Source organism: Phaethon aethereus (genome assembly GCF_964289735.1).
Source record: "Phaethon aethereus genome assembly, chromosome: 20".
Taxonomy (NCBI): Eukaryota; Metazoa; Chordata; class Aves; order Phaethontiformes; family Phaethontidae; genus Phaethon; species Phaethon aethereus.
The window spans coordinates 10,039,619-10,178,537 of record NC_138596.1 but is presented as its reverse complement, the minus strand read 5'-3'; the positions used below and the strand labels follow the sequence as shown (position 1 = coordinate 10,178,537).

General features: G+C 53.6%; 5 protein-coding genes across 6 annotated transcripts in view; 3 read left to right on the top strand and 2 right to left on the bottom strand.

The window, feature by feature from the left end:
* Positions 1 to 5,311, top strand: part of PHF19 (PHD finger protein 19) — a gene marked incomplete at its 5' end in the record, with an annotated part of 6,709 nt that extends 1,398 nt beyond the window's left edge. The window contains 10 exon segments of the mRNA XM_082008878.1: positions 24 to 119; positions 416 to 484; positions 1,737 to 1,857; positions 2,931 to 2,987; positions 2,990 to 3,000; positions 3,103 to 3,273; positions 3,360 to 3,447; positions 3,741 to 3,826; positions 3,969 to 4,064; positions 4,409 to 5,311. Coding sequence (XP_081865004.1) covers positions 24 to 119; positions 416 to 484; positions 1,737 to 1,857; positions 2,931 to 2,987; positions 2,990 to 3,000; positions 3,103 to 3,273; positions 3,360 to 3,447; positions 3,741 to 3,826; positions 3,969 to 4,064; positions 4,409 to 4,760 — 1,147 coding nt within the window. The 3' untranslated portion in view covers positions 4,761 to 5,311.
* Positions 5,312 to 8,568: 3,257 nt separating this feature from the next.
* Positions 8,569 to 17,356, bottom strand: CUTA (cutA divalent cation tolerance homolog; the record flags this gene model as incomplete). Its single annotated transcript, XM_082008825.1, has 6 exons — positions 8,569 to 8,818; positions 9,382 to 9,431; positions 9,794 to 9,839; positions 11,121 to 11,180; positions 14,648 to 14,796; positions 17,276 to 17,356. The coding sequence occupies 6 exons, from the start codon at positions 17,354 to 17,356 to the stop codon at positions 8,716 to 8,718; spliced, it is 489 nt and encodes a 162-aa protein (XP_081864951.1). The 3' UTR covers positions 8,569 to 8,715.
* Positions 17,357 to 18,918: 1,562 nt separating this feature from the next.
* PSMD5 (proteasome 26S subunit, non-ATPase 5) lies at positions 18,919 to 26,221 on the top strand. The gene is made up of 10 exons (XM_082009068.1): positions 18,919 to 19,191; positions 19,394 to 19,538; positions 20,177 to 20,290; positions 20,730 to 20,858; positions 21,604 to 21,713; positions 22,165 to 22,307; positions 22,776 to 22,971; positions 23,793 to 23,898; positions 24,545 to 24,685; positions 25,197 to 26,221. Exons 1-10 carry the CDS (start codon positions 18,998 to 19,000, stop codon positions 25,452 to 25,454), a joined length of 1,536 nt encoding a protein of 511 aa, XP_081865194.1. The 5' UTR covers positions 18,919 to 18,997; the 3' UTR covers positions 25,455 to 26,221.
* Positions 26,222 to 28,289: 2,068 nt separating this feature from the next.
* Positions 28,290 to 30,275, bottom strand: B3GALT9 (beta-1,3-galactosyltransferase 9; the record flags this gene model as incomplete). The annotated part of the gene is made up of 2 exons (XM_082009149.1): positions 28,290 to 29,781; positions 30,270 to 30,275. 2 exons carry the CDS (start codon positions 30,273 to 30,275, stop codon positions 28,681 to 28,683), a joined length of 1,107 nt encoding a protein of 368 aa, XP_081865275.1. The 3' UTR covers positions 28,290 to 28,680.
* A 24,655-nt stretch (positions 30,276 to 54,930) lies between these two features.
* Positions 54,931 to 125,961, top strand: KCNT1 (potassium sodium-activated channel subfamily T member 1; the record flags this gene model as incomplete). Of its 2 annotated transcripts, XM_082008984.1 has the most annotated exons (31): positions 54,931 to 55,025; positions 101,040 to 101,119; positions 102,276 to 102,375; positions 103,619 to 103,675; positions 104,017 to 104,065; positions 104,626 to 104,685; positions 105,526 to 105,600; positions 105,968 to 106,051; positions 106,527 to 106,621; positions 108,377 to 108,557; positions 108,653 to 108,817; positions 109,775 to 109,911; positions 110,156 to 110,219; positions 111,021 to 111,129; positions 111,683 to 111,791; positions 112,621 to 112,770; positions 112,903 to 113,141; positions 114,719 to 114,935; positions 116,149 to 116,254; positions 116,368 to 116,547; positions 116,765 to 116,829; positions 117,125 to 117,259; positions 117,524 to 117,635; positions 118,300 to 118,401; positions 118,506 to 118,589; positions 118,986 to 119,114; positions 119,524 to 119,544; positions 120,269 to 120,572; positions 122,439 to 122,501; positions 125,228 to 125,312; positions 125,765 to 125,961. In XM_082008984.1, the coding sequence occupies 31 exons, from the start codon at positions 54,931 to 54,933 to the stop codon at positions 125,883 to 125,885; spliced, it is 3,573 nt and encodes a 1,190-aa protein (XP_081865110.1). In that variant the 3' UTR covers positions 125,886 to 125,961. The 2 variants fall into 2 exon arrangements, with proteins under 2 accessions (XP_081865110.1, XP_081865111.1); XM_082008985.1 differs by lacking the exon at positions 122,439 to 122,501.
* Between the last annotated feature and the right edge of the window lie 12,958 nt (positions 125,962 to 138,919).

Sequence of the window (138,919 nt, the reverse complement as noted above, 5' to 3'; positions counted from 1 at the left end):
ACCCACCTCCTCTCCCTGTCCAGGTGGTACCTGAAGATGCTGCAGTGCTACCGCTGCCGGCAGTGGTTCCACGAAGCCTGCACCCAGTGCCTCAGCGACCCCATGATGTTCGGAGACCGGTACGTCCCTTCCAGACTTGGCTGGGCTGGTGCTGGATGTCGGAGCTGGCTTCCTGGGGGGGCTCGTGCATGGACATGTCCCCAGTCTGTATCTCCCGACCCAGCTGTGGCACTGACGCAGATGAACCGCCCCGGGGGCAGGCGGGTGGCCCCATCCCGCAAAGCCCTGCTCCTCCCGGCCCTGCTGTCACCATCGGCACGCGGAGCACTGTCCTCACCCTGACCCGTCCCCAGGCCCTGCAGGGCTGCGGGGATGACCCCCACCCCCCAGCTCTCTGCTCCCCGTTGTTTTCCAGGTTTTATGTGTTTTTCTGCTCCGTGTGCAACCAGGGACCTGAATACATCAAGCGCCTGCCCTTGCGATGGTAAGAAACGGCCCTGGCTCCTTTGGGACCTGCTGGGGTGGCCGCGAGGTGCTGGGCTGGCCAGCGCCTGGTGCTGCTGAGCCCATGCCTTGGGGCCAGCCCCAGAGCTGGGTTTTGGCGGCGCGAGTTCGCAGAGCATCTTCCAGTCATCCCAGCGCGGGCGCGAAGCTCAGGCTGGGGAGCGGAGCCTCTGGCCGCTCACGTCTCCGTGACCCAGCTCTCCTCGAGCCCAGCCTGCCCCACCGAAGGGCTCCTTGGCCGCAGACCAGCAGCGGGGCCGGGCCCTCGCACCAGGGAGGCGGCAGGACCGGCTGAGGCAGGGGGTCTGTCCCCGGCGTGCCGCAGCCCAGCCCTGAGCTGCGGGCTTGGCGCAGCCGTGGGGCCCCGGGTGCACGGCTCCTCCTGCCCGGCCCCCCGCGGCTGTTTGCCGGGAAAGCTGTTTCTCAATGTGCCCCAAACCTACCATTTGTCCGGGAGCCAAGGTACACATTTGCCAGAAGATAACGGCAAAAAGCAATTGGGTGACAAGTCATCAAATTCTGTGATTAAATACAAGTTTGCAAGTGGTGCCTTCTAGCTTATAAATTACATTAACAGTGCCAGCAGCCCAGCTTTTCCCTGCCATTGCCCTGGTGCTCAGCCGTGTTGGATGTGTTACCAGTGCTAACGGGCTGCTGGGATGCGGCTGCCTCAAGGATGTTGCACCGTGGTGCAGCAGGCTGGAAAAAGAATAAGGGAAATCCTGCAGGATATGTTGCTTGGCTTTCCTTTTCAGAGACATGAGTGTAAAATCCCACAGGATAGATTGGGTTGTTAAAATGAACGGTGTATTTTCCCGTGGGTAAGAGCTGTCCAGCTCCCATACCTAACTGCAGCCAGAGCACATGGCTGGGGCTTTTTTAAAAGCTGGAAAACTGAGCGTTCATCCTGGGAGCAGCATGTCCTCCAGCTCCTGGGCTTGGGGGTCTCAGCATTTGGGGTTCCCCCCAGCTGCAGGCAGTGTCCCACCCCTCCCCAAAGCTCAGGGGATGCCGTCCTGGCCATGGTGGCATCCCCTGGGATGTGTGTCCGGGACAGTGTTGCTTCCCCTGTGTGGGGTGTGGGAATGGTCTGGGCTTCAGGTGAGGTTTTGGGAGGGTCATGCTGGGGGGCTGTGCTCAGGTGGTGCTGATGGAGCAGAGCATCGTGGTGGGTACCATCCTGCCGGGGAGAGGGTGGGCTGCCAACCCTCACGCTCCCTTTGCTCCCACAGGGTGGATGTCGTCCATCTCGCCCTCTACAACCTGGGCGTACAGAGCAAGAAGAAGTACTTTGACTTTGAGGAGATCTTGGCCTTCGTAAACCACCACTGGGATCCACTGCAGCTCGGGAAGGTAAAACCATGGAGCCCGGGATCGGGCTGCAGAGCAGCCACGGGCAGGGAGAAGTGCTGCCGGGGATGTAAGCCACGGATGGCTGTCCCCAAAGCCAAATCCCCAAACCGGATCCTCCTGCCCTGCGGCCGGGGCAGGCTGGCTGGCGAAGGGCGGTGATTGTGGTGAAACGGTGGGGCCGTGAGCTCTGCCCCTTGTTTGGGCTGGCTTCCCCTCTCAGCGGCCGCTGACCCCGCGGTGTGTTTGTGTGTTGCTTGTTGGAAAGGCTCGGAGCTTTGGGAAGCGCCCGCTCCCCGTGGCCCACGCTGGCTGGTCCTCAGCCAGTCCCCTGCATGGAATGAGCTTTAAAACACCTCCCCGTACCTCTGGGTGGGCAGGAGCACCCAGCTCGGGGTGTTTGCACCCACTGGGAGCACACAGCATCTCCCATGTGCTGCTCACCCACCCCGGGGTTGGTGTCAGAGCAGAGTGTTCCCATGGGCAGCGTCGGCGGTGGAGGATGCTGCTCCCTGAGCTGGGAAGCTGCCCGCGGGCACGGGTCCCGGGCAGAGCCGAGGGACCTTTCCTGGGGCTGGGGCGCAGCTGGGGCAGGCGGAGGGTGAGCGGTGGAAAGGGACATGCCCGCGTGTCGGCGGAGCCGCCGTGCCAGAGCCCTGCGCCGAGGAGCTTGGACATCTCTGCGAAACCCCTGTTCGTGCAGCGCTCGGCACAGGCGGCTCCTGCTCAAAATTAGCTTAATCGCCTTCCTCTGTGCTGGGATTTCCCTTTGGTCGGGTGTTATACCTGACAAGTTTCCCGGTCGGAGCCGGAGCTGGGCAAAGTGCGAAAGCCAAGGCGTGTTGGAAACCCGTCACCGCATCGGGACGGGTCGGTTCCCCGCGGGTGCCTCCCTCACCAGCACCAGGGGCGGCCGGTGCCAAACCCGGGCGGCTCTGGGCTTTGGCGTCCCTGGCTCCCTCTCCCTGACCTTGGGCAGGAACCGAAACCCGGAGTTTGGGTTCCCCCGTCTGTTTAGTTTTTGCATAACCGCTGCGGGCGCCGAGCCCTTCCTGACCTCTGCCATCTCCCCACAGCTGACGGGCACCCCCATCTCCGAGCGGGGCCCCCACCTCCTCAATGCACTCAACAGCTCTATAAAAGCAGGTGAGTCCCCCGCGCGGTGGGGCGAGGGACGGGACAGGACGGGATGCGGGGTGCTCCTGCGGCCCCCCGGCTAAGGGTTGTTTCCTCCCCTCTGCCGCCCAGGTTTCTGTGCGGGAAGGAAATCAAAAAGAAGAAATGCATCTTTCGCCTGCGGATCCGTGTCCCGCCAAACCCCCCCAGCAAGGTGCTGCCAGAGAAGGCCCCCGGCGTGGGAGAGAGCGGCTCCTGCGAGCTCAAGAAGAGGGGAAAAAGCAAATACGTCCATAAAGACAGGTGGGCGGCCAAGTTCACCCGGGGTCCCCCCGACTGCCACGCTCCCCCGGGGCGGCCCAGCAGCCTCACCCCGCCTTGCTTCGCAGCCTGCTGCCGCGGCAGCTCCAGCAGCAGAAGCGGCGAGCGGCGCGGCGCAAGAGGGCCAAGTTCCTGCTGGAGGACGCCATTCCCAGCGTGAGTCCTGCGCCCCCTCCTCTGTGCCACCATCCTGGGCTTCGGCAGCCAGGTGGGACCCCCCTGGCCCCATCCCTGGGGCTCCCCGCGAGGTTCCCCGGCTCCAGCGGGCAGGGAGAGCCCCCATCCCTCGCTCTGGGGTTTGCAAGCGTTCCGTGCCAAGCCTGCTGCTCGGATGCCGTGGGGCCTCGGGAGGGAGCGCGGTGGTGCCGGGGCAGAGGGTGCCGGTGCCGGGGCCGCGGGCAGCACCACCCTGCCCGGCAGTGATGAGTGCGGCTGTTTTCGTGGCGCAGAGTGACTTCACCTCCGCCTGGAGCACCAACCACCACCTGGCCAGCATCTTCGACTTCACACTGGATGAAATTCAGAGCCTGAAAAGGTCCGTGTGGCCGGGCCCGGGGGTGCGGGCAGCAAGGGGCGGTGGTTTAAACGCCGAGATGCGAAGGCAGTGCCGGGGAGGCAGGGGCCAGCCGCGGTGCCCCTTGCACCGAGCTGGGGCTGACGCTGCCTCCCGTCCCCAGTGCCAGCTCGGGACAGACCTTCCTATCGGACGTGGACTCCACGGATGCTGCCAGCACCTCGGGCTCGGCCACCACGAGCCTCTCCTACGAGTCCAGGTGAGGGCTGTGCCCCCTCGCCCCCTTCCAGAGGGGTCCCAGTGGCACGGCCAGAGGGGCCAGGGGCTGCCCCTCTCCCCCTGCAGCACCCGCATGTCCTGGCACAGGCGTGTCCTGCGTCGGGGAGCCTTTCTCTCCTCCCTGCCTCCCAAAATGGGCTGGTGGTCCCAAAGTGGTGCTTCCTCGCTGGGCATGCAGGGTCGGAGCCATCAGTCCTTGTTGGGCTCACCCGAATTCCCGGCGTGCTCCCTCCAGGCTCTCTGGGCGATGGGCACAGCCAGCACAGGGTGGGGGGGCACCTTTTGGGTGCTGCCCTCACCCCTCCTCTGTCCCCTCCCTTGCAGCCGGAGGACCGTGGGCAGCCGCAAGCGCAAGCTGGGAGCCCCAGCCTACGCCTCGGCGGGGGCAAAGAGGAGAGGTGGGGAGGCGGGCGGGCGCCCGGCCGGGGGCACCCCTGAGGGCAGCGAGGCAGCCTGCGGCCCCGACCGCCCGGACGACGGCATCGACAGCCACACCTTCGAGAGCATCAGCGAGGACGACTCCTCGCTCTCCCACCTCAAGTCCTCCATCAGCAGCTACTTCGGGGCGGCGGGCAGGCTGGTCTGCGGCGAGAAGTACCAGGTGCTGGCGCGGCGGGTGACGCTGGAGGGGAAGGTGCAGTACCTGGTGGAGTGGGAAGGCACGACCCCCTACTGAGCCCTGCCAGCCCCCAGACCTCTCCCGGAGCCAAACCAGAGGAGACTGGGGTGACGGGGCGACCCTCGCTGCGAGGCAGAGGAGGGGCGCTGGCCGGCGGGGAGGGCTGGCACCCCTCCATGCTCAGGAGTCCCGGCTGCGGCAGGCTCCCCGGGAACCGCCACGGGTGGAGGCAGCGTCACCGGCGCCGGCAGCGGTGCCGCCCAGGGGTGAAACCCGCAGCCTTGCCGCTGTATTTTTTTTTTAATTTTAACAATTGTTATTTTATTGGCCATGTATATGCAAAGAGCGCGGCCCAGCTGCGCTTTCCTGACGGAGCCTTTGGCTGAGCCTGAGGCACCGTCGCGGCGGTGGTAAGAGCAGTGAGCGGGTCTGGCCTTGCCGGAAGGGTCCCCCCGGCATGGCTGGGCACCCCCTGGGGAAGCCCCTTTGGGGGGCACCCCACAACCTGCTGGTGCAGACGGGTGTCGTGCCGGTGCCTGGCACGCCCTGCCTTATCCCCACGTCCAAGCCTTACGGGGCGGGCTCGAGGGGGTCCTGCTGCTGAAGCAAAAAGCACCTCCCAGACCCGCTTTCACAGCCCGTCCCTGCGCCCGCAGGAAACGGGCGACTCTTGCCAGAGCCGGTGCACGGGGTTTTCCTCCTCCTCATAAATCCATTCATTAAAGGAACGTGGTTTGTTTTAAATGAGGGGAAAACGTCCCGTGAACAGCCCACCTGCGGCCGGCGATTGCGGCTGCGGGGCAGACGTACGTGGTTGCTCTCGTCCCGCGACCTGGACGGCGAGTGATGATGCACCAGCTTCGTTTCCCTGTTCTGACAATCACGGTCTTGGAAGAGATCAGCCAAAAGATACGCCCTTGCCTTAAAACCATCGCGGGCATTTCACAGACTGGAGCCCGAGGCCTTTATTCCTGCAGGAATCCTCATCCTGAACGTGCCAAACAAGCCGACAAACCAAAAAGGCCAAAGAGGACAGCGGGGGCACGGGGAGGGGGTTGTCCCCGCGGCCGTCCCTGTGGCCTTGTGGCTGTGCCTCACTGGAGGGCAGCTGTGCTTTCTGTTACCGGGGTAATGCTGATGTTTGTGAGCGTGTCGGGTCGGTTTGTCTGCAGAAGAGAAGGAGCAGCCCCCTTCTTAACTAAAGCAATACTGCCGGGTGGTCCAGGAGCAAAGCAGTTGTCTTTTTAAAAAAAAAAAAAATTCTCATGTCATCAGACATCTTTGTTAGATTTTTTTTTTTTTTTCTAAGAGAGAGACATACACATATTTTTAATGTTGTCCTCCTCATCTCTCCCCCGTCACCACCGTGGCCGTCCCGCGGGGACAGAGGGTGGGCAGCGCCGGGGGGGCTGCGTGGTCCTGCTCCGTCAGCACAACCCCATCGTTCGTACGTGCGCGTGCGGGACCTGCCAACTGGAGGGTGAACTGAAAAGGTGGTTTTATTGAAAAAGCGCCTAAGAAAATGCGTTGTCGTGATTGGCGCGAGGGAGCGGGAGATGTTTGCAAACCAGAGGCCAAAGCATGGTCCTTAAAAACAAACTCCTGCTCCAGCTACTGCTGAAATAGCCTAGCGGGACACCCATGGAGCGGGGGGTTGCCAGTTGTTTTAACTCGCCGAGCGGGCACCGGGCCTTGGCGTGGCTGCGAGGTGACGGTGCCTCTCGCAGGACCGTGGTGCAGAGCAGCAGCTTCTCTGCAGCCCCGGGCTGAGCCCGCCTGGTTTGGGCCGGGCGTGGGCTGCTTCGGTGCCCGCACGCGGGGCGTGAATGTGTGGTTCCGCGGGTGAAAGCACTTTAACTCCTTTCTGACGAGTTGCCTGGTGTCACGCAGCCGGCGTTGTGCTCGGTGGAGGAGCCCTTGGCCGCTTGCGCGGCGCGAGGTCTGGGAGAGGAGGCTGTGTGCAGCGGCAGCTGCGAGGCGGTCCGGGCCGAGCGGGGCGGGCGTGCCTGGGCCAGCGTGCGTGGCACCCTCGGGGCCGGCATCGCGGCTCGTCCGGCGGGGAGCGTCTCTGCAGGGGCCCCGTCGTTCTGGGAGGTGTGCCGCCGGGCCCCCGGCCCTGGCAGGGATGGGTGCAGCTCCTGCAGCCGGCCGGGTCGCTCCCCGTCCTGCCTTGGCTTGTCACCAAAGGATTGCTTGGAGTATTTCCCTTCCACCAGTGCCTGTGAAGCCGTTGTTACTGTCCGAGTTGCTGCCCGGGGGTGGTGGGGGCTGCCAAGAGCCGAGCCAGGGCCGAGTGGGGCTATTCCCGTGGGATGGATGCACCAATGGACGTTGCACGCGCGGGAGCACCCACAACGCGTGGCCTCAGTTCCCCTCCCCTCCCCTCCCCTCTCCTCTCCTCCTCTTGCAGAGAATTGAATGTGGAGCCTTTAAAAATATTTTTGTTGCAGAGTATATTTTGCGTTAGCTGTAGTATTATAATGACTCTGTGCACCTTCTAAAGATTTATGAGTTCAGGTTGCTGCTTGTAATAACCAACTCTTGTTATACCCAAGTTGGAATTAATATGTCTGAGGTACAATTAAAATGCCTTTTTTTTTTTCTTTTTTTTTTTTATCATCACTGATTCTTTGTAGTATCAGGATTATTGAGTTTAGGCACTGGGGTCAGTGTGTGGTCCCAGGCAGGCGCCCGGTGCCCGCCGTGACGCAGCTGGTGCCGCCGGGGCGCACGCCATGGCAGGGTGAGATGTGCCCTCGCCCGGGGAGATGCTGCTGTGAAGCAGAGAGATGCAAAGGGGCGAGTGTGGGCGCAGCCCGGCGGGGCGCAGGGACAGCGCGGGACAGGGACACCCCTTGCAGTGGTGGGTTTTGTCAAGAGGGGCTGCCCTCACTCAGTCCGACTGACTGCTGAGGTCCCACGTGCCCCCCGGTACCACTCCTCCACGAGCCCGAGAGGAGCAAGTGGGAGTTCGCGGGGCATCGCTCAACATCGGGCTGGAGAGAGTCGCCGCAAACTCAGGACGGGCCCTTCCTCCTGCCCAACTCGCTGCAGAGGCTGCGCCCGCCGACCGCAACAACACGTGAGCCTGCCCAGGTAAGAAACGCTCCCATTTATTTTTTTCCCAGTCGCATAAATAACTCAATATTGTTCCGTAAGTTACGTCCCATTAAACTTAACATGAGCGTCTTTCTGCAAGGTTAAACTTGGCCTGGGTAGGAAGCCACTGTTCAGGCGTGGGTGGGGGATGCAGGGCCGTGGGTGGGCGATGCCCTGGTCCTGCTGCCCCACGGTTCCCCTGCACCGGCAGCGGATGTTGCCCAGCTCAGCCCGGCTCTCCCCGGCCGGGCAGGTCGGGCAGGGTCAGTGCGCACCGCTTACACCGTCTGCTCAAGTTTGCTGTTGCCTTGGATTTTGTAAGACTCGAACCAGCACGTTGCGTGACGGCAGGAGAGGGCGTGAGCTGGCACATCACGGGGTGCCCGGCCACATCCCGCTGCCTCCGGGCTAGGGAAGCGGGAGGCAGAGCGGGGCAGGACGCCGCAACAGCCGCTGCGTGGGAGCAGGGGGGCCAGGCAGGGTTTCAGGCACTGGCTGCAGGGACGCACGGCACTGGAGGGGCTGCCGGGGGCCGCCAGGCCATGGCTACCGGCTGGTGCTTTCTGCTGGGGGCCTGAGACAGCCCCCGAATGCTGCAGTGTCCCGACGCGAGCGTCTGTGTGTATCCTTATCTGCAATGCTGCAATGGCCCTTGGTGCACGTAGCTCTTCCCCGCCTTGGCCTCCGCCGTCTCCGGGTTGCTCGGTGCTCCCTGGAGCACAGGGTCAGCTGAGGAGGGGATGTTTGGAATGCAAACAAAATTCCCAATCCCAAGCTTCCGTTACAGCAAACCGGTGGAGATACAAGCTGCCTCCCCGCGTGTGTGTAACTGCTGCCCGCCCCAGGAGACCAGCACGGCTCAGCATGTCTCCCCCAGTCTCCCCAAAAGCGACGTGCTTTCTGCACTTCTCAGCTAGTCCCGTGGGACGCTTTCCTCTATCCATTTGAGGTAGAGAGGGTTTCCTTGGTCAATAGGCAGGCTGATGATTTCAGGAATTTCAAAGGGATGGATGGATCTAAAGTGGAAACAGGCGCAGAGGAACAGTGTGACCGACAGTCCCGCCGCAGAACAGCCCCGCTCCTGCTCGCAGGCGCAGGAAGCGAGGTCTCCGCTCCCAACCGCGTGCACCAGCCCTGCCCCACGCTCTCCACGGACTTCAAAGCACCCACATCTTCTTTCTGCCATGTGAGAATTTTGCTTTGAGTTTGGGGTTTACCGCAGCCAGCAGCCGACTGCCAGGGGCCCTGGCCCAAAGCTGGCTGTGCTCACCACTCGGTGCTTGGGAAACGCAGGAAATCCAGCCAGGGAATAACCTGTGTTAGGAGAAGGAGAATCCCTCCTTGTACCTGGTACAGAGGGGCTGGTTGAAGCCCAACAGTTGATACTCCTGCCAAGCTTTTTTTTTTTTTTTTCCTGATGCAATGTCTGGGTTTTTCTGGCTTACAAGGTACATCAGGAGCACTTAGACCCGCGCGGGGTGGGAAGTGTCCCAAGGAACCTGACTCCCAAAGCCTGAGCGGGAGATGGCAGCATACCTTGGGTAGGAAACCCAGTGCTCCTGCAGAGCCAGAGCCTCACCTGACGTAGCTGGACAATTCGCCTATTTTGGATGTCCTTGTTTTCACTAGCTGTGGAGGGTAAAAAACAAAACAAAACAAAACAAAACAAAAACCAAGGGAGAAGTAAAGGGGACGGAGGAATCCCACATGCACAGTTCCCTGCACCCATCCCGCACGGCTGGCGCCCGGCAGTGTGACAGGAGCCCCTCCTGGGCTCTGCCTCAGGGCATGTCCCCTGTGGTGGCTGGACAAGGGGCTGAGCCAGGCTGCCACCCCCAGCTGCCACTGCCCTGCCCGCAGGCAGGTGCTCGGGGTCCCTAGGTACTGTCCCAAATCTCGGTCAGGTTGGTGCCACACTCCCCAAACCACCCTGCAGCCCCTTGGGACTGTCTGGGACGAGGATTTTCATGATGTGGGGAATTGTCACTTACCAGCAGTATTTCAGTGGATTCTTCCAGTTCTCCTTTCCAGAAATACCTAGATTTAGAAGAAAAGAATCATCAGCAAATACAGCTCTGGCTGTAGCCGTGCTGATTCCCCTGGAGGGTTTAGTTTCCCTGCCTGGCGCTTTCTGCCTGTGGCCGTTCCTTTACAAAGTGGTGCTCAAGAAGCATCGCTGGCCCCAAGAATCTGCTGTGCACGTAACTGCGCAACCCGGATTTACAGACCAGAGCCTCCTTGGCTGTGCCAGCCTGGAGAGAGCTGCCCAGGGGGGACAGCAGGGCAAAGGAGCTGGGACTGGGGTGGCTGTGGGGGGCTGCGTGGTGGTGGCCCTGCTCCAAGCAGCGACCGGGGGACGGTGCCCGCAGGGACTGCGGCACAGCTGCAGCTGGGAGGCTGAGCGCGGCAGCATCACGCTTTTTTTTTTTTTCCCTCTCTTTCCCTGCAGGAGAGGAGATGTACTTCTCGTGAGTCAGATATGACCTTTCAAAACATTTATGTTGACAGAAGGCCATCGTGATTTCATCTGCGCACTGGGTTCCTGCGCGAGGAGGCATTCGGAGGTGTCGCGGTGTCTCCTGAGCGGGGCATGGAGGAGAAACCAACTGAAGCAGGCAGGGCCGCGCACGAGCAACTCTGCTCCGGCCATTGTGGCTCGTCGGGAAGAAGCATAAGGGGAAGAAGGATATTACTGGGTTTGCCCTATTTCAGCTGCCTCAGCTGGGCTATGGGAGAGCCTAGGGGGGTGCGCTGTGAGGAACCCCTCCTGTGGGGAGGCTGCGATGTTCCTTCTTCTAGCAGGGCTAGGCCAGGGTGCTGCTACGAGCAAACGGCTGTTTTGGGGCTTTGTTCTTTAACTCCTCTAACAAGTGCAATCCCTGTGCACGAATGGCTGAGGATACCTGCAGAGCACGGCTGGTCATATTTCAAGGTCAAAGATACTGTTCTTCCTTCCTGAAAGAGCTGCTTAATATCGTGAAGGCCTCTTCTGGTGCCTATCTTAGCTTCTTTTAGATCCTGTAAAACTGGCGCTATGTCCTCAGGACCATAAATCCCCTTGCTCTTTGTTAGATCTCCGTGTAGCTAAGCAACCAATAAATAAATGGTCCCCACTGGCAGTCGGAGCATCTGCACCCCTTAACAAGCTTAGTGCACTTTGCACGGGTGAGGATCATCTCCACATCTGCAACACTAAACAGACCCAGCAGCCTTCTGGAAACTGTCCCCTCTCCCCAGGGCAGCAGGGTGTCCATCTCCTCCTTTCCCCTGGGAAGCCCGGGTTTGCCTCCTCTGTGGGGAATATTCAGCCCAACTTACAAGGCCAGGCTCTTCGGCAGGATGTTCACGTTGGCCGCCAGCTTCTTATCCATGATGGCCCTGGGTGAGACAGGAGGGGGAGTTAGTGCCTGCCCCCAGCCACAGGGACATTCCCTCATGACTGCCAGCACCAGCTTTGACATTGGAGACGTGGGATTTGTGGTTAATTATTACCCTGGGAAAGCAGACGCAAAGGTGACCTCCAGCTGGAGCTGCTTCAGCTCAGGTCCTCCTGGCACGGCTCTGGGACTGTCCCCATCGTCGCCCCTGCCAAGCAGGAAGGCTGGGTGTTGCTCCTGGCTCGGAGCAGCACACGGGACCTGTCCCTCACATGGTGCAAGGGTCCTGCCCAGCGCCAGCCCTGTGCCCATCTCGCCGTGGGGATGCCAGGGCAGGGGCTAAGCCACGGGGCTGCGAGAACTGGGCCTGGGGTGGACACCAAGGGGTTTGTCTCCCAGTCCTGTATTTACGCTGTCAAACTGTGCTTCTTCCTCACATAGTGGACTAAATGTGGATCTTGTTAAATTAACAACATCAAGGTTTTTCTACCCAAAATATCCTAGAAGTCTAAAGCCCAAATAAATTCCTTCCCTCCAGCTGCCTCCTTTAGTTGTGGGCTGATTTGTTATTGCAGAGCTGCTTGGGTCTGCCAGCAGAAGTGATATTTAAGTGATTAAAGAGTACTGAAGCAATCTCAGGGTGGATTTTGAGAAGAACTAGGTCAAATGTTGTGTTTTCTGACCACAGCAATGCCTGGGCCCTTCTCACAGAGATGGCAGCCCTATCCCTCTTCCAGGTTATTAGATACAGAGCCTTCCAAGGCTCGATTCAACAACCTGCAAAAATTAACCCCTCGTGAGCTAAATCATTAAAACCATTCCAGTTAACTTCTGCTCCACTCTCCAGGATGTTTTTGGCTCAGAGCAAGTTAAAAATTTATTGTCCTTCCATCCAGGGAATGGTACAGACTGGAGGTGATTACAAAACAAATTGGCCAGCGTGCCCTGAAGATGAGCAGAAGGAGCACAAGAGGTGCCTCCACGGCAGCGACCTGAAGACACCCTGGTCAGGGTGCTAATGCCAGCTGCATCATGCATTGTAATCTGGCCTCTGACCCCTAAAGACAGTGGGGCTCCTGTTTGAGTGTGCGTAAGCTCCTTGGCACGTCTTTACTGTCTTCCTGCTTTCTCTGTAGAAGTTTATACTTGCAACTACGAGCACAAGGCAAAGGTGCCCTTGTGGGGCTGCACAGGCTCTGCTGTGGGGCAGGGAGGAAAGCAGCTCTTTCTGATGACCCTGCGACATCTTGCCACTCCAGCAGTGCACTGGAGAACCAGTGCCTGGACCCAGCTAGCTCCTGGGGTTGGGTTTAATGTTTAAGCACAGCAAGGTGATGGAGATGGACTTCTCTCTGCCGATGGCTCAGAGGAACCATGGCCTGAGAGGACAGCCATCCGGGGAGGCTCCGGCTTGTTTGCTCTCACCATATGTAGCCAGTTCGAGGCATTTAAGGCTTGTAAAGCATCTTGAGTTAATCTGTAGATCAACAAACTGCAGCAGCACAAGCGGAGATATCCCTGCTGTGTTTATCGTGTCAGACACATGGCACGAATCATTTTGTTTTTGTTGCCTGCAACATCCAAGTCACTTGAGCGCAGGAGCCTTTTGATTTGGGTGAGTACCTTCTAATTGCTTCTGCTCTGTCACAATAAACTGTGATCCCAACTGAGATCCTGAACTTTGTTCTAGCAAGCTGAGCGGAAACAAGCGGCCACCATGGGAACGGGAAACTTTATAAGCAGCTGAACGTGATCTGAGGAAAAACGTCTGCATAATACATGAAATCTTTGGGTTAGGTACTTAATGTGTGTTTCTTTGTCCCTGCCTCACAACACGATCTGAATTGAGACAGATGAAATATTAATAAGCAGAAAAGCAAAGAAAACGATATGCACAAATCTAAGGCAGAACCAGAGGCTGACAGGCTGCTCGGGTGTTAGCTAAGTTATGTGAGATTCAATGGCCACACCATCCAGCCCAAAGGGGTCACCTTCTCGGAGCAGGCACAGGGGAGGGACTAGATCTCCTGTGTGGACTCAGGGTTTCTTCTGAGGATTTTAAGTTAATAATAATCCAGATAAACTGGGTTAGAACCAATGCAATGAACAAGCCAGATGCTGAATTCTACCTGCAGCTTAATCTGCTTTCACGAACTCTGAACATCTCTTCCTTAAAACCAGCTGAAAATTTCCTTGCAGTCTGATCCATCAAAGTGAGTGCTCTGCAGAGCACCGTAAAGGAAGAACAACCATGACAGCACCAGGAAAACAGTGGGTAGAAAATAAGTGTAGAAGTCCTGTGTCATCCTCTACAACCATGGCTTATTCATCCAAATTCCGAAACAAAGACATAATTATTCCACCAGTCAAAATGCAACCAAAGTATATATATCTCAGCAATAGGGAGTGATTTATTTCCTCTCCCTTCCCTGCAAGATAAGGAAAAAGGAGTGGAAAACATTTGCAAAGCTGTTGAAATGAAGCATTTTCAGGGACTGAGGCTCTTTTCACCAGCCGTGTACAGTTACTCCTTTTTTCAGAAGACATCAAGCGGTACAGATATTATTCTGTTTGAATTTCTTAATACAGCTGGAGTATTTAAGGTGACACAAAATCCCTTTCAGTAGCCTGTCAGTTCCTGAACGACTGTTTGGGAACACTTTACAGAGGACGGGGAGAGTTTTTGGCAAGCAGCAGGGTAGCAGGGAAAACAGCACAGGAGGTGTTGCAGGGAACGTAACGGTCCATCGTAAACATTTCCCCAGTCAACACGGTTTCAGTACTTTGAACAAACCATCTATTGAGTCAGGGACTGACGGATATGTGAAAAAAACTGCATGAAAAATATCATGCAAAGTATCTCATACATTAAAACGGGGGGGGGGGGGGGGGGCGGGGAAAGAAGGCAAAGCCCTCATTCCCTGAAGTTTGTCTGGTGAGCAGAGTGCAGGCTTCCAGGTGGTACCTCACAAGTGCCTGTTCTGTGTTTGCTGTGGACCACTTTCAGTCTTTTCTTTGTTTTCACGGCAGTGTACTGTCCTTTCTCTCGCTCCATAAATGCTTCTCCTGGAATTTATCTGTGTTGTTCCAGAGAAAAAGGACTGTTGCAGATCAGGGAACAGGGGGCTGGGGCTTAATCCATCTGAGACCCCAGAGACTTAGGGCCATGTCTTAAAATGGGTCTTGAAAACGAAAGGCAGTGGAATAAATTGCGGATTGGTTTGCTATTACTGTGGCATTGACTTCAGAGGCAATTGTCAGCTTGCTTTTAGAAAGCACAGCTCTTGGTAAGTGACTATGTGATACAGAGAGAAAGGGAGAGGGTGTAAGAGAAAAGGAGCACCGTTGGGATAGAAATGCAAAGTACGGAGAAGTACGGCTCCTCTTGAGGGACAAGGAAAGGCTTCCTTCCACAAGAAGCTGCTTTCAAACAACTCAAGCAGACAAGCAGGGGTAGTGTCTCTGTACCTTGCAATATCCTTGGCAATCTGCTCGTTGAGACAGTTGATGAAGGCAATGGAGTGGGTCCCAGAGACATAGCTGCCGGTGACGGCAGAGTGCAGCTGAAGAGCGAGACTCCGCAGCACCGGGTACATCAGCAAAGACAGAGTCACCACCTAAAACATAAGAGTGATGAAGTCAGGTGACATATTGCATTGTGTAAGTTAAGCATTTACATTACCTGTGGCTCAGTGGAGGTCTCCAGCCTTCTTTCTTTCAACATTACAGTAATGCTAGCTGTAATTTGAGTGAAAACATGCCCAGAGGGAGATTCATTCCCCTCCAACGGGGCCAGTCTAGCACCGTGCCAAGTGCTCGGGGCAGGAAAGGGTCAGTTTTGAGGCTGTGTCTGCCCAGAGCTGTGCTGCGGGAGGGCACTCCCCGGACTGATGGGGGTTACAGACCCCACTGCAGGGCCTCAGCAGCCAGAACCGGCTTTCCGGAGAAGATTAAGGAGGTCAGTCAGTCACTGATTGTCTCTGGTAAAATACATTTATGTTGCAAAAAGGGGCGAGAAGGGAACCACCAGGTGTGGCTCCCACATCAAGCACATCATCTTTCCCGCAGAGGACACATCCTGCAGCCGTCCTTTGGCCGCGGGCCCAGGGTGAGGCACGTCCACCGTTCTGGGAGATGGTGGGGCCGGGACCCTCTGCCTCGCCGGGGATGTGGAAGGGAGGAGAGCAGTATGTCAGGTAGGGCTAGGGACCTGGCCACGGGAAAGAGCTTCGGGCTGGAGCCTGCCACGGGATCAGAGCCACGGGAAGCCTGGGGTAACACGGTCTGTGCCGGGACTGGGAGAGCTTCCACGCTGCTCTGCCAGCCCGGGACGATTACGCGCGCCTACTGAGAGACGTTGCGCGGCCACCGAGGCTACGGTACCGACTCGCACAGCAGGAAAGCGGGGATGAGACTTAAGTGCAGGTTTTAAGTTCATTTCATCTTAATTATCTGATACTAATAGGACAGTGAAATCGGATCCTTTCAGGCACAGAAATCCTAATGGACACAGCCCTGGTCTGTAGGGCTGTCTCTGTCCTGCCTGCCGGCAGAAAACAATAAAGCTCTCTCCGTGCCCCGGCCGTGCAGTGGTAACAAGTTGGTTTTGCTGTACATTAGATGCTTTTCCTGGCAAGCACCTTAGCTGCTCTGTACTCACACGCCATAAACACAGTCACGTAAAAATATATAATTATCTCAGCGGGGATGTTGCTGGAATAGCAAGGTTAATTTGGTGCGCTGAGTAATAGCTGAAGGACGGTGCCCGTACCCGGGGCTGCAGCGCTCGCTGTCTCCGCACAGCTGCTCTTCTTTTTGTCTTTTGTCTTGGTTCTGAAATAAACAGCATCTGGCCCTTATTCAGCTTACAGTGGTAAAAAAATGCTTCTAAGACTAAGAATATATTCCTTTTTCCCTCTTATTTCCACCCTCCTTTGTCCTCCGAAAAACCTCCCATCACAGGGCCAATGTCAGAGTTTTTTTTTAAAAAAAGATTGAATTTAAAAAATCTCTCTTGTCACCACACAGACAGGAGCTCCTTTTCGTTTGGAAAATGGATGATGTGCTATATTGGTTGTCTCCTCTTTTCCAATCCGTTTGAGGAGATATTCTTTGTTATTACAACGTTTCTCGTAATAATTTTTAGAGCTTCTTTTGTGCTCTTTTTTCCACTAAGCCATTTAACAAATATTATGCAACAAATCCCAGAAGATACTCAGATAGTTACAAGTCAAACAGAGATATGCTGGTGTATCTGTTTTTCCAGATTAGAATGTAATCATGCTCCCTGCTCAGGAAAAAAAAAAATATCTGACCTGTTCAGCATGGCAATCATTAATCGTCTTGGAGATGTATGCGCATGTGATGAGGAAATCCCCATGAACATTTGTGATTGAATATTAGTACAAAAGTGACCATTCTCTTGTTTTTTGGGGGGTTTCCCCCCTTTTTTTTCTGAAAAGAAAGGTAAAAGCCCCCTTTTTCTTTCAGAATAATTGTGTTTGCCAGGGGATGGTGCAAAAGTGAAGGAGTGAAACTTCAGGATTCCTACCTGATAAACTCAATAAACTCATGACTGCGAAAATGTTAAAATGAACAAAATTGAAAAACCTGCTGTGAGATTTTAAGTATTTCACTGAAAAGCGCTGACCAGGAAAATGATATTTGAGTTTAGAGAGACTAAGATTTCTGCAAGATTTCTTTTGGCTTTCATGAACTAAGAACAGCTTTAGGGTTTAAAATTACCATGCTAGGACTTTTTGCCTAGTTTTGATGAGATTCTGTACAAAAAAAAACCCAAACCCAAACACAACTTGTGGCAATCTTGAGCATGCTGTGAGCTTCCTCAGCACAAGTGGAAAAAAACTCCTAAGAAATTTGCTTTGCTCTCTGCAGAGACCGAGAATACATTCCTCCTGCACGATCTTTTTTGTCTTTTTTTTTTTTTTTTTGCAGAGGTTCCCTTTTAAAGGTAGAGACGGAGGCGTTTCTACGGCTGCCTGGGCTCGCACCCACAATGCTCCCCAGTGGGTCACCCGTGTCCCCCCATCCCAAGCACAGAGCCAGCCCTGGCAGGGCGGGAGGGCTCCCACTTACCAGCAGCAAGGTGCCGCGGCCCGGCCGAGGGCAGCCCTGGGCAGCGGGCAGCAGCGGGCAGCGCTGGCTCAGCCACTCCATCTCCCCGTCTGGGCGAGAGGCTGCGTCCCCTCCGTCCCTCCACCTGCTCTGCCCTGAGCTGGGAAGGCTGCCTGGGAAGGCTGCCCGCAATGAGCACTAACTCCTCCTCCTCTTCCTCCCTGGCTGCCTGCTGGCTGGTACCCGCCTGCCTGCCCCAGCGCGGGGCTGAGGCATGGGCCCGTGGACCAGCATGGCGTCCCCATGGCACTCCTGCCTCCCCACGGACCCTGCCCTGCCCTGCCCTGCCACGCCGAGCCCTGACACCCAGCCTCTCTGCCTGCCTGCAGGCAGCTCCGTGCACAGCCAGCTGCCCGGCACTCAGAGCTGGGGAGGATAGCTGCTGGGGCCCAGCACCCCCAGAAGCGGGGTCAAGGCCATAGCAGGGACAAATGTTCCCCGCAGCATCGATGCTGTTACCAAAACTGTCTGCACCCACATCTGCTGGAGAAATCTCTCCCTCCGTGTAAGCACTGGGGTCCTCCCAGAGTCGTCTCAGGTGCCCTAAGACACTTGCCAATGCCATTTGGCACTTTTGCTTTGATTTTCCCATCTATAAAATAGTTATTTTCTTAGATTTAATATTGTTGGGGCTCTGTACCCTTTGGACAGAAATGACTAGAAATCTGGTAAGTCTTGTTGTGTTGTTTGGGCCTAAAGTGCTCCTGTAAGCAATCCGGTGCAGAGGAACAGCGAGCTCTGTTCTGCCTCATGCTGTAACTTTATTATATTACTGTTGGTTCCCATAAGCCATTAGGAAAACATACTCATCGTCAGCACGTGGAGCACAGCACTTCTGGTGCAGCAGCCCAAGCCTGGGTCTAGACTAAAGCCTCTGATGGCTGAACTGTCCCGGTAGGCATCGGTGGGCAAGCGCTGGAAGAAGCAGAAGTTGTGCTGCCTGCTTGGAGAGGTGTGAAATACCCCCAGGCTCTGCAGTATGGTAACAGCCCTGTATTTGCTACACTCAGTTGTCCACGGGCTAAAAAAGGGACGTTTTCTTCTGCTGGTGTGAAGCAAACCCTGTGTTTTCTTGTGGCGCAGCCCATCGCCACCGCCATGAGCAGGGAGGAGGGGCAGCACGGGGGGTCCCGGCACTGCAGCCCCCTCCCAGCCAGCGGGACCCGCCCTGGGGTGCTGCTCTCCCACCTCAGCATCCCCAGGCTGAACGTCCCCGTCGCCATTTCACATGCGTGACACCGCTCTGCCCCTGCAGGCCCGCCGCGCGTTCGGCCCTGGAGGGGCCTGTTCTCCGGCCCCCGGGGGAGCGCCTCTGCCTGCGAGCGCTGCCCCAGCCCGCTCCGCGGGCACGCCAGGCCGGTGGCTGACTCTCCTGGCCGAGGCAGTTTTCATGCCCGCCCCCACACGAACACTGTTTCCCTCGGTTTCCCCTGAACCGGGCAGCGGCCCGCACCGGCCGCTCACCGCCCCTCAGCCGAGACCCCGCCCCTCAGCAGAGACCACGCCCCGCACCGTCCCCACCCCGCTCCAGCACCGCCTCTGTCGCGCCTGACCAATCAGACTGTGAGGAGGGCGGAGCCAAGGAGGGGCGTGGCGCAACAGCCATTTTGTTTACGGCGGTGCGGACGCGAAAGGCACCCCTGGCGACGGCGCGGCGGTTGCTAGGGGTGGTGCGCTCTCGCGATGCTGTCCGGCGGTGTCAAGATGGCGGAGGCGGTGGTGGAGCTGCTGGAGCGGGCTGCCCGGCGGGAGGTGCCGCTGGAGGAGCTGCGGGCTCTGCGGCTCGCCGTGCAGGCCGTGCCACCGGCAGCCCTCCGCCCCCGTCTCAGCGACGACCACCTGGGAGCGCTCTTCGCCCTCCTCAGCGTCAATGACCGGTGAGCAGCGGCCCGGTCTCGCGGGCCTGACCCGGCCCCGCCGCCTCCTCTCTCCCTTTTCCCCGGAGCGGGGTGGCTCCAGTTGCTACCCCGTCTCCTTCCCTGCCCCTCTTCAGGGCGGGGGCTGGCACAGCTGAGGATCTGGGAGCATCCGGCGCTGTCCTCCTCTTGAAAGGCTTGGTTTTCTTTCTGTCCTGCTCAGGGAGCAAGTGTCTGCGTGTGTTTCCATCCTGGAGAGGCTCCTGCAGGCCCTGGACCCGGTTTATGTGATCCAGAACCTCAGAGAAGAGCTTCAGAAAGGGCTTTTCCACCCCGATGACTCTGTGAAAATCCTCACCATATCTCAGGTACAGGGTTTTTCTCCAGGAGGAGGGGACAGAGCTCTGTCTTGAGGCAGACTGGGTTAGTCTTAATCTGTTACTGTTTTTCATGTCCTAATTTGTGACAAAAGTGCTACATCAAGTGTTATCTGCAGGAATTGCACTCTTAAATGGTCATATAATTTTGGATAAATATCATCCAATATGTTGGTATATAATGCTTTATGATGTGTCTGTTAAACATAATGTATAAAACTGTGTCTTGACAGAAGTAACTTGTAAATTAATCTTCTGTCACATGTTCAGGATAAAGCTTTCTAAGCCAGCACTAGCAGGAGGTGCCATAAGAATTAAGTGCAGCACCACTTTGATGTTCAGGACAGTTTGAACAATATTGTGGAAACACTGAAGAGGAATAGGCCGTAGTAACTTGACACTTGTTGCATTAATATAAAAGAACAGAATTGTGGAATAGTGTAGTTTGGAATGGAATTCTAGAGGTTTCAGGGCCATCTTGCAGCAGGATATTGTCCAACTGAGTTTTGAGTATCTCCAAAAAAGGTGATTCCATCAGTCTGGGTAGCTGTTCCAGTACTTGAATGTCCTTATGGTTGGAAAAGTTTATTTTAATGTTACTTTGTATAATTACTTAATCATGTCTTTAGGTTGGGAGGATTGTTGAAAATTCAGATGCCATTACAGAAATTCTCAACAGTCCTGAACTATTACGGCAAATAATAAATTGCATTGGTGGAGAGAAGATAGCAGTGGCTAAAGAGGTAAGCGTTGCTTTGTTTTTTTCTTTCTCCACAAACTGATGTGGACACTGCACAGAACACCTTTTCTACTGTGTCTGAGATGACAGCCTCTGTTCCTCTTTGAAAAAAGAGAGCTTATGTTGCTTCAAAGATGTTATAAGCATGTAGGTGCCTGAAGCCCAGAAATTATGTAGATGTGATAGACAATTTACCTAGAACTGTTATCTTCCAGTAGCTGTTGATGCCAAAGTGAACTCATAGGTCTGAATTTGATGCTAGAGACCTGAATCACAGATCATAGCTCTCGTCAGTGAAAAGTGAATTGCAGTTAACATTTTAGATGTATAATTTCATTTAATGTGTTAGCAAAGAACATTGAAAGCATGTCTGACCCTCTTGGATTTTCTTCTTTCTGTGGGTTTGTTTGTTTTTAATAATAAGCTCCTGTTTTTGCTTCCAGGCCATCAAATCTCTCTCAAGAATAGCACAGACACAAGATGGCTTGGAGGCTTTATTTGTGAGCAGTTTGCTCAGTGACTTGAAAAATGTCATGGCAACAAGTGATATTGTTCGATACAGAGTATATGAGGTAGGGATGCGATCAATGTTAGCATTTGAATGACATGATACTGCAGTTCTCTTGGACTGTTGTTCTGAATTACAATCTAGATTTTATGGCTTGCTTTTACATTGGTATTTGTCACTGCTTTACAAACTTTTCTTCATGTCTACATTTTGTCAAGACTAGAAAGGAGTAGGAAGAGTACAGCAGTGTTCACCTTTAAATAATGTCAAAACTTCTTTTTTTCAGTTTATGGCACAAAAGTGTGAAGTACTGTTTACATCTTTTATTTTCTAACTTGTGGTGCTTAGGATATTGGAAGGGCTACACAGAGTTCAACTAAAGATACAATCAAATATTTACCTCTCTGAAGGTAAAATAGCTGTTGTAGTCTCTTAGCTTTTGCATGTGAAGTGCTATTGAAACTTCTGGAGGCGGGAAGAGACAGAGAGACATGGCAAGTGTGTCAGTCTAGATACATATAGCAATGAAGAAATAATACAATTTAGCCATTCTAGAGCTTAATGGGGATAGCACTGATGATCCTCTGAAGAAAAGATGACTGTGAATAGAAGTCAAATGCATGTGCTGTAAACTTGGAACTCCTTATGAACTTGTTTCAGGCAAACATTTAGGTTAATCATAAAAAGTCATTGCATTCTGTATTTAATATATAGAGAGTTAGTCAGCATTATAAAACATATTTGGCCATTACTGTGAGTTGTTAAAATATTTTTATAAACCATCTTTTTTTTCCTGTACTTTTATTTAGTTAATTGTCGAAATTTCTTCGGTGTCAGCAGATTCGCTAAATTACTGTGCAAACAGTGGATTAATATCGGATTTAATTGGAGAGCTGACTGGAGATGATGTGCTGGTCAGGTACGTTGGTAGTGAGTTTGTCAATGAGATTTCCCTTGTTGTTACAACTCTTATGTTCAGTCTTAAAATAACGCTCTTAAAACATATTTGTCTGTGTTTCTTGAGAAATCGTTTTCAGGAGAACACTTGTATCTGCCTCTTCTTAAACAGCCTTGAGTGTGAAATACTGTATAATTAAATTTGAGAACCAAGATGAAGTTTCCCCAGTATGCTGTGATAATTGTAATGGTGGGCTGCAATATAAATACTTTAGAATTCCTTCCAACTATACACCTAAAGGGAGATAGCTGAGTGAGCTTGGAGGAGTATTGGACAGTTGTGGGGTAGTTTGGTTGGGGGTTTTTTTGTGTGTGTTTGTTTGGATTTTGTCTTAAGGGTACAAAACCTGTTTTTTCTTAACTTTCACAGTACTCATCTGAAATAGGCCAAAATAACTGTTTGTCTGTTACAGAGCTACATGTATAGAGATGGTGACCTCACTGGCCCATACTCCACATGGGCGTCAGTATCTTGCTCAACAAGGAATTATTGACAAAATTTCAAACATCATCGTTGGTGCAGAGTCTGATCCTTTCTCGGGCTTCTATTTACCAGGTTACATCATACATTTCTTGTTTCCAGTGTTTACTGCTTGCTTTTATTAATGAGTTAAATTGAGAGGACTATTAAGCCTCTGTTCTGAAAGCTCATGTGAATTTTTGAGTATTAGAATGTGTATGTTGGACGTGTACAAAGAATGCTGAAGGCATATTACTCATTAACAGTGGTAGTACAGGTAAGACATGGAGAGACTGTAATGTACATCTGAAGTTTGTGTTTTTGTAATCTTTTTTTATAAATTCAAGGTGGCAGCTGTTGTATCATGAATTAAGTAACTTCCAAAATACTGACTCATTCCTTAGTTCTGTCCTTATTCTCATGCCTTTCCCGAACAGTATTCAGACTTAATAACACTAGTTTAGCAGTGAAACAATGTTACGTTGATGTATGTTTAATTTTGACATTGCTAAAGTTGTTGTTCCTTCACTCTCAATGCTTTTTTTTTTGGTCTTATTCTCTCAGGATTTGTTAAATTTTTTGGAAATCTGGCTGTTGTAGACAGTCCACAGCAGATCTGTGAACGATACCCTGTCTTTATGGAAAAAGTCTTTGAAATGGCAGAAAGTCATGATCCGACCATGATTGGAGTTGCTGTGGACACACTAGGAATCCTGGGATCAAATGTGGAAGGCAAACAGGTTTTACAGAAAACTAGTTAGTATAATTTTTCTTTTCTTTAATAAAACTTTCTCAATATGTCATAATATACAAGAGTGCATTGGTTTGGTGTAATAGAGAAAGGAATTGAAAAATGTATTTATTTATCTAATCAAGGGTGTCTGAATAGCTGTACTATAGCAGATACAGCGTTTTTTAATTGTCTTGCCAGACATGGCAGAATGAAATGCCTGGCAGCCAGAATTCTGATATCACAAGCATGATTCAAATTATTCTTTTCTAGTGAGCTGCATCATATGAATCATCAGTAGTTGTGTTGTTTTAGATTTCTCTGTTTCTACTGATGTCATGGCCTCACTGGGATTGGAAAAAATATGAACTATCATGTAATAATCCCTTTGTAAAGACTGCATTGTTTTTCTTAATATAAAATTGTTCAGAGAATTCGAAGTAGGTGCTAGACTTCTTGCTGCTAGTCTGAACTTTGCTTTTTAAGTGAAAATCTGTATTAGCAGATAGCTATTGGAGCATTGTAGAATGGGATTGAAGATTTCTAATTACAGGTGTACTAAGGTACACACTTGCCAGGATAGCTGGACTATCTGTGACACAAGTTCCTTTTTGTAGTCTGGAGAATTAACAAAAAAGCTTTGGATTTGCCTGTCTTAGATACATATGAAGCAAATTGAATCTTACACTGCTTTTATTATAGTAGATGAAGACATTGCCTTTGTCAGGTTTAATGTACAACACATTTTCTACCAGTAAATGTAATATAATGTGACTGACAGGTAACTTTGTACTCCTGTAGAGGTCTATCTGAATTAATTAAAAGCACTTTGTTTTTGTCTTCAAAGGAAGTAGATTTCAAAATCTGTTAAACAGAATAGGGCACCAGGCAAAGAATGCCCCCACGGAGTTACGACTTCGATGCTTGGATGCAATTTCATCTCTTCTTTACTTGCCTGTAAGTTTGTGGTTTGGCTTGTCTTTTTTAATGACAAGAATGAAACTATTGTGCATCTGACTAATTAATTGTGTGAAGACCTTTTGCAGCATCTAGTTTAGGTAGAAGTGGTAGCTTGCTAGTATTCAGAGTCATTAACTTTACTGTTTTGAAATTCCCTGATTTATTTGTTTGCTTAAAGTTTGCGTTTCTAAGAAGGCAGGTGTTCTGAAACCTGTTTATAAAATACGAAGTCAAGACAGCACTGGCAAGGGAATGAGAGTAAACAGTTTAATATTCTTGTGCTTTAAAGGGCTAGTGGCAAACTGCTCTAATCCCTGCATATGTCCTTTAGTGATCTGGTTTTAATAGCGTAGCTCTAAATGAGCGAGTAAGCCATTTTCATTTGTCTTGCAGGACTGCACTCCAGCACAGCGCTTATCTTGTGTATCAAAATCAATTTATTTAAGTCTGTCCTCCAAGCTAAACAAAATATAGAAGGCCATTTCTTCATTCATGAAAATAAGTTGAAAATCTAAACTATTTCAGTTTAATCTGCTGGAGGTTTGTTTTAAATAACTTCCTGAACTATTGAACATGTTCTCAGAGCTTGAAACTTTCCATAATCCTAATCAAACTCTTTTATTTTTTTATACGATGCGTGTAGCCAGAGCAGCAGACAGAAGACCTTTTAAGAATGACTGAATCATGGTTCACATCCTTGTCTAGCCAGCCGTTGGAACTCTTCAGGAGCATCAGTACTCAGCCGTTCCCTGATCTCCACTGTGGGGCTTTACGGGTGTTTACAGTAAGTGCTTTTTATTTTTAAAGACCAGGTAGTGAGTTGTATTGCCATTCAATCTCAGATTACTTGGGTTTTTTTAAGTGAATGCTACAAACTTATTGTTGAAGCCCCGAAGTGGTCAGAAATAAGGCCTTTTCATTGTGCGCCACTTGGATTCACCATTTAAATAAAGCAGGAGACATGTCATGTCTGTAATGCTTATTTTCTTATAAACTGGAGAGAAAAAAAAAAAAAGGCAACAGCTATGCTCTAGGGCACTGCTTTGGTATTGGAGGCACTGCTGTGATCATTCACTTAAAACCTTAAAGATAAGCACTGAGCTGTACTTGTTTTCCTGTGTTAAACCCTGCTGCTTGCTTTTGAGTGGCGGTTGTGTGACTACTGTGTAGAATGAATATCCTATTTAATTTTTTCTGTCCCTTGGCTATTTGCATAACAGCCTATCATGTAACTGGTTTTGGGGTTTTTAAAATGAGGTGTTTCCCCCTCCTCTCTCTTTTGTCTTCATGTTTAGGCTATTGCAAATCAACCATGGGCCCAGAAGCTGATGCTTGACAGTCCAGGTTTTGTGGAGTACATTGTAGACAGATCTGTGGAGCCTGACAAAGCTTCGAAGGATGCCAAATATGAACTGGTTAAGGCCCTTGTAAACTCTAAAACAATTGCAGAAATCTTTGGAAATCAGTATTACTTGAGGCTTAGGGCTTACTTGCGTGAAGGCCCTTATTATGTTAAGGCAGTTTCTACTACAGCTGTGGAAGGAGCAGAATAATGTCATTGATATCTTGGTTCCCCTTCTTGCAAACCATGTTACTGAAATAGGTGTTAAAATGTAAGCTGTAAAGACCCTCCACACTGGAGTCTCTTCAGATTGTCTCTTTAAAGGAATGTGAAGCACTTTGACTCTATTTGAAATGAGTCATGAGAGTAAATCAAAATGTATAGGGCACAGCATATTTTCCTATAGAATGTCATGGCAGAAGTTCTCTGTGTACTGTTGTGACACAAGTAACCAAGGTAAGCACTCTACCAACTGCTGACTGTGTTCTATTTTGCAGAAATTATCAGTGTTTGGTTAAACTGTTCCTGGGTTTGGAGAGCCTGTCGTGTTTTCTCAGTATATATCACAGTTCAATTAAAACAAACAAACACCAAAACACCTTGAGGTTTGTAACCTCAGATGCTGCCATAGTTTCTCTCTCTTTTTCTTTTTTTTTTTTTTTTTTTAATTTTTTATATCTGCCGAACCTGGCACTTGCATGGAACATACTCTTTTAGCCAGTCATATTGTGTCAGAAACGCTGTTGGTAAGAATAAGCTAGTAACATCCTGCCCACATGAGGGAGTACGAATCGGATTCTCTTCTGTTTTCAACTTGCTAGATGTTAAGTCTTGCTTGAATAAATAATCCTAAATATTGTTTACATTTTATGTTGAGGATGAAAATAAGCTTTTAGCCCTTTTAAAAACATGAATGCACGCTGTAGTGTATAAAACCAAATTGGGAACTTTTGTCTCCTTTTGTTGACCGCGACTTTGTATGGCAGCTCAGTTGACTTGCTCAAAAGGAGCATGAGCTATAGCACTACAAGCCTACTTCAGAACCAAATCTTAAATTGTTTACACTATTTTTTAACAGATACATTTTTTTTTTAATTTTAAGTGTTACTTTAAAAAGATGTATGATTTTAGTTGCCTGAGTTAGAATAAAAGGAGTAAGAATATAAAACTTTTATGTTTAAGGGCGTGAACCGAATTAGGAGTATGGAAACATACACTATGAAGTTGTAATCTTCTTTTGGAGGTGGTCAGCTAGCTGTGGATGAGACACAAGCCTAGCTGGACACTCTAGTGACATGTGATGTGTCTTTGTCCGTAAACAGAGACCACAACATACTTTATACAAAAGGTTTATATTATTTTTGTTGAGGACAAGAAACAAATCTGAGGAATAGCTGGGGGGGAGCGTAATAAAACATGAAATTACTACTTTTGGGCTTATTTTAGTAGTGTGCCAAGTCAGGTATGCCTCTATGGAAAGTACTCACCTTGTGTCCCCACTCTGCCAAGTGAAGCAGGATGATCTAGTCACACAGTAACTCTTCTTGCTTGTAGGAGCTTTGAGCTGCAGCAGAGGTGATGGTACTGCCTGCCAAAAAATTGCTAGCAAGGTGTCAAAGTGGGCTCAGAGGAGCAGCGTAGTTGGGGAAGGTCCCGTAATGTTTAATGAACTGTCTGAATGCAGGTGATCTGCCTTGTTTCTTATGATCTAAGATGTACAAAAGTTGTTGTCCAACATTATACTACTGCTGACACTTTCATCCTAGATGTGCATAATAAACATCTACTAGTGGGAAATGCAGTACACAGTGTCTGATTTGTGAACAGAGAGAGCATAGAAGCGTCATGAATCCTGCATGCAGAAAAAACATGAAAGCACTAAAAAGGAAACGAAAAAGAGTATAGAAGTCCGTAGTTTGCACTTGTATTGGACAGTTCAGCTTTGTTATTTTAGGTGGCTTTGTGCACTGGTAGCACTGTGTGAGCCATATACCAAAGTCTCAGTAAAAGAAATCAATATATAAACCTTCTCTGCAATTCATGAGTCTCTTCCATGTGTGTTTTCAGCTGTTGCTTTTGAAGGCTACTCTGTGTGCTAAGTCTTTAGCATCTGCTTTACATGGTATGTTTGCCAAAGACAATATTTTCGAATACACAGAGATGCCAAACAAGGGGATTTTTTAAAATATATGCACATACGCTTTATTTTGTTGAGCTTTGAGCTCAATGCTCTGATTAATTGATCAGACACCCCTTATTATTCACATGTAGCTCCCTACCCATCCTGTATATTGCCATATGGTTTGCATGTTGCTGCTGGTGCCTCTCATATAAAATGGAAAAATTCAAGCTTGTTGTCGCTGTGTCCCCTCCACCCCCATAAAGAAACAAGTGGAGATAATTGAGGACAAAACAGAAATGGACTGATGGAGAATGAGAATTGAGGTAACATGCTAAACTTGATGAACCTGCTTAGAAAAAAACAAACCAAAAAAACAAAACTCCCAAAACCAAAGCTCATCATTAGCCCCTGGTTAATAAGCAACATAATTTGGTACTGAAGAATTGTGGATCCTTCGGAGCACACCTCTAATTCCTTCAGTCACAGCGGGAAGAGTAAATGGTGCCCTCAAAGGTACATGTGTGCTTGCCGCAGCTGTGGAACAGATCTGTCCAGCTAGTCCTGCTGCTGCTGAAAGCTGATGGGGACGGGTTAATCTGGAGAATGTAGGCATGGGTGGGGCTGTGTGCTGTGGCTGGTTCCCAGTTTGGGGAATTTTTACATTGTGAATAAGGCTGGAGTTACCAGTATGCTGGTGAATTTGTTCTGACGTCGTTGCTGACGCCGTTCTCCAGCATAACGTTACGGCATCGAGCTGCTTCTGTCAGTCTTCCTCTGATGCCATGCTTGCCAGAAATACAAGATTCTTTAACAGGTAAGTTGCATTTCTTGCCTAGAATCTTCCCCGGGCTGTCTACCTGAGCAATTCCCATGATGGTTCAACGTCTCTTCCCACTCTAAGCTGTTCTGTAGTTTCACTGGTACTGTGAAACAGGCTGCTCAGAAGTGGCTCCCTTTTGTGGATGGAAAGATTCCCCTTTGTCACAAAATATTTTGGAAGTAGGTGGAGCCTCACTATGATAAAAAACGCAAAAGGAGTTTTGGCATAAGGTAGAGGACTTAAAGTCTGGAAAACACTGGACACGGAGAAAGTTTCTTGGAATTTTTTTTTTTTACTTATGCATGCACTTGTAGGTACTTGCATAGCTAGAGTACATCCAGTTCTCTTACTGCTGTAACGCAGTATAGCATTGAGAATTCATTTGCTGTTGAAGGAAAGAGAGCTAAATTTGAGAGGATATTATTATTACTGAACATTAACAAGATAAAACAGCTTGTAAAAGAAAATTCAGACTTTCTTTGCAAAAGTTAAATCTTAATCGCCGAAATGAAGAACCTCGTATTTTATTCTGTCTAAGTTAAACTGTTTGAACTTATCAATATAGGTCAAAACCTTGCAGGACACCAGACCGTAGTAGGTTTCCAGTAATGAACAATCTTTCCCATCGCTTATTTCCTTCCAGTCCTTAAATAACTCATCCTCCTTCATGTTGGAAGAAGTGAAAATGAATTTATAGCAGCATCGATTGTAGCTGATGTGCTTTTCCCCAGAAAACCGAGAGCTGTGAATGGGAGCGATGCCAGCTTTTTTAGCACAGATGCCAACAAAGATATCGGGGGGCACTGAAACTGGCACCTCCTTGGCGGCCACGTACACCTTGCGAGCGACGTCCTGGGACATGACGAAAGCGCTCCCACCGCAGTAGTCTGGGTAAAACTCTTCTGAGTATTGAAGGATGGGAACAAAGCCAGGGCTTTCGGGGTCTCTGTCAGGCACTCCTTGATGAACGACCCTCCCAACGTAAATGTCCTCTAGCTGTGTTAAGCTAAGCAAGTATCCAGCCAGACTTGGAATACCGACAAACAGGTCGTCATCTGTTTTAAGAATATACCTTGCTTGGGGACAGAAAGTCACTGTCCACTCCACGCACATCAACATCTTCTCTGTCTGCGTCTCGGGAGAATCGATGAAACTGCCTTCGATAATGTCTCTGTGCTTTTGAGACTCTTCATTGATCTCCAGCTGGGTGGTTACTGAAGCCGGCTTTCCTAAAGCAAACAGAGTAAGGACAGCATAACCTCTGGCGTCTGTCACGTTGCCCCATGTCTGCCTGATCACGTTGCGCCTTGTCCTGTTTTCTGGGCTACTGCAGACAAGAACGAGCAAAAATACCTCTTGATCGGAGCATGTTGCTGCACTGCTGACAGCGTAAGAGAGATTGGCCTTTAGAGGATCCATATGGAGTTTCCTGGCCCTCTCCCTGATTTCAAGAGTCTTTGCGTCGGTGTAAGAAAGAGGTAGCGACCGCAGGAAATACTCCTCCAGTAAATCTGCTCCAAAAAGCAGCACGTGGAAAAGCAAGACATTAAAGAGAATGAAGCACCACTGGTGAGTCCGGAGCCTGCAGAGTGTCAGCTGGGGAAGAGAAGACGCGGACACTGAATTCTCTTGCTACTAGAACAGAAAGACTTTACTTCGTTGTACAATATATTCATGCAAAACACTCATGACTTTCAGACCATGGTCTTTGTATTATTGGTGTGAGGCTCTCTTCCTCCTAGAAACCTGAGCACTCCCCCTTCTTGTGGCACGGCGAGATCCCAAGCCGCGAAGGACGGGACTGTGCTGTAGTTTAGAAGGCTTCTTTCTGCGCATCTGTGCGTGGGAATACTGAGGAATAACTCGCTGTTAATATTTTGTGACTGTTTTTTGACCTGTTACAGGAGGCCTGAGGTGCTAATGAGGACCCGTAACGTTAATACGTGTCCTCAGAGGAGAGCCTTTGGTACTTGGCCTGACAGCCGTGTTGTTGTAATACCCCAAAGCTGGCAGGGTAAGAAGCCAAAGGGAGAGGTGTTACCTCGTGCTAGCCTCCGCGCTGAGTGACGAGCCCAAGCACTTACCTGCATGGTGGCGGGGGTTCTCCCAGCCGCAGGGTCCGTGTTAGCGGCGGAGGCAGTTCCTCCCCGGCAGAGGCTTACGGGGCAGCGTCTGTATCTGGGGCTGCAGGCTCCAGTTACTGCCCAGTACCCAGAGCCTCTGGCTTCCCCCTCACCTGCCTGCGGGGAGGAAAGATGATCCCAGGGGCTGATCGTGTTGCAGCTGCACAAAACACAAAGCAAGCAGAGCGCTAGCCTTTCCCTTTGTTCTCTTCTGGCACTTGGGCTTGGGTCTCTGAGGGAGAAAGGAGTGAAGCAACTGCTGGGGCTCACTTGGTAAAAGGGTCCTCTGACCCCCTTGTGAAGCTGCGTGGGGTCTGCCCCTTTTTTACAGCTGTGCCATTGTAGTGTTGGTTCCCCCGTCCAGGGCAGTTGACCCCAGCCCTGAGCACTCTGCACCTCCTGAGATGGAGGTTTGGTGCGAGAACTTGGGGCTTTGCCTTGTGTGGGGTCCCCCTGGACTCGGAGGACACGCTGGGGCCGGGGCACTGCTGGGCCAGGCTGGCTCTAGCATCCAGGCGGGTTTTCAGTGGCCCCTGGGAGGAAGGCACGAAGAGGGGCTGTGCAGGGTGAGCTGAGGGTGCTCAGCCCCAGGGCTTACGGCCAGGAGGCTGGGGAGGTTTTGGGATGTCGCACCCTCGAGCATCCATTACTGGAGTGGGGGTGCAAACCACAAAGAGCTGTGTCGGATGGTCCTTTGCCTTCTGTCCGCACGGCGTCGTTCCGTGGTTTTAAATGGCTGTACGGATCTGTGCTTTTGTGGCGGTGAAGAGCTGCAGTCGTCCACCCCGGACGGGCTCCTGCCTTCGGCGGTGGCCTCGGCCACGCGGGAGCCTCCTCGTGTTAAAGCTGGCGCGGCCACGGGCTGCGCTGGAGCAGACGGGGCTGGGGAGCCGCGGGGGACTGGAAGGGCTGGAGGGGGAAGCGCCACAGACGCCACAAACAGGATGAAGGTGTCAGCAGGGGTGAGAGCTGGGTTTGGCAGCAGGTCCACGAGCCACGGGGCCTGTGCAGCTCCGAGGGGGGAGAGGGGCTTGTGGGTCCCCTGGGGAGGGCAGGTGGAGGGGGGGATGGTGGCAATGACGCTGTTTGAGGGGCAAATTTTGGCGAGAGGTATCAGCCTTCATCAGCGTGGGAACTCCAGCATCCGTGTGGGAGCAGGGAGATTGTGATTATTTTTTTTTTTATTTTGAAAAGGTTTCTGGCAGGTCAGGGCGCATCTCTGTTACTGCATCCTTGGGTGAAAGGAGGATGCGGCGTTGCCGCGCTTTGCCTTAGCTTTGTGCCTTCCAAGGGCTCGGGGTGTGATGCTCTGACTGTTGCTCCCTGAAGCATCCTTAGGGGAGCCCGCACCAGCCAAATGTCCCAGGGAGAGGGGGAAGAGCTTTGATTTCTGGCTCAGAGTGACCAAGGGTTAATCCCTCGGCTCTCCCAGTGCCTGCCCCGGGGTCTGCAGCAGCTGGGGGAGATCTTTCCCACACATGTTGGGAAGTCTGCATTGCGGTTGGGAGCAGCTGGAATTACAGAAAAAACCAGAATGTGGTCACGGCTTGCAGCGCATCGTGCCCCCCCCCGAAATACAGCCCGAACGCACGCAGCGTGCAAGTTCCCCTGTGGACCTCGGCTTTAGGCTCTGCAAAAACGGGAAAAACCCCTCTCGTGGATCTCGTGTGTCAGCTGGGCTACAGCTTCCTCGGGACCAGCCTCACAATCACTGTAATCCTTGCAGAAGTTGTGCTTTGAAGCTTGGCAAGCTGTCAGCACGGGAAGTGTCACTTAAGTGTGTTCCCTGAAATAAAAAGCTAACAAGGAAATATTTTTCATGTATAATAATATAGGACTGTAGCCCCAGATACCCATTCTGGGAAAAAAATTCCTGCTTTGAAGATGCTCTGTCTCCAGCTAAACTGTTTAATAAGCAAATAAATGCTAGCATTTGAAACCCCTTCCATCAAAAATATTGGCTTTCCCAATTGTACGTTTTTAGAATAATAATAAACCCCACATGTGTACCATCCCTGCTGCAATTACGCACAGCGTGGTGCTTGCAGTACTTCTGAAGTCATTTCTGTAGCACTGCTTCGTGGTGGCGGCAGGGACTTCAAACAGCCGCCGATATCTCGGGTATGAGATCAACGCTGCCCAACCACGGCCGGGGCGCGGCAGCTCTCGGACGTGGGGATTTGTTTATCCGAAGAGGCTGGCTGAGTCCTGCGGGGAAAGCTGAGGAGGAATAGACACGAAATGACTGCTGAAGGGTAAAATAACTGATGCGGAGTGCCACAAAGCCCCTCGGCTTCGGGGAGTTTGCCTGGGGGTGATCCCTCCATCACCTTTAAAACCCAGGCTTCAGGCAAACGTAACGCGCAGCAGCTTATGTATGACCTTACCTCACTTTTCAGATGGGTCAAGTCAAACACACTGAGGGAAAACCTCACTCCCAGTGAGATCCAAGAGTTTCCAGAACAAGAGTGAATTCGGGCCCCTGGAGCGGCTGAAGTCGGGTCAGCCTGGGGAAAGGAGCGCCGTTCCTACAGCTTCATTTAAACCCTGAAAAGTCTTGTGCGTCTGAATTAGGGGAACCAGGAAAACAAGTTTTCCTGACACACAGGGCTATAATTTGTGTTATGTAAGATGTTTTCACATTTTCCTTAAATTTTACAGCCAAGCAAACCTAATTACGAGTGTGGAGATGTACTAATAACGCTGTAGGCAACTTGACCTATCATACAAACAGTGAGTGTTTAGACTGAAGGGTGTTTGGAGTTTGGGTTTGATTTTTTGGAGAGGACAGGGCCCTGCACTCCCGTGAGACCCAAAGATAAAAGCAGAGATGCCCGCAGGGCAGTGGAGATGCTGTTGAGTGGGATGAGCCCCAGGCCAGCGCTGCGGGGCGGGCAGCCCTTCCCACGGCTCCTTCAAACGTCTCGTAAAGTCTCCTGGCTTCCCTCCCAGTGCCGTGAATGTTGGGAAGCGGGGAGCAGAGCCTGGCTTGTTTCAGTTCTGCTCAACTCCGCTGCATGAAAACGCGAAGGCTTTGGATGACGCACCACGCTCAGGCGCGGGCGGCCGGGTGGGATGCATTGGGCAAAACCAATCAAAATTGTGCTTTTTCCAATCTAAATTTGCTCGAATGTTACAGCCTGGGCTCTGCCTGCCCCAGGTGCCCATGCTGCACGCCATGCACTCACCTTCCCTGCGAGGTGGACGTCCCTCTCTGTCCCCACCACTGTCCCCCTGCTCGCAGGCTCTTCCCAAAAGCTGGCTTCATTCCCACAGGCAGGCTTTCAGACCTTCCCTTGGCTGCTCCTGCTCCAGAGACGTGCCAGATCCTGTCTGTGTAAGCCTTACACGACGGCCTCCCTCCACGAGGCGTTCCCCGTGCCCCCGTGCAGCTGCTTCTCTTATTTTAAGGGTCAGAGATGGCCCGTGTCACCAGGCATCCTCCGGCAGCCCCCCCGGTCCCCAGCCGGGATGCTCCTGGGAGCACAAAACGCTTTCCCCATGTTTCGGACCCTGCCCAAAGGGTCTCTTCTATTTACAACCTGCTTTTGCAGTGTTTCACCAGCGCACGCAGACCCGATAGCGTGAGGGGCTGGGAAGGGTCTCCTCTGGTTTTTAATAACAGCATCAGTTGCAATAAATAGAGGGAGACAATTGTTTTGGTCTTAGTCACCTAATAGCAGTGTTTTTGCTTAAAGACGTGATTCAGCTCTTGCAGACAATTCTTCACCTTAAGTTCTCCATGAAGCTTGGGAGATGGTGGCAGAGAAGGCTTTGTAAGAGTTACACAGCGTGCATTTCATTTGGTTTTTAATATTTAACATCTCTTTGGGTGTCATGCATCAGTAGAAAACTCAAAACCAAACCAACAAACTGGAGTACCGGCACACTAGACAAATAGATTAGCCGCTCCAGGTACACAAATGAGGATGTCTTTTCTTCCTATTTAATGGCTCAGTTGACTAGGTTAAAAACATGTTTTTGTAGTCAAGTTCCTGGCATTCATTTTTTTCTTTGCATATATCAATCTCAGAGTTACAGAGCTCTATCTTTTTGTATGGGCATATTTGATTATTCTTGAATTTAGTGACAGCTTTGACAACTAACTACCACTATATTCCTTGATAAAGACAGCTTAAACCCTCTGTGCATTCTGTAAGTGCTGCATTCAGCCTCAGAAACACCACGCTAAATAAAAGCGGAATGGAGAGAACACGAGCTTTTGAAAAATGTTGAGTTGTGAGGCCACAGGGGTCCAGCCCTTGGGCCGAGCCGGTTCCCGAGGGGTGGTCTCCCTGCCAAGACGTCAGCTTGACAGAGAAGTTGCCTATTTTGCAGTGGACCAGAAGTTTTCCCCTCGGTGTTAATTTTCACAGCGGGCCGTGCAGGTTACTTCGCCTTGCCCTTTCATTCCCTGAAGTTAGACACGGGCTGTATTTGTGCCTGGCAAATCTAGATTTCACATACAATTCATGTGCCGCGCACAACATCCGAGGCGTCTGAGCCTTGATCCAAGCTCCACTCTGACGGTATTTGCAAGTGGGAGCAGGTCAGGCGTTGCCGTGCCCGACTCCACGGCCGCTCTGCAGCTGCAGCGGCGCGGGGCAGCAAGCTGGGGCGTTTCTTCTGGGGAGCTCCTTGCCCTGGGGTTGACGGGGGTGCTTGTGTGTGTCCGATGTACCCGAAAATACAAAGCTTGCCCAAGGTTGTGGAGGAAAACAGGAGCCGGGTGCAGGTCCTGGGGCTCGTGCAGTGACCCAGCCCATCCTCTCCGGGCCCCGCGGTGCCGGATGGCTCCAGCCGTGTGGACCTGGAGGTGCCCGGGGACGGGGAGGGGACTGCAGCCCCTGAGCCGTGGCCAAAGCTCCCACTGGCGGGGCCATCCCCCATCGCCCTCCTGGCGGGGGGTTACTGGGGAGCTCGAGCCGGACGAAGATACCCTCTGAGATGAATAGTTGTTTGGCGCTGGACTTGGGTAACGTGCCCCTCAGAAGATGACTTTCTCTCCCTCTTGCCTCTGACTCATCCCCACCGTTGCCTCCCTCTGATTTATTTATTGCTCTCGCAGACACAGAAACAGCAGAGTTGAGCCTCCGCTGCCCTGTGCCAGGCCCCCCTCGGGCAGTCGGGGCCGCGATCTGCCGAGGCCAGCCATGCCTTCCCCTGCGCTCGGCCCTTGGGGGTCGCAGACTGGGGTTGGCCTCGGCTGGGAGCCCCGCACAGGCTCCCCGCACGTGGCTCCCCGAGCCTGGCTGTGCTACGGGGAGCTCACGTGCATGCACATAGGGCACGCGGCCGTGCAAATGGCGCTCGGCATCCCTGCTGCACCCGGCGGGAGACGGCCCCGCGGGCCTCGTGCTCCGACGTGCGGAATGCCGGGACGCTGAAGGGGGTCCCCGGCAGAGCCGCGGGGCCGAGGGAGTCGAGAGGAGGAGGCGCAGTGTTGCAGTAGGTACGTGAAATCCTGATTAATTTGACTTTTTGTTCATAAGACGACTGTCGGGAAACAAGGAGTTGTAGCATCGACGGCATTTCATCGAGCGCTGCAGCTGAAGGCAGGGAGGACCAGCTCAGCCAGACCCGTGCCCCTGAGACGCCGAATGGTGCCTTTGCTGAGAGTCCTGCCCTGCCTTCCCCCTGCGGCTTTGGGAGCGCGGGGCAGCTGTGACAGCCCCGAGGCTGGTACCCGCAGCCCCCCGCAGCGTCTCTGGGGCTGAGGGGCCGAGTGCCTGCAATATATTAATGATTAAAGAGGATGTTAAATCGTGGTAGCTGGGAAAAAAAGGTCTTTATCACAACGTAGTGCTGGCTGGGACCTGAAAGGTCTAAAAGAGTTTCCAAAGAGAAGTGAATTTTACTGCTATTGATCTTGGAAGAGTAGAGGGGAAGGGCAGCATCGCGGGTCGGTGCTCAGATGAGCAGGTGGGAAGGACAGAGCGTGGAGAGAGCCCCCAAAATTACCCAAAGGCTGGAGAAAATGCCTTGGGGAGAAGGGAGAGCACTCAGTCTGCCTCGCTTTTTTGTGAAGAAAAGGAAGAGGTGTTTTTTGTTGCAATATGTTTTCAGAGGGAGAAAACGCAGGATAAAAGCAGACTCTTGATGTAGTGGGAAGAGGCGGGCCTTGCTGTGGCTGGAAACCTCGTTAGGAGCAGGGGGTGCGGCTGACTAACGAGCGAGGCAGCGTGTGGGGAAGCCACGGGAAAGAAGTACCAAGGGAGTGGTGATCTCAGCATCCACAACGCCTTCTTGGAGGCCAGATGGTCCCGGGGCTGGCCGGGGCGGGATGCCACCACCTCCGTGTGCCGGGGAAGGGACGGGAGGGTGGGATCAGCCCCTCTGGGCTCCAGCGCTGCCAGTTATCCTCTGGCAGGGAGAGGCGCTGAGGCAGGGCCAGGGAAACGGTCTTGCCCGGCACCGCTCAAGCGTGGTGCCATGAGGGCATGGAAATCCAACCCGGACCCTGGCCTGAACGTCCACCTTTCCCAAAGGCACCCAGCTCCCAAATATATCCAACCCTATGGGCTCCTACCTCGAGTTCAGGATAAAATCAAACCGCTTTGCCGAACAGCAGAGGAAGAACAAGGAAGCTCAACCCCGGGGGGCAACACTGCTTCCCCCCCAGTCGATGTCAGAGCGTAAATAAACCCCATCCCCGGTCGTTCTCTGTTTTACAATACACACTGTGCCCTGAGGTGCTTTCTGGAGTTAAGTAATAGCAGGGCAAGAAAAAAATAACCAGTGGGGAAGGAGGAAAGTGCTTTGCTTTTTATTCTGCTAAATGGGTTGTGAAGTGGTTCGTTATGGAGGATCCTCCTGTATCTGTTCAGCAAAGGCTGCAAGCCCAGCGCGGCTGTTCCGCGCCGGAGCCGGGAGCGGTCCCCAGGCAGGGGCTCTCCTTTCTCAGGTAGGATCCCACCAAGTGCCGTCACCGGGACAGCTTGTCCCTTCCAGGGGCAGCTCCACGGCCGGTCCATCGCCGGTGGCCGTGGAGGTCTGCTGGGACCCGGCCAACCTCGCCGCTCGAGCTGCAGCATTTGGATGGGGATGTTCTCTTCTTCTGGCTCTTTCTCTTTCATTTTTCATTTCTCTTTTCTCACCATCCCCACCCCCACCGTAACTGTTTTAAATAATTCCTCCTCCACGCCTGTGTTATCACCTAGCGTGTCAATACGCTGCTGTGCCACCCACCCCTCTCCTCGCAGAGCTGCACGTTAACATTTGGCACCCAATAACGTGAGGCAATTAGTGAATGAAGAATAACTTTCCTACTTAAAAACATGATGGGTCAGGAAGCATCACACGGATGGATTGCACGGGGACTATTAATTGCTCTTCTCTCAAATGACTCCTAGTGTAGGAGAGCCCATATGGAGAGAGAGGAGGAGGAAGAGATGCTGCGGGAGAAGAAAAGTCTCCGCTCCTAGCGAGACGCGTAAAGCCCAGCGCATCGGCCTGGGCTCTTTCCGCTGGAGCTGGAGGCTGCGGCGTGGCGGAGGCTGCGGCAGCGAGCGGGCAGCGTGTGCTGCTGCGTCACGCGAGGGCCGGGGCTCCCGGCAGCGGCGGCTGGGAGTGCAGGGCATGGGGGGCAGCCCGGGGCCAGGGGGGCCAGGGGCTGCCTGGAGCTGTCGGAGAGAAACCACGGCTCTGGAAGCAGCCAGCTCCTGGTGCGGATGGCATCACCCTCCCCTGGGGGCTGGTTTAAGTGGGCTTTGGCATTTTGGGTGACTGAGGTGGCAGGGGAGCATCGCACAAGGCATGGGGGCTGCCTGGCCACTGTGGTTCTGCGGGAGCGTTTCCTTTGCAATAAACGGGCCTCACTGGGGGTGTCTGCCCACCCATCACGGCGAACCCCCCAGCGCCCGTGCAACAGCGTGGTCTCTGGAAAAGGAAAAAAAAAGAAACTGAAAAGGAGAGGAGCGTGCCAGAGCGGGGGCAGAACGGCTCCCCTGGGGCTCTGCTGCCCCGCGGGCTGGACGGCCGCTCTTGCCGGGGGGCCAGCTCGTCCCCCTCCGTGGCCGTGGGCCAGCGTGGGTCGTGGGCGCGCAGCGGGAGCCTGCGGGGAGGCGGCTGTTAGCAGCGGCTCGCATCCAGCGCCCCGAGCGGGGACACAGCTTTGGGGCACTTTGGGCTTGGCCACAGCACTACGGATGGCACCTCCTGACGCCCGGCAAGTAGCACCCACGGGGAGAGAAGGCACCTTGGACTCCGTCTCGTTAACCCTTTCCCGGAGGCGGCCGGCTCGTTTCCAGGCTGCCCCTGCTGTCCCTGGGGCGGGGACGCGCCGCAGTGGGGCCGTGTTATTGCAGCCGGGCCCCCCGGGAAGATCAACGCGCCCCGGCCCGGCCGCGCAGCGCGGCGCAGGAACTCCGCAGCAGGCCGGGGCTCGGCCGGCCTGTTTGCTTTCGGCACAACCCAAGGCGCAGCAGCGGCGCTCAACACAAATATTTACACGGCTAGCAGAAAAGAAAAGAAAATAAAAAATACATAAAATAAAAAATAAAATAAATTCAATAAAATGCATAAACAATAAAATAAAATGATTTAAAAAAAAGAAAAGAGCAGGCCAAGCCCCCGGGCGCGGGCAGGGGCCGGGGGCCGAGGCGCGCTGGGCCCCCGGTGCCGGTGCCGCGCGCGCGCTGCCTGGGCCCGCGTCCCGGGCGGCGCGGGGGGCGCGGGGCGGCGGGTGCCGGCGCAGGCGGCAGGGGGCGCCGCGGTGCAGCGGCGGGGCCGGGGGCCCGTCCGGGCGGCGGCGGGAGCAGCGAGGCGGCGGCCCCCGCCCCGCGTCATGGCCTCCCTCGGCGGGCAGCGCCGCGGCGGGCAGCGGGCGCAGGCGAGCGGGGCCGCCGCGTCGCCGGGGCGCGTAGGGCAGGGACTCCCCGCCCGCCCCTCTCCCGCCCGGTGCGCCGCAACTTTCCGGCACCTGTTGCTGCCCGCGCCCCGCCGGCCGCCCCTCCCTCCCCGCGGCGGCCGCCTCGCCCCCGGTATGCGGAGCGCCCGGCCGGCCCGCGGGCTGCTGCGGCGGCGGCGGCGGCGGCGGGGCGCGCCGTGATGGGCGGCCGGGAGCGGGAGGGCTGCGGTGGCTCTGCCCGCGGCCGGCAGCCCCCGGCCGGCGCCCCCGGCAGCGTGGGGCGCCCATGCTCTGCTCCGCCTCGCCTCTCCGGGCACCCGCGCCGCTTCGCCGATGCCGTTCTCGGGCGAAGAGCGGAGCCTGCAGGGGATCTACAAGCCGGCGGGGCCGGCGGAGGGCAGGGCGGCCGGCGGGACGGCCGTCTGTACCGAGTGCTACACCAACCGCTCCTTCGTCTACGACGATGGCAGCGCCCGCAGGTACCCGCCGGCGGGGCGCGGCGCGGGGCGCGGGTCGGTCCGCGGGGGTCGGCGTTGGGGAGGGGGCTGTCTTCGGGGGCTGCCGGTGCCGTCGTCGTGGAGAGCCGCGGGGCTGGGGGACCGCGGAGCCCCCGGTGCAGAGCGAGGGGTGCCCTTTCCCTCCCCCGCCGACCGCGCCCGGGGGGGCCGCGCCGCCGCCGGGCGCCCGCGGGGGAGCCGGGCTCGGCCCGACAGGACCCTCGCCCCGCGTTCCCAGCGCCCTTCCCGTGCCCCGAGCCGGGAAGAAAGTTTCTGCGACGCCTCCAGGCCTGGCTGGGGTCCCCTGCGAACGCCCCTCTGGGCAACATCGCCTTGGGAATGGGGTAGTGAGAGGCTGCCTGGGTCCAGGGGATGCTTGGGGATCCCCGCGAGGCTCCCAGTCAGATCCTTCATGGGAGAGGGGTTGGTGCTGCCCCGCTGTCCTGCCTAGCAGGGACCGAGGCTGTGCTCCGCCGTGTGCGGGTCAGGCAGTGCTTTGGAGGAGCTGGTTCTGCTGAGCCCTGGAGCCACCCCAAAGCCAGACCACTAAAATGCACATGAGCAAAAGGGGCTCATCTCCACAGGTGCATCGCAGCCCACGCTCCAGCTTTGGGCTGTTTTTGTGCCAAAGTTCTAATGTCCAGTACGAGATGGGGGCTGCGGTGCAGGAGTGAGGAGCTGCTCAGAGGGGATCACAGGGACCCACTGTCCCTGTCGCCTTTTGCCCGGGCAGCAGCAGACGTGTCTCACACAGGGACGACTGCTGTTTGCTGGAGTAGCCCAGCTTTTCCTGGTAACTCCTTTATATTATCATTGGTCTGATGATACTTACTAGCGTGGCTCTTCTGACTGTCACACTCATCCAATGTCAGCTTATATGAGCAAATGAAGTGCATGTATCAATTAATTCTTGGCAGTTAAGGGACTTGGCTGGGTTTATGCCCTGGGCTGGTCAGCTGGGGTTTTCTATGTTGCCATCTGCTTGCTATGATTTGGGGAGGCCATCTTTTATTCCTAAAAACCTAGATGGAAGAAGAAGGAACAGTCTGTTCTGTGAACTCTTTGACTTTCAGCACATTGGTACTGACTGGGTAATTGGTAAAATCCTGGAATATTTGTTCTTGGGATTAAGTCCCTCATCCTTTTCCCCGCTGTCCTCTCTGTCAGAGGCACAATGTCTGATGCAGCCAAGGCACCACAGTGGCTCAGGAACCAGGACCGCCTAACTCCTGAGAACACCGTTCGGTTCCTTGGGCATGCCGGGGTGGCTGTGGAGCCACAGGGCCTTCACCAAACCGATTTCCTCATTTTGCAGCTGTACTTGGTGTGTTTGCAGAAATTACATCCTTGAGGAGGTTATTGAACGTGTCTGTGTTGGGGGCAGATCAGAGATCAGGCTGGAGATGGCAGCTCGCAGGGGGGTCGGACTCCAACGTTGCAGGAAAACGATGCGTTGCTCGGCTCAGAAAGCAGTTATTGCTCCTCATTACTTACACTGCCGCACTACTCAGGGTCATTTATCCCCAGCCAACGCACAACAACAAAATCCTTGTCCAGAGGTCTTCCCCTCTGTCTCTTTCAATCTGAATAGAAGAGCTTTGTTTTCTAATTATTATGATGCAGCTCAGTGTGTTTCTAACCCCCTCTGGCTCCAGAGAGGTTGAAATGCCGTTGCTTTCAGTGGCTTGTCTTGTGTGCCGCTGCGTTTGGCCCCTTTGCTGCTTTCCAGAGATACTGAACAAGCTGGTGGAGCTCTCAGGACTCAGCTGCTTTGCCCGTAGCTGCCTGTTTCCCCAGCTCCAGCTCAGAGCAGCCTGGATCTCTAATGTACTTTTCCAGTGCTGCTCGGCTGAAAAAGCAGAGAATGATTGTTTTAAACAGGCAGAAGAGAAATGTGCCGGAGCAGGCAGAGCAATAAGCACCATCTCCCCCATTAGATGATCCCAGGGGCCCACTGGCTAATCTCCTGCTTGGTTGCCTCTTCTGCAGCTTGGACTGGGGGTGCGCATCCCTTTTGGTGGATGATCATCCACATTTAACGACTTGCTGTCGCTCAGCCTCTGCCTGGTACGAGATTTTCTTCCTCACCTCCCATAGGTTTTACCTCCCATGGGTTTTACCTCTTTCAGTTGAAAGGGCCGTGAAGACAGCACCCTGCCTGTGTCTGACGGGTGCGCAGTCCCCGGGGGACACCAAGGCTCGGGAGTCCTATGCAGGCTCCTCTGCTTGTCTGCGCTCCGTGCTTCCAGGCATATACTCTTAGCTGTAGGTGTGATGGCAGACAAGCAGACCTGTCACCAGAGGTGTGTGCGAAGGATGTGAGAGCCAGAATGTATCTGAGCAGGAAAGATGTAAAACACGTCCAATGTACCTTCTGCTAAATGTTCGAGGGGACTTAAGCTGGGCCGGCCCCATTAAAATAAATGGAAGCCTCAATTATCCCCTTGCTTAGCAAATCTAGGGATGGCTTAAAAGCTGTTGAAAGGAAATTCCATCTTCTCAGTTGCCTGGGTGTGGAGGCGTGTGTGTAAATGTCTGTGTGCTTTCTCCTGGCCCTCTCTATAAGAGGACAGTGGTCCTGAAAGTCCTTTCCAGTCAGAAAGCAAGGGGTTAACTGTAAAAGCACTTGAAAGTATGTTTGGAGAGCAAATACACATTTCTGGCAAGGAGAGGGTACAAACAGCCTAAATTGTACTTTCCTACCTCGTGGGAAATCTGGGTAAATGTTTGTACAAGGAGCTGGTCTGTCATTTAGGGGAATACAGGATTTCCTCCGGCCAGCAGCTCAGCTTCCTCTGCCTTGCCCATGTAAGGGCACTCTGGGAAGAAGCAGTGATGGATGAGCGGCCATATGGAAGGGCTCATGCAAAAATATCCTGCACAAGTAAGGGGGCCTGCGGCAGAAGCGAGGATGCGCGAGAGGAGACTTGGTTTTTCCATCCGCTACCTCCCGCTACTATGGCTTGTTTAAGAAGAAAAGCTGAAAGAAGGCGGCATGTGCAGTGATACCTGGAGACGCTGTCTAGGAAGATCGCATCTTTGCGTTAGACGTACGTGGCTTTTCTCGTGTCTATTTTTAACGTCTCTTACAGGAGATCTGTCTGCCTGTTAGATTGCACCACTCTGCTTAGGTTCAGTGCTGCTGTTTATACGTGGAGTAAACAGTAGCTGTCCTGTGCCGAGCGGCACGATCTGGGTACCGTGGGTTTGGGAGCGGGATGTGGAGGGAAGGCGGGTCCCAGCTGGAGCGGCTGCTCCAGTGCAAGTGCTCGAGAAGCCGAGATTGGGGGCCGGAGAGCAGAGATGGGAGCTGTGCTATGGAGGGGTCTGTCCTCAGTCCCACCCGACTGGGCAGGCAGGGCAGATCCTACTTTCTGGCCCTGGAAATCACAGCAAGGTTTGGAGCAGTGGCAGCTCTGGTCAAAGCCTCTGTCTGAGCTGAAAGCCAGCTGTTTGCCTGCTGCCCTTGCTGAACCCAAGGTGATCGGTGGGTTCCCAGGGCTGTGTCTGTATGAGAGAGCTTGGGAATGTTGATCTGAATCCGTGAGGGATATGAATGCAAAAAACCCCAAACAACCCCAAACATTGATTAAACGGGTTTCTTGCTCAGTGTGAACACTCTCATCCCGACCCGGGCTGGGTCTCCTGTGGCTTCTTGGGCTACACTTCAGGCGTATCACATGGACTGTCTCAGTTTAGCACAAGGATGGTCCCTGCAGCTGAGAGCCTGTTGTCTCTTAAGTTTTTCATTTTCTGTAAATGAATGAGAAGATGCTTCTTTGGCAGAGCTTGCACTGAACCAGACTCTGTAGCTAATTAATAACCAGTTACTCCAGGCAAGATTCCTAGCTTAGACATTTATCAGCTTCCAAAAAGTCACCCTTGTGTATTGCAACAACTGTTGCTCTGGCTTCCCGTGGGGATCCTGGCCTCACTGTTCCAGGAGAAATTGTGATAGGGAGCCATAAAACTGCAGGGCCAAACACCCCGTGTTTTCAGAGTCTTTGTGTAGCAGAGGTAAGAAGGAATTCTACTCTTGTTTTCCTCAGCTGATTAGGAAAGGGAAGCATGCGGCTCTGGCAGGAATCTGAAATTCAGGGCTCCACAGGGCTGTCAGCAGGTCATGCTGTGACAACTGCTGCAGGAGAGCATCCGTCAGCACACCTGGGTCAGTAGGAAGGGATTTCGGGAAGCCCTTGCTATTCCGTTTAACGAAGGACCCCCGACAGGCTGAATGTCCTCCGTAGAAACTGCGTTGGGTTTTGGCACGGCTGCATGTCACCCTTCGCTGGAGAACAGCAAAGTAGGTCATTGCCTGTGCTCAAGGCTCTTTCTGCTCTGCAAAAATATTTACAGCATCTATTTGAATCCTCCCAATTCTCCATCAGCGACCTCTTCCTGACCTCCCCGCCTGGTTCCCAAGTGCTGCATGCGATTTGTTTTGGAGCCCGTTTGCATTTCTCTTGCATCCATGCCAAACCGTGCTGGGACATCTCATTCATCCTTCTTATGAATAAAACCAGGCAAAGAGCCATAGCAGGCCTGAGCACAGGTGCCTCTGGCCTGGTGTCCTTTGACAGAGGGCAGATACAGGGCATCCCTTCCCGGGGCTGTCGGACCGGGATCCTGAGGTGGAGGTTGTACCCAACGGTTGTGCTTGGAAGACCTGGACGGATGCCTCCCCTGGGATCTGCCTGGTCCCTCTTGAACCCACTGGTGCTTTCTGCCTCTGCAAGAGGATGTGAATTTTCTGATGTAGTTTCCGTGTGTGAAAACATGCTGCTTGTCCTTTGAGCCTGCTGCCCTGTGATTCCTCTGGGTTCCTACAGCTCTTGTGATGTGTTTGCTCCCTGGTCGCCTGCTCTGGTTTCACCTGCCTTTCGTCATGTCTCTTACCGGGCTACGGACTCCTCCTGATCTGTTTAGTCTCTCCTTGGACAAAATGATTTATAACCCTGTACTTACCTCCGTTGCCCGGCTCTGTGCCGTATCACCGCTGAGGAGGGGAACCAGAACTGCCTGTGGCTCCGCTGCAGTATAACAGCCTCTCCTAACATTTTTGGGTTTTGACCACTGCTGACAGTCTGCTATTGGCTTTATTGTATCATCTACAGTGATTTTGGCTCTTTTCTGAGTGCTAATTTGCAGACCTTCTAATGCCTGTGCAGGAAGGCGTTTCCCCCCCTCCCTATTTTAGATTAGTTGGCATTTATTGCTAGTTTTTTTCTGACATTTTATCACCGGGTCACTCAGTGCTGCACGATCCTCCTGCAACTCTTTACAGTCAGGTTTAGGTTTGACCGTACTGGATCATTTGCAGTCATCACCATCACTTCTGAATTCACGGAATAGCAGAGAGCCTTGTGGAACCCCACAGAAAATGTTTGCTTCACTTTGTCTCCTGTCTTCTAACCCAGGAGACATCCCTCCCTTTGTCCCATCGCATCCTGGTCTGGCAGCGGGGTTGACGAGCCTCTCGGGCTTTATTTCCACAAGTCTTTGTATCCTTGCACAGTGTAAAAAGACTCTTCCTCCTCCCACGTCTCTCTATTATTTTCTGTTTTCAATAGAAGGGAGTGTTCTGCAGGGGTCTGGAGAAACTTCTCCATGCTTCATCCCTAGCTGCTTATAGCAGTCTGGGGCTGTGCAGAAGGGAGAATTTTCCCAGCAGATCATTAGCAGGAATTAGCACTTTCCTGATATTGCAACCCACCCCCACCTTTTTTTTTTTTTTTTTTTTTGACGTGAGCCTGTAAAATGCTGGGCACTGGCAAATTTGGTAGAGGGTATAACAGCCTGGGGTGAGGGGGGAGTGAGACACTGCTGGGATCATGTGCCATGGGCTACCAGTTAATGATTCTGGAGGGTAACGAGCTCTGCCTTGAGAGCATCTCCGTGCTCATCCTGATGAGAGCTGGGAGCAGACAGCATTGTTCTGCTTGCAACCGGTCATCTAACCAAGACAAGAGTTTTGGCTGGTTCCCAAGGTGGAGTGGGTGATATTGGTCCCAGGTAAGCTCTGTGTGGGAGGGGAAACCCAGGAAAAAGTGGATTGGGCAACAGCAAGAGGCCAAAGGACTTTTAAGCCTCGCTTTAGCTAGAGGTGGGCTTTTCTGTCCCCCGGGCTGGAGGAAGGGGGGCTGCCACTGCCTGCAGGAGGGTGCACTGGCAGGAGCAAGACTGTGATGGAGCATTAGGATTTTTAGGGTCCTTGTGGGAGAATTTTAACTGGCCAAGACCTGCTTATCTTTCTGGCCTTCCTCATGATGCCAACTGCTGGAGGGGGGACCCATGGGACAGCCGAGGGGTAGGTCTGGGCGGTGAGCCTAGCCGTGCTGGGGTAAGCGATACCTAATGGTGGTGAATAAAGGAGTGGCTGAGGTACTTGCTGTAGTGTCAATAGGAATTATATTCCCCTTTTTAATAAGATAATAGTAGAGGGTTGGCTGTTGGCTCCAAGAACAGAACCGGAGGCTGTGACAGGTGAATTAATTGCTCTCTTTTTAGTTTAATAATCTGTTTAGGTTTAAGGTTTTTCGTGGTTGGTTGGCATGAATCATGAGCCTGGTGTTATCCCTGTGTGGAATAGCACCCTGGCGTTAAAGGCCAGGTGATGTCCCGGGGGAGTCTGGTGTGCGCGGCGTCCAAAATCCCCAGCGGGACTGATGGGGCCTCGCAGTGAAGCAACATTAGTGAGGGATTGTTTGGTACCTCCAGCAGCATGAGTCCTTGTTGCTTGATTTCTTGAGCCTCGGGGATGATTCTGCGTTTAAATGAACTTGAATGTGCTCCCAGGCTGCCTTGCAAACCCAACAGCGTGATAAGGAAGAAAGGGTCATGTCCTTGCTGGGGAAGGGCCGGGTACTCTGGGAAACCTGCTTCTCAGCATATAGCTCATACAAAGAATCACAGAATCATTAAGGGAAGATATGGTTTAATCTTGTAATCCATAAATAGCTCTGGAGATCGCTGGGTCAGGAATTTCCCAGTAGGGTTAGTGACTTTGGCTCAGCAGTCTGACTGTGTTTTGGATTTGCCGCTCCTTCCGAGGCTGTTCATGGCCGAGACGCTGGTAAGAGCTCTGTGGGTGCTCCTGAGCCTGTCCCAGTGGGAAGGGTTGGGCTGGCTGGGTGGCAGGACTTGGCCGGAGTGTTGTGCCCATCCTGTCCTTGGGTGCAGATCACTGGTGTGAGTGGTTTGCTTCCAGTGGGGAGCTGAATCTTCACCCCTGGAGGAAGGCGAGCGAGTGAAGTCCTGCCAGTGGTCCTGCAGCAGGAGCCCTCCCAGCTGCAGGAGAAAGACCCTTGGAGACCTCTGCCCAAGGGCGTGGGGATGGGGAGCAGAGCTGTGGCCTTAGGAAAGCCCAGGCTGGTTCCCTGCACTAGCCACTGCAAACGCTTTCTTCAGCTGCTTCTTTTGGTACTACTTAATATTGCCAAGCAAAGAAGAGGAGATAAGTGCCTTTTCCTTCCAGGAGGCTCTTTGAGAGGGGCTGGAGCCTGTTTGCTGACAGAAGTCGGGGGAGTGTTTTTTGAATTGCAGCATCTCTGCAATGGACTCTTGCTAAAGGACAGGGGTTTGGGGTTGCTGTGGGTGGCCCTTGCTGCATGCCTTCTCCTGTGCTCCTCCCCTCCCTCCCCGTCAGCCCTTCCCTGCCATCTCCAGCCTGTCCTGTGTCCCACACGGTTGCAGCTGTCTCACGAACCTCGGCAAAAGAGAAAGATGGGACGTCCAATGCCAAAAGTAAAATAGCAAGGGTTTAACTGGAAACTTGGTGCATGTATGGAAAGGGCTCCCAAGGCTGCAGGTGTCCCTTCTGTCACCTCCCCACCGTGGCACATAGCTGTGCCTCTGGCAGAGGAACGGGGAGCACGAGCGCAGGGGCCGGGTGCTCAGGAAGGCACCGTGATCGAGTCAGTGCGCTGCAGAACAAGGTGTGTGTCGAGATGAAACCTGGCCATGTGCCGCCACCGCTTCACCGGCATGGCAGCCCCAGCCCAGGCTTGAGGAGGGGGAGCCGGTCCCCTCACCTGCCAGAAGCCGTGGCAAGGGTGTGTAGGACGCGCTTCCCCTCCACCCTTTCTCCCAGTGTGGTTTAGGCTTTGCAGTCACCAGGGACATCAGCGTGACTTGTTTGCCTTCGCTTCTGTTGGAAACGCCCGCAGCACCGCCCGGGCCCTCCCTGCAGGATGCTCCTGAGGAAGGGGCTGGCTGCCGCTCGCCCCTCCCGGCGCCCTCGCCCAGGGCACCGATGGATCGCTTCACCGGCTCGCCGGCCCGCGGGGTGAGGACGCTGCTTGCCTGTGCCACTTGTGTGCTCGATGTGCTGCTGCTGGGATCAAAGAAGAGTGAAGAGACTGCTCAGCGGGGCTTCGCCTTCCCCGAGTTTCACCCTGTTGTACAAAGCATACGTGTGCATCAGGCCGGGAGGGAATGGGGAGACGTGGGGCTGAATTGCTAATACAGGGTTGTCTAATAAGAAAAATGTCTCTGGACCTGGAAGGTACAATTGCTACTTTTATCTTCTAGAAAATAGCTTTGCCAGCGGGGGGAAGGCTTGTGGATCTTTGCACTGACTCACGCTTCCTGTTCATTTTCAATGTGAAACACACTAAATGCTAATTTTTCCGTGAGGCCTGTGGTGCTAAATTGCCTCTGCAGGTTGAAGGCGAAGCGATGGATGGATTTGTCACAGGGCTCAGCAGTTCTGTGGAAGTTGTGAGTAACAGCAGCCCCTGATGTGGACAGTCCAGCTGTCCATGGAGGTGCAAATTTGGATGCAGGAGTTTAATCTGGGAGACCGAGCGCTTCATATATTGCGTGTATGTAGGTGTGTGTGTTCTGCAGATGTTGTACCCACAAAGCACGACTTGGGCCAAAGCTGCTCGCATTATTTGGAAATCAAGACTTGGATGATATTCTGAGCCTATTCACATCCCTTGGAGCTTTTCAAACTCTTTGAATCAAAAAGTATAAAATGCATGAGCATTGTACAAGTAACAAGAAGCTGATAAAACAATTAAATGAAATGGAAGGCAGTTGCTTGTGGACACAGAAGTGTTTGTGAAGTAGAGAAAATGATCTTATTAAAGGAAAGAGACTCCCCATCTTTCCCCGATTCTCCTTTTCTGTATCAAGCTCAGGGCGTTAGTGCCTGGGGCTTTAGTGCTGGTCTTTTTAGCTCTTTTTCATACATTATCAGAAAGTAACTTTCCAAGCTCATTGGTTCATCATTCCTGTCCCCTTGGTTTGGTCTGTGGGGTTGCCTGCAATAAATGCTCCTTTCGCATGGTTGTTCCATGCAGGTGTGGCAGGGGCAGGCTCTGCTCGTAGAGCTGGCAGCATTTGTGCTTCTTGTTGATTATCTTCAAGGTTGGGAGTCATTCGGACTGCAATGACTTATCACTTGGTCATGGGGCTTGTGCTTAGAAAATGGAAGAGATGTTTTTAACTTTGTGTTTCGGGGGGAAGAACCCTGCCACTTGACTTGTGCGTGTGCTTCTCCCCACCGTGGCCCCTCTCAGAAGGCCATTCAGGCAACACCTTGGTGTAGAAGGTCCTCCCATGGCTCTGGACAGGTTGTCTGGGTTCCAGGACAGCTGATCTCTATGAATGGCATCGATGAGTGACCGTTGACCTCTGGAGAGGGAGAGGGGACGGTGTGATAAGAATCTGGGCCTCTTCCTCTGCCAAGCTGAGATGTGACTGGCGGTGATGTTAGCTGGTGCTCACGGGGAGAGAAGGAACAGTGCTGCTGCTGAGGCGGTGGCAGAGGAAGCAGCTCTGGGCCTGAAACGAGTACCCCAACTCTTCCATGGCGACGTCCCTGTGAGGAAACCCTGTCTTGAAAGCTGCCGAGGTTGGTGTCTAGGGAAGGGCGATGCCGAGCTGGTGTGCGAGGCACACCTGCCGTGGGACTTAGCCTGCATGTGCGCTCGCCCACGCGCGTTAGATCTGCTGCTTTCCTCCCCTGCGTGGTCCTTGCCCTCTCCTCTGACTGAGCTGTGTTGCGCTGCCGTGCCAGCCTGCTGCCCCTCCTTGCCAGGAGAGCGGTGCCAACGCCTGTGGCAGTAGCGTGTCACCGGCGCGGGAGGGGCGTGCTGCCTTCCAGCCCTGCTCTGGAGACCGAGTGTGCGTCCCCCCACGCGCTCAGGCCTTTGGGGGACCCCACAGGGATGTCACTCAGAAGAAAAAAACAAAAAGGGGAGGGAAACAACTGTAACCTGGTAACCATAAGGGCTGTGGGAGGGGAAGCAAATAGAAGATGATTGTATATATTTTAATAAATACAGGAAAAGAAAGGGCAGAATTTCCTGTATGGCTTTATTCATCAGAGAGACTCTGAGAGCCCGGCGGTGGCTGAGCTTGCCTCCTCTGATGGGCCAGGGATGCAGGGCCAGGCGCTGCAGCCACGGCTGCCGAAACACTGGCAGGGAGGAGAGGACATGGCAGGGTCCCTGCTGCGCTGGGGCAGCCTGGCTGCAAGAGCCCTCGTGAGGAGTGTCCCGTCCCTTGAGTGCAATCCAGACACCGTTGCCCTGCAATGGGTTTAGGCCAGCAAAGAGCAGCTGGAGGCTCCTGCCCCACCTGGGCCCACTGGCCACCCAAAAGGCTGGGGCCAGCCTAGCCACGGCGACAGCCAGGCTGCCTTTGCCTCTCTCACACCAGGTTGTGCTGCAGCCCCGCATCTCTGCCAAGAGCGGTGAAGGGTCCGATCCTGCACATGACTCTTGCTCCACCACTGCTCTCAGCCCGGGGTTGTCCCTTCTGTCCCCTTGGAGGAGATAGGAGGCACAGCAGCAGCTGGCTGCGTGTCGCAGTACGTGCTGCATACCGACGCTTGAGGAAAAGTGGCTTTGCCTGGGTGGGGGATGTTGAGCTTGGGCATGAGGTACTTGCTTTGCTGGCTGCACATCCAGACTCCTGGACTAATCCTGGGGAAAGGATGGAGCCGGGACAGACAGCTGCCAGCTGCCTCTGGCTCCTTTTACAGCACGGAGCAGGGGGAGAGGTGGAATTTAGACTGTAGGTTATGCAAGAATTTGACCCAAATGTAGGTGCAGCAGTTTCTTCTGTTCGCACACCCCAGCCTCTAGCAGGAGGAGAAGAAGGGCATTCTGGGAGGGTCTTTAGTGATTTTTGGTGCCGACAGAGCAGGGGGTGTCACCGAGAGCTTTGGAGCTCCTGAGGGTGCTTGGCAGCTTTGGGCAGTTCCTTCATGCAGGTACGAGAACGTAGGACTGTGGGATCTGTGGCTGACCCTGGGTGGTTCATGGTGGGAAGCAGGAGGATGCTCAGTGGTTTCTGTGGTGTGCGGCAGGCAAGGAAGCAAAGAGGAACTTGGGTTGTGTCCTTCCTCTTCTTTGACATGTATAGTAAAAAGTAATAACAAAAATCCTAAAATACATTGCAACAAGCTCCCAGCCCGCGGTGTTTCCTCTGAGGCAAAGCTGTCTGTTGGGCACTGTGAACCTGAGCGGCCGCTGAGGAGCTCCGCAGGGCACGTGTGTCGCAGAGCCCCCGCGGCGGCTGCAACCCCGGCCGGCACAGGCAGATGCATGGACTGTCACCGGTCTTCTGCCTGCGTTTCCAGTCTCAGGGGATGGTGCTGTCAGCAGCGTAGCTTTCCTGTGTGCCCCGGGTGGAAATACAGCAAGGGAAGAACGGGATTGCAGCCAGCCCATGCATGAGAAAGCTTATTGAAGAAACCCAGGGTTGGTGCAGCTCTGAGGCTCCTGCTAGAGCGTGCTGCAAGGGGCAGCTGTGTTTGCTAAACTGGGACGGCGCTTGTGTCTAGCTGCAGTTTAACGGTGGGAGAGATCAACGGGGAGATCTGGTTTCGATCAAACTCGGCTTGATCCCAGTTCCCATGTTCCCAAGAGGCTGAGCAGTGGGGTGTCCCCCTCACGGCATGCCGATCGCTGCCGGGGAGCTGGCCAAGCTGGGGGAGAGACGGTGGCGTAGCGAGAAAGTGGAATAGTGTTGAGGTTTCCATATGCTGATTGCAGCGTGCGTTTTTAGTGGTGCATGGTTTTGGGGGAAGGAAGGAAAGGGAAGATAAAAATAAAGCTGTACTTCTGTATTTAGCTATAAACCACTTTGGGATTTTTTTTTCAGTAGTATTTGAAGACTATGCAATAAACAAGCTTGTTCATGAAATTTTTTTTTTATACCACTACTGCTTTGAAGAGGTAGCCGGGTTGCTGTGGCATTTCTATAGCTCAGAATCCCTATGTTTGGACAGGGAGGGGGGTTGCAAATTCTCTGTGCCGATGTCAGGAGATCTGTGTGCAGTGCAGGAGCACTTCTTTCTAGGACATTGATGTGCAACATGTCTTAAAGTCCCTATGTAATTGATAAATACATCTTCACCTAATAGGCAAATGCAATATTTGTCTTACTGAACCTTCATCCAGAATAAACAAATGTGCCAAACTTTTACAATTCTGAATGATTTCATATGTGACAATAAGAGAGAATATATTAAAAATGTCACTGCTACTGCAGATGGGAGAAGAAACTCAGATGCAAATACAGAAATTGTGTTTCCAGAGGTACTGATATAATTGGATTTTACTACAATTTCTTAACGCTAATAAAGGACAGGGGTAAATATTTGCTTTGTTTCATGACTCTGACACATGATCCAAGGCCACAGGAGGTGGATTAATTGGGTTTGAAAAGAATCATGTGGAGTTTAAAAAAAAAACCCTCACCCTAACCACAAGTGTCTGATGTTTGAAGAGGACGGTTGTGTATAGAGATGAGTGTCCTTAGCTTTCAGTGCGTGCAGGGTGGCAGTGGGCCTGCCTGCGGGGACCTGGGGCAGTGGGAGCCGTGGGGACTGTAAGACAGGGTGGTGGCTCTGTGTAAAGGTGCCCTTTCCACATGGCAGTCGGTGCGTCCGTGGCTGTGCAGCCGTAGCACTTGGCCTCCCCTCCGGGAAAGGAAACAACGTGCTCCTTTAAACAGGCACTTAATAATCACTGGAGATTACTGTGTGTGACAGTCTCTTTCAAATGCAATTATAAGTGCCCACATTTGGAGTTAGGCCCCTGGCTCCCCACTTTAAAGTGTGCATTATGATAAGAGAGTGGATGATTCTTAAATTTTTTTTTTTTCTCTCCCTGAAAGTCCAGTTTTAGAATGCTGTCCTGGCCTCACAGCAATAAGAAAACTCACTTGGGCTAGACCTTTGCTGGAGCTGGCCTGGTGAAAGTATGCTCTGGCATAATTTACCATAGTTAGGCACTAAAAGAAAAGACTTAATTGTGCCTTTTTGTGATTAATGTTAGATCCTCCTTTGCAATGTGATCTCGAGATGGTCAGCTAACTTCTGTGCTTATAGCAGTCGATCCAGAGGGACTCCTTGAGTTGACAGGAGTTTGGCTTGATTTCTCTTAAAGACCAGGTTTTGGATCAATGTATATCATAGAATAACCTCCCTGATGTCCAAGACCCCACACAGATGCGTTACTCAGTGCGGAGCCTTGGCTGCAGTGTGCATATGGCAGCTGAAAGGAACTGAAAAGCTCTGGGGGTATAGAATTAAGTGGCAAACAACATCAGTGAAAATCATCTGAAGTGCTGAGAGTGAGCTGCGTTATCTTCTGGGGCTGTGTTCAGCAGAAATTCCACATGCTGGTTGCTCTTCCAGAAACTCAGGAACAGCAGCTGATCAGGACTTTGGAACCTGGTCAGCTGGGAAGCTATTTACAGGGGTTTGAGTTGTTAAAGGTAGAAGTCAGTCTGGGGAGCTTCAGATCACATCTCTGCAGCCAACGGGGAAAAAACTAGATTTATGCTTATTGCCAGTTTAGTATTCAGCTGTTTGAAGCTCTTCTGCCTGTACATAGCTTATGCAGTATGCACTGCAGGCAAAGCTGCAAGAAGGTGGTAGGAGTGCGTTGGAGAGGCTTTGGGCGAGACCCTTGGAAGTACATCTGGCAGGAGTTGGAGCCTTTCACACTCCAGAATTAACATGTGAGGGGCAAAGAATCAGCTCACTGCAGAGGCACCTCGTCTCCTCTTCCAAGTTCTCCCTGTCCTTCCCACTTTCCACAAAGCAGCTATGAAATTGGAGTTACTGTCATGGCACGCATAAATTTCACTGATGAAGCTGGGACTCAGAGGATCGGGACCTGTGATCTTGCCTTGTGTGTTTGTACTCTGGCTTTACAGCATCGAATGGCTTTGTTGCCCTGTGAAGGGAAGTTTCAGCTTAACCCTGATCTGTTGTAATTAGTAGCTCTAGCTGACCTGGGGAGCAGTGTAGTACCCATGTTCTGGTTGGTAAATGTGGTTTGAAAAGGGAGAGCAAAGACAAGCCCTTAACCCTCTGAGATGTTTGAGAGCTGGTTGAGTTTCACCTCTTGTCTGTGTGGCAGGGCAGACTGCATGTAGCTGGCCCTACACAGCTGTCTTTGAGCATTCACCTTGGGTCTCTCCCAGGCATTGCGATCCCCCCACCCTTGATCGGAGACATCAGCACACCAAGGGATGGGTGATATATCCTCCCGGCCACGACACTTGGCAGCTGGACAGATGACTGACTCATCAGCGTTCGCGGTTTCTCATTTAATACTGGGACTGTTCAGATGATTTAAGTGCCGGCGGTCCAGAGAGGAGGTTGTGCTTCTGCTTCCAGCACGGTTGTGGAGCCATCGCCTTGTCTGCCTCCCATCCGTACTTTTCTTTGCGGGGGGAGGCTGGGGGTGGATCTGGGTTTGGTTGTCAGCTGTAGATCTATTTTGCGAGCGGTTTTATTTCCTCCTGGCGACTGGACTTTTCCATTGGCTCCTCTTGCTCCCTGCTGTTTGCCTGCTGAGGAGCAAATGTCCTGTGCACCGCGCAGCCCTGCGCAGCGGGCTGCGGGGCGCTCCGCAGGAGCGGGCTGCGCGCCGTGCGCGCCCCGCCGGCCCCGCGCCGCCCATGCCCCCGGGGGAAGCTCTCTGCGGGGGGGGCACGGCCGCCTGCCCCGCAATGTCATTGCAGCCGGTGGGCTGCCAGCCCCTCCCGGCGCAGGGGGCCGCGGTGCGGGGCAGCGCCGGGCGGTGCGTGCCGGGGTGCGGGTTGCGCGGGGCCGGCCCCGGAGGAGGTGCCGGGGCGGGGGCGGGCGGCGGGGGCGGGCAGGGCAAGGCAAGGCAAGGCAGGACGCCCCCCTCATTGCCGCTGCCCCCTTCTCTCCCGCAGGCTCTCATCGCCTGGCGGCTGCGGCGGCGGGGACGGCGGCGGGAGCCGCAAGAGCGGGGTCATCCTGGACATCGCCGCCCTGAAGATGACGGAGCTGGAGTCCGAGGTGCTGCCCCTGCCGCCTCGGTACCGCTTCCGCGATCTGCTGCTGGGGGACCAGTCCTTCCAGAGCGACGACAGGTTCGGGGCCGTACTGGGGGGGCAGCGGGCGGGGGGCACGGGGACACCCCCCCGGGAGCGGGGTAGGGAGGGGGACACACACCTGGGGACACACACGCCCCAGGGGTGGGGCACGTACCTGGGCTTGGGGACACAGGCTTGGGACACACGCCCTCCCCGCCGCGGGTGGGACACCCACGCACGGGGACGGGGACGGGGACGGGGGGCCCGCAGAGCTCTCCGCGGTGCTGATCGCGCGGGGCGCGGAGCTCTCCGCGGTGCTGACGGCCGGTTGCCGTCGCGGCGGCCTGCGCGGGCGGGGATGGGCACGGGGATGCGGGAGTGCGCTGGGGTGTGTTCGCAGGAGCTAGTGGTCACGCCCGGGCGAGGGGGCACTGGGATGCGTGTGGGTGTGCTGGGGGTGGCGGCCACGGGGCTGTGTGTGGGTATGCTCGGATACTAGGCACTGGGAACGAGCGGGTGTTCGGGGCTGGTGGACATACCAGAGCTGCTGGGCATTGGGAGTTGCGGGTGTACTGGGCCAGCAGACATTGAGATGTGTGGGTATGCTGGCAGCTTGCTGTGTCTGAGAGTCCCATCAGGGCTTGGCAAGGAGGAAAAGGGACCACTGTCTGGGAGATGCATGGAATACAACTGGTGAGGTGAGGGACTGGTGGAACTCCCTGTTAAGCCATACACAGAGTTTGGACTGAGTGCATCCATTTATTTGGGTGGTAAGGCTCACCCAGGCTGTTCTCAGAGACTGTCTTTGCAGCAGGGGGTGCTGATGGGAGCAGAGTAACTCTGAAGAGCTTCTGTGGAAGTGGCACAACTCTCCTTTTCTTGGGCTGTCTAGAGGAATGGCCTTTATGGGTTGAGCGCCAAGCCTGCTATTCCTGGCTGGCTGGCAGGGGTTTATTACCAGGCTGAGTGAGCTAAAGCAAAAGCAGGAATGCCATGAGTAGCAAATGAATTCCGTGAGCAGAGCACTTAAATGAAGAGGAACAAAACGAACCCTCCCTTCAACTCTGTTTGTATCATAAAAATCAAGGAACTAAGTGCTAATGGGGAGTCAGTAAGATTGTCATCTTTCCCCAGCAATTAATTGCATGATGTAAACAGAGAGAGATGTAACTCTTGTTGAAAAAAACCCTTCAATTGCTGATGAGTTAGCCTTTGGCTAGCTGCTGTGTATTTGGTACACCTGCATCAAAGCTTTTGTGCATCTCTCTTAAAAGGTAATTTAACTTTTTTACGTGTACAAGTCATGCAAAAAAGAAGTGAATTTGACTTTGAGAATGTGGGATTTACAAATGTTCTAAATAAGTGTTCCTAACTTTTATAGCTGTGTAGGAATTGATCTGTCTCGAAAATGAGTCTGTGATCCTCAGTATTTTAAAACCCAGATTTCCTTAACAGGCACTTAAACATTCATATAGTTTTATGGCATAAAGTGAGAGGTTGATAGGAAATTCCTGCTGCAGAAAATGTCTGGATTTCAGAATGGTTATGATATGGCTCATTTGGATAAGTTTGAAGTTTAGAGTTTTAATAATTTTCATATTTAAGTATTTGAATGGATCTGGAATACAGAAGATGGCAATTGCATAGTGTGTTTATTCTGTGTTTCACTAGTATACCCCTTAGCCTTCATTTTCATCTAGGTTTGAGTGTTTCTGATTCAGAATCTCTCTTTAATTTTAGTGTGGAGCTACTCTGGATTATTTTGTTAAATTCATTAGCCTTGTTTCTCAAAAGATCATTGTTTCACTGGCTTTATGTGCTGTTATCTTTAGTTGTTTGACATGCTCCTTCTTCTAGAAAATATTGAAAACTTCAAAGTGTGTTTGGGAATGCAAATCTATGAGCACATATTTGCTCTTCACATGTAGTCCTCTTGACTTCACTGGGAGTTGAGGTCAGCCACTGCAGCAGGCTTTTGGAAATGTTGCTGTTAGGCCTCAGTTTCTGTCCAAGTCGTTAATGATACTGGGACGTTACAGACGAAGTGAGCTTGCTGGAGTAATTATGACTAGTAGTCTGTTCCAAACCAACGGAATAAGGACCTGATTCAGGCTAGCAAAAGAAAAGCAGAAAGCCTTTTTGCCTTTGCCGTGCTTATAAACACTAAGCAGCTCAGACATGTGCTTTGAAGTGCTTTGTTACAGCACTGACAGGGATGTGCTGAGGAAAATTCCCCCACGTAAACAGTATGGGAACTGAATGGTAAAATAGAGCTTGTTGGACTTGCAGATGTAACACTGAAGGAAAACAGCCATAGCACAGCACTAAATATCTCATTTATTGATAAAAGCAATGCTAAAAACATTAGCATCTCAAATATCTACTTTTGAAAAACTCCCCTAGAATGATAGTGTGCTGATGAAAGTGAGGAGGTTTCTGGGGTCAGCAGAAGACTAAAAGGATGAGAGCCCGTAGGGGAATCCAGGTTTCGCTGCTTCCGGGGAATTAGAACCACTTCTGTTAGAGATGTATTAATCCATCCTCCTCACAGAGGATGCTGAGGAGACACCAACACTGGACTGAGGTAAGAGAATGAGGTAATGCTGGACCTTGAGGAGACAAGAGCTTGCTGGAACAAGTAGATAATTAGAGAGCTGTGATATAGGAGAACGAGAGAGCATGTCCACATAACCCACGGAACTTAAAGAACTGGTCAGTGAGTATGAGGTGGAATAGGTAAAATGGGCTGCTCCTAATTTACTTTTCTTTTTAGAATGTGAAAGGTGAAGACAGTCAGTCTAACTAAGTAGGGCTTACCCTTTGGGAGGTAGACTGATTGACATGAGAATTAAAATAATACTTCGAATGTTGTGTGGAGGATGGCAATAAATCAGCCAGGAAGCAAAGAGGAAAAGACCGACTAGAAGAGGAATGGGGGAGGTAAGTGGATTTGTGCAACAGCAAGAGAAAAGCCTAACGACAAGCAAACCTAGGGTTGTCAAATGGAAGTGCTCCTTCCAGCATCGTCGTCTTTGTCTTTGGAACTCACTACCACGAGGCACCTGGAGGGCTTTGGACTTACCTGTATTTAAATACCATGCTTGACATTTTTGCAGGACAGGTCTATAGGTTATAGAAACAGGATTAACTGTCATTCAGCTCTAAATTTCCAGACGATACAAACTCCTGTCTTGGGGCATAAATCTGGTTGGTAGGGACTGGGAGGTAATTTCTGCTTTGGGGAGAGAAGCTTCTCTTTGAGAACCTTGCCGTTCCCTCAGTTGTCTGGCATAAGTCCTGTCTGGTTTGGAAATTTCTTCCCCTCCTTTTGGAAGGTTCTGTCGATGTCAATAGTGGGAGAAAAAGAGATTTGTTCTGCTGTCTTATGGAAGCATTGCATTTCTTATCTCCCTGATGTTTTGTTGTCGTGAAAGTATTCAGAGCCACTGGAATATAACAGTAAAGGCAGAGTTTAAGATGTTGAGCGTGTAACAAAAAGCAGGTGAAGAACGGGGGGCATGGACACTGCTTGTGCCTGGCTGCCCTTTCACATGCTTGGCCCATGGCTCCTCCGGCCGTGGGAATCCTCTGTGCAGTGGTACCTGTGTGTGGGAGCAAGGCTAAGGGCTGCCGGCGGAAGGGAGGAGCTGAATGCAGCATCCCATCGGTGCTGCAAGTCTGGGCTCTGTAAGGGAGGCTTCTGTTCTATAGTGATACTGGTATTTGCTGATTAAAGGCAGCTGAGAAAGCATGTCTGCTGAATTGATAAATATTGTTTTATACCACAAGCTGTGGCATCCCTTTGATCTTTGCTGTCCTGACTACGGCAGTTTTTGATCTCCCACACTCTCTTTTCTTGGACAGTGCTGACAAGTGGGTTGGGGCATGTATAAAAAAAGCCCGTAAATAAAATTAAATTTTATCTCAGAGAAGTGCCATTAGGAGCTTATTTGTTGCCTAATTTAAATAGTCTGAATACTTTCCAGAAAATCGTTGTCAGAAGCCACAGTCCTATTTACAGTAGCAAGAAGTAATGATGTCACTTTGATTAAGTGCATTTTCTGAGGCTAATTATCAGCAAAGAATCATTTTGATGGGTGAGGATGTTTGGAAAAGTGGCTTGTGCAGAAAAAGTCAGCAACATCACTATAAAAATTTTAACATCTCCTGTTTCAAATCAAAGACTTTTCAGATGTTGCATAACCAAGAAGAGAGAGACTTTTGACAACTGGTGCGAATTCTTTTAAGTTTCTACTTCCAGGTTAGATAGATTTTGAAAACTTCATTGTCTGTTAACTGACATCTGGTTTTCGTGTCTTGAATTTGTCACTAAGTGGTGGCTCTAAATCATAGGTTGGATTATACTTGGCACAAGCAAACCAGAGTGCTTAAGTATCAGGCTTGTAGGATCTTATCCTTGCAGTTTTCATGCTAACATGCCCCAAATGACTTCCTCATCAAATGCATTATTACATTAATGGATCTGAGCAGTCTTGTGTCCCTCTGTCAGGTTCCTTGAATACGTCTGCAGCTGAAATCCCCACTTCATTGCCATTTGTTTTAATGGACAATTTTTCTAATTTTATTTGGAAAATGCAGATGCTAATTTGAAAATTCCAGTTTGAATCCAGAAATTAGAGACATTTATTTCTGTGATGGTGAGGTAATGGCCAATATTTTAGGCTCTGGACAGCATTGTCCGTTCAGGTGGCACCATCTGTGCTTGTGAAAATTTGTACCTGGATTTAGGAGATCCAGCTCTGATGCCTGTGTGCCACAAAATTCTTCTCATGAAGGCCCTTCATCTCCCTTGCTTGTGAAGGCAGGATAAAGGTATTTATTGTCTAATACCCATTGCCTCAATAAGAGGATTAAGACCAGTCTCCCACCAGCCTGGTGTGCACAATCTTTCAAGGAGTGACTCTGTCTCAGTTGCGATGCCTGAGCCCAGCTCCAAACCAAGTAATTAATAACACTGGTGAAATCAGTGGGATCCAAAGCAGAAACTTCGGAGTGCCTGTGTGACCACTTGAATTGAATTGCTTCTCCTCTGCTTTTGCCACCTGGCAAAGCAAAATCAAAACATTTATTAATTGGATTAGGCTGTTTTCCTGAGTCAACGCTTTGTCAGAAAGTTTCTGTCTGACAGCACACAAGCAGTGTCTGCTCCTGGACACTCAGCCAGCCTGCGGCAGTAACCCTGCTCCCGGCTGGAGCGATTGCTGCTCTGTGTGGGCTCCAGCTCCTGCGCCAGGCAGCGCAGCGAGCCGGGTGGGTGACACATACTGGTTAGCTTTTTCCAAAGCAGGTGCCCACAGTTGCCTGTGTCAGCCAAGGCTGTGGACAAGACTGAATTCAGTCCCCAGGTGCCATCTAAGCTGTTGGAGAAGCTGCGGGCCAGGAGCACCGGAGCTTACGGGGGCCAGACTGGACATGCTGCACTCCTCCAACAGGGCTTATTCCTGTGCTCTGGGTGGGCAGGGGCGTCCCAGGCCACCAGTCACCCGGCATGGCTCTTCTGAAGCACTAGACTAGGCTTCCAGGTCTAGACTAGCAGAGCTTGTAGCAGTGTAGGGAAAAAGCACCTGGGGCAGGGTGTTGGCGTACTTAAATCCGCTGCCAGTCCCATTCGCCACCTTACATGAAAGAGTAACCAAGAAGCCTGTGCTCCGCAGCCCTGGGTGGCCGCGTCTTCTTCAGCAAGGGTGGCTGCAGCAGGTCCTCTCCCTTAACAGAGGCAAAATTAACATATATTGCCACTGGATTCCTCAGCCCAGCTCCAGATGGGATACACCGGGGTGAAGAGTGTGTTGGAAGCCTGGGGCAGCTTTATAAAAAGGATTTGGGTTTTCTCGTGTCTGTAGATTTTTTCTTTTAATGATAGATAGCATTCTTAATTGTGGTTTGCTTTTTCAGTTGTTCTGAAAGGCTGCAGTGATGATTACTAATGTGGTGTCTTAATTGAAGAGCCGTTTGGAGTTTTTTAAACTCCAAAATCCAAGGATATTTCCTTGTAGCTATCAGTGTGCCTTTGAGTATTCATCTTAAGGCAGCAACACCTGGACATCAGCAGGAATATTAGGAAAGTTATGAAAGTGATAGAGTAAGAGAAGAAATGCACTTCTCTCATAATTATAGCTATTATTTTATTTAAAAAAATGTCGTTACTCTTTTCAGGGATATTGCTTTTACTGTCAGTAACGGACCCTTGCTAGTAATAAAAGTAAGTGCACGTAGCAGTCTGGTGGAACGACTGGAGGTGTCCCTGGAGTGCTGCAGTACACGCAGCTGTGCCCTGATGAAAAGGAAGAACAACATTGATTTTCAGTTATTTAGTGCAATTTAACACTATGGGCTCAAATTTCCATCTGTCCCTGGTGTATTTTTTGGGTTTATTTACTTTCACTTTGGTTTCTATGCAGTTTATTGGGAGGATGAGCTTGAAAGGGAAAACGTAGTATTTCAAGCTACCTGAGAGGACCTGTCCCAGGGAGGGGGAAAGCATGAGCATGAGTGGCAGAGGGCCACATCCCTGCTGCAAGCGGTGGGTGTAGTCCCAGCAGAGACTTACACCAATTGAGGATCTGGTTTTTTGGCTCATGTTGTGTGCAGGAGCAAAGGGGAAGGGCAGAGCCGTGGGGAGGAACGACAGCCCTCGCAGCCCAGCAGTGAGCGCTCGGTCTCCAGGCGCCCTGCGAGGTGGGCACGCCGTCAGGGGAGCGCCTGGGTGGCTGGCATTGGCCTTACTGAAGGAAAATTAAACACGTTGGCAAAATGAACATTTTTACGCCCCTTGACCAGTTGTACAGGACAGGCAGAAAGTCCTAACTGAAAAGTTTCCTGCAGTGAAACTGAAGAAACGGAGTGCAGTGTGGCATGAAAAATGTCGGAGTCTTGGGTCCTACCATGGTTGACTCGGGCAAATCTCCTTCCACATGTTCTTGGCGTGGGACTGAAGCCCGGTGGGGACATTGCCGGTTGCTCCAGCAGTGCATGGGCCTGGTGCACCTTTCTGCCTGGGGCTTCTTGGAGCTCCTGTGCTCAGATGGACAGCTGCTTAAACTTGCTGGTAAAGAGCAGAGAACAGAAATCACATGTGAGCCAGTGGAAGAAGCTTGGTTACATGTAAGATCTTGGCACAGATCTGCAAGGGACGTGGGTTCCTTTTGCACCAGGGAAGGATCATGAACGTGAGTCTGTGCCCACAGATCTGGTGAAGAAACGATGATATTTGTTATGGCAGCAAAACCCTGGGTCTGCAGGAATCAATAGGAGTGTTGCCGTTGGCTTGGGTGCGGGTGGGAGGTCAGGCTGAGACCGAAGCTGTCACCGCTGCTGTAGTGACAGTATGAGAAACAACTTGGCAGCTGTAGCTGTAACTGCAGAGGATGCATTAGATTTTTCTGCTGTATTTTCCCACTGCTTTATCTCATGGCAATTGCATCTTTGTTCCCAAAGGAAATAATTTATTGCCGTTCTGAAAGTGATGCTCATTCTTTTTCCTCTGCACAACCTGTTCGGTGACGGACTGGGTGTAGGGAGCGTCAGAGCTCAAGCATCCCCCGCTTGCTGCCTCAGGGGAGACGGGGGCTTGACTCCTGCCGCACCATCGCTGCCTTCTGCAGCCAGCCCCATCCTAATGCTGGCTCTGCTTGGGCGTGAGCTGCTCGCATAGACCCCTGTGTGGTCATGGTAAGATAGATCACAAACAGCCTAAATGAATCGGTTACTAAATCCCCCCATACATTCTCTTGTTAAGGCATAGCACCTCAGAGACTTCATTTTGTGGTAGACTATGCGGCACAGGGGTTTAGAGAGGAATAAAAGGCCTGAAATTTGAATCAGAACATCTCTGTTTCTGAGAAGTTCCACCAATAGAGAGGATTAATTCTTTATTGTCTACTATTTTCAGCTCTGCTTATGAGAGAGATGTGAACACATTGCCTGCTGAAGCCCTGCAGCTAGTGCAGATTTCCTTGCCGTGCGGCATTTGCCTCTGCTCCATTGGCACTTGCTTGGATCCGTAGCAGAGATGTAGGTATTAATTTGCAAAGAAAATACCTCATATTCCTCCTGACTGACAGCTCAGTTAATGGGTCGTACGGGCACTGTGCAAATGTCTTGCCAGCTACCTACAGAACTGCGCTGGCTGCAGTTTGCCCGCGAAGGGTTGGCAGTGCAGGCTGCTGGGCATCGGCCTCCAAGTCCCCGAATCTGGAGATTTCTTCTATTATCAATCTATTCATTTGCTGCATTGCTGCAACAAAATTAATTTTATCTTCTGTTCTTTCTTATCTTTCAGAGAGTTCAGAGTTTAGATTACATTGCTACATGACACTTGCTATAAAACGATACTGTTGAATTTCATCTGCCGTCGTGACCTTATTTCCTTTCTTTCGGGGGCATTTAGTTGCCATTATAGCAAATTCACGGCTGGCTGTTTTACTGCAAGGAGACGATCAAAGTCCAACATGCTGGAGAACCCAGGTCCCTGGGGGTGAAGGTCTGTGGGCAACAGCAGTCTCTGCTCTCCTCTCCTCTCCCAGCAACCTTATTGTGGGTGTCTCAAAATCTCCCCTGCGTAGCCAGGGGGCTGGGAGGAGGTTTCCAGGGTTGCGAGTCCCCTGGGTAGGCTTCAGCATTGCCCCTTCGATTATTCTAGACAATAAATAATTGATAATGAAGGAGTTCATGGTGATAGAGTTGGAACCCAGGGCTTAAGTCTTGGTGGGACAGGCAGGTTGTGGATGTTAGTGTGTTATTAGCAGATTAAAGGAAAAAACAAAAGGCGTGTTTTCCAAATCTCTCAAGATCAGAAAACTTGTCCCTTCAAGCAAGAAGCCTGTAGTAGGGGGTGAAGCAATGCTTTGCAACAGGTAGGTTAGCTGGCGAGCGTTTTAAAGGGTTATTTTCTGTTCTAAGCTACATCAGACTTTCGGTGCAGGGGGCAGGTGTGCTCTGCAAGGACCATCCACAGCTTTGGGCTCGCACCAGGGCCTCAAGTGCATGGTCTTACGTCTTCTTCCTAAAGAGAGACCACCTGGTTCTCTTCTGATCATCTTTCTTCAAGAGCTGGCCTGGGGCCGTGCTGTTTGCTGACAGTCAAGCAGGACGTAGAAGCAGTGTTTTATGAATGGAATCTGTAAAGCGACGCGTCAGGATCGTGCCAACTCCAAAGCAATCGCTTCATGGTCAGTTCCAGCGTGCTGGGTGCAAGCCCTCTATTCCGGGAACGAAAGTTTCTGCAGTCAGATGGTATTTGCTGCGTCCGAAGGTACCTGTACACAGGTGTGTTTTCCCCTGTGTTTTTTCTATGATTTTTTCCCCATTGAATAGTATCCCTCCTGCAACAGAGAGGGTGCATCTTGCTCACGCTCTCTCCAATCTGATGCCATCGTTGTTGTTCCCTGACTGCTTTCCTGCAGCAGTTGTGTGGGTGTGCATATACGCGTAGCACGATGTATAAGTAGCCACGGCCGCAGCCTTTGAGAGTTCAGAGCCAGCCAGGACGTGGGCGCAGCTGGAGGGAGGGAAGGAAGGAAGGAATGAGGAATTGTGCTGGAGGCTGAGGCTAACAACATACGCTGAGCGCACCCGTTAGCTGGGGTGGGTAGCTCGTGGGGTCAGCTGGGTGACGCAAAGAGTGAAACGGCGGTGAATTAAATGGGTGAAATAAGTGATTTGTTTCAAGGAGAAAGACTGAAGTGGTGAGGGGAGACATGCGCAGCGAGGTGTCACCTCGGTGAAGCCGAGAGGTTCCTTCACCTCTTCCCTTTGTAGGGTTACTGTTCTGATGTATTAAAGTCTTGCCTGACGTGAGCTAAAAAACAGCGTGAGGGTTGGTCTTGTGCCTGGACAAGCTGGTTCAGAAATAACCTGCTTTGGCTCAGTGTGCAACGGCTGCAACGTCGGGCACCAGTGAGGTGCTGGCTGCCTTGCGGTGGCGCGCTGCTGTGCCGCTGTGCGCCTGGGCGCGCTCCAGCGGGCTGGAACCAACGCTCGCCCGGGTCCCTGGCGTTGGAGCCGCTCCCCGCTGCGGTGAGGAGCAGCACTGAGCCCTCGCCCCTTCCCTGGGGCAGCAGAGCAGCCTTCCACCGCCCGGGGGGGGATTGTGTCCCCCGACGTCGGGGTGGTGGGTGGTGCGAGGAGAAGAGTGTGGGTGTTCGCTGTGGCCAATGCAAACCTCCTCCTGTTGCCTGGGGGTGTCCACCGCAGACACGAGCTGCGTTCTCACCCGCGTGGCATCGCTCCCCTGACCCGCGTGGGGCTGCCCAGCGTCTGACCCTCGCTCCGTGCCACGCTGCGGTCGGTTTACTGAGCCGGATTTCAGGTCTGCTGTTGTCAACAGTTTCTTTGTCACAGATGATTTTTGCTGCCGCTCTTTCATAATCCAGAGCCCTCTGGAGGACAGCACAAACATGACTCCTTTCCACCAGAACTCCCCAAACCCGCGACAAAATAGTGATTTCATTATTCTCTCCAGGACTCTTCGCTGTCTCCCGTCTTCTAGCTTTTGGTTGTAGCTTTGCATAAAGCTGACTGGTGAGGTGCGTTTGCATGTGAGATGCTGGACACGCTGTCTGTGGGGCGCAGGAGGGGGTATGTCTGTCTCTCCTGTCCGGGCAGCAGTGCAAGAGCAGCTCAGCCGGGGTGGGAGGCTGGGATCCTCCACTTGGCCTCATCCTGCCTGGGGACCTGTGAGGGTCCTGCGGGAGGTGCTGTCATGCCCCTGTCTGCAGGGCTGAAACTGCTGGAGTTAAATGTGGATCTGCAGGTTGTTTCTCCCCTTCCTCATGCGCTGCTTGCCCTTCTTCGCACGCTGGGTATTTCCTGCTCCTGGGTTGCAGAGGGCTGGGACAAGTTCCTCGCGCCAGGACGGAGCTCGTTGCTCTCCGGCAACGCTGGGAACAGACATGGATACTGTGTGTTTGTTGGCCTCTGCTATCTGGTACAACAGCAGGGTTTTAAGAAAAGTTTCATTTTAAGGTCGGATGAAACCCACCACATCTGCTGTGATTGATCTGTGATTGAGATCTGCCGGATTTTGTTAAGTTTGGGCGGTGATTTCTGCCACGTGCGGGGCACCCGTGCTCCCCGCTCTGCAGGCTGCGGCTCCCGCGGGGCCTCTCGCAGCCTGTTCGGGCTCTGCGCCGCTCAGACCCGTTCTCCAGCCGACGGGCCCGTGTAGCCGCCATCCGCAGGCGCTGCAGGTCGGCGCGGCAGCAGCTCTGCGGCGTCTTCGGGAAGGGACCGTGGGCGAGTGCGGCGGGGAGGCTGGGGAGCGAGTGCCGGTACTACAGCGGCTGTGTTTGGATTAGTGACTCTGCCACGCTTCCTGCAGCCCACGCAGGCTCCCGCAGGAGCAGGAGTGTTCCTCTGCAAATTTAGCAGCTACCTTTAGGCAGGGAGCAATTACTTTTTGGGCTGTGCGTAGTCATCGAGCCTTTCCGCATGTCTCTTACCCGTTCCTGGTACGCCGGTGGTGACTATTAGCCATTGCTTTGGTTGAGCTTTGCTGCAATCGGTTTCTGACTTCAGATCGATACAAGCAGATTTATTTGGGAATTGGACTTCCAAAATGCTGTGCTGCTGCTTTGGCCCGGCCAGCCCTCTGTGAGCCTTGGCCACGGGTCCGCGCCCCTGCGAACGCAGCCCCCATGGCTGGGGTGCCAAGCAGTAGTTAGAGCACGACGCGCCGTGGCTCGGGGGCAGAGCGCCTGCTGGCTCCCCCGCGGCAGGAGCTGTCAAGAAAAACGTCTCCTCTGTCCGGGAGAGAGGAGCGTTTCTGCGGAGCAGGTGGTGAAGATGTTTAGCGAATGTCAGCTTGAGCCCTTGCCATCCGGTGGGCAGCAGTGACATCGCTGAGAGACGTGTTATCCCGTCAGAAAGCGGCAAAAAATCCACCAGCTGAATGTTTACGAGCAAGGCAGGCCTTTGCCAAAAGCGGGTGTTTTTCCACCCCTGAGGCTCATGGAGCGAGAACTCCCGGGAGCAGCGGGAATCCTGCCGCGGGTTTCAGCAAGGAGCAGCCTCCGCTCGGCAGCCCCCGGCCTCGCTCTGCGGGGCGGTGGGAGGGTCTCGCCTCCTTCCCCTCTGCGCTGAGCGGGGACCAGGCAGGGGCGATGCCGGAGGAGCAGCTCTGGCGAGACGCAGACGCCTCTGTCCGACGAGCGAGCTTGGCCTCGCGACCCGCCTGACTCCGTTTTTCGCAGCGCGTGGGTAGCTGGGGCCCAGCCAGCGCCGCCGTTTATCGCGGATCCTGACGTCGTATCTCTGTTTTTCGGGGGAGATGGGGCAGCGTGTGCCCCGCTGCAGGCAGCGAGGAAGCGAACGCTCTCAGTTTAGAGATTGTCTCGGTTTTCTGCTGGTTCAGCTGAGTTGGTCTTGTAACTGTTACCGTTAGGACAGAAGCGTCTGGCCAAGCCACACTGCATTATTTCTGAATGCCTTAATCAGTCCCTTGAGCTATTTAATTTGCAAGTGGCCTTCTTGCTGCATGCAGCGTGCCATTTTGTATGTGGGCAAAAAAGCTTAAGCAGAAAGGTTTCCAGCAGACAGATGCTAAATACAGTTTTCCAAAGCTTAAACACTGTCTAAACTTTTCCTTTCAGACCAGCTATGGATGTGGTTGCATGACTGGGAGCGGGGAGAGCTGCAGAGACCGAAAGAAACTCATTTGCCCGGTGTCCATGTGTCAGTGTTGAAAGAGCATAATTACATCTGGGCTAGTAGCTCAGTAACGGGAGCATTGTTTGAAAAATTTCTCATTTGCTAAAATGGGTAGTAATTGGTTATTAGAAGAGAGCTTAATTGAAATAATTGGCATAGACACTAGTGTGCTAATTTAGTTTGGTATTTATAATGCACAGTCACACTGTTTGTTCAAGGACAGAGAAATGGGTATTAGGTGGTGCCCATATTTCTCAGCAAGAAGTTACAGCTGGTCTCTGGAAAGACATTTATTCGAGGAAGCTCTTTAGTCGCTGTTCCTGAGCTTGGATTTTGAAGATGGATTTGCTTCATTACAGTTTGATGCAAATACACCCACGCTGCTGAGAGTGAAGGCCTTCTCTGACACTTCAGGTTCCACTTTGGATGACTTGAGATGGGTCTTTCTAGTCACCTGGAGCAGCTCCACCTCTCTGGCACAGGGACATACCCTTCCTGAGGCACTCACACACACGTACACACATGAGAGCGCTCGCCCACGTGCCGGCATGCAAGCGAGAAAGGGGACGTTCATCTTCTCTATGCACCCTTTCATCCCCGCTTGTCTGAAGTTCCTCAGGACCTTTACTCATGGCGTCAGTTCCAGCTCGGTAAATCGGCCATGAGGCTTCCCCGTGTGGAGGAAGGCTTTGGAGTCTCATTCCAGAGTGGAGCTCTCTCAAGTTGCCATCTCAGAGCTGTTGTACAGGGACTGCCATGAGCTGAAGGCTCTGCCGCAGGAGGTAGTCATCTGTCAGGTCACTGAAAGTGTTGCATCGTGAAGAGATGGTGACATGAAGAGCCATTACACCTCCTCGCCCTCTTCCAGAGCTGACATTCAACAATTGTTCCTTTTCATCTTTCTCCAAAGTGCTTTTTAAGCTTAATATTGTCACTTTGTTTGAATGCTTCCCACACAGTATCTGCACTTAGAACTGCCCAGTGCTGATGGAGAGGTTTATTGCCAGCAGCTATTGTGCTAAATTTGAGAGGAAAAACAATTTCTAGTCAGCTCTTGTTATGGTCTCTAATGGGAGATATTTCTTTCTTGCTAAGAACTTGTAAATGCATTTTAATGCCGGATGCAGTGCTCTGTGGCTGAAAAATGTGCAGCCTTCCAGGGTTCATCAATACAAATATTTCTGCTTACAGACATGTGCAAAACACGTTGCACATGTACGAAGGGCGAATGCCTTCCCAACGGTGAGAGTTAAAAAACCCCCCAACCATGAAAAAGAGCAAAGCCCAGCTATCAGACCCCAAAGCCTGCTCTCCAGCGCCCAGGGACATGCCTCGTACAGCTTTGTGAAGGAGTCCCGGCCGGCAGAGCTCTGCAGCAGGTTCAAGTTAAGCCCTAAAGGTTAATTAAGTAAATCCAAAGCCATCGTTTGCATAGCAAGGCTATGCTGCTGAAGGAAGCCCTGTGCTGGCGTGTAGAGGAGGGCGAGTGCCTCCTGCTCCATCTGTGACGTGCAGGCTTTTCCAAGAGAAGCTGGTGATGTGTTTTGTCCCAGGAAGGCATCCAGCTTTGGATGTAAGGGGCAAAGTTTGTTCATCACGTAAGCGTGCTGAAGCAGGTGGCACTATGCTGGGCACGGCTTTGCCCTGCTGAATGTTGAGTATTGGTCTCTTCTCCCAACTAACTAGTGACAGGACGAGAGGAAATGGCCTCAAGTTGCGCCAGGGGAGGTTTAGATTGGATATTAGGAAAGATTTCTTCACCAAGAGGGTGGTCAAGCATTGGAACAGGCTGCCCAGGGAGGTGGTGGAGTCACCACCTCTGGAAGTGTTCAAAAAACGTGTGGATGTGGCGCTTCAGGACATGGTTTAGGGAACACGGTGGCGCTGGATTAATGGTTGGACTTGATGATCTTGAAGGTCCTTTCCAACCTTAGTGATTCTGTGATTCTGTGAACGAAGTTGGCATTCGCAGCCCCAGGGATTGTTTTGCTCTCGTCATGTGTGTTACTGAGCTCCCGAGGGTCTCCACCACTTCAGAGGCACTTCAGCATGTTAGGGGAACCAGGCTTTCAGGGCGAGGGAGAAGGCCAAGGAGGGACGTTCAGCTCTGTGGCAGGGAATTATGTAAGACTGAGATGAAATGCATGTCTGGGTGAGTCCCATGCCCTTTTCCAGCATTGTGGGTGCTTTTCCATGCCAGTGTGATGCCTCGTTCCCTTTCGCAGGAGGATGGCTCGATCAGCAGGTGCTGCTGATCAGGTGTGTATTAGTGCAGGAGAGTGCTGAGATCTGCTTTGGGGCCCGATGGCTACTTTTCTTGAGCAACTTTTGAGAGTTGGAACGATTATCACACTTTTAAAGGCCTTTTTCCCCTCTAAGCTGCCTGGTTTCCCACCACCAGATCTTAAGGAGAGAAGGGAGTACCACTGAACCTGCTGGTGCAGATCTAACACAATCATGATATCATTTAATCTTGATCCCATTAAACACCCTTAATGATCAAAGAGTTTTGCACTTGCTTTAATGGACTCTTTTCCAGATGATGAGGCTGCAAAATCAGACACTTGTTATAAATGTCTGTTTATTAAACAATCTTTCTTCCTAAAAGCTTCTGCCTGGCCAGAATGAATATAAATGGAGAGGATGGTGTTTGCAGTGCAGTATTTAAGGAAAGACAATAAAAAATTGGGGCCTATTCCTTTTTCTTTTTGTGTGTCTTTATATGAGGGATGAGAACAGGCCAAGACATTTTTTTAAAGCATGCTTTTTACTTCAAATGTATGAGGCAGTCAAGACCCGGCATCCGTGAAATAGCATCTGCTGTCAGAGCGACTCCTGGAGCAGATATTCCCTTCCCAACAGATGATTTGGTCATGGGAGTTGAAACAGCAGCTGATAAGCAGATAAGACCAATGGTGTATAATAACCTGTATAACAACTTGATAAATAATCCTTTTCTGTGGCTTTAGTTAACCTTTTGCTCTTGGTCAGGCATGCTCAGCAGAAGGCAGCGCAGCCCTTGCGCACCTACAGCAGCGCTCACCTCTGGGGAGAATTTCAGGGTTTTTTTGTGCGGAAGAGGCCCCTGGGGCCTCTCACATCAGGGACACGGTGTTTAACGCAGGCATCTGCACGTTGTACTCCTTTCTTGGAGAGTATGCAAGGTGTGTAGATACCCAACATTGTAAAAGACCGTCGCCATCATGTAACTGCTTGCGTTAAGGCTTTTAGGAACACGGCGCCCATTCGTGGTGGCGGTTCGCATGGCCTGGGCAGCACACGAGAACCCTTCCTTTCCCTTTTAACGTATTGGTTCTGAGCCCTGCTTTTGGCTGAATGTGTAAACAGAGAGACCCTGTTTGTCAGATCCCCGACGGCATCGGGGCGCAGCAGGAGCGTTGAGTTGGGCATTGCACATCACCTGGCTGGCCGGGACTCCTGGCTCACAGCGGAACTTTCGGCTACAGCACGCTATTGATCGGTAAGCAAATTTTTCGCATTGAAGTTCAAATAAGAAACGTATTTGAAGATCGATGGTCTGGTACAACCCCTTGTTCTAGTCCTTCCCACACACCACGACGAGGCTGTCACAGACTCCACGGAGTTCATGCCTCATTTCTGCAGCACATCGTGAATTTCTCTTTGTATGGACTTGCCGTTTTCTCTGTCTTACATAATGTATTACAAAATGAATGGTGACAGAAATGGGGAATGTATGGCAAGTGGTACCTAGCGTGATCCAGCGCCCCTGGGGAGGGGAGAAAATTTTATTACCGTGAAACGCAGTTGGCAGAGCTGGTGGAGAGCCACAAAGGCCAAGTTTCTCCTTTGACATGTCATCTTCTTAAAAAACAAAAAAAATCCAAGAAAAAAAGTTTTAAGAAGATTTTTAGATGCTAAATTCTCCACATTTTAAGCAGAAACTCTTAGAACCATTTAATAAGTAAACACTGCCTTGCAGTTTAACAGATAATTTCATTAGAAGTTTGATATTTTAGTAACAAAGTAGCTGCAAAAATGTCATGCAAAGAAGGTTTGGAGTCCTTCAAAACTGCAAAATAGGAATCCCTTTGGCATTTTGAAAGTCTCTGTGAAATTGCTTGCTGGCGAGCTCTGCTGGGGAGCTCAGAGACGTGTTTTGCAGCGGCGAGCGAGCTGCCTGTGCCTCCCGGCTCACTGAACGCCGGAGCGCGTCTCCATCCGGAGCGTCGCCGGCTCCTGGAGGCACTTTGCTGCTGGGCTGGGAACAGCAAGCGCCGGAAGGGCTGGCAAGAGGCTGCGTGGGGAGGCACGAGGCGCCTTTTCGGCTCTTGCTGCCTGTCGCATCCCCTGGGAGAAGCTGGGGCGAGTCCGGGCAGCAGGGTGTCCCCCAGAGCAGAGCGTTATGGGACAGCATGCCGCGGGAGCTGGGGGTGGGCGCGCTGCTGATGGCCGTCCTGCCCTTAGCCGGTGGCTGAGGATGCTCAGAGCATCCCTCTCCTTTCTCCTCTCTTGGCTCAGCCACCTGCAGAAGGAGGGCAGCGAGGGGAAGGTCCTGGCCCTGGAGGGGAGCCGCGGGGCTCCATCCCTTGGAAAGGCTGGGGGGAAGTTAGGGAACTGCCACGGTAATTAAGCTGCACAACATGGGTTTATTGCCTCCTCCTGACCGACGGCTTGGGCACGGGGACCTCTCCATCCCCGCTCCTCCTGCAGGTACCGTGAGTGGGACCCAGAGATGTTTACAAGGGGTTTTCTGATTCATGGGGGAGAAATACTGCACAAATGCTTAAAGTAATAAACATTTATAGTGCAAAGATCGTTACAGCTGGGAGGCAACAAATTGCAGCTACTGGCAGCGGAGCTAGAGGCACCCAGCCCGCTCACCCCTGGCACGCGGCTCTGCCAGCCCCGACCCTGCGCCTGGGGGAGCCCAGAACCCCCAGCTCCTCCTGGCTGGCTTTGGGTCCTGCCCTGCCACCTCCTCTGAGCGCCGCTGCCTGCCTTCCTGCTCAGCGCGTCGCTCTGCCTCCCCGCGCCGAGCCAGGGCTGACTCATGCTCTGGAAAGCGCTGCCCGTCCCTGCCGGCGCAGGCTGCCAGCTCTGCCGGGGGGACCCCAGCGCTGGTCTTATTAAATCTTGGGAAGCGGAGAGTGACCCCGTTATGTACTCACCCGGAAAAGTGACTCGGCCGCGCCTGATTACTTTGCTCTGCCTGGAGACTTTTCATGCTTCCCTCGCAGATATATATTTAGATTTTACCCGAGGGCTTTTCATTTCCTCGCTGGCTTGAGCAGCTGTGACAGGTATACAGATACCTTCCCTTTTTCCTCCGGCCATTTTAACCTGTCATCAGCTTTGTTAAGAAGTGGGAAGAGATTGCGGGTCACTGTAAAGCTTTAGGGTCTCATTGCTCTGCTTCTAAGCATGTAAAATGCACCACAGAAATAGGAAGCCCGTCGGCGCTATCGTGGCTCTGTAGGGGTATTTTTTCAGCAGCTGCTTGGGTCTGCTCTGTTTCTTCTTCTCCCTGCTAAGCAGCCCCAAGTTAACATACTGGGTTTGCAGCTTTCATGTTCATCGCTGACGAGCCACACTTAGGGAGGTAAAAATGGGTTTGCAAAGGCTGCGATGACAGTTCTGGGATTCAGCGCGCGAGGCTCTTGCGTCGCAGTTATATAATGGCTCTCTCCAACTCTCCGGGTAGTTGGGGAGTTGCTTGGCGAAGGAGACCTGCCATCCCTTCTCTGGGCTAGCCAAGAGGGGATGTCTTTGCAGATGCCTTAACACCCATCCGCGGGGGCCAGGGCGTAGCTGTGGGGGGACCGGCCGAGCCCCCCGGCAGTCAGAGCAGCGGGGTGCTGGGGCTGGCGTGGGCACTGCTCGGTGCGGCGGGCGGGAGGGAAGCCGCGGGGCACGACTGCGTGTTCCTGGGCGGTTTCTGAAGTCCTGGGTCCTCTCTTCCAAACGCTAATGTTTTGAAACTGGTAACATCTGAACAGTTAATGCAGAGAACTCAGGGAGGAGGAGAGAAATCAAAGGCTCTTCTAGTCTCAGACACACCGTCCCCGTCTGGGCTTGCAGCCTGCCTGCAAGCTCTGTAAGTATTTTCTTACTTTACATAATTTTTCCATCTCTTTTCATCAGCCCAGCTCTTCAAAGGCTTCCTTCTGTTTCCAGCTCTCTTGCTGCTGCTAAATACGCTCTCCTTCGTGCTTTCTAAAATGTTCCTTCTTCCCTGAAACTCCAATGCCCTGTTTTGTTAGAGAAGTCTCCCAAACTCTGCTGAAGAGATGCTGGGTGAGGCAGTGAGCTGCTGCCAGGTGCCATTGCCTGATTCAGCTGCCAAGACTAAATAGGGGAATAAAATGGAGCCAGTTAATTTCTGCCTGTGTCATGCAAATCTTTCAGGCGCCTTCGAGTGCCTGGTGTCTGGTGCGGCACCGGTTGGCCAAAGATTTCCGCAGCTGTGTGATGGTGTTGGTGAATGTGGGTGTTCTCCTGCTCCAGGCCCTCTCCTGTTGGGTTTCTTTGGTTTGCCTCGGTGCCAAGCACGCCCCAGAAGTGCACCGGGGGATGGAGTTGCCCCCCAAGCCCACCGTGGTGGGAGATGACCCCACAGGGAGGTGCAGCAGGGAGGTCCTCGCAGGTCACCCCCTTCCAAGGGCGGTCGTGGCTGCAGTGGGGCACTGACTGCAGAAAACGTGCTCCAGCGGCGGCTCCTGAATGGAGACAGGTCTTCAGTACGGTTGTGGCTTTGGCAGTAACCGCTCAGCCCCACTGCTGTCCCAGGCAGCCGCGGCAGTGACAGAAATCCCTCCAGTTTGTGAACTTTTCCTGAAATGCTTTTAATGACAGTTTAATAATAACACTTAGTGCTTGGTTCAGAGCTTCTCGCCCCTGGAACTGAAATGCTTTACTGAGAAGGGTAAGGATCATTATCCCCCATGTTCACAGGGGGGAAATAGCTGGATTTAATTTGTGAGAATAATTACAAGAAGTGGAATTAATCAAGTTTTTGTATGAATAGTGTTGCTTTTTAAAGACAAGCGTTGAGAAAGAGTCCTAGATACAAAGGAGAACTCACAGTGGTGTAGATCCGTCTGATGGCTTCTTGGGGAACTCGTCGGTGCCTGTGGTGCAGAGGCATTAACCCTGCCCAGGCAGCGTGCAGAGGGAACAGAAACCAGTGAAAATAAATGCAAGACAGTGTTCACTTGCAGGTGCCCTCGGTCTTGGTGAGCCGGCGCTGCAGGGAGCTGCTGTTGCCTAGTCCCAGGGTGTATTGCTCCCGCTGCTCTTTGCCCCTCCAGCCACGCCAAGCCCCACGGCTTGGGAAGACTCTCCCAGCTCCTGAACGTCCCCTCGGTCTTGGTGCACTCTGCGTAGTGCACGGAGGAGTTACACCGACATAATTGCTGTTCCCAGTTTCTTAGCTGGAGGGCTCAAAGAGGCCGTAACCTCTTACAAGCTCCTGCAAAGTCACTGAAGGTTGGGCTTTTTTTTTTTTTCCTCCTTCTCTGTCCTGCTCTACATCCCCCTCTTGCATCTTGGCCCTGTTCAGGCTGCAGGCTTGCAGAGGAGTAGGGCTGGGCTCTTGTGCCGAGCCCAGGGAAACAGAGGCTTGTTTTGACTGGGACTTCTTGGTGTGACGGTAATGCACAAGGTGAATAATAATGCCTCTGTGCACTGTCAACGCAGGTGGGAGGGTCACCGAGATGCTTGCTCGTGTTGCTGCCCTGCTGCTTACAGCCCATTTCTGGTTCTGTTTGTGGAAATGCCAAGACATGGATTCACCTCAAAGAAAACTGAAGTCCTGGGAAATCCTCCCATTATCGCTGGCAGTCTGCTGCCGAGGGCCTCTGCTCGCCCGCGCCGCGGGAGAGGGGAAGGGAGCTGTGATCTGTCCGATGCAGAGCGCTACAGGAGCTTAAATGCACAACACATTTGCAAGTACTTTGAATTGCAAAGTGCTGCTATGGACTTGCCTGGCCCTAACCTGGCGTGGAGTCTGGCCAGTCGGGCCCCCGGCTGCTCGGGGAGATCCGCGTCTCTCTTGTGGGGAGCAGCCTCTAGGAAGCCCCCGCTCACCTGGATGTGCGTCTCTGAACGGTGGGTAGGAGTCACCATCCATTCCTGGTTTTTCCCAGCCCCTTCAGGAAGGATTTGATCATCTGTGTCTCTTCAAGACGGATTTTCATTGCACGACTCATCTCCGGGGGGGGATCTGCTGGCGCTCTGCAGCTGCTGGGTGCTGAGATCCTGCTCCCATGCCGGTGGCCATGTGCCAGAGAGGACCTTCCTCTCCAGGCTAATGGAAAGAAAACAGAGGGTTTTTAAATTGGCTCTGGATCAATACAAACAGTATTTTATAAGCACTTTTGTTAATAAATACACACATCCTTGCTGTCCAGAGAGGGTTCCCAAGCATCTCTCATATATTCTAATATCTCTGCAATCTGAAGTAATCAATGTATTGATATTCTATTTTTGACTGTAAAAGGAACTGAAATTCTTTGGATTCAACCCTCCCATTAACTGCAACTCCACCTACTGATTGATAGTCAAAAACATGGGCAGGAGGACCCGTCTTGTTAGGAAAAGAGTTACTTGGGCCACTCTTGTGCATGGTTCAGGGGAGGGGGCGAGGGACTCCTGAGGGTCTCTGAGTGTGTCCGTGGGCTCCCACCACATCCCTGTGCGGAGGAGCAGTGCTGGCACCCCTCGATGATAGAAGGGCCGAGTCCTACTCAAAGAAAGAGGATGGAGCATCAATGTTATTTGTTCTTGCGTTTTTTACTTTTTGGCAAATTTGTTATTTTAATTGAAACAAATGTCAGAGGAAAAAAATCTTCTAGTGAGATCTCTGTCTTCTGTGATTTTAACTTCCTATTGGAAAAGAGAACAATTAGTAAACAGACAAAGAGATCTTTACATTTCCTCAAAAAAATGCTGACATTTTGAGCCAGCTCTGTTGGAGAAGGGTGCTTCTGCTGGTGCTTAAGCAGTGCCGCTGGCTGCAGCTCGGTGCGAGCCCGGTTGGAGTTGTTTTTGCAGGGCTGTGCGCGAGCCTTGGCAACCTCGACGCATTGGCAGCTTTTGAAAAGCTGTTTTGCAAAATGCATGGTGACAATGTAGGGCATTCCCCGGCGACGAAAGGGCAAAACCAGCGCCTGTGCTCTTCTTCAAAGACACTTCAGCAAATGGCAGGGCCGGAGGGATTTGCAACATTTGTCAAAATATTAGTAGTGCTCTGAAGTTTGCTAAGCCATTAATGTCATGCTATTGCATTTGCTGGGGTCTTGAAGTATAGGAAGAGTTTGTGGTGGTAATAAAATTGCGTGGGACCTTGCTTTTCCTTGGAGTTATTAAATAATGGGAGGTCAGGACTCTGCGGGAGCCGGTGACAGCCTGCGTGGAAAGGTGATTTCCCTACAGCAGCTCACCAGTGGGTCCACAGAACCAGGGATTTGCGAGAGAGATGATAACGAGCCTTAATGACTTTTCAGCTCAGGGTCCCTCAAAGCATTGCTGTATTTGTATGGCTGCGGCCCCTCGTGCGGAGCTGCAGCTCTGTGGTGGCTGATAACGTCTCTCATGAGATGCTGACGTGGTCGTGAGCGCAGACGTTTTCTAGCAAAACGTGCTCTCCTACACAAGTTACCTTTTGTGGTTGTTGGCAGTATCTTCACAGAGTGGATGCCTTTCAGGGTGACTTTTCAAGATTTTTAAAGGTATTAAACCGGCTAACGCTCTGGCGCTTTTGGGTTGTATCTCAACGTAAAAGACTTGCTTGCCAGAAGAATTTGAAAGAACCCAGCGCCTTCGTGTTTCATCAACTAGTTGTAGTGGGCTAGGTCATGATTTGTTAATAATAAGTTGAATAGGTGCATAAAAGGAGTTTTGGCACTTGGGACAAAGTTACAACTTGAAAGTTACCTGGATAAAAGGATAATATTTAACAATGCAGTTGCTGTGGATTCAATTAAGACTAATGAAAAATCTGCTTCTTTCTAAATCTTATTTTCAGAAATATTATTACCACTGCAACCGCTGCTCAGCAATTCCCAGCCATGTCTCCAGCCTCTGGCACAGCAGTGGTCTCTGCATAATGCAGACGCTGAAATGAGGAATCAGCACTTTGTAATGGGCTCTCAAAGTAAAATTAAACATTGATTTCCTGGCTTACAGTCAGATGGTTGGCATTCAGTTAGGTGGGCAAATATTGCTGGACCAGAGGAACTCTTACTCGGACTTCGATGTTACCGAGGTTGTGTTTTGTTGATTTTCACTCCTGGATTCCTTTGGAGAACGTGGTGTACAAACGAGGCATTTGATGTGTAGCTTACCCTCGTGTACCATGGGGGAAACACGACAGCGTGTCCCTGCAGAGCAGACTCACCACGCTGTACTTCAGGTTACGTTTACAGCCGTGGCTCTTTCTGGGAACGTGCAGTTTCTCAGCAAGAATGAGCGTTCAGGACGTACTGAGTCATGCATTTTGCCTGTTGCGCTATTCGAGGTCTGGGTAAGCATATAGCAGCCATAAATGGGCATCACCAGCACAGGGGACCTGCAATTAGTCTGAAATGTCTTTTCCTAAGTAACAGCCCTTCACGTGCTGAGTTACAGGAAAGCTGCTTTATCCATTCAGTGTGATCCTTCACCCTTTGACAGACAGCGACGTACTCCAACAACAGCCTTTTTGTTTTTCCGTGTTTCTTATCAGTGCCCTGGCTTCCTGTTTCCCAGCCGAGAGGACCAGGGCACTTTTCCTGCATCACTGGTGGCTCGGTGACCCAGACAGCTCCGGTTTGCCTTTGCTCCGAGTTCCTGCCTTACTCCTCCTCCTTCAACTGCTCTTACTAACACGACAGCACTTGGTGCCTATCTGGGAGGTGGTTTGGGAGGAGAGACGCTGTCAGGGCTCTAGGTCTTTAGGTGAAGAGCGGAACACATTGCATTGCCTGGCAGAGGAATATTTTTCTGATAGAACTACAGCAAAGGAATTGCTTCAGCAGCCCAACGCAGATCTGAGCAGTCTGAGGAACTCCGTGGGATTATCCAGCCTTGGAGAGGTTGTCCTCAGCGTCAGACGACCTCTTTTCTCCCTTGGAAGGGAAATGGCTATTCAAACCAGCAGCCCTGTTTGCAGTTTCTCATGACCCTGCATTGGATCACTCCCCTCTCTTCTGGTTTTCGTGTCTTGGTTTGTGTTTAAGTGCTTAAGAGAAAAGGCATCTTCATGTAGAGGCTCCCGCAGACAGGAACTGAGTTTCACAAGGGGTTCTTTGATGTGGTTTTTGTCAACTTCTATACAGCAAAAGTATGACAGGAGAGTTTCCATTTTCTGTTAAAATTCCCCGGGTCTTTCCCTAATACCTCTTCTGCTTGATGGCATTAGTGCTGAGATTATAATTTAAGCATAAACCACTTTTCACATTAAACCTCAATCCTGAAATTAATGCTCTTCTGGAATTAGGAATACAATACAATGCAGAATTTGCAAGTAGCTCCCTAAAAGAGAGACCTGATTGCCCCAGTCCCAGTGACTCCTGTTGTCCAGGAACACGCACCAGGCCCTGAGCTGGGCACAGTCCAATCCAGAGGGCTAACAGCAGGGGTTTATCTGGGGCTTGAGAACAACACCCTGAAGTAAACAGATACGGAGCAATAAGTTGAAGGTGAGGCTGAGACAAACCATGACGCAGAAAGCAATGACTGTTAGAAAATGAACGCACTGAGCTAATGAATCATTTTGAGGCAAAAGGAAAAATTAAATGTACGCTGAAAGATGGCACATTAGTAAATGGACTGTGGGTTTTTATCCATTTCATGTTTCAAAATGCTTAAATAAAGTATGTCTTACAGCAAAATCCCATTAAGAAATAATACTTGGTTAACAGGAAGGGGGGACTTGGTCTCTCTTCCCAGATCAGCCGGGGACTGCCTTTATGTCATGGCGTAAGTCGCCTTTAGGTACCAATCTTAGGGAGAAGAGCAGCGAGCAGAGCTCATGCCTGACAGTTCACTGATAAGAGAGGGAAAGAAAAGGATTGGCCTTTTCTTCCCAGAGTTTGGCACAGGATAGTGGTGCCGGGTGCTCCAATAGCCTCGTGAGGGTATGGAAGTGTGCAGTGTGGTTAGGGCACACAGCTGGTGCCAGAGGAAAATGTCAGCTTTTCATTCTGGAATGAAGGACTTTGGATCCCAGATTTCCCATTTCAGGGCAGCTTCTGCCCTTACCTCAAAGACAGCCCTTGCACAGCTGTTCTGTCTCAGGCTTTGGGAAGACCCTTGCAGGTGTCAATACGTCGAGTCTTTGTACGTAATGTTCATTATAAAGAAATCCTGTCAGGGAGTTTAATCATTTGCATTGGCTTTTCATGTCACAATTTATTGCTGGTGATCAGTCAGTGAATTTAGTCTTTATATTTAAAGTATGCAGTGGGGCAGCATTGGCACGCCACAGGGGCAGCACTGGTGCGCTGTTGGGTAGTGTTGCTGCGCAGTGTGGCATGCCGTAGTGTGGTGATGTCATGCCATGGGGTGGTGTTGCCATACCATGGGGTGACGTTGGCACACCGTGGGGTGACGTTGGCATACCGTGGGGTGATGTTGGCACGCCGTGGGGCCGTGCTGACGGGCAGCATTGGGGCGCTCCGTGGGGCGGTGCCGGGCCGCCGCTGTCCGTGGTGCTGAGCCCGGGCCCGGCGCGCTGCGGCTCCCTCGCCCTCTGCCTGAAGATGCTCCGTGTTGAGCACTGCCATCGAGCAGGAGCAGCTATGGATGGTGGCATCCCCAAGAAGAGGGCGGGATGCACGACCTCGCCGTTCCAGTCCCACCTGCGCACGGCAGGACTCACGGGTTTAGCTCCTTCTTGGGACTCCCCTGGCCACAGCGAATTCTGTTTCTTGAGAAATCGATGCCAAGCATGTCTAAGGAGCAGCAGCTTTTCATCTCACCTGCAGAGGGAAAGCTGGGTTGTTCTGGGACAGGTAGCGTGCACCTCTCTGGGCGCTGTTTTAGCCTGGCCAGGTGAGCAGTGTTGAGCCCCGGGGGCTGACAGCAGCTCAGAGGGAAGCAGCAGCGAGTTCCTCTCGGCTCAGTTCACAGCGGGTGCATTTAGGAGGGGACCTTGCTCTACTGCTTTGTGTCTGCAAGCCAAGCACGCTGAGTCTATTCCCTGGCATGCAGTCCACACACTGGTATTTACACAGAGGAATAAGATAAAATAGTTTCCTCCCCCTCACGTTGCTACTGAAACACAGGGATGGGGAAAAAATAATCCCTCAGCCCCTGCCCTGCTTGTGGTGATAAGAGCAATGCAATCATTTTTTTTTAAAGGAGGCAGCCAAGGCAATTACATTATTTACTAAACAAAGCCATTTCAGAGATTTCTGCATTGTGGATATTTTCTTGGTCGTTTTGCACCAAATTCGTTGCAGCAGCAAGGCCGGAGAGTTTGCCTTGATTCCCCTCACTACCAAAATAAATGTACAGGGCAGGATTGTTCCACTGAGCAGCCGTGACTGGGGAGAGAGAAGAAGGAAGGAGATGGTACGTGCCGATAGCTCTAAACTGAATGCGGTGAGGATTGCTATGTATGAGAGAGTTCAGGGGGGAAAGAGGAGGAAGTCACAGAGGCAGCCAAAGCTCGCAGGATGGCGAGAGCCAAGCTGAAGAATTCCCCTTCAGAGAGCAATTCCCATGTGAAAACTGTCCCACCAGCGACAACAGAAGATGTCCATGGGGTGAGCCCCTTGTTACCGGCTCGGAGGATGGGATCCTTGGGGAGTGATGTCGGACAAAGGTATTGCAGGACTGCAGTGATGCGTGGGGCTTTGTGGGTGGGGGAGGCAGCAGCTTTTATCTTTTAAATGAGAGGGAAAGGATTAGTGCCACCACGGGCTGGAGGGGTGGTGGATCAAATCCTTCTGACAGCAATGTTAAAGAGCCACACCAGCTCCAAAGTTGTATTATGAAATGGGTAGCTGGAGCAGAAGAAAACCAGTTCCTTTATATTTTTTATAAATGCTTCTTGTTTTTTTACATGCCAGAAGCATGTGTGAATGGCAGCCCCGAGCCTGTGGGGCTGCCACACGCTGTTAACTTGCATTGCGCCTTATCTGGGCAGTATAAGACCGAAGCTTATTTGCACTGCTAACGCCACAGTATGCACTGTACATAAGCACCATGTTTGCATGGCAGAAGAGATGCTCAATCCCCCATCTGAGGAATAATTTATTTACAACTGCAAAAAAAAAAAAAAAAAGCAAGCTACCATACATATTGCTGCAACCTCTTTCTGCAAGCACACAGCTGATGTGTACAGAACGAAATGAGCTGTTTTTCAGGATTGCACTTGAATTACAGTGTCTCAGAAGAAGCCTAGTTATGGTGAGGTTGCATATGTCAGTAATTCAGTTCTTGTTCTGTTCATTCCATTTTCTGTTTCATTTTTTTCCCCATCTATTCAGCCTTTCAGCCCATCCATGCTGTCTTCCTTCTTGGCAAAAATTGCCTCACCTGTGACTGTGCACTGTAGATCTTCTAGGATGTAATTTGGTGCTGTTTCTAGCTCCAGTTTCCAGTACAAATTAGCACTGTAGGAAAGCTTCTGCTCATGGTGATTTTTACTTGTTTGGCTTTAGATTTGAAGGAATTAACGCCGCAGCTTCAGTATCTGGGTGTATCTCACTGGTGGGCTGGGGGGAAGATGATGGCAACAAGCCAGGATTAGCAGATGTGGTCCCCACTGAGGAGGCTGAGGAGGAAAGTGTGCGTTGCAGGAGCAAGGCAGGAGCGTTGCTCCGGTCATTTGCCCGGTGCCAACCTGGGCCGGGCATGTGCCTTCGTCTCCAGGTCTGGGAAGCAGAGTCCTGGCGTACTTGCGGAACTGAGAGTGCCCGTCTCGGTCTGATGTGTAGTGTGTCAACTCTCCAGATGGCACTGATGCTGGTTCTCTGGAGAGCAGACACTTGGGTCTCGTGGGTGGGTTGCCTCCTGACTTCGTGAGGTAAGGGCTTACACGTGTGGAAAGCTGCGAATGGGCATCGCATGGGTGCATTGGAACTAAATCCCTGAAACTTGTGTGGTCTCAGAACGTTTTGACAAGCGGTCTGAGTCTGCTCCCAGTGTTGATCAGACTGCTCGTGCTCCGTTTTTGTGTCTTGCTTTCATTGCTTCAAAAAGCCATCAAAGATGGACCTGTTCTGGGGGTACCTACATATCTGACGGCACGTCCTGAGCACTGCTGTTGGCAAAGCCTTTGGAATGAACGTGCTTCTTCTCTGTGCCCTTTCAGGTACTGTTGATGTACCCCTCATAACATGCCAGTGTTCAAATCCAGATGCACTGGGGCTAGAAAAAGACTCATACGTGCAACTGGAGGACTCTTACAACTCATCCCAACCACGGCTAATCAGCTGTGATTAAACACGCAAGCGGGGCTTCTCCTCTCCTGCGCTCAGGGGCTTGGTGGGTTCCTGCCCAGGACCAGCGAGCCAAACCTCCATCCCAGGGCTGACCCTCCTTGTCTCTTGGGGGGAGCACGGCACAAAGGAGGGATGCTGCAAGACATCAGTGGATCTGGGGGGGGCAGGGGGCAACGGTTCCAAAAATCGCATAGCTACGGCATTTTAGTGGACCCTTGCCAGAAGGCCAAGTGTGCAGAGCAGACCAGGGTGCCTCAGGGCTTTATAGAAGAACCCAATTTCCCTGGGTTTCACTGGAATTTCGTGTGTTTTGAGGCAGTCTTGTTGTAAGGAACCGATGCTGCTGAGAGGTAGAGAAGTTGATGGCAACACTTTTACGCTCCCCTGGCAGTGAGCAGAGCCCCGCGAGCTGCCGCTTGCAGCGTCTGAATTCCCAGCTGCCAGGCTTTCCATCTTCTGCTTCCCAACAACTGAGTTGGCAATTAGGATTAAGATTTGTGCGCTTCTCTTTCACCGCATATGCAAGCAGCAAAGGCAGGAAGATTGCTTCGGAAATGATGAATAGCGTGTCTCCTCCAAAGCCAGATGCAAGCAGTGTTACCAAGTTAGCAGCGACAATTGTCGCTGGGAATTGGGAGTGAAATTGCCAGCTGATGGTGGAAGAAGATGCTGTGTTACACGATGTTCTCAGGGATGCAAATGAATTCTCTAGACGACTGAAGCCAGTGAAGTTTATTCTCACCTACTTTATTTACCTTGCAGCATCTCAAAGGTTTTAGGGGTTCTCAGACAGAACAGGAGGAAAGAATTTGGATTTATCTGAAGAGAAACCACTCCACAGCCATGTATTATTCCACACCTGGAGGCAAAAAGGGGGGTTCAGGGCTGGCTTCCAGGACGGGGACTTTCCTGTGGATGAAGCACTGCGGATGGGATGGGACCGGCCCAGGCTGCTCATGTGGAAGTAGCTCCTGCTGAAGATGCTTGGAGCTACTTCTGGGTGTCAGGGGCTGGTCTGAGAAGGGGATGCAACCAGGGCAGCCCCCCGGCCGCTCCCGGGAGGGCAAGCTGTGCTGCCAGACCTGCTGCCTGGGCACTGAAACTCTCCAGGCACGCAGCAATCGCACAGCTGGAGCAAGCCGTGAAAGGCTGAGTCTTTCTCCTGTGAGCTGGGCTTTTCCTGAGGCAAGTTGGTCCCATATGGCTTGTGTTGGGGAGGAATTTGAAAGAGAAAGGTGTGATAGGGAACGAAGTCGCGGAAAAGCCAAATGCTGCGCTGTGCTCTCTGTTGAGCGGCTCTGTGTTTGGGAGGAAGCTGCTGGCAGGCGTGAGGACACGTAAGTATCTGTGTGTGGATCCCATTTCATGGGCTGATGATTTCTCTGTAATACCAGGGATGGGGAGTTAAAAACACAAACAAACATTTTTACAACATATTCCTGTCCTGTTTACGCAGCTCTGCTGGAAGTATGGGAAACTCTGACCACTACCCGCCCTGGGGCACACTGATGTTTTTAAGGGGCTGCAAACATGCCCTTACGGTACCTGGTTTTGAAGCTCTGCCCTGGGAGAGCCAGAGGCCGGCGGGGCTGCGTGTTCCCTCCCTGCCCCGCGTTTCCACCCTCGCCTCTCTGAGCTGTGTTTGCTGAGCTGCCAGTAGCCAAAATCTGAACGGCTGAGGTTTGGAGAAGAAAATTAGCGTTGTGGAAGAGTTGAGATTGGAGGGGACCTCTGGAGGGCTCTGATCCAGCCCCTTCTCAAAGCTGGACTAACTTTAAGTTGGCTCAGCTGGCTCAGGACCACTGAGTTTTGAAGATCTCAGGCTGGAGATTTCTCAGCTTCTCTGGTTCAGGGCTTGATCACTCTCAGGATGAATAATTTTTCCCTTGCTGCTTCTTGTACCTCTTCCCTCTTGTCATTTTACTGCGTGCATCCGAGAGGAGGCTGACCACACCTCGCCCGTCCAGGAGCCAAGGGCAGCAGTTAGACCCTTCCCTCCCTTTCTCTCCGCTGCAGAGTCCCACCTCCCGCAGCCTCGCCTTGTCTCTTGGTTCGAGATATTTTCGGCAGGAATAAATGGGACTTTGCTTCAGCCATGTTACAGTCAACAAGGTGGCTGGAGTCTACCCAATGAGAAATAGCAGCACTCTGCTAGGGTGAGTTTAATGCAACGTTTCTTGGAGGTAAAGCACTCCGGGGGTAGAGGAAGTCACCCGAACGTGTCTGAAAATGGAATTTCTGACCAGTCGACGTTTGTTCCCCCAGGGGCAGCCAGGCGTTAACAAGCAGGTCTCGCTAAATGTATTTTCCTTGCCTGGCACTCGCACGCAAGCACACCAGCGGGAGGGTCCAGTCTGGCCATTGAAACCATTGCAACCACTCTGTCCTTGCGGCTGGGTTTCGTGGTGATGGTCTCCGTAGCAGTTGGCAGCAGCAAGTGCCTGGGTGAAACTCCCCTGCTGTCAAACCATTGCCTTGCCGTGTCGCTGAATCCCCTCCCGGGGGGTCGAGAAGTCAGCAGCTAATTTTATTTTTTTTTTAACATTTCATTAACAAAAGCCTTTTGCAACAAAGAGCTTTTGGAGATGTATCCCTGTCTTAGTGAATAGCGTGCGCTGGTTTGCCGCTTCGGCTTTCGGTGAGGTGTTTTTGTGCAGGAGAAATGCCGTGGCAGGGGCTTCCCCCGAGTGGGCTTTGCCCACCCCGCCAGCGCGCTCAGCCCAGCCTGGTTCTGCCGCTGCTCCCTTGGCTGCCCGCTGAGGGCGTGTGTCTGCGAAGCGCTGAGGCCGGGGCTGTCGGGACGGTCGGGGTACGGGAGGATTTCCACGCCTGTGCCAGACCTGGCTCCTGCGTGTCTCCTCTCTGAGCCGCGACGGTCTGTGCCGCTTCGTGACGGCGGCGCTGCCGCGTGGCCCCAGGGTGGGCAGGAGCCGGCGTCGCCGCAGGCAGGGTCCCGGCGGGAGCCTGGCGAGTCCAGAGGGTTTTTACAAAGTGCTTTGGCCTCGACCCGCTTTCCCTCTGGCTGGGCTGCGCAGCCCCTCGTGAGGACGTGATTCTGGCGGTGGGTACCTCTGCACGGAGAGCGCTGAGCCCACGTCAGGCTTCGCCGTGCCGCGCGGCTGTTTGCTGACGGGCTGCCGACGCTCCGCCATGGTTGCCCAGGCTGGAGCGTGGCATCTCGGGAGCCTTCCCCTGACAGTAACCGAACCGCCGGCCAGTCTCCGAGCTGGGGTCCAACCACCCCCCAGTCCCCGTGGGCAGGGGCCCGCTGGCATCGCCTCTCCTCGCAGCCTCGGGTGTAGTCTCCGTGGGTTGTTCTTCCAGGCACCGTCGTACGGCTCCCTGGGGGGTGGCACTGCTCGCATGCCGTTTAACCTGGGCATTTCTTTCCCGTGTCGGAGCGGGCTTTGCGGCGTGGCACGGAGTGTGTTTTCAGTGTAGGACCACTGCAAACAACGAGCAGGGTGCTCCACTGCTGAACGCCGTTACAAGGGCCACGTGTGAAGGTGCTGCTTGATCCTGAGGAACAGGAAAGGATCCCGGCTCCCGGCGGGCGGCACAGCGAGCTGACCGCTGGCATCCTTCGCACCGAACAGAGCTGTTCGTGCACGCAGCCAACGATGCCAGCCCGGGCTGCGGCGTGGGGGCTTGAGCCCGGCTGTTTCTTGTGCTCATCCCAGAGCTGCGCTGGAACGGCCCCCGAGCTCTGCTCGTCCTCCCTGTTTTGTACCCACTCCTCTGCGCGGGGACGTGACCCACATCACCGTCCCCCAGCCAGGGCTCAGCTCCGAGCTCCCTCCTGCGGGTTTCGGGTGTTTGCAGAAAGCGTTTGCACCCCCCGGGCGCGGGGCGATGCTAACGCCCGAGCTGGCAGCGCTGTGGCTAGGCGCCGGAGGGGAACAGGCTGAGGTTTGGAGCGCAGCGCGCTCCTCCCACGGCTGCTGGTGGGACGCCAGTGCCAGTGAAAAACTCGGTGCCCTATATAGGTGCTGACACACAGATGAGGCGCCTAACCTAAGGGTGCCGACACTCAAAACACGCTCTTCGGCTTTTGCTCTGTTTATTTTAGGTCCCTCATTCCCAGTCAGGTCCCACCAGGGCATGGGAATGAGCACGTTCCTCCTTCTCCTCCAGTGGAGGCTTTCCTGCTTGCGGGAGAGCGGGATGCCAGGCACGGCCGTCCCTCTGAGCGGGCACCAGCTGCCGGCGCTGCCAGCCCGGCCGTCAGGGTTGTGCGGGACTGCGACGGAGCGGGGTCTCGGACCCCGCCGCCAAGCTGCTGCGCAGTCCTTCTTCCGCAAGGCTCAGCCGCTCGGCGCGGCCGCAGGGACTCGTTGAGCTCATTAAGAAAGGCAGGGAGCAGCCTCGGCATCTGTAGGGCCTTTTTGGGCAGCCCGGTGCCCAGGCTTGGCAGTGCCCGCTCCTTTGGGAGAGCCAAACCTTTCCAGAAGGTAACTGCAGGCAGCGCCGGGAGCTGCTGGGCCTTGGGCTGGGAACGGCTCGTCGCTGCTTGTCGGGTGCCGCGTCTCCTCTGTTTCTGAACTCGACACGCTGTAGTTGCGATGTAGGTTTTGCAGAGGAACACGGAGGAAAACGGCCTCTGTGGTTAAAGACGATCCCCCTGAGGTGCCGCGCGGCGGGGAGGAGGCAGCTGCACTCTCGCTGCCGGCGTGCTGCCCGCCCGCCCGCCTGCCCGCGCGGCGCGCTTTGGTGGCGGGAGGGGTTGTTCGTGTGCCGCTTCTCCGGCGTCAGGCGGCCGTCAGCCTGTGCCTGGAGCCGTCGGCGGCTTTCCTGGTGCCCGCCAGCACAGCTTGCCGGGCTCCTCCGGACCGGGGGTGCTGGAGGCCGGGGTCAGCCCCGCTCCGTCCCGCAGCGGGGAGGTGGGCTGCCCTGCCCCGGCCCTGAGCATGCCCTCCCCTCTCACACGTGTCTGCGAGCGGGACGCATGCATCTTCCTCTCCCTTTCCCTTTCCTCTTGCTCGTTCCTTCTCCCCCTCTTTACTTTCTTTTTTCATCTCCTCCCATCTGTCCTTCTCACATCAGGCTATTTTTGGGGATGAGTTTCTCACTGTCAATATGGTAGGAACCGTGGTACATCTCATGTCTTAGAGGATGAACACCGCTTTGGGAAGCCTTTCCAAGCACTTACCTTGCGTGGTTCATCGTAAGCCCTACCTTGCCCCTGTCTTGGAGGCGTTTTGAGACCGGGGGCTAAAGGGCGCTAAAACCTGACCGCGCTCTCCTCCAGCTCTGAGGCGGAGGAAAGAGACATCAGATTTCAGTGCCCTTTAGCCCCCGGTCTCGAAACGCCTCTGAGCCTTGAAGTGGTTATTAAGCAGCCTGAAGCCGAGTGTGGTTTTGGCAGGTCATTACTTGCGTCTTTGTAATTTCCAGGGGCTTTTAGGCAAGGCAGGGTTATTTTTTTACTTCAAAGTAATAGGAACCGCAGGACCACAAGTGAATTTTTAATACCCTTCATTTACCAAAATACCTCCCAGAGAAATCGGGAGACGGCGGTGAAGGCGCGGAGCTGGCAGGGAGCAGATCTCTGTGCGAGCCCAGCTGAGCTGCCGCCGTGCTTTGCTGCTCTCTCCTCCATCTGAGCATCTTCCAGCACTTTAAACACAGGGCAAGTATTTAGCCTCAAATTGTCTGCATGAGCTAAAGGCCACCCAGGTCCTGCGGCACCCTGGCAGAGCTGGGAGGAGAGCTGGGGCTCGGGGTCGGCTGCCTCCCCCCCGCTCCAGAGTGAAGGAGACCTGGTCTGCAGCCCGAATCCGTGGGGGAACGGGGCTCGGGGGTGCTGCCCGCACCCCTGCCCAGCTCGAGGTGGGAGAGCTGCCTTTGCTGGGGTGGGCTGGAGCCGGAGCCGAGCAGGAGGATGGGGTGAAAAGGCGGCTGCTCCGCCGAGGCGCTGCTGCGCAGCGTGGGTGGGCAGGAGATTGCTCTCTCTTGTACCTAAGCAAGGTTTATTAGGGGCTTTTGTTCCAATAATCAATACGCCATTGTCTCTTCACCTTCTAATAAAGCCTTGCCATTTTGTAAGGGGCTGCAGCTTGAAATGTGACGGCAGACCTCTCTCCGCAGCCGCCAAGTTTCTTCCCCCTCTGCCCCTCTCCTTTCTCTCATCCTTCCCTGCTCAGCCCCTCTCTCCGGGAGATGCCGCGTGTGCCAGCCGGGCGCTCTGCGTCGTGGTTTAATGGTTTGCAGGACCAAGACGAGGGTCCTCGGCTTTCCCGGCCCGGGTACGGCACTTCTCTCCCGGACCCTGGACTCTGGAGGGGAGCGAAGGGCTCACCCCCTGTGTCGTAGTGATCTTCCGTGGTAGGAATGAGTTGAGGTTTATGTGCATGAGGGAGGATGATCTGGGTGAAATAAAAAGGGGAATTTAAAGTAGATTATTTAAAACACGTTAAAAGCTGGTGTAACCTTTCTGACTCAGTTAAATGGCTTCAATTCTGCATATTGTAAATCTACTCTTTCAAGTGAGACGGTGCACAGAAGGGTTGGTGCCGTTCTGCTAACCCCTTCCAGCAGTTCAGCTGGGTTAACGCTCAGATGAGCGACCCTGCGGACGAGTCCGCAAAGGCCGGGGTGGAGTTGGTGGGGAGCAGCAGCGGGTGCTTGTGCAGCCCCCCTGCTGCTGCGCGGGCAGCTCCGCTCGGGCCGGGCTTGCACTCGTAAAAAGTTCGTGGGATCTGGAAAACAACTGTTTTTCAGATGAGAATTGGAGTGCTTTTTAGTTTTCTTAAAAAATTTTCTGTATTTTCTCGGCAATTAGACTGTTTGTGAGAATTTGGGTGCCTGGTGGGAAGGAGAGGTTTCAGTGGGACATCTCAGGGTCGCTTCTTTCCCCTGTGATCGGCATAAAGCAGTTCATCCATTTGGAAGCCGAAACCACCTTTTTGTTACTGTTTTATCGCACGTGCTTTAAGCACGGCACGGAGTGGCCGAAGCCGCTGTTGGGGAGGTTTATGGTCTGTCCATCGCTTTGGAGTGTCTTTTGTTCATCGGTGCCTTTTCATGAGCGAGATGTTTATTTGCCTCGCGAGCCCGTGGCTTGCCTGTCTGGGGATGGTGTCCTGGGAATTGTACCGGCTCGTCCCAGTGCTCTGGCACCCGCGGTGACGCCGGACCTTCGGGGTCTGCAGGACCCCACCGAGCTGTGAGATTAAATGTACCATTGCTTTGCTGGTGTGTTCGTCTGCCTTGGGGAGCTGCATCTGAAATAAGCTCCTGTTCGTACAGCCTCCCCGGCTGCCAGCTGGCAGTATGTTAAGAGAAAACCAAATCATTTGCAGTTTCTTTCCCATAAACATCTCTGCAAGGCATAAAAGGCTCCGGTGCAAAACCAAACGTGAGTGGAGGGGCTTGAACAGCCCCCGCTGCTAATGTGGGATAATCCTGTTTGGCAGGAGGGAGGCTGAGCTGGCGGGGCTCCTTCCCGGGGCTGCGCTTGCCTCTGCTTTGCAGCTGGAGAACGTCTGGGTTGTTTGTCATTAATAAAGGCCGGGGCTGCTCCGCGGGACGGCGCCGCTGATAGACCCAGCGCGGGGCTTCTTATCGCGGGGACAGGCGGCACGAGGGACCCCTCGGGTGTGAACGGGCTGGCTGCTCCGTGGTGGTCACACAAGCAAGCTGAAAATTAGGAGAGCGGGGGGGAAGACGGCAGGTCAACAGCTTTCTGTTCACAGGGGGGTTATTTGTGGGCAAGGCTGGGAGGGCGGCCCCAGGGGCACCCACCCAGGCTGGGGGTCTGGGCTGCCTGCGGGAGCCCCCTCGGGCTCCTCAGAGCCCAGGAGCGGTGGCGGAGGCTCGGCAGAGCCTCGAGCTCCTCGAGCCGGCTTAGTGGAGGTGGGAGCCCCTGACTCTCCCCGCGAGAGGCCCCCCTGCCCCACGGCCCCCCGAGCAGCTCCCCGTGAGGGGCTGGTGAGCAGGGTCATCGTGCAGCCGCCTGCTCGTGGGAAGCGGGGCTGCGTGGCAGCCTCTCGGCTAGAGAGAGCAGCCCCTCAGCCCCGCGCTGGCTCCCCGGTGCCTCCCCTCACGGCCCCCAGCATCTCTCCCAAACGGAGCGTCTCTCCTGAACGGAGCATCTCCCGTGGGTCTCCTGCGTCTGACGTGGGGGGACGTTGCTGTCGGTGTCAGCGGGGCCGCTGGCCGTGGCCGGCACAGCCTGCGCTCTCTGCGGGCGTCTCAGCTCCGGGGCGAGGAGCTGCTCCCCGCAGCCTTCGCACAGATAATCAAAGAAGAGTAGCAGCGAACTAAATCATGTCGCAGAGAGGCTACTCTGTGCGCCTCGTAGCTGAGGCATGAACTAGCTTTCCTTCAGACTCGTGTTTTAATTGAAATATGAATTTATTGCTTTTATTTAGTTTGAACTATACTGGAGTGCTGTGGACTCATAAAGCACAAAGCAAAATAAGAGAAAAACCTTTACAAGCTGCAACTGCCCCGTTGCTTTGGTTATATTTCTCGACTGCCCTGACTCATGTTAAATGAGGAGAGGAAGGAGGGCACTGCTGGGTGCTGGGAGGCCGGGAAGGCTCCAGCTCAGGTGCCAGGGACCCGTGGCCATCCGTGGGGACGGATACGTCTTGAAGAGAGTGTTGTTTTTGCGAAGCGAATCTTTTTTTCTTTGCAGCTGCAATTGCTTTGTTTCATAGCACTGTGCTGCTGTCTGTCTGTCTGTCTGGGGGATGTACAGTACACAAGCTTGGTCCCTTCACCTCCCACCCGCTCTCATACATCTCTCTGTTCTTCTTTCTCCCCCTGCCATGACCCCCCATGTTACCCTCATTGTTCCTTTCAGTTCTTTTATTTTGTTTTCCCTTCTCTGGTCATCACCTGTGTCTGTAAAATCAGCTCTGTGCAGGTGTACATAAGAGAAACGCAACGCTGGGTTCCTACAAACACCCCGACCGGCATCTTTCAAAATCTAATTTCTCCACAGAAGGTGACACTGATTGGAATCCGAGCGCTGATGCAGTTTGCGAGACTCATTAAAAAAAACAACAAAAAAAGCATAAAACCTGTTTTTATCAGTGGAGCTGAGTCCTGAAAGGGGCCGTACACTGGCAAAGCCACGAGAGCATCACCGGGTCCCCAGCGTCCCCACCCTGGGACCTCGGTGGTGACGCGTCCCAGGCGTTGGCGTTCCCCGCGGCACGGCTCCGACTGCCGCGCCGGTTTCTGCCCGCCAGCTGTACCTTTCCCTCACCTCCTGTGATGCTCTTGCTCTGTAGGCCTCACGCCGAGGACTTCAGCGCGGATTCCTCCTTCTCACAGTAAGTGCACCGCGTGCGGGAGGGGGCGAGGGCTGCTGCCGCCCCCCCGGCCCCGGGGACCATCGCTCTTCCGCTGGGGAAAAGCCAGCCACGTTCTCCGGAGGGCAAAACCCCCTCGCGATTTGGGCTGTTCGTGCGGTGCGTGCGTGCGTGGTGTCTCGTGAGCCGAGCGTTTGGGGCACTACGGGCTGCCAAAAGCGATGGTCAGCCTTGGCTTTGAAGTAGTGGTAGATTATTCTGCTTTTAAGGGGGGCTGATGACACGAGGTTTGTCCTTTACTGCTCTTGGCTCCCAGGCATTGTGTACGGGCCCAGCAAACCCTTCTGAAAGAGCCGTGGTTCCCCCGCGGGGAGGGCTATCCGCACTCAGAGACAGGCAAGTTTCCTGGGAAAGAAGTGATATCCTTGGCAGCAAATTGGTGATTACCCATTAGCGATGAGCTCTATGCGCAGACTCTAATTAAACAATCCAGATTCATCAGTAGAAGCAATTACAGGAGCAGACTCATGAGTGTCAATCTCCAGTGTTGCAAAACAAATGCGCCAAACGAAACACAGCGCGTTGTTCCGTTGCTGCTTCTCTTTCTGAGTTTTGATCTTTTTAATTATTATTGTTATTTCATTAAGAGCAGGCGGCGCCGCTGCCCGGCCGCAGGCGGCGTGGAGCCAGGGCGGGCGCTGCTCCGTGCATCCGTGAGGCTGCTGAGGCCTTGGATGGGAGACGCGGCGGGAGGAGGACGCGGGGGACGAGCGTGTCCTTGCCCAGGGCCCACGGCTGGGGACACGCGTCCTCGGACAGGGCCAAGCGAGGGCCCGCTGCCCCTGCGGGGGGAGGCCCCCACGCAGCACGTCGCTGCTGGCGGGGGCTCCCCATCCTGCCTGGCTCAGCACCCTCAGCGCCCTTTGGGAGCAGGCTGCGGGCCAGGGCACGGCACGGAGCCCCTCGGGGCCGCCCTGGCTCCCCTCGGCCGCGCTCGCCCTGCGCGGCCTTCCCGCAGCGCGCGCCGTTACCCAGAGCAGCGCTGTCCCCCGGGGCCGGCCCGAGCCGGGGCTCCCAGTCTGGGGAGGCACCGGCGCAGCCCCGGGATGAAGCAGCGCGTCCCGCTTCACCCCGCAGCTGGACTCGCCTTTCTGAGAGCGCGGGGTGCTGCCGGCTCGGCGCCACGCGGCTGGCCGCGCCGCGCGTCACTGCCCCTTGCTCTTCGGTACTGAGGGCGCTCGCACGGAGAGATCTTCGGTTCCAGCCCCTGAGTCCATCCCCACTGCCTCCGGCGCTTCCTTTCGTGCCTGAAAATGAGCCCCGCAACGGTAAATATGGTTGGAGAGAGATTATAGCTGCCTTCGGGGAACGAGGAATTGATGAATTCTGGCAACATAAAACCCCCATGTTCATTGCAGTGTCCTCCCTAATGAAAAAAACAGGAAAAAGTTGTCCAGCAGCAGATTTCTTTTTCATCACTACAGATTCGTGAAGCCTTTCCTGCTGCAGCGTGTGCCCGGGCTGGCCAAGCCCCGGCTCGGCAGAGGTGTCGCGCCCTTGGCGCGGTGCCTTCTGCCCTGCCTTTGTCCTGCTGACACAGGAGCGCTCGCGCGGATGAGTTCAGGGCATGGTTCGTCTCATGGTGACAGAGGAGTGGCCGCAAGGACTGGCCTTTGAAGCCGACCTTGGTCTTGGGCAGAGTTTTTCCAAAAGTGGCTGCTTGGAGCTTGCTTTTCATCCCCAAAAAATAAAATTGCAGTGTTACTGCTGGAGCCAGCACGACATTTCCTGCATCCAGCTGTGTTTAATTTGCTGCAGAGTGGTTGACAATATCACTCCTTTTCCTTGGGCAAAAATCTCACTCCATAATAAAACAGGAGATGCTTTTTTTCGGATTTATTCTCATGGTAAATGCATGAAAACTTAAAGAAACAAGTTTTGAGCTGGTCGTGGGGCAATCTGCACCACAGCATTGTGGTTCCCAGTGCAGCGCGTCTATTGGTGTGGGACATTTTGGTAATGATCGTTTGGTGCCATGGTGCCTGCAGTGGTGCCCGCGAGAGGCTGTTGTGGGATGTGCCGAGTGCCCGGAGGCTGGCGGCCGCCAGGATCCGTGGGGATCGGCTGGGACTCTGCGGACCGAGGGGACAGTGGCTTCAGTATTGCACCTACTGAGGGGTGGGGGACAAGAGTGATTGGTAGAAAAAGGGCAGATTTCCCCTGTTTGCAATATTTGGCCTTTTGGACCGCGCAGACTCCCCGCCTGGTCTCCCGAGGGCTCTCACGTGCCTCCCAGGCGCCGAACCCTACGCTCCTGGCCCCAGCCCTTCGCCCTGAGACGGGTCTCCCCTCTCCCCTTCCCCCCGTGGGTCGGCAGCGTTGGCTGGGGGGACCTGCCCCCCAAAGGTGGGAGAGGCAAGCGTCGCCCTGGCTCCCGGCCCCTCTCTGGTCGCTTTGTGCTTCCTTGTTTAAAAACGTGCCAGAAGCGGCCGCAGCAAGAGACGTTTGGGGCTGCTGGCGAACCCCCCCGGAGAAGCGGAGGTACCCGCGGAGGGAAGCTGGTGAGCGGGCCTGCGGGAGAGCAGCCGGCGGTCCAGCCGCCTTCGGCTTGCGGCACAGCATCGGTCCCGCCCGGCTCCTGCGCAGGAGGGGCGAACCCGGCCGGTGAGGGACGCAGCGCGGCACGCTGCCCCGCGAGCACCATGGCCCGGGCCCCCGCGGGCTGCTGGCCCAGCCCGGCGCTCGCGGAAGAGGCAGGGAAACAAAACCGGGCGGCAGATCTGGCAGAGCCCCTGTTGCGTGCTGGTCCCCACACGGCTGCCCGGCGCGCGGGGGGATGCAGGGGACAGTGGGGCTGCGGTGGGAGATGTCACACACACAGAATCACACAGAATCACTAAGGTTGGAAAGGACCTTTAAGATCATCAAGTCCAACCATTAATCCAGTGCCACCATGTCCCCTAAACCATGTCCTGAAGTGCCACATCCACACGTTTTTTGAACACTTCCAGAGATGGCAACTCCACCACCTCCCTGGGCAGCCTGTTCCAATGCCCGACCACCCTCTCAGTGAAGAAATTTTTCCTAATATCCAATCTAAACCTCCCCTGGCGCAACTTGAGGCCATTTCCTCTCGTCCTATCACTAGTTACTTGGGAGAAGAGACCAACACCCTCGTCACCACAACCCCCTTTCAGGTAGTTGTAGAGAGCGATAAGGTCTCCCCTCAGCCTCCTCTTCTCCAGACTGAACAACCCCAGTTCCCTCAGCCGCTCCTCACAAGACTTGTGCTCCAGACCCCTCACCAGCTTCGTTGCCCTTCTCTGGACACGCTCCAGCACCTCAACATCCTTCTTGTAGTGAGGGGCCCAAAACTGAACAGTATTCAAGGTGCGGCCGAGCAGCCCCGTGCGGTTTCGAAGCCGTTTTCTTGCGCGCTTGCCGGCGCTGAGCCGGTGCAGCCTTGTCGAAAGCCACAGCCCCCTCCTCTGAGCAACTGTTCAATTACTGCTTGTTGAGCCTGGGGGCAGCCTGTTCCCGGCCTCTCGCTTTGGCAGGCGCCCGGCTTTTCCATACGCACGCAGCCGTACGCCTGTTCCCCCTTTCCCTCTCAAAACTGTGCGCTGGGAGCGGCTCGTCGTGCCGGCAAGCCGGGAGCTCTGGTGGGAAGGGCCGTAGCTGCCCCCGTTCCCAGCTCACGTCGGGACAGATGGAGGACGGCAAACGCATAGATCACAGAGGTGGTGTTCCGTACGCAAAGCTCACTCGGTCTCGCCCGTCCCGCTGTAGCTTCTGTACCCGAATACCCATCCCCGGTCGGCCCACCGGCGCCATTGGCACATTTCTTTAATTCCGGGCTTGGCCACAGCCACGTTCCTTACGCATTTGACCCGTGTGGTTTTGCACGGAGGACGCAGAGCTGCCCTCGGGGCTGCGCCGGAGCGGGGGCATGAGGCAGGGTCTCCCTCGAGACTGCGCTGACTTGGCAGAGGTGGGTATTGGCAGCCACCAGATTGCAGAGATTGCTGGGGTTTTGTTGTTTGGTATTTTTTCCCCCAAAAATCTCTGAAGACTCTCGTTTGCATCCCGCTACACGATGGGGGAAGTTTCTTGAGAAATTCCCTGGGATAAGAACGGCATTTCCCACGATCTGGAGTGGGGTGTGAGAGCAAGGGCTGGAGCTGTGGAGAAATGCTAGGATTTTTTTCTCGTCTTTCAAGAGCCGCATTTATTGAAGATACACTTCTCATGGCAAGAAGTCTCTATCATAAACTAGAGCAAAAGCACCCCGGGCACCTCAGTCCTCCTTTGGAAAGCAGCAGGGCGGCTTTGGGCAGCGTCCCGGCGCAGGGGTGGCAGCTCGCTCCCTTGGCTGGCCGCTGGATTTTGCAGCCGTCTCAGTTTTCAGGCCATGCCCGGCCGCTGTCACGTGCCGCGGGGACCGGAGGGGAGCTGCCCGCGCCCGACGGCCCATGTGAGTGTCCTGGGGACGCGGAGCTCGGGGGTGCCCCTCCACGCCCCGTCCCTGCCTGCGCTGCCCGTGCGGGCGCGCCCTGGCGTGGGGCTGCGCGTGGGTTGCTGGTTTTTGTGGTTTACTTGTCTTTAAGGGGAGCGTGTTTATGGCCGGCTCGCTGGGAGAGGCAGAAGTGTGGAGCCAGGGCTGTGCTCCTTGGTATCTATTTTAGTGCCGGTGAGCCGGGCTGTGCTCGTCCTGCTCTTGCATCCTGCACTTTTCCAAACAAACTATTGTGTCATTTTGGGAGCTTATCATCTTAGAACAAATTGCCTCTAATCTTAGATTAATAAAGTGCAATAAATAACCGAGCGAAGAAAATGAAACTGCGCAGGCATTATGAAGTGCATAATAACCGTAATTACACTTGAAGCAGAGGGCTTGTAGCTGAACTTGTACCGTGACGATTATCTGCGCGGCCCAGGGAGGTTCAGCCGAGGTGAGGCTGGGGGAGCGGCGTGCTGCCTGCTCCCTTCCCGCAGAGCGTGCCGCTGCCTGCGCCGCTCGGCGCTGCCAGGCTGGGCGGGAGGGATACCTGGCCGGCAGGAGGGATGGATGGCCGGCAGGAGGGATGGCCGGCCAGCAGAAGGGATGGATGGCCAGCAGGAGGGATGGCCAGCAGGAGGGAGGGATGGCCGGCAGGAGGGATGGCTGGCCGGCGGGAGGGATGGCCAGCAGGAGGGATGGATGGCCAGCAGGAGGGATGGCCGGCCGGCAGAAGGGGTGGATGGCCAGCAGGAGGGATGGATGGCCAGCAGGAGGGAGGGATGGCCGGCAGGAGGGATGGCTGGCCGGCGGGAGGGAGGGATGGCCATCGGGAGGGATGGCCGGCGGGAGGAATGCCTGGCCATGGCAGCGGGGAGGGGGTGGTTTGAACGGGTTGTCAGCGCAGGAACACGCTCTTTCTACACGCTTGTATCTCTTCATCTCTTTGCCGTGACAAACACCCTCTTTCAGCCCCAAGATCTGCCTCAGTTGTTTTCCAAGTGTTTCTTCTTCCTGCAGCCGTTATGACGGATGAATACATGAGCTACTTTGTCATAAAAAGTTAGATCTTCTCTAATCATTCAGTTCTTTTATCTGTCAGCGTTTATATTGATAGTCTCGAGGTGGGCTGCAACGCTCTAGATCAGCAAACCATCTGTCTGGCGACAGAGATTTATATTGCTGTTTGTTTCTTTGATATGGAATGTCTGGGAGAGGAATCGTGCTCCCTGAAGTCTCCTCCCCGTCGATGCACTTGATCCTCAGGGAGTCTGATGAATTGGGTGCCCAGCGCTCGCGACAGAGCTGGCGGCCGGTTCCTAGCATTTCCTGGGCGTATTTAATAAGGAGAAGGAGCAATTAGCTTCTGTGCGCAGTGTGGTGAGCAGTTGTGACAGCTGATTTATGCCCTGACACAGATAAATTATTTGCCGAGTCTGGCTTTGGAAACGATTAATTTTAAGACGTGTTAAAGCTGCGCTTACGAAGCTCTGCATTTATGGCTGCTTGCTCCTAAGGCATCATGCCGGCTGAGCCAGCGCTCGTAAATTCTCCTGCTCGCTCCCCGGCGTTCGTGCTGCCGTGCTCGCCTCGCGGTCCCTGCAGCGGGGTCTGTGTTGCCCACCCGGCTCCCCGCTCCCTTCTCACGGCTGTGAACACGCTCCGGGTTCGGCACAGACCCCCCGGCCGCCCTCCCTGCCTGCCGTGGCCGGCTGGGGATCTTTGGGGTGAGCTGTGCTCCTGGTGACGCCCCACTGCTGCCGCCTCAGGTGCGTTTGTGTGCTACCGCTTCCCTCACCTGATGCCGTGAAGCGTCCTGGCGAGGAGCGGCGCGCTCGCATCGCTGCTGATGCGTTTGCGGAGCGCTGCCAGCCGTGCCCGTGCATCCTTGCCCCGGCACTGCAACCAGCACGAATGCCAAACGTCTTAGCAGAGGTGGGTGGCTGCCCCGCCGAGGCCGTTGGTTATTGTCACCTCCTTTACGGAGCTGCTCGGCGCATGACATCCTGCCAAGGGACCCAGGCAGGGCACAGGGTCTGCAGGGGACGTGCCTGTGGGTGGGCAACGGGAGCTCAGCGGTTGCTTCCCAGTTAAGGCTCCTGATTTCTTTCCTCTCTGGCTACATTGATGGGGACAAGATGACCCCGCAGCGCGGAGCCCCTCGGCTCTGCCCGCAGCAGCTCCAGAGCCGGAGGGGCTCAGACGGGTGCGTCTCGCCCACCGCCCGGGCTGCACCCGCTCCCGGCAGTGCTGCTCCAGCGGCGTTAGGGAGATGCTGGAGGACGGGCCCTGGGCGCGCATCGGCCACCCCCGGCCTGTCACCTGGTCCCTGCCAGCTGCCGGCCCAGGCAGCTGCCGCTGGGCTCCTCCGTGTCACCCCGAGGCGGGTTAAGCCAGAGCTTACGGCAGAAGTGTGCAAGGTTTGATAGCCTGTATAAAATTTTATCCCATCTATTGTGCCTGCGGCGATCGGTTTCTCTCTGTGCATTTGCTTTTTGTACATAAAAGCCTTGTAAATTAAGAACCCGGCTTTTCAACCTGGTAAGGGAGTCCACGAGAAGCCCCAGCAGCTCTCAGGGGCGTGCCATGCTTCTTACACGCCGGGTGGTTTCCCCTCGAGGGGTCAGGCTGGCTGTGAAACGCCAGCGGGCGCCCGTGGGTACCAGCCTGCATCGGAGGACAAGGGTCTCCTGAGCAATGAGGGTCTCATAAAACCTCCTCCCAGTTTGCTGCCCCATCAGCTCGGCATTAACGCTCAGTAAATATTTGTTTACCCCTCAGAGCGAGCAGCAGCTGCTTTCCAGTAAATCACGATGCGGTGGTGGGTGCCAGGCGGCACGCTCGGCTGGAGCTGGCACCACGTGTGCACGGGGCTTGCACAGGGGAAAGAAAATGGGGTGGTAGATTTAATGGCTGTCGCTGTGAATTTGCTCGCCTTGATCTGTGCCTTAGCCTGGTAATATTCCTGATTAATGTGATCTTGATGACCTTCCTCCAAGCAGTTAAGAAACTAGCAATAATAGTAGCACTTACTTAAGAGACTTGTTGAATACAGCGAAATAGGGGAGAGGGCTAATTCCTTGCACTTAACTCCGTTATCAGCTGTAACAGCAATGAACAGACTTTGTCTGGCTCAGACTAAAGCTGAGGCATCAGGAAACAATCCCTTTTAGCCACGCGTAGCAGGCAGGCGTGTGATTTATAATCCTGCCTGGTGTCACTAAGTGAGTTTGCAAAGGGCTGCGGGAGTTCGTGAAGGAATAGCAGAGGTGGGAGGCAGATGAGCCGAGCAGGGACCAGTTTTGCCTGCACGCCCTTAATGCTTGATCCCAGACCCCGCTGACATCCGCGGTGAGGAGCCTCCAGCCTCGGTGAGGCTTTCCCCCTCCGCGCGGTCGCGGGGGCCGGCAGGAGGGCTGCGGGTGGGGCTCAGTGATGGAGACTGGAGCAGCTGAAGATGAAGAAGTGCCCATGGTGGTCACAGCGGTGGACGGGCCATTTCCAGTGTCGCCTGCGGCTCCTCCCAGCCGGTTTCTGCGGAACGCCCCGCGGGCGGCTCTGCCGCGGCGCCTTGTCCCCGTGCCACAAGTCACCAGCGGCCCCGGATGCCAAGTGACGTTCGGAGTTGGTTGGCAGCTCCTGGGTTTTTCTGCAATGGGCAAATGTGGTATCTTAGCAACAAAGGGAATTTTTTTCCTTTTCGATCTGATTTGCTTTTTAACAGCTTCGATGCTGAACGTTGCTCCTACCCGGGCGGAGCCAGGGCAGGGGTGTACTGGGGACGTCAGCCTCGCCGGCTCCCGCTCTGCAAGCCACGGGGGGTCGGAGCAGATGAAACATTGCCGGGGGGAGACGGCCCCAAGGCCACGGCTTTGCTGAGAGGCTTTGAGCATTGTAAAGCGTGCGGGAATGGAGAAGTCTGCAAGTCCGATGTCAGCTGATTGCACGTGAATGAAAGCAAAACCCTTAACCCAAAGCAGACCTGGCCCCGTGGGTCGCGTCGGGGCTGCTGTGGTAGTCGTCGATGTGCCACGTCTCGGTGCTCGCAGCTGGCGGTACCGGCGATTTGGTATGGTGGGAGCAGCTGGGAGCCCAGGGCTGAGCCGGGGGTCTGCTGTGAGCTGCTCCGGGGGGTCACCCAGCTCGGATGGGGGGACGTGGCTCCTGGGGGGCTCCGGGTCCAACCTCCCGCCCCACTGATGGGTTCCTCTGGGCGCTTTCCCCGCAGGGTGCAGGTCGAGTTCTACGTGAATGAAAACACCTTCAAGGAGCGGCTGAAGCTCTTCTTCATCAAAAACCAGCGATCGAGTGAGTGCTCCATGCGTGGAGCCCCAGTGTCTGCCGGGAGAAACCAAACCCTGCCCGAGCTCCGAGCTCAAGCCCGCGCTCCGTCCTTGCGGGACGAGAAGCCATTGCCATCTGCTGGTGGCTGTTTCCCCACGTGTCCCCAGCGCTGGCTGCCCAGCCCGGGGCTGCTGCTGCCTTTGGCCTTTCTGTTGGGTGTTGGCCAACGTGGTTTGGGGGGATGCAGTTGCATGGGGAGGAGGGGGTGCTGCCTACCACCGCTGCTCGCTGGGGACAAACACAGCATGGGAACCAGCTGGAACAAGTTGGCCAGGAGCCGGATGGGCATCGGGAGCTGCCTGGGGGGGGTCAGGGAGCTCGTGTCCCCATCACGGAGCTGGCAGTCCCCCCCATGCCCGCAGGGAGGTCAGTGGCTGTGGGGACAGCCGAGGCAGGCTGAGTTACCTGCTCCCGCTTCAGCCATCCGGATTACCTTCCACTTGACTAACGGTGCTTTTATTTTCTTTCTCTGAGACGTCATTAGCTCTCTGGAGGGAGTCTGCTCGTTAATTTATAAATTCACATTTTCTTTTTCTCCCTGCATCCTGTCATCTTGTTAAAAAGCTGGAGCGCAGCACAACAGGGTGCCCACGGGGAAGTTTTTAATGAAAATGTGATGAATTTCTCACTTGTAATTTGAGTAACAACCCAATGAACTGGCTGGGGAGGAAGAACGGATAAAGCAGCAGCTTTTGCTCACCATCCCTCCTCCTGCAAGCTGTTTGTAGCGCGGCGCGAGGCCCTGGCCCTGCCTGCCTGATGCTTGCTAATGGATGCCTGCTAATGAGGGGGATACACTCCAGCAGCTCCCTCGTTTGTCTGTCACATCAACCGGGCCCAGCAAGGACCTGACTCATCGTTATTTATTTCTGTGCTAGTCTCCCATATGCCTGACGCGCGGTAGGACGCGCAGAGCCCCAGGCAAAGCGTGAGCGACGTGTGTGTGTGCTGCCCTGGGGCTCCTGCAGCTCCCCCGGGGCTCGGGGCTCCCGCGGTGCAAGGGGCCTGCAAAGCTCGTGGGAAACTGAAGAGGCTGTGCTGTGGGGTGCCCGGGGCGCGTGGGGTGCCCGGGTGCCCGGGGCATGCTGCCTGGCCCACGCCGTGCTCCCCTCTGCTGCAGGCCTGAGGATCCGGCTCTTCAACTTCTCGCTGAAGCTGCTCACCTGCCTCCTCTACATCGTCCGCGTCCTGCTCGACAACCCGGAGGAGGGCACAGGCTGGTGAGTGCTGCTGCCGGGCTCCCCACGCCACGCTGCGCAGCGGTGAGCGCGGATGCGACGGCAGCTGCCCGTGGCGGGTGTGAAGGTGCACAATGGGCGGCTTTTCCTCGCTCCGGCTGGTGGAATTGGTAGTTTAGCGAAACTCGCTGGTCTAGTGGGCTTTGCTCCGCGCTCAAACCCCGTGGACAGGCAGGCGGGCACGGGGAAAAGGTGGTGGAAAAATTCAGGGTCACGTTCGTTTCCGAATGCCGCCTGGCTCCAACGGTCAGGGGTGCAGCGTGGCCTTCAGACACGGGCAAGAGCTCATGACTTCCGTGCGTCGCTGTGCAAGTATTTTCAGAATGCTGACACCCTTGAAGACACTTACGCTATATCCCATTTAAGCATTTGGGAAGGAAATACGTTGAGCCATTTAGATCCCCGAGGTGACAGATTATTACATACATCAGCTTTGCTCTGCATTTCAATATAAGCCTATTTTTAATACGTCCTTGCTTTGTGTAGCTCACATACAGTGTGGTGTTTTTCTTGAGACCTAGGAGAATTAGCGATTTGATTTTCTCTTTGTAAAGGCTGCAGACGGCCGAGTACATCTGCATGCTCCAGGAACGGTTTCAAACCTGTGAGAATTAAGCGTGACACAGACGCGCATCCTCGAAAGGCTTAGCAGGGCTGCGGTTCAGTTCGCTTTCCTGAGGGTGTGCGGCAAAATAAACGCTGGCTGGCGGGAAGGCACCCCCGGCAGCGAGGCAGGGGAGAGCTTGGCCCCAGCGCTGCCTGCCTGGCAGGCTGCTCGGCGCCCGGCTAGCCTTGTCCCAGAAGCCGAAGCTCGGTCGCGTTTGCTTATCATAACCCGGTAGTCCCCAGCGGCAGCCCTTTGCTCGGGCACTGCGCCCAGGGAGCCCTGTGCCCAGGGAGCCCCGTGCCCAGGGAGCCCCGTGCCCGGCGGGTGTCAGCGTCTCGCAGCATTTCTGGTACGGGCTGAAGTCCCTGGCAGGTCTTATTCTCCAGTACTAAGGCGTTCAAAACTGCCCGGGCGAGATAGACAAGCTCCTGTGGAAAGCCCCAGCTATAGGGACCGGTGTGCGTTTGGACCCACGGGAGCGTTGTCCACGGGCCTCCCCCAGCATCAGGGCAGCGCGGCGAGGGCACCCCATGAGCCCAGGGAGTCCACGCCAGCACGCCTTTTCCTTCCTCCGCCCCGCTGACTGCTTTCCCCTGCTTTATCTTTCTCTTCTCCTAGCTGGGAATGCGAAAAGCAGAATTACACGGTGTTCAACCAGTCCACGAAGATAAACTGGTGAGTTGAGAGTTGCTGCAGTGCTGGGGTCTGGCTCTGCTGGGACGCGGGGACGCGGTGGTGGACACGGCTGGTGCTGGCAGCTGCCACTTCTTGGTCACGGGGCTGCTCGAGGGACCCTCCCAGGATCAAATCAGTTGACAAGTGCCATGGCTGCACTCTTGGGAATGGCTTATCCTCGGTGCAGAGGCTGCTTGAACAAACTGTCCAGTAAGGAACACCAGTACCAGTGTCCCGCACTGGATCCTGCATCAGTGGTGGCCTCAGATTTGCATTTGGTGGGGGGGAAAGGCACTGCTAGTTAGGCGACAGTTGAGATCCGTTTTGAATTTTCTTTGCAGGTCACACATCTTCTGGGTGGATAGAAAAATGCCGCTGTGGGCTGTGCAGGTGAGTGCCCGGGCCGCGGGCATGGTCGTGCAGGAGCACAGCAGGAGCTGGGGTTTGAGCTCTGCCGCCGGCACGTCTCTGGGCATCCTCCGCCCGCGGCAGCGAGGGGCAACGGGCTCTCCTGGCTGAGCAGAAAATGAGCTGGGGCTTCCGCTGGGAGCAACAATGTGGCCCTGGGTGAAAATCCCAGGGACTGGTAGGAGAGGAAGAGCTGTAGGAAGATAAGATCATGCGGCTGGCTCAGCTCCTCCCCAGCCTGGCTGCAGCCGTGCCAGTAACGGGCTATCTTCAGGCCGGGCAGCTGCCTGGGCAGTCGCTCGCAGGAGGGTCGAGCGCCGTCGGCTTCTGCTCAGGGCTGCCGGCACGCCTGCCGCCCGCCTGCGGCGGACAGTCGCCCAGACGGGTGCAGAGAAGTCAGACGAACGGGCCGGTGCCCGCGACACCCACAGGCTCCTCGTTGCACAGGGCAGGGAGGGCTCGGCAAAGGCACTCGCAGCCCCTGGGCCACCGGGGATGCATCGAACGAGCCCTCGGCAGCCTTTGCCTCTCTGTCTCTGCAGGTCAGCATCGCTTTAATCAGCTTTCTGGAGACCATGCTGCTCATCTATCTCAGCTACAAGGTACGTGCCGCGGGGCGGGCGGTGGGCAGCGGTGCGCAGCCGGGGTCTGACCCCCGGTGTGAATTCTTTGCTCCTTTGAGCTGTCTGAAGCCTGAAGCGTCCTGAGAGGACGTTTGTCTCGGCGAGGTCTCAGCTGGCCGTGGCTGTTTTCCTTCCTCGTTCCCCCGTGGGCTGCTGGATAAGTGTTTGGCAGGGCAGAGCTGGGGGATCTCTTCTTTTTCCACCTTGCTTTCCCTGCAGCGTTGCAAAGGGTCACTGTTCTTACGGGGGTCCAGATTGAGGCGCAGTGAGTTTCCCAAGCTTGAGGACCTGGAGCTGAGCTCGGCAGCATGACCCCTGCTTGTGCCGAGGTCTGCTGCCTCCGGAGGTAGCAGGCACTGCTCCAAGCCAGACAGGGAGAGGCGCAAGCTGACTCCTTTGGACCAGAGCCCCTGAAAATGGCCGAGAAAAGTCACCTTAACAAACGGCATCTCCTCGGGGTCCCTGGGACAGTTGGCAGAACAGACTCGGACCCAGTGTCACGGCTGGCGATCTGTGTCAGTCGCTCTCGTCCTCCGTCCTTGCACGAAGCGCTGTTGTCCCCCGGCTTTGGGCAGCGGCAGCGACGGGCAGAGCGACGTCGCGGCTGCGGAAGGGACCGAGCCGTCGGGCAAGGCGTTCCTGCCTCGGGCGTGCCTGCCGCCAGCTCTGCACGTCTCCCGCAGGCAAACTGGAGCGTCTGCCGGGCTGCTCTCACGTGCTTCCCCCATCTCACCGGGTCTGTGGCAGCTGGGAGCTTTTTAATTGTCCTTTGGCAGATTTTTAGACTCATTTAACTATTATTTGTTTTTAATTCCTCAGGGGAACATCTGGGAACAGATTTTTCGCATTTCGTTCATCCTTGAGATGATCAACACGGTGCCATTTATTATCACGGTGAGTGTTTCCCAGTGACATTTTAAAGCAGCTTTAAGTCTAATAAGTACTGTTGTTTCGGCGGTGAAATAAAGAAAAATGGATGTCTGGCCAAGTAGTACTCAAAGCTGGCAGGAAGTTTTTGCTTCAATATTTTCAACTTTCAAAGTCAATAATGACTTTCTCCGGAGCGTTATCCCAAAACCATCCTCCCTTTTCAGCTGCCCCACTGCAGCCGGGGCAGCGGGGCAGCGTTCGGTGGCAGCCGCTGCAGAGGCCGGTGCTTAGTTTGGAGATGGACCTTCCCGACCGGGCTCAGATCGGCTGTTTATAGGGTTTTTTTGATAAAGAGGATGGATTTTTCCACGAGTAACTCTTCCTTTCTTAGATATTCTGGCCTCCTTTGCGGAATTTGTTCATTCCCGTGTTTCTGAACTGCTGGCTTGCCAAGTACGCCCTGGAGAACATGATTGTGAGTGACTGGACACATCCCACCCCTTTGCCCTGAGTCCTGCTGCCCTGGGGATGCCGAGAGTGGCGTGGCCGGGAGGGGGGCCCCCGCCTGCCGCCGGCTCTCGGCAGGTTTTCGGTGCGCGGTGCGTGCAGCCGTGCCGGGGTTGGTGGGAGGCGAGGAGCTGCTGGTGCCGGGCTGCGGACCTGAGCAAGAGCCCTTCGGTGTCTGAGCCGCGCTGACTCTGTTGGCTGTCCCCGGGATGTGGCATTGCAGCAGGATGAGATATTCCAGCCATTCCCACGTGCCCACTTGAGCTGCCTCTCCCGGCAGCAGAGCCCAGACCTGCTCCTGGAAATGCACATCCCTTTTCAAGGGCCAAATTCTGGCCTGTCCTCCATCTGGGGGGCATTGCTGCAGCCAGAAGACAGCAGCTTGGAGGAGTAGTTTGCCCTCGCCTCTCCGAGCTGGTAAGAGCCCTCTCCTCTCTTCCCAGAATGACCTGCACCGAGCCATACAAAGGACCCAGTCTGCGATGTTTAACCAGGTGCTCATTCTGATCTGCACCCTCCTATGTCTCGTTTTCACGGGGTAAGTGTTGCTTTTCGTCTCACTAAACCGCCTCCTTCATCCCGGGAAGCTGGCTTTGTACGTCCCAGGGAGGCTGGCGGAGCCGGGCTCTCGCAAGGCTTACAGGAGGGGGAGGTGGGGTGGGACCTTCCCAGCAGTGGTGGGATGGCACTGCCAGGACGTCATGTGGCAATTTGGGAAGCCAGAGGAGGTTCTGGCTTTAAATGGTGTCTTCTAGCCTGATTTTTCATCCTGAGAGGTTTGTGCACACTGAGGAAAAGCATAACTGTTCAGGGCTGCTGATCAGATCGAACCCCCACGTCTTTGGCATCCTCTCTTTGCTAATGGGACACGTTCCAGTTCCTCAGGCTGAGTTTCGGAATTGGGGGAGCCGTGGAGAGGCATGTGCCCCAGGTTCCCACACGTGCCATGGGCTTTGGCTCGGGCACAGCCACATCTGATGGAGCTTTGGCAGGACCCCCTGCACCGTCGGCCCCCGGCGCTGGGCTCCTCCCCGCCTTGCTTCGTTCCCCAGTGCTGGAAGATCAATTCCTACTTTCGAAACTAATTATTCTCCCTAATGATATGATTTTAACAGAAACTTTTTAGTAAGCACATGTGAGGCTGAGGGCGATGCGGACATACGAGTCTCAGAGCAGGGCTGTGAGTGCTGCAGAGCCCAGGGCAGGGACAGCAGCTTCCCGCGGGGACACGGGCTCGGACGAGCGTGACGGCTTGTTCACCAGGGTCCGTTGCACCCGCTGGCTCCGGCTGCATTCTTCCTCCCCACCAAGTTACCATGGCTGCTGAGCTCGTTTGTGTAATAGGCCACCGGGGCTCCTGCTAATTAACTGGGCCCTTGACCCCACGCATTGCCAATGACAAGGGCGTCTCTGTATAAAGGAGTCAGTTCTCATCATGGGGTTCTTAGCTTTGAATTAGGCTTCTTGAATCTTCCTCTGGCTCCCTTGGTCTGAATTTGAAGCATATAATACCATTAAGTTGCTGAACAGACAGGAAATGAAGCTTTTAGGCTCATGTGTCTTTGGCAATAAAGACGATCCTCTGATGTGAATGACTAATGCAGTTTTGGAGCTCATCAGTGCTCCTGGCCCGTGGCACCTCCTGCCCGCCGGGGCTGTGGACGTGCTTCTTGGCGGATGTGGCAGGGCTACAATTCGGGTCCAGGACGACTTAGGTGACACTTGCGTTTAGCAAGATGACTTTGAAACTGCAGGTTTGTGGAGATACGCTGCCCGCCTGTCCACGGGGAGCGGGTGGCTCTGCGGCACGGCTTTGCAAGGGCAGCGGCACAGGGCTGGGAGCGGGCGACAGGATCCTGCCTGCCGGAGCGCTTCCCCCTGTAACTGAGAGCCCTTCCCGCGGGCTGAGTCCCTCCAGAGCCTTACTGGGACAGCTGCTTGCTTCCACATGCTGGTTTTTTGCAATGCAAGGGCAGCTCCTGGGTGATGTTCAACATGCTGTCCATGGCATGGTCTTATTATGACCCATCACCTGGGACCTAGACCTGTGGTTGCTCTGGTGAGCGACCACATCGGACTAACTCCTTCACCTGTAAACACCGTTAGCTGAATCATTCCTGTTGGCGACACAAATCCACTGCTTATGCCGACAGTGTGTTACAGACAAATTTCCTTCATGGACAAGGGTGTAAGTTGCCTTCTGGGGTTCCCCGCTGACTTCAGCAGGCGCTGCGGGCACTGCCTGTCTCCCGGGCAGGCAGCACTTGCTGTGATGTGTGCTTTCTCCCTTCAGGACCTGTGGCATCCAGCATTTAGAAAGAGCAGGGGAGAAGCTCTCCCTCTTCAAGTCTTTCTATTTCTGCATCGTCACCTTTTCCACTGTGGGCTATGGAGACGTGACACCAAAGATCTGGCCTTCCCAGCTCCTCGTCGTAATAATGATTTGCGTCGCCCTGGTCGTGCTGCCGCTCCAGGTCAGACCTGCGCAGCCGCGGATGGAGAGGGGTGCAGCACCTGCACCCGGGCAGCCCTGCCGATGGGGACATCAGCTCTCTGCCTTCGTTTGCAGTTCGAGGAGCTTGTCTACCTGTGGATGGAGCGGCAGAAGTCGGGAGGCAATTACAGCCGTCACCGTGCACAGACGGAGAAACACGTCGTCCTTTGTGTCAGCTCCCTCAAGATTGATCTCCTCATGGACTTCCTCAACGAGTTTTACGCCCACCCGCGCCTGCAGGTGAGGACCAGGCGTGTTGCCGCGCTGTGCTCGGTCAACGCTTGCCCTTGCCAGGCTCGCAGCCTTGCTGGGCATGGCAGGTCGCTGCTGGTGGCGAGTGCCCTGCCCAGCTACAGCGGATGTGGCGAAGAATAAGGTAAAAACCATCCAGCCCAGGGCCAGGAAGCGCGTGCTGCACTGGCCAAGGAGAGGTGGCAAGTGGCACCCTAGGAACTTTGGCATCTCAGCGGTGGGGCTCGCTCTGCCTGATCTGCCCTGTTTTCTGGCCAGGCCTGTTAGAGCACTGTGTAAGCATATGGAGAGGGACCAGAGGGACTTTTCTAAATGTAAGGACGTCTTTGCTGAAGGAAGAATCTCAGGCAGAAACAGAACATGTAGTTGCTAAACCTCAGTGGGATTTACTCAGCTCTTACTGGAGTATCCCCACGTAGTAAGTGATCTTCTTGCAAAGGACCGCACCTTCCCTGCTCCCCAGGATGAGACCATCACGGGCGGGCTTCAGATTTGAATTGCATTCCAACATTCACATACGCTTCATTACCATCACCCAGCCTTGACTCCATACATTCAAGCTTTAAAATGCTGCTCAGTGCAGTAACTGCAAGAGGCTCCGCTTTGCTGTGGGTGAGCAGCTCTTTCCTACCTAGTTCTGTAGCCAGACGTGCCTGCATTGGCTTTATGATGCAGAGTGGGGTGGAGAAGACGCTGATGTGTTTCCCCAGACCCTTGCAGGCCCCTGGAGCAGGGGCCAGGGCTGGCAAATACCGGAAGCCCCAGAGGAGCTCTTTGCTCAGGCAGCAGAAGCCCGTGTCTCGCAGAATCACGGAAACGCAGGGGTTGGAAGGGACCTCTGAAGATCATCTGGTCCAACTCCCGCCAAGGCAGGATCACCAAGGGCCGTGGCAGGCGTGTGCGGGACTGCCAGCCTGCCAACCCACGCGAGCTTCTCTCTTCCAGGATTACTACGTGGTGATACTTTGCCCAACAGAGATGGATATCCAGGTGCGGCGGGTCCTGCAGATCCCTCTGTGGTCGCAGCGAGTGATCTACCTCCAGGGCTCTGCGCTGAAGGACCAGGACCTCATGAGAGCCAAGTGAGCAGAGGGACATGCTGCGCATCCACGGCGAGGCAGGTCCTGCCACGCCGCTGAGCTGCCCATGGGCCTCGGAGCTGCAGAGGAGGGTCCCCGGTGATGTCAGCCCAGATGCATGACGATGGGCGTCCCTGCATGCTTTCGCTGGGGTCTCGGGGGGGCTGGCGGTGCCCTGGCTGGTACAGGCAAGTGCCTGGCTTTGCTGGCCCGTGCCATTCATGGGGTCGCTGCTCTCTGTTTGCAGGATGGACAATGGCGAAGCCTGCTTCATTCTCAGCAGCCGAAACGAGGTGGACCGCACCGCGGCGGTAAGGCAGGCCTGGGGGATGGCACGGTCGGAGATTATTCATTTCTCAGCCAACAGGGACCAGGGTGATCACTGCATCTTGCTTCTGCCTGGCACAGGAGGGTGCCGCGAGGCAGCTGGGGCGAGAGCGTGGGGTTGAGTGCTGAGCTCTGTCCCCTGGGCACCCACACAGGCAGTGCACCCCACGCTCCTTTGGGAAGCTCACCCCAAAACCTCCTCGCCTAATGCAATCTTATCCCAGTGTGGGCATGGACTTTGCTGGGAAGATCTTAGTTTTGGAGCCCTGGGAGAGGGAGGAGGTGGTGGCAGTGACAGCACCTCAGGCTGCTGCCCGTGCCGTGGCGGTGACTCCCGTCTGCCCACGCTGTTCTCATCCCGCACGGCCCCGCTGGAGTGTTTCTGCAGGTGCTGACGTGCAGAGCAAGGGGTGCCACGCTCCCTCCCTGGGAGCTGCCGAGGCACTGCCTGCCCCTTCCCTCCTTTGGCACTCGGCACTCCTGCTTGTAACGAAGCTGCTGGAGGGTCCCCGTGGGCAGGGAGCGACCATGGAGAAATGCGGGGATGGCACGGGGGTGGCACGGGGACGTGCAGCAGCTTGCCGCCGGCTGAGCCCCTGCAGGCTCACCTCCCTTCTGCTGCCTCGGTTTACCGTCGGTGCTGGGTTTTGGGGAGCAGGGGAGGGCCGTTATACCCCGTTAGCAGTGGGTTTTGAGGGAGCCCTTGCTGTACATCTCCATGGTGGCCGGGTGCTTGGGGAAGGTAAGCCGTCAGACAAGTAGCTCTTGCTCTTCTCCTTGGCTAGGACCACCAGACCATCCTGAGAGCCTGGGCTGTGAAAGATTTTGCTCCAAACTGTCCTCTCTATGTTCAGATCTTGAAGCCTGAAAACAAGTTTCACGTCAAGTTTGCCGGTGAGTTGGAGGGGCTGCACGGCAGCGGGCAGCTCTGCTCGCTTCGGTGGTCTGGGCCCTCTTACCTGCCGTAGCTGATGCTTCCAGTGGTGTTTCCGTCTCGGAGGAGCCCATGACCTGGTGCTGAGACTCCTTCCAATTGCTGGAAGATATTTTAGGGCTATTAACCCCCTTATCATGATGCACACTAAAGCCTGCAGCACCGCACCTGGGGCCGGGGGAGAGCTGGCTCTGGGCTGCCCCGGGACGGGCTGCGTGCGGACATGCCAGTCCCATGCATGCCTGGGTGCGTGTCCCTGCGGGCACGGCGGCCGTGGCCTCGTTGGGGTGGTGTCCGCCTGGCCGTTTCCAGCCTGCATCCCTGTTTTCGAGTCTGCATCGATCCCATTCCTGGTGTTCCCCTGTTGATTGGCCAAATGCCCTCCCGGGACTGGCAGGAGGAGGAAGCCCCCAGCCCCCAACACCACCCCAAAATTACTGTATCCCCAGGCACCGCCAGCCAAGAAACCCAACCGCTCCCCTCCCCGCCATGACAGCCCACTCTGCCTTTCAGATCACGTTGTCTGCGAAGAGGAGTGCAAATACGCCATGCTGGCGCTGAACTGCGTCTGCCCGGCCACCTCCACCCTCATCACGCTGCTGGTGCACACCTCACGCGGCCAGTGAGTGCTGCCTGCCGCTGCCTGCCCCTGCCTGTCCCTGCCTGCCCTTGCCTCTGCTGCCCCAGCCTGCGTGCGGAGGGACGGCAGAGCTCTGGGCCCAGAGGGGGAGGGCGGGGGTCTGGGGTGGGACTGGGGGAGCACAATGGGACCTGGGACCCCCAGCCAGGTCCGGAGCAAAAGCCGATGCTGTAGGGAGAACGTACCAGTGCAGACGGGCTGGCCACCACCACCTGCCCAGAGACTGGGAAGAAAATGTCCTTATCCTGGCATGGTCCCGCGGGCGGGAAGGTTAACCACAGCCTCGGCAAAGCCCGGCCCTGCCAGCTGTTCGGCGGGTTTACACACAGCGCAGCTCCGGCAGAGCACTGGTGTGGGTCCTGCGCTCCTTGGCCCATCAGAAATGTCTGAATTTGGGGTAATGTGAAACAAAAAAAGTTATGAGACATCATTGCCAGATGACTCACCCCACGCTTGGGGCCGTTCGCCGACACGGGCTCTGAACCCTGCCTCCGCACACCCCGGGAGCCCTTGTTAAATAAAAAGGCACTTAAAATCAGGAATGAAAGCAAGCTCGTCCTCAGCCTGCAAACGCTGACAGCTCGTGGAGGCGCGTCGCTGTGATCTTGCTGCTCTTGGTCTAAACGGCAGCTTCAGCGCGTATTAGCACCCCGGCGTGCGGCTCTGCGCCGGGAGCTGGCTGGTGTGCCGGGGTCTGTGCCAGCACCAGCGTGTCCCGTCCCGGCACCGCAGGAGGTCCCGACCCGGCACCGGGGGCATCCCTCCCGGCACCGGGGGCATCCCTCCCGGCATGCTGCCGCTGTCGTTGCAGGGAGGGCCAGGAGTCCCCGGAGCAGTGGCAGCGGATGTACGGACGCTGCTCGGGCAACGAGGTCTATCACATCCGGATGGGCGACAGCAAGTTCTTCATGGAGTACGAGGGGAAGAGCTTCACCTACGCCGCTTTCCACGCACACAAAAAGTGAGGGCAGGGGGGCGACGGGCAGGGGCGGGCAGGGCCTATCTGCCAGTCTGTGTCCCTTGGGGGTCGGGACTGGAGGGTGCGCGAGGTCCTTTGTGCAGGGCGAGTGCCCCCGTCCCGCTCCCGGCGCAGGTACGGCGTCTGCCTGATCGGCATCCGGAGGGAGGAGAACAAGAGCATCCTGCTGAACCCCGGCCCGCGGCACATCATGGCAGCGTCCGACACCTGCTTCTACATCAACATCACCAAGGAGGAGAACTCCGCCTTCATCTTCAAGCAGGAGGAGAAGCAGAAGAAGAAGGGCTTTGCGGGGAGAGGCACCTACGACGGCCCGTCCCGCCTGCCTGTGCACAGCATCATCGCCAGCATGGGTGAGTCGGGGGGGCCTCGGCGGGGCCCCCCGGGAGCGAGAGCAGGAGCCTGCACACGCTGCTCCAGCTCCTTCCGCAGCCTTGGTTCTGTTTTGCTTTTTGCAAACTCCTTGCCATGCCCCCCACCTGGGTATTGCTGGGAGCCACTGAAAGGCCCGTTCCATTCCCTGTCCTCGTCGCCTCACCCATAAAATACACAAAAAACCACTCTGCTCCTTGTACCCTGGGTGCTCTCAGCAGGCTCAAATATCGTTATTAAAGCTCATGATGTCCATTATCATTAACAGTATTTGCATGAATCCCCCAAGCCCTGGCTGGAAGAATAAATGCCGTTGGCTGCATGCTAAATCACGCTTATGATTCACAACCCGATGAAAAGCATAGTTTGCTCTGCAGTGAGTGGTGCATTTTTGCAAATAAAATACACCGTGAGTCATTGCTTCCGGCTTGTATCTGGGGAAAGCGAGTTTTGGGGCTGCCTGGAGAGGCTGCGCTACACGAGCAGATTATATTTTAGGCAAATAATTTATGCATTTGTACTCATGAGCAGCAATTTGCATAGATTATCCCTCAGCAAGCCACAAAGCGCTTTTTGCTGAACAGCATTTGTCAGCGTTCTCGTTACGTGGCTCGTTCCCAGAGGGACCTTCGGCAAAGAGCAACGAGAGGGAGCGAAATGGCGCAAGTGCGCGCAGGGCAGCGGTGCCCGGCGAGCCCAGCGCCTGGGCTTTGCCTGCCGGGAAACCCCCCGCGTTCCTGACCATCTGAAAATCCCTGTGTGGCCAAGACTCCGACGAGGACCTCAGCAGGGGGTTCCGATGGGGACTTGGTGGCACTGGTCAATACTCCATAAATATGTTTGATTTTTGGAAGCTGCTGGAGGACAGGATGGGGAGGCTTCTCTTGTCCCTCTTGAAGATCTGGAGCTGGCCGGGAGGGATGCAGGAGGAGGATGAGGGCGTTGCGCTGCCTCGGGGGCTGCCTGCCTGCCTCGCCCTGGGGGCTTGAGGACCACCGGGGCAAAGGGGTGTCCACTGGGAGGGCAGCATCCCGGCGAGGGGCAGACACGGTGGCATCAGCTTGTTCCTAACCTGGCTGGTGTTTCCCAGAGCCTGCAAAGGTCTGCAGGTAGGGGTTAGGCTGGTGGGTCATGGTCTCTGAGATACATCGGGATGATAAAAACTACTGTAAAGCCAGGTTTTGCAGGTTCGGTGAGCAGGAGGTGGGCGAGGGGTTCAGCCGGCACCATGGAGGTGGCCAGAGCTGGGGGACAGTGAGGGTGACAGTCCCTGGGGCCAGCAGCCTGCACCCACCATGGGAGCAGCTGAGCTGAGCCCCCAGGGAGGTGCTCCCCACAGTGATGCCCAGGCGCGGGTCGCTGGTGGGTGCTTTGCCTGCACGCCCCGCGCCCACGAACGGTTGAGCTTCATCTGGGTTGTATTTAACAGGCACGATGCACGGCCCTGCGTGCTCCGCCTCGTCCCCGTGCAGGGCTCAAGGGCGCGACGCTTTGCCGACGCAGATCTCTTCACCTCCTTATAGCATGTTTGCTGTGCTTCCTTCCCCACCGTGTCCAGGTACAGTAGCCATGGACCTGCAAAACACGGAGTGCCGCCCCGCTAACAGCAGCAAGCTGGCGCTGCCGGCGGAGAACGGCTCGGGCAACCGCCGGCCCAGCATCGCGCCCGTCCTCGAGCTGGCCGACACCTCATCCCTGCTGCCCTGCGACCTGCTCAGCGACCAGTCGGAAGATGAGATGACGCAGTCGGACGAGGAGGGGTCGGCGGTTGTGGAGTGAGTCGCCTGCCTTCGGTCGAGCTGTCCCTCGGTTCAGAGAGACGGGGACCGTTGTGAATTTAGAGTGGATTGGATATTAGATTTAGGTTTAGATTAGGTTTAGATTGGATATTAGGAAAAATTTCTTCACTGAGAGGGTGGTCAGGCATTGGAACAGGCTGCCCAGGGAGGTGGTGGAGTTGCCATCTCTGGAAGTGTTCAAAAAACGTGTGGATGTGGCGCTTCAGGACATGGTTTAGGGGACATGGTGGCGCTGGATTAATGGTTGGACTTGATGGTCTTGAAGGTCCTTTCCAACCTTAGTGATTCTGTGATTCTGTGAATGGCGGGCGTTCAGTGGTGCCTGAGGGATGCTCAGGCTCAGCCCCTCGGCTGTTGCATGAGCGCTGCACCGTCTGTAACACGGGCAGTCACCGCTTGGCCGCACGCCTTTTGGGCGGCTTTGGAGAAGTCTCCCCTGGGTGTCAGCAAAGTTGCACCAAGGCAGACGCTGCTGGGGCTGGGCAGGGTCGTTCCGCCAGTCCTCTTGCCTCCCTTCGCTCTCTGATGTGAAGGGGATCCTGTTCCCCACTGCACATACATAAATAAAAACCACAAAATATTTACTGCAGCTTTAAAGCCGTTGGTTTATGGCAGCCGGATAAGCACTTGCTTTGCTGGTTACGTGTTTGGGTGCTGTCACAGCGATGTGGGGAGTTTACCGAGTATCTGCAAACTCTCGCCAGTTGGCTTTTAATTCATGTCCACTTCTAACTGGCTTTAAATGAAGTTTCTGCTTCTGGTTCTATTGAAAACACAAATGGTGATTTTTTTAAAAACTTTGTTCATCAAAATGGACTCTAAAAACGGACCGTGAACCTTCTTTATAAGGCTCAGCATCACCCTCCCCTCCTGGAGCTCTCTGCCCTGTCCCCCTTCAGCTGCACTCGATGGTCCTGTCTGCTGCCTTCTCTGCCCACGCTGGGAACACTGCATATTTACAATCTCATGGCTCTTTGCATAGCAAAAGAGATTCTTGAATATGTGTATTTTGTAAAATTTCCAGCTGCTGTGGAAGAGTTTTGCAAAGCATTTGCCAGTGATGTGCTTGAGCCCTGGGTCTGCTGCTCTTAAACTTTTTTCCTCAGTGTCTGAGTGTCGTATACGTGGAACATGTACGTCAAACGCTCTCCCCACGTCCTCACACTGCTGGGTTTTCTCTCGGCTGCAGGTACGTGAAAGGCTACCCTCCGAACTCTCCCTACATTGGGAGCTCCCCGACGCTGTGCCACCTTTTACCCGAGAAAGCCCCTTTCTGCTGCCTGCGGCTGGACAAGGTGCGGTGGGGCTGCAGGCAGCTGCCTGGGGGCCGCAGCCCCCCCGGGAGTGGGATGGCGGGTGGGCGGCCGAGAGCCACGCTCTGAGTCCCTGCACTGCCTTCCACGCACAGGGCTGCAAGCACAACAGCTTTGAAGATGCCAAAGCGTACGGGTTTAAGAACAAACTGATTATTGTTTCGGCGGAGACGGCTGGGAACGGACTGTATAACTTCATCGTTCCCCTTCGTGCGTACTATCGCTCCCGCAAAGAGCTGAACCCAATCGTGTTGCTGCTGGACAACAAGCAAGTAGTTTTCCGTGGATGTTTTGCATCACACCGAGCCCTCCCCTGTGTTTTCACGGGCGTCTCATCCTGTGGGGCTGGGAGCGTGGGGGAATGGCAGTGACACTGTTGGGTGCCTCAGCTGATGTTGGCCCTGGGGACTCCTGTGTGGGTTTTGTGTCTGTCTTTGCCCCGTGGATTTGCTGAACCACCTTGCTCTCTGTTGCTCTTCCTCCAGGCCCGAGCACCACTTTCTGGAAGCCATCTGTTGTTTTCCCATGGTTTACTACATGGAGGGCACGATCGACAAGTAGGTGTTTCCGTGTGTGGCTGTTGTTACGTACAGTGCTGCCTAAATGTGCTGCATTTACCCCAGCCCAGACTTTTGGGTTATCCCATGAGAAAACCCAGGGTTGGTACCGTAGAGCTGAGCCCACCCTTGACTTCTTGGGTTGTCCAACTCCCCCTGGTAGGCGGGAGCGGGTGAAAAGCTGGTGGTTGGGAGCAGCCTGGGCTTGCCGTAGCGCTGCGCGTCGCAGCGTGCTGCTTCCCTGTGTCGTTTCCCAAGGGCTGACCCTGCGCTCTTCTCTTTGGGAACTGCCCAGCCTGGACAGCTTGCTGCAGTGCGGCATCATCTATGCCGACAACCTGGTGGTCGTGGACAAGGAAAGCACGATGAGCGCCGAGGAGGACTACATGGCGGATGCAAAGACGATTGTCAATGTCCAGACCATGTTCAGGTGAGGGGTGACCGCTGCCCCGGCTCCATCACAGCCGCTTAGGTCTGCTGGAGACAAGACTGGGAAGGGCAGAGGTGGCTGGGGTGGTGGCTACGGGCAGTGGGACACATCTGCGCTTGGGCTCAGTCTAGGAAACAGCATCTAATCAGCTATTTCTGACCTCAGACAGGCACAGGATGGTTTTGGTCTTCCTCAGGCTTTAAATGCAGGGAGTGCTCTCACTTCTGCATGAGTTGCAGGACAACAGGTCTCTTTCCACTGCAGGCTCTTCCCCAGCCTCAGCATTATCACGGAGCTGACCCACCCCTCCAACATGAGGTTCATGCAGTTCAGAGCAAAGGACAGTTACTCTCTTGCTCTTTCCAAGCTAGAAAAGGTAAGAGGAAGGTCTTCCCCTGCACACGGGGCCTGGGAAGTCAGCGCTGAGAGTGACTGCATTTGAGCTCCTCAAGGTCCCGTGTTCTTCTGCACGCCGCAGCTACCATAGCTAGTGTGCACCTACCCGAGATAACCTGCAGCAAAGAAGTGAGCAGTTGGTCTCTGGACTAGCTACCTCCTTCTACATACTTAGGTATTTATCTGGTGGCTGGAGGTTGTGCTGCTTTGCCTGCTGCTGTGCTGGGCACACTGGATCTCTGAATGAGGTTTAATGCTGTGACTGCAGTAAGGGGGGCAGGGGCGTCACTGTGCTGAGACAGATTTCTGACAAGGGAGAAAATACCCCTGAACCAGACACTGGGGCGTGTGAAAGGGCCGCATCCAGCCCATGTCAAAAAAACCCAACTGTATCTCACGCATTTCCACTGAGAAGAAACCCTCTTTCACCCAGGGTAAGGATACTGCCCTGGTTCTCTCCTGGCACACCCACCAGAAATGCTGCGCTGGTGTCCTCCATTTTCACGACTCTTCTAGTTTCTGTGCAACCCGTGTGCAGGGGAGGCTGCGTAGTTTTGCTTAGCTAAATGCCTTGGAACGACCTGAACAAGCCCCTGCCAACGGTGTTTGCCTGTGGGCACTCACGTCTCCCCTTCCTCTTCCAGAAAGAGCGAGAGAACGGCTCCAACCTGGCCTTCATGTTCCGGCTGCCCTTCGCGGCCGGGAGGGTCTTCAGCATCAGCATGCTGGACACACTGCTCTACCAGGTGAGCGTCATGCACCGCTGCAGCTGCGGCTGCCCCTTTGCATCTCCTGATGAATAACTGAGCTAGCCTTTTCTCCGGCTCCCTGCCCAAATGTCTCCCCCCAGTCGTTTGTGAAGGACTACATGATCACCATCACGCGGCTGCTGCTGGGTCTCGACACCACGCCAGGCTCCGGCTACCTCTGTGCGGTAGGTGCCAAGTCCCTCTGGGTTGAAGCCATTGGGCCAAGTCGTTGTGGATCTGGTGGGATCTGTCACCCAACGCATGGGAGGGGAGGGTTCCCCTCTTCTGGGGAATGGGAGAGGAGACAACATTGGGCAGAACATGCCAGGTCGTCACTCCTCTCCATGCTGTGTGGGGAACCTCAGCACTATGAAGAACCCAAAAGCCCAAGAACTACCAAGGCCCAAAGTCCCCATTCTGAAGGCTGGGGTCGGAAATTACCCCGGTCCTTTTTGTGGAGGCCAGCTCACTTTGGGGACTGACATGCCTGAGCTGGGGGGAGGCTCAGGAGCAGCTCCGAGGTTCTCCTCAGTGGGCTCTGCACAGCGCAGGGCGGTTGATGTTTGTCCTCTGCTGCTCAGATGAAGATCACTGAAGACGACCTGTGGATCCGGACATACGGCCGCCTCTTCCAGAAGCTCTGCTCCTCTAGCGCGGAGATTCCCATCGGGATTTATAGGACGGAGTCGCACATGTTCGCAACCTCCGAGGTAGGGGCACGATGGTGGTGTGTGCCAGGAAGGTGGTCCCAGCAGAGGTGTGGTCCCAGCAGAGGTGTGGTCCCTGAGGCTGGTCGGGTCCGTGAGGCCCCTCAGACCTGGTTGCGGCAGCGGTGGGGAGGAGCGAGGGGAGGGGAAGCTCTGCCTTCGCGTCGTTAGCGGCCCCGCGTCTGCGTAACGGTGGTGGTGTCCTGGTTCCCAGCCGGGTAAGCTGGGTCGGTGTAAATGCCCATCTCTCCGGGCAGCAGCCTGGCTGCGGGCAGGCGGGGGGATTTCCTCGGCACAGCTCTGCTGTGCCGCGTGGCACCGAGTCCCTGGGGAGCAGGGGGGATGTGGCACAGCAGGGCTGCCTGCTTGCTTGGCTGACACTTCATTTTTCCTTCCTTTTCCTCCGCTGCAGCCCCACGATATCAGAGCGCAGGTGAGTGCCGCTCGCATCCAGCCGCCGGGCGCTCGGTCGGTGTCGGGCACCACCCCGGCTGTCAGCGCTGCCTCCCGGTCCCCCCGACCCAGAGGCTGACCCTTGGGCAAGCGGCCGGGCTGGCTTGCCGAGCGGGTCCTCCGGCCGCCGACAGCCGCCGTGCGCCTTGTGCCGGCCGTCACCCACGGCGCTGCCTGTCGCGGCGGAAGGGCGATGCTGGCTGAGCCTCGGCAGTCCAGGAGACGAAAGGCCTCAGCAACCCCGAAGTGTAATTAGCTGGGTAAAGAGCGGGGGAGTGAGCCAGGCTCCCTTCCAAATACCTTCAGTTTTCAGCTTTGTAGGAAGCAGCTACAGGGAGCCCAAAGTTGACGTTTAATTAAATGCAATCTGCGTCTTTCTTAGAGATGCTTTAAACTGCTTTATTAATAAATCCCTGCTTACCAGCGGGGAGTGCTGGCTGGGCGGGGTGGCGGCACGTCTGCTGTAGGCTGAGCGGGGGACACAAGGGCACGGCCGTCCCTTAGGCAGCCCAGAGATAACCGTGCGCGGCGTGTCGGGCGCCCGTTAGGCGCCACTCGACAGCACTTACCCCAAATCCGCCGGCCAGGTAGTTCTAGCAGTACGGCGATGACTCCTCCTGTCCCACGGGAGAGGTCCCACCCCGTCAGAGACAGCACAGCTCTTTTTGGCCCCCCCGCCCCCCCGTGACCTGCCGGGCTTCCAGTCACAGATCTCAATCAACGTCGAGGACTGCGAGGACACGAAGGACGTCAAGGAGCACTGGGGCATCAAGACCAGCCACCACAGGAACTCGTGCTCCAGCGACCAGTCCGAGCACCCGCTGCTGCGGCGCAAGAGCATGCAGTGGGCGCGCCGGCTGAGCAGGAAGGGCAACAAGCACTCCAGCAAGACGGCCGAGTGGATCAGCCAGCAGCGCCTCAGCTTGTACCGGCGCTCCGAGAGGCAGGAGCTTTCCGAGCTCGTCAAAAACCGTATGAAGCACCTGGGCTTGCCCACGACCGGGTACGGTAAGTGCCGTTTGGTTGCGCTTCTCTGCGGTGGTGCATCCCGCTCGCGGGCTTCTCAGGTAACCCCAAGCCGAGCCTAACCCCAAGCTGAGCCTAACCCCATGCCGAGCCTAACCCTGCGCCAAGCCTAACCCCGCAGGCGCTGCCTGCGGCGCCTCGTCCCCCGGCTTGCTTGTGCTTCTGCAGATGAGCGCGTCCAGGGCTGGGGTCCCACAGCGCAGAGACCCCTCACCTGCAGCCCCCGGCCGACCGCAGGCAGCCCCCCCCCCCCAGTTCGGGGCTCTGGGCCGGATCCAGGCAGGAGTTTGCAGCAGCAGCAACTCTCGCCCTTCTGCCTGCAGCGGGACCGGGTGCCACCACGCCACCTTCGGGCGCGACGCCCCGCTTGCCCCCGGCCTTCTGGGCGTGCAGAAACGGTGGTTCAGGACACACTGAGTGCCCGTCAGCAAAGCCCTTGCCAGAGAGCCCCCGTAGCACGGCAGGGAGAGGTGAAGTCCCGTCAGCTGGCGCAAACCCCCTTTGTTGCAGACTTTAATCCTTCATAAAACTCTTCCACGGAGAGCATTTCGGTAGCTACAGGGCTGAGTGGTTTGCTTCATTCCGTGTGAAACCGGTGTCTGGCTGTGACGAGCCCGCACGGCCCCGGGGCGCCCGCAGCGCTCGGGGTCCCTCCGTGCAGCCGCATTTCTCGTGAAGCTTCTCACCCGCCCGTCGGTGCTGGCGTCTGTGTCCCCCCCGGACGATCCCTGTCCCGTGGTTAACGACAAAGTCTGTAGCCCGCAGCTTCCTTGGTTTGTTTGGTTGGTTGTTTGGGGGTTTTTTTCTTTCTTTCTTTTAAGCCATCCTGTGCTGCTGCCCGTTTGCTCCATTCTCGAAGAGCGTCTGTCCGCCCCGCGCCCACCCTGCCCGCACGCACACCGGCACCGCGCCCTGGCCGGGGTGGGAGCTGATTTCGGGGGACGGGCGGGATTTCCCCTCTCCCACCTTGGCTTCTCCCTCGCAGCCCTTCAGGCATGTGAAAGAGGAGGAGAAAATGTAAAACGATGCCGCGCGGGAGAGGTTTGGAGCTGGAAGGCAAACGAGCCGCTGTGGCCAGCGGCCAGGCTCCCCGCGGAGCGAGGCAGGAGAGCCAGGCCAGGCCTTGCAGCGGTGCACCCGCTCCCCTCTTTTTTCCTACATTATTAGTCCCAAAAGTTTCTGCTGCTTTTCCTGGGGGACTCCCACCTCCCTGCAGCTCCGTCACAGAGTCCGGAGCACGGCTGCCAGCGTTCGTTGCCAGCAGCGGGAAGCTGGGAAGCGAAGTGCCCCAAAGCGGGAGCTGCCGCCCGTGGCATCCCCTGCAAACGCAGGCAGAGGTGAAGGCAGAGGCAGCTTCCCTGCCTGTACGGCCTCGGCTGAGGGCCCCGCCGAGATGCTCGGGGCACCGTTGGCTGGGTTAGCGCTGGAGATTGCATCCTTCTCCTGGCCAATCTGGGAAATTTTCACTGGAGCAAACCGGGGGAGCTCTGGGAAGCGAAAGGCAGCAGGGGGTGCAGGACCCGTCTCCCGTCGGGGCGGGAGGGCGATGCCTGGCCGGGACCGGGCGCTGGGCACGGCGCAGGCACCCCCGGCTCCCCAGCCCCTGCGGCACGTCTGCGGCCGGCTGTGCTGGGACTGTGCGTTGTCACCATGTGTCACCGTCACTGTCTGGCCACCCGTGGTGTTTTGGAAGAACTCGTTGCTCTGCCTTCTCTCCCTTTCCTTTTTCTTTTGCTCATTTTATTGCTGCAGTGCAGGAGCTCGTCTCTGATATTTGCCGAATCATGGCTTGCTGACCTCTCTCTCTCTCTCTGTTTATGTCTGTGCCTTTCCCTGTATGTTCTGTAGAGGATGTAGCAAATTTAACAGCCAGTGATGTGATGAATCGGGTAAACCTGGGATATTTGCAAGGTAATTCCCTTTCCCTGGGAGTCCCGCGTGACTCACGGCGTGCAGCGTACAACAAGATCATGCCAGCTACGCCCAATCCACACCCTTGCCGGTTTTCACCTTAGATACTCGAGTCTTTCAAGCACTAATTTGTTGGGTGACACTGGAAAACAAAAGACTGTCCTGCAACAGCAGTGCAAACACGGGGCTCTGCAAAGTCACAGGGAGACAAAAACTCGAGGACCCTTTTCTAGCTGAATTCTTACAGGGAAATCGCAGCCCCATTGTTAAAAAGAAAAACCTCCCTCCTTAGTTTTGCAAGTCGGTTTTGGTCCGTAAAGCCGGTGGCGATGCGAGGAGGGGATTCGCGGGGGGCAGAGCAAGAGGAGCTGCCAGCGCGAGCTGCGGGGCGATGCTGGAGCTCCTGCGCCGGCCCCTTGGCATCTCCGCCGCACGTGGGCAGCCGCAGCTCGTGGGCAGGGCGGCACTTGGAAAGCCCTTCGTAATCCTCCGTTTGCGTTCCCGGACGGCTCTCCAGCGCCGGCAGACCCTGTCTTCTAACCCGGGAGGTGCCGGGCTCGGCGCGAGGCAGCAGCGGCAACCGCAGGTGCTGCCCGTGCTGCAGGCACCCAGGACGCCTCGCTGGCGCCCACGGGAGCTGCAGGGTTACTGCACCATTTACACCTTTACACGGCGGTGTAAAGCGCTCTGGAAAGGCCCCTTTTTACTGCAGCAGCCTGGAGATTAGCAATAGCCCGACCTAGCTGTATTTTAGGCTTCACTAGCCCACACTTAAGGTGAAAAGTCGGCATTTTCCTGTAAACTGTGTCCTTCATCAGAGAAGTGGCCCCAGCTGGGGCTCATGGAAGCCCCATGCCAGCACAGTATATTGCCAGCTGGCCGGTGGGTGCTGGGCAGAGCTCAGACCCTGCTGGTATCTCCCCCTCCCACAGAAGAGCTGGGGCTGAGCGAGAGCCCGTGTCCTGGCGCAGAGGGACCCAGCACCGTCAGTTCACCCCAGCCACCCGCTAAACCAGGAGAGCCCACGGGTGAGCGGCCGATGCGGTGGCATTGCTGCCGGGGGCTCGCGGGAGCGGGAGCTGGAGCTCAGCGCTGGTTCCCCCACACAAAAAAAAAAAAAAAAAAAAAAAAAAAAAAATTGCTGGAGGGTGGTGCTGGGCTGAGCCCTGCCGCTGCGCCGCAGGGGACGACACGGCAATATACGTGGTGGGTTTAGCAGTGCCTGGCTCGGCTGCGTGGGGGTCAGGAAAAGGAGCTTCCATGGGGCAAGGAAACCTGCCACGAGCCAGGGTCCTTCCCTGTCTCCCCCGTCATGGCAAACCCCCGTGTCTCCCGCCGGGTCCCAGGGTCCGTGTGCCGCCCACGCCCCAGCATTGCCCCCGTCCCCGCCTCGCTGCAGGGCTGAGCACTGGGACGGCCGAAGCTCTCCGGCAGCTCCAGGGACCGGCCGGCGCCTGGGGCTGGGCACCCCGGCACGGGTCAGGGGTCCCTGCGGGCGGTCCCAGTCCTCCGCTGGCTGCGGCACCTTCTGTGGCCTCAGAGGTGCCAGGGAGGGGTCTGAGCAGCAAAACAGACACCCCGCCTGTGCCCGGGGCAATCGTGCACCCATGGGTGCTTTTGTGGCCGGGGACTTGGCCCACATCCCGCTGTGTGGTAGCGCAGCCTTTGACCAGGGTGGTGGGAGCGGCAGGACGGGTCGCAGGGAGCAGCCCCCAGCTCGGAGCTGATGCCTTCCTGGCGGCCGCTCCCTGGTCCCGCTGCCCCAGCCCGATGCTGCTCAGAGGGGCCTTTCTGGTAGCCCGGAGAGGCATCCCAGTGACAAGCCTTGCAGCGAGCTGGTGTCCCGCTGCGCTCGTCATGCTGCCCCTCGCGTCTGTCTGTCCGTCCCCTCTCCATCTTGTCCATCCGCACCCGCTCACCCCATCTGTAAATGGTGTTACTTGTTGCAGCTTCTACCCCCTCCCTGGCCGCCCGCAGCCTTGCACCCCTATTCATTTCACCCATGATCTTGTTCTCAGCTATTTCGGAAAGCGCAGGGCCCTTCTGGCCTTGAGGGCGCCCGTTTTCCCCGCACAGCACCCATGGGTGCAGGTCTTGGTGGCCCCAAGCCCCCCGGGGAGGTCACTGTAGTTTAGAGCCGTCCCTGAATGGCATCGGTGACTCTGAAACTCCACAGAGGCCGTTTCCCTTGAGCAGGAGAAAGAAGCGACCGTTGAACTAAAGCCTTTGCTGGATGACGCTGAATTAAGTCATTCGAGAAGGGGAGAAGCGGGCAGAGCACCCGGGCGGCCCGGGGGGGTTTGGCTGCCCTGACACGGTGGTTGGAGTCATTGTGCTATACTTAATGCGGCAAGACTAACCTGTTCCCATTTTTTGCCCTAAACCAAGGTAAGACATCTTGCTTTTTTTGGCGGGGGGAGCGGGGACTTGGAAGAGTTACCAGTTCCCTGGGCCGTGCCGCGGTGGGGGAGCGGCTGGGGAGGCGCGAAGGGAGGTGGCAGTGACGCGCTCGGCGCTGTCCCGGTGGCCACGCCGTTGCCCGTGGCCTCCCCCAGGGAAGGGACCCATTTGCTGTCCTTGGGGATGAGCCGTGACCCCTCGGAGCCAGGAGCTCGGGGACGCTGCGCTGGGGCTGTGGGAGCAAGGGCCCCCGGGGCGTCCGTCGGGGCGTCCGTCGGGGCGTCCGTCGGGGTGTCCCTCACCAGCCCTTTCCCCTCCTCTTGCAGATGAGATGAACGACCACCAGAACACCTTGTCTTATGTCCTGATCAATCCCCCCCCAGACACGCGGCTGGAGCTCAATGACATCGTGTAGGTGCCGCCCCCACTCCCCGCGGTCCCCGGGACATGCAGCCGCTTGGGGGGCTTCCCCCCGGGGAGGAGCGCTCCCCGTGCCCCCCGGCCTGCCCCGTCGCCCGGGGCTGCCCACATCGCACTGCTTGCCATGATCTCTCACAAAGACCCACGGCCGTCACCCCCCTCCCAGGCTGCTCCCGCGCCGCCGCGGCCCCGGCTTTGCCCACCCCTGCTCCCGGAGCGGTTTGTCCCCGGGCTGCTGCGCGGAACCGGGGGATCGTAATCGTTATTATTTTAACAGCTGCCGCACTGCCACGAGCAGCAGCTCCCAGCACCGCGCCAAGGGGCATCCCCGCACGTCCCGGCCCCAGCGATGGGCCAGACCCCAGTTTAGGGTTTGCCAAGCTCCTTCCTGCCGCGGGGGAGCTGGGAGGGTCCCAGCGGCGTAACTGGGTTCTGCCCCGCAGGTACTTGATCCGCTCCGACCCGCTGGCCCACGTGGCCAACGATGGCCACAGCCGCAAGAGCAGCTGCAGCAACAAGCTGGGCCCCTGCAACCCCGAAACGCGCGACGAGACCCAGCTGTGAGCAGCCCCCCGCGCCCCGCGCCCCGGCCGGGGGCCGGCAGGCTCCGGGGAGAGGCGGTGAAGAAGAGGACGGCCAGCCGGAGGGGAAGGCTGCTGCTGCCCACGGGTGCCCGTTGCCCCGGGGGAGGGCGATGCCCAGCCTGGCTTTGCGCCGCGGAAGGCAGGCCGGGACCCCCGGAGGGATGGGACGGCCGGGCGGCCGGCAGTCGTATGCCCCGTGGCTTTTAACTTTTTATACGAATACCGCAACTAGTGAGCCAGTGTTCGCTGGTGCTGGCGGGACGTGGCTGAGACCAGGCAGCGAGTGGCCCTGCGTGAGCAGGAGGACGGCAGTAGTGCCCCCAGGCCGCGCAGGTCGTTTGCATTTGATGGGGCTGGTCAAAACAAGAGCAAAACTGCACCAAAACCCTCCTCCTTCTCCGCCTCCCCCTCCTCCTCCTTCGCCAGGCACCCCCGGGGTACCCCAACCTCTGCTCCTTCACCCGACTCACGTTCTTCATCCTCTGTTGGTTTTGTTAGGGGTGCCGATGAGGGGAGCGCTCGGAGCTGCGTCGGGAGGTGGGGAAGGACCCGCCGTGGCCGCGGGACGGGTGGGATGGGGCGGCGCAGCCCCCTCCGGTGCCATGGCGGGGGCTGCGCTGCCTCCAGTGCGTCTTTGCGCCTCGCAAACCAAAACGCGCCAAGCCCCGGGCGACCGGACGCGGCACCGTCCCCGCGGCAGTGCCTGTCGGCACACGTGCCCAGCTCTAGCCCGAGCCCCGGCTGCGGGCGCGGCGCCCCAGGGTTTGCGTCCCCGGCGCTGCCCGGGGGGACAAGGGACTTTGGGGTGCCCGTACCGGGGGCTGGCTCGGGGCAGGCTGGCCGGGGACGCATGCTGTGGGCACCCAGGGGTGCTGCGGGTCGGCTCAGCCCCTTCCCCTCCTTCCAGGGGCGGTTTGGGGCCCGACGCCTCCCCGGCTGCGCGGCCGGGACGTGGCTGTCCCTCCTTCCCCTGCCCTGGGTCACGGACCGGTGACGGCGTTGGAGGCAGCGGGTTCTGCCCGGCCCCCCTGCCCGCCGCGGGCAGCTCCCTCCGTCCTCGCTCGACTTTACAACCCGGCAAATCCACGCGCCCAGTGGCTTTGCCTGCAGCAGAGGTGCATGAATGTACAGAACAGCGTTCGACCATACGCCGCAGCATCGCGTACGCCGGCCAACCGCCTTCGGTCTGCGTCGGCCGACCCGTAGAGACCTTCGGTAGCGGAAACACGAGATGTATTTTCCATCTATTTTTGCACACTTTACAACGTTGATGTGTAAAGGTTTTACTTGACTGCCAAGTGAATAACCAAGTTGTTAACTTTATATACTTTTACATTCGTATATTAAAACTTCAATGTGATTTTTTTTTTTGTTTTTAAGAAGCCTGTAAAAGCACAACATCGCCGTGAAATCCCATCAGCAACCCCAGATCGGCTGCCAGCTGAGCGGTTCTTTGCCGTTAACGCTTGCCGTTCGTTCCCCACGACACCCCCCAGTAAAAGCTGTTTACAAGAAAACCAAGCAAAACTGTTTAAAATTGCAGCTTTAAACAGTTGGTGAGATGTCCCAGGGCAGCCCCAGCCCCCGGGGACGTGCTGCTCGTCCTGTGGGAAGAGCAGCGATGGGGGAGAAACGTGCGTGTGAGAGGAACAAGGGTGCCCGGGGTAGGACCCGTACCGAGACTGGCATTGCCTCGAGAAGGTGTTGAGAAAGACCATCTGTGCCTGGATGGGCTTTGGGGTTGGCCTTTTTATTTTTCTTTATTGTTATTTTTCCCTGGTGTGCTGGCCACGAGGCCCTGGGTGACCTGCACCGGGCACCGTCAGCCGATGGGACGTGCCGGGCTCGGAGAGGTACCGCGGGTAAAAGCAAGGAGCCCAGCCCGACCCTTCCACTTCACTTAGATGTGGGCACAAACAGGACTGTCTCTGATGCTTTTTTGGGTTGTTTTTGTTTCTTTATTTTTATTATTATTAATTTTTTTATCTATTTGGTTAAGGCAGATAGATACATGTTTTATTTATTTCTGTTTGTAACTTAGCGTGCCAAAACCATACTTTAAAATAAAAGAAGAAAGTTGTTGTAGGCTACAAAGTGAGCGCAGCTGAAGTACAAAAGCCCACATCGGGTCTGCGTTAATTTGAAGCCTCAAGATGCTGAGATGATGACTCCAGAAATGCCTCTCCAAGTGTTAATACATTTAATTGTCTAGGTTTCGGACAGGTGATTTTCCAATCCCCCCGTTCAAGGGGGAGCGGAACAAAGCAGTATTACAGGCTTAAAAAAAACCCCACAAACCAACACAACCCCGGGCGGTGCGGCCGATGCCTTTAACTACTCGGAACGCAACGGTTTCTAATGTCTTTTCCTCTCCCTTGGCCGGCCGCCGGCTTGAGCGCCGCACCGCAGCTCGGCCTTCGGTACCTCTCCTGCCTCACCGGGTCCTTACTGACCCTTAATTCCATGACCTTAATTAGGAGGTGATGACCCTAAGGGGAAGCCCACGAGAACCGTAGGCTAGACGTGGTTTGTGATACTATTAAAACAACGACCCTCCGTATTACTGTATTTTGACAACGCTTCTGTTTGTTTAATGTATAAATATATGTATTTAAAAAGAAGGCTACATGTATAAGCCATACGCGTTTTGCATATTTCCTTTCTACGGTGTAAATTATAGCAGACGTTCTAACGGGATGTTGAAATAAATACTGTAGATACTTACCTGTGGTCAACGCGAGTCTAAGAACAAACACTTCATTTTTTCTAATTCTTTAGACTCAGTTACAATACTAATGTAAAAACAAAAGTATTTTATTTTTGTAATGGCCCTGGAAACGTAGACGCATCAAGAAGAGCTGGTTCCGCTCGAGAAAGGGCCGGCGTGGGGGTGCGGGACGCAGGACTCGTCCCTGTCCTGCCTTCCCGGGCGCAGAGGAGAGCGAGGGCGAGCGCTGCCGACACGCTTCGAAAAGGAGGATTTTCTGGAGGGAAGGGCTGTGTTCCAAGGCAGAGACACGACAGGCCCTGGGCTGCGGCATCTTCAGGTTTCCCAGGGAACGGCTCCATCGCATGTTACGTGTCCGCTAACGGTTTCATACGCTGAACACGGACTAAATCTGTATATCATGCAGTAAAGTAAAATCAAGTATTAAAACAAATGTTAGAGTGTATTTATTTCCTGTTACACCCCTTTTTACTTCAATCGATGTAGAACATGAGGTTTCTATTTCCCCTGAGCGAGAGACCCGTCATCGCTCAAGGTCACAGCTCGTGCACGGATTTTTATCGGCGACAGCAGATGAAGCTCCCATCTTTCCTCTCCGAGACCTCGTTTTTTGCTGGGATGCGCTGCAGACAGGCAGCTGGAGATGGTTTTGTACAATCGTTGTGAAGATGCTTCACATTTCTGTAAAGACAAAGGGAAATAAAAGAGCTGCATGCAGCAACAGGAGAGGCTGCCGTCATCTTTTTTTTTCTGGGAGGAAGCTTTTATTTTAAAATCCATGGCAAGGTGGGGCTTTAGAGTGCCGAAGTCCTGAGACTTGCGAGCCCGTGTTTCAAGTCATCTCTGCCAAAGCTGGGACACATGAAAACTTTTTTTAACCTCAGCTTTCAAAATTCTTTGTGCGTGAATAGAGAAAGGGCTTGTTAGATTTGCTGTTGCATTACAGTAACAGTACAACTCCAACGTATACTTAAAGGCCATTTAATTCATTTATTTAATCCTTATTTTTCTATGATTCAACAAATGCATTAAAATTTTTTTTTTTTAACTGCTGTTGAACCAGGATTCAGTGCATGTTCTTCTACCTCCAGACACTTCAAAATTTTTCACTGGCTCTACGGCTCATCCACAGCCCAAGATTTCCAGAGAGAGAAGCAATTTCTAGAGCATACTGCACACACACACATAGATTTTTAACTTGGAGATTAAATGCAAACAGTGGGCAACCAGAAATTGCTTTTATTAGACATTTTAAGAAAATGCTGTGAAAATTATCATATATTTAAAATCCTACAGAAGGACACAAGAAATATACCTTAACTAGTGAAGATAATTCTAGGATTAAAACACATGCACAAGTGAGAAGTTTGGAAGCCATCACGTCATTTTGCTGTAAACATACCAAAGTCGAGGACAGGAGGAAGCCAGGTGCCTGTTAGAATTACTTTTTGTCTTTAAACCAGACAAATCTATACACGGAGAACAAATCCCTTCCGTTTTCCAGTGCAGCTGAATTGTAGTTGGAACCCAAAGGAGGTAATTTCAGCACCACCAGTAAGAGCCCGCACTGGTACGAAAACCCGTCAAGGGCCGCAGAACGGGATTTAATGCCCCGTACAAGCGGCCACAGGTAACGGCTCATCGTGCGCGAGTCGTTCTAGTTACGATGCGGTTCATCACCTGCAACACAAAACTCAGTATTTTTTTTTTCAACGTCGCTGGATTTGCTGTAGTTGGTAACAAAAACGTGTTCGTGCTAACCGTGGCCTTCCCAGTGAAGCCGTGAACGCCCGCCCGTGCGCCCGCGGCGCCGCGGCACTCTTCGTGTCTTGAGTGGGCTTGGGTTCGGTTGCCCCGTTTCCACTTGGGGACCCCAGGCCGTGAGATCTCCCCGGCCCCCTCCGCCTCTCACCCAACCCCACCCGCGCAGCCTCACCGTTTCCAGGGTCGTGTCTTGCTTTGCCGCTGTTTGCGTCACTCTTGCCCGGTCCCGCCGAGGGACTTCATTGCTGCTCCCGGCAGTAGGTTCTGCACCCGCTGGCACCTGCTTTTTATCTTGCTTCACCTTCCGGAGCAACAGGAGCAGTAAAAGAAGGGGAAATAAAACTGCAAAATGAACCTAAATACATTTAAAACTTTGTCCTAGTTGAGAAAAATTAGCTTCTAACACTGAAAACTTCTTTCAAAAGAGAGAAATCTAGAGCGCTAAAATATACATTAGAAAGAAAAAAAGAACGGCGGTGATGTGGCTGGGAAGCAAAAAGCAAACCAGAACCGTGAAGGATTTTTTATTTTACTGTAAATTCAGTTTTTATAGACACACATTCAAAAGAAATAAGTTATTTTCTTCGGTAAGATTTCCATGTAATGCCATGATAATTTTGGTATGGGAGTTTTGTATGCTCGTATGCTTCAAACCAAGTGGCCCATTTGAATTTTAACAAATGCCGTATATTGAATATTTCATCGTCCCTGCTGCACACGGCAGTTTAAGAAGCTTTCCCCAGAGTTCCCCCCCCGCCCAGTATAATAACTAAATGTTATTTCTGAACCAGTTCAGAGGGATGTATCGGAAAACTGTGTCAGTATTTCTGTACCAAGACGTGATTTGAAACTCGATTTCTGTTTAGCACAGACAAGCAAATAAATCCAGCCTGCAATTTCGCAACGGGAGCGTGATTGCGCCCAGCATTCGTTTTGCACCCCAGCATCCCGCCGCAAAGGCGGGCTGGGGCGTGCGGGACGGCGCGTGACCTGCCACAGCTATCCCTGTGCCGGCAAACGCGACGCCCTCCCGGGAAGCCGCCCCGGCAGGTCGTGTCGCCGTGAGGACGGCCGAGCCGGCGCGGCCCCGGGAGCCATCGCGGCCCCGGGAGCCATCGCTGCTGGTGGCCCTTGAGATGTTGCAACCAGAGCCTCTCCCCGGAGGAGAGCGTTCAGCAGCGCCCTGAAACCAAAGAGCGTATCGCTAGGAGAAAAGAAATCTGTCACTTATAAATGTCTAAATATGCTTTAGGCGCTAGCAGGGCACAATCCTGCCGAGCGAAGCGTGCGGAAAGAATCAATCCCGCAAAGTAAAAGGGGACTAGACTAAAGGTAACTCAATTTTCATTTCACATTTCTGTCCCAATGAGTCTTTCAATTTCTGGAATTTAGCCTTTTGCCCTACGGACTGCATTTAATATAGTTTAACTACCAAAATACCAGCTTATTTTTGTCATTTCTTCTATCCAATCGTTGAGCAATTTTCTGTCTGCAGTCTGGAGGACAAGAATAGCAAACCGTAAGATCTGGGATCATTTACGAATGGACAAAAAAAGCAGCATTTTAATTAGGTGATCTGTCCAGTTAACTTGCCCTTCATCCGGAAGGGACGTTCCGCGTCCTGCACATGAAGGTCCGCAGCCGCAGCAGCGGTTTTCTTCGCGTGACGTCATATTACGGACTCGGGACGGTTAAGCTGTCAAAGCAAAAAGAAGAGAAGAAAGAGGCAGATTGCTGCGCTCCCCACAGCGCCAGCTCCGTCACCCCCCTCTTACTCGTCAGCGCTGTCCTCGGCAATAGGCTCAGTACGAGCTAGTAGAGCATACTGCCGTCTTTAATGCCCGGTACTATACGCAGTAACATTATCAAAAATGACCTAAAATTATATGAGGAATTGACATATCAAATTATAAATGAAGTCAGAATCTCTGTAACAGCCAAATCTTTAGTGTTCAGGTCATACAGGACATTTTACAGCAGCGCTCAACTCTGGCTTTGTGAATTTTCGTTATCTGAAGTTACTTTGTGTTTCCTATTTATTCCAGAAAACCGAACTTGCGCTGTTTGCTATCTAGCAGAAAGAATCCCAAACCCTAGAAAGGAGATGAACAGCTCCTTCGAGCGTAGTTTTGCTGTTGGAGAAAAGCCACTGAACACATTTTTTGATAAAGAGGGTATTACCAGATAGATAAAGTTAGCTTTGAGAAATGTTCCAGACCTTCACCTCCGATCTTATTAATTATATTGCCAGTGGAACCCGGTAACATAGCGGGTCTCGTTTCCTGAGCGACATTCCGACGCACCGAAGAATTTTCTGATCATCCAGGTGTGAAAAGCCACGAAGCAGAAGCGCGGTCGAGTTGATCTGATGCCAGCGGAGCTTTGCCGGAGGGAGAAGCGGCTCCGGTTTCAGCGCCGGCAGAGTTGGTCACTCCAGCCTTGGCTGCGGCCGGTGCCGCCGAGGCCGGGCTTCCCGGGCAGCCGAGGGAACGAGGCGAAGAAACGCCTGCGTGAGTACGGACAGATCGTTTCCTTTCATGTGTCCGAGTTTAATCTCCTCACGGTTTTAAAGACAGGAGATTAAAGACGTCCGAGCCGCATTGCGAAACGTGAACATGAAAGTGAAAATTTGAGCTCTTCTTACTAACGCAGAAGGTTATTTCTTTAATAGCAGAATTTTCCCAGTTCTTGTGTAAGGACTAAACAAAAGGTTAAATATAGACCAGAATTATAAGAAAGGTTTTTAAAATACTGTTATGTTAACATGGATTAATATAGTCCACTGCAACGAACTTGGACATTGGCTATCTCTGCAGAACACCGTAGTTACAGTCTTCAATTCTTACGCACACACACAAAAAAATCCCCAAATTCCTGACAAATAACTGATGGTCACCCTAACAGACCACACCAAGATTAAGCAAACAACATATTCCTATATAAGAAAGTTTAAATTGTAGGAATGGCATTTTTGGTTCAATTTTGGTTCAAGTTTGGTTCAATTTTTAAAATGACGGAAGAGCAAAAATACACTTTTTCACATGCACGCTGGAATCTTGAGATCTTCAAAACCCCTAAAACCAAAATAAGCCTTAATATACCTGCAAACAGAAAGCTCAGAACCATAAGGGAATTATTTTGCTTATATGGTAATTTTATATTGATAACATATCCAAACAAAATTTAAAAAAACCCAAAATATTTTTTACTTACTACATGATAATAGTTCTCTATTGTCTGAACGATGATCCCAAGTTAATTGCAAAATTTTAAATGCAAAGTGGGCAATATACTTACGGTTCATGATGTTAAAGTTTCTCACGTATTTCTGGTATACGTCCTGACCATTTGCGTGAGATAAAGGACTATAACAACGCATGTCATACCCTATTGTCAAAAACCAAGTCAAGATTCACAGTTTTCTTCTCTCAGTTTCTCAAGCGTATGACAGAGACGGATTAAACGTGCCTTCGTATCGTGACCGCTCGCGGTTACCTGCAGAGAGTCTCTTAGGATGCGTCACATCGACGCTCCTTGGTTGCTGCAACAACGTATTAAAGCTAAATCCGTGGTCCGACCGGCCATCCATGGAAATTTTAAATATATCATAATACACATGCAACACCAAAAAAAATTACAGAAGTAAGATGAGGCAAACTTTTTCTCCCATATTTAATACTCAGTCTTCATATATATAATTAAACAACAGAACATCTAATCAATGTACGTGAGGACAAGAATTCTTTGTTTGTTTTAATGTGTTGAAAGATGTATTTTAGACATCTAAAAAATATACTCAGGTCGACCACATGAATATCTCCATTTCAAACTGTCCTGAAGAATATTATATAAAAGTTTTCACTTCTCAGAAGCACACACAAAACACCTCCCCCACAAACTACGTCACAGATTTCTCCAGTTCTGCGTATGTGACGCAGCAGTAAAAATGGGTACAAAAGCAATCTCTCAAAAATCCTCTTTGCACGTCGCTTTCTGGAGCGGCGTCCATGGAGTGTCACAGAAAAACCTGCCTCCTCTGAAGTCTTAAAATTCAGCCGTTGCTTGGCTTCCTAACCACAAAACCCACTGCAGAAATCGTACGCTGCGTCCCACTCAGCGGCTGAGGGTGAATTAAATGTATAACCCTAATTAACCGAAAGCTATTTAATTGGATAAGCATAGCTGAACACACACCCATAAAGACCGGCTGTGCTCGTGTATGACTGAAGAAGAGCCTCAGGTGTGATCCGGGTTCCAAGCTCCGAGGACAGTCGGTTCCGAGCAAAGATGGCACATCTGGTTTGTTGCTACATTGAAAAAAAAAACAAACGCAACCAAAAAAACCCAAAAAAACCAAATTGAGGGGGTTTTGAGTGTTCTGACACTGCCTCTAGTGATCAGTTCTTAAGACTTTGGGGAAAAAAGCAAAAGGAATGGAAAATTCAAGTCCTGAAAACCCATTCATGTTACTCTTGCATTATACCATAGCCCCAAACTGTTGGTTGTAGCAAGGGAAAACTCCGAAGAGATCACCCGTTTCTATACTCTTAACTCTCCGGTGTAGTGGGGAGAAAAGTCAGATTTTTTTTTTTTTTTTGCACACTCAGCTGTTCTAGCAGCCCAGCATATAGTGTTGAACTGTATTAAGGCTTTCAAAATAAATCAGTATTTTCAAAACTCAGATTATCCTTGCTTGAACTCTTACTCTACCAGAGAGCATGATGAAAATGAGACAAGGACATTAAACAGCACGTGTAAATACAAAACAGACTGATGTATGAAAGTTTGAGGAAATTGTATTTAAAAGCACTTTAAAGATGCACATTCTTGTATTTATTATGTGTAAGAAACCAGTAAGAAATCGAGAGGCCAAAGACAGATCTACTTTCATATTGCTCTATATGAAACCAATTCTCTGGCTCAGAGCGAACGCAGCGAGCACGCTGTGGTCCGTTTCCAGGGAGCGCTACAGAAGGCTTACAGATCGCTCGGCTTAGGCATGTCTTCAGAAAATTCAGTGGGGAAAGAAAAAAAATCAATCATTTGTTTTTAGACAGCTGTTCCAGTTCGGTTCCCTTCTGCAGTCAGTAGGAAAAGCTGACACTGTAGCTGTACCTAAAGCTCCCACTCTCTCCTCCTGCCCAAACTCCCAGGAAGCACAACAAAAACCTTTGGGAGCAGCTGGAAGGATTTTTTTTAGCCAAAACCAGTTCTGCTTGCTTTTTCACACAGCTGAGAAGGAACAAGCCTAGCTCCAATTAATCCTGGTGAAAAACAGCTTAAGCTGCAGGTTGACAAATTATTTCTATTTATCTACAGGAAGCACCTTGACACGTAGCATAGTGCCGTGCTACTGAAACACCTGATAACCTTCCACGCATTTCCACTGTCAGGGCGTTGACACAGTACTCTCAAGTGGCCGTGGAAAGGACAAAATTTCATATTCTAAGCAGTCACTTTTAGAAGAAGGGACATCAACAAGTAAGATGTTGGCACCATTCTTCCATGAGAGTTATCAGTGTACAGATCACCCAACTATTCCTAGACGTAATGATTTTCAGTCACTGAAAGTGAAGCATTAAGCATGATGTCACTAAACCCATGGTTAGAAATCCTATGCACTCAGAATTCGATAAACTTCACACAAAAACTGACGCTAACAAAGAGTCTAGTCGCAGTCTACAACCACATTTTATCCTGGGCTGACAGCAAACAATAAACACGTTAAAGTTGACTTTTTGGATTATACAAAACCTATTTAAGAAAATGAATTATTCTCCCTTCTACAAAATACTGTCTGCATTTGCCAACACGCATCTACAGTTTTCCCACATCCCTCTGCACATTCATCCGCCGATTCCATGTTATGTTTTCACCAACAAGGTTCTCTCTCTTCCTGTTTCCAGACTGAATTAATACACCATATTCCTTGCCAGGGTACTTGAGACTAATATGTTTTTGATAACTAAAACTCAAAACTATTAGTTTTGCAGAGAATTTAATCTCTTAGAAAATGACTTACTCCTCTACTTCCCATATGATCCTCAGCTTGGGACTTGGGACTACACATCTGCCTACAGGTGAAGAACTCAAGGCCTCCTCTCCCTCTCCAAAGCGATGTCACCTCCTAGTGTTTCCAGCCGTAAACAAAGCCACACTGCAGCAGGAAAAATAAGGACCCGATCTCACGCAATGACAGCCGGGAGGATGCTGAAGGTGCCATCGCCGCCTTTTATTCCGGTCCTTTCTACAGGCAGCGGTATCTCAGCCTGAATGAAATACAGAAAAGTACAAATCACTGGAATCACTGATTTCGTTTTCTTTTAGTCTCTGCAAGCAAGGACTATCTTCTTTGAAAGATTTATTGTACAGTCACAGAAAATTATTTCTGCATTGGAAAAGTCTATAGTTTTAAGAATGCAAATTTCACTTCTGTGCAACCAATATGGATTCATTATGAAGCTTAAACAACCAGCTTATTTCTAAATTCTAGCGGCAAATTGTCTTTACAAATCACAAGCAAGCCGATACTGAAAAGCCCAACAAAAGAAATCCTCTTGATGCTCCCAAAGTTGTGTCACTAAACTGAATACACAAACCAAAGAAAACCCACCAGCCAGATTCAAGAGTCTGAAGTCTGATGATAGAAACTCTGAAATTACTTTCCAGTTCTCTGAAAGCCTTTTGGTCAAATTTTTGCACATTTGCAATCAGCGTCAGGAGAACTAAGCTCTTGTCATAAAGTTAGTACAGCTATTTACAGGTGAAGCTTTCTAAGAGCACAACTAAACACAGAATAGCACATCTTTAAAGCATGTTAGTTCTCTGAGGGGATGAAGTGTCACAACAACAAAAGTACACATGAAATAAAAAAGAAAATCAGTTAATGATTTTTATTAAATTTCAGTGTTTCATAAAATAAATATGGTATATAATATCAAACAGTGAGAAATAAAGCACAAGCATGAAAAGCATGGTAACAAAAGTTACACTTATGACGGTGTTTAATACTTAGCACTTTAGAAACCATAAAGCCTTTAATTATTTACAAGCAGCAAACTATCTAACATAATTTACAAAGTTGCAGCAGCCTAGTCGAGGAGTACTGGAAGGGGAAAAAAAATGGAGAGACCGCAATGGAAGACCTTCACTTTGCTCTATCTAGTTAGCGCTTTATTACGTACCCTATTTTCCCCTTATGTACATTACTGTCTGTAACTTCCATTATTCTCAAAGTTTAATAATCACACTGCACTGTACTTTAGAGCTCAGTTCATCTCTAGGATGGTGTAGTGCCTTTTGCACTTGAGAGATACGTATTCAAGTAACACTTCAAATAAAAGTAAACATGTGCAAACTGAAGTTATAAGCCTACATGACCCTCTCAGGTAGTAGTGTCAAACTGGATGTAGCAGGCGCACGTTAGCAGATTAAATTAGGGAATAGCTCCAGAAACCTACTCGCAAGTCTAGCCGGGGCAAAGATGAGAAATGGGAATATTAAAAAAATGGAACTGAACTGCAAATATACCCTGTTACCACAGACAAAAATTTAATCTGCTGAAACACAAAGACTTTTAAGGTCATAACTCAAGATTTAATATTTCAACATGAAAAGAAATCCAAGCCATTCGACTTATTTGGGCTTTTGAAACAAATGCAAATGTCTCTGTTTAAAAATTGCTTTTAAATGAGAAAAACAAATCAGTATATATTAATATATCACCCAAAATAAAAAACATAACACACTCTTCATTTTAGAGCATGCTGCTCATTCAGAATAAAGACAGGACAAAGAAAGTAGAATTACATTTCATGATGTAATAAAAACATTAAAATTTGTGATCATTAAGTGCACCATCGTACAGGACTAGCGTGCTCAGAGTGGAAATGTTCTATACCTACCAGAATCCATCTTTATTACAGCAAACAAATCTTTAGGACACTACCTGAAGCTGAAATCAGTAATAACTGTGCTCCATTCAGCTTGCCTTAAGTTTCAGTCAGGCACATTCCAGCTAGTAGCACCTGTATGCCTCTTCATGATTGTATTCCGGAAATCTTTGTATTTGCGAACAATTTTATTTTAAAAAAAGACTGGCTTTTGCAATCCTTGCAATGCTTATCCTAAACAGATACTGCAAGTAAACTCTGTTCTGAGCAGCACGAGTTGGGGCTTTTTTCAGAAATCTGAGAGCTGGACTTACGTTGGCAGTAGATACAGTACAACAATTTGATGTATTAAACAGTTCCTCAAAAAAGTCTGAAAGGAAGATTTCCCTAAAGACTGTTTAAAAAACCAAACCAAACCCAAAACACTTCACCCAAGATCTGTTCAGTCCTTCTACTGAAGTTCAGAGCTTGCCAACTTTAAGAATGACAGGAAAAAGGAGGGAATGAGGTGGAGAGGAAACAGAACTAACTTATTCCCAATTTGTACCGATGAAAAGCTTCAAGTAAAAGGAAATCCACTTGTTAAAGATCTTGCTACATGCACAGTCCCTCACCAGTTGAAAGCCACAG

Excerpts from the sequence above, each read along its gene's own strand:
- PSMD5 (XM_082009068.1), top strand. The coding sequence starts at position 18,998 with ATGCTGTCCGGCGGTGTCAAGATGGCGGAGGCGGTGGTGGAGCTGCTG. Across the intron at positions 21,714-22,164 it reads GGAGATGATGTGCTGGTCAG|AGCTACATGTATAGAGATGG; the intron begins GTACGTTGGTAG and ends TGTCTGTTACAG. Across the intron at positions 24,686-25,196 it reads GGGCTTTACGGGTGTTTACA|GCTATTGCAAATCAACCATG; the intron begins GTAAGTGCTTTT and ends CTTCATGTTTAG.